Source organism: Ylistrum balloti, unplaced genomic scaffold (genome assembly GCF_031769215.1).
Source record: "Ylistrum balloti isolate Yb309-2 unplaced genomic scaffold, AGI_CSIRO_Ybal_v1 Utg370042, whole genome shotgun sequence".
Lineage (NCBI taxonomy): Eukaryota > Metazoa > Mollusca > Bivalvia > Pectinida > Pectinidae > Ylistrum > Ylistrum balloti.
In genome coordinates this window covers 1,728,238-1,850,395 of record NW_026782099.1, presented here as the reverse complement: position 1 = coordinate 1,850,395, position 122,158 = coordinate 1,728,238, and the positions used below count along the sequence as shown (strand labels likewise).

Below are 122,158 nucleotides of genomic sequence, written 5' to 3'. Positions count from 1 at the left end.
AGACCAAATTATATCACACTGTCAACACACAAGACCAAATCATCACACTGTCAACACACCAAACTATAATATATGGCAGCATCAACACATCAGAACAAAGTGTATATCACATCGTTAACAGACCAGACCAAACTATATCAAATTGTCGCATAAGAACAAGCTACATTTATATCACACTGTCAACACACAAGAACAAGCTTATCACAATGTCAACACACCAGAACAAACGTCGTTAACACACTAGATCAAAGTAGGTAACATCGTCAACTCAGACCAATTTAGGTCACATGCGTCAACACACCAGAAAAAAACTGGATCGTAGACGGTTAGAATGTCACTTGTAAAACTGTTTGTCAATGTTTTACCAATAGCAATTTAAGGTATAAAAAATTGGTTTGTGAATCATCGACCCATGAAAAGTGAGCATGATGATTGATCGTTTTATGTTGTCTGTCTTTAAAACAAAAACCAACCATATGAAGAATGGCTAACGAACTAGGAACCGTAGGTAAGGGCTTTCAGCTTGACATTGAGAGAGAATAAAAATATGAAAAATAGCAGTTACAAAATATTACCACTTTCATAAGTGAAATATAACGTGCGTCCATTTCAGAATGACTTATAGCAAGGATTTTAGTGAAAAAGGAATTAGGCAACTTAGTTTTAAAAGTACACAAAGATGAATCTAGGTATCTGTATTAACAATGGTAAAATGACAAAGACATCCCACACTTGCCACGCAGAAGTTGATGAATAATGCATAAAAAAGGAGGTAACAGCTGCATGTATTTAAATCTGTATTTCAATTGCCTAATCAATGCGCAAACTGTACAATAATGTTAACTACAAACTGTAATTGATTATCAGTAATATTACAAGTACTAATGATTAACCATGTCTGCCTTACTTAACATCAGTAATTAGGATGAATTGTCTAGCCTAAAGACACGACCGAGGTGACACAAGGTAAACCTTTGATCTCAACTTCCTTCTATATGTAAACTCCCCCGGGTAAACATCGTGCTTAATGTACTCCGGTACTTTATCAATTGTGTGACCATACCACTTTACAGTATAAATTTTGTATTATCATAGATACATGTTTGATATTGCACATTAATGTACGATAATGTTCAATGATGTTCCGAAATAAGAGACTTTGATGCTTGGTAATATAGAATATTGATAAGTAGCATATTAAAATTTAATATGCCCAATCAATGTACAGTAATGTACGATAATGTTCAATGATGTTCCGAACCAACAGACTTTGATGCTTGGTAATATAGAATATTGATAAGTAGCATATTAAAATTTAATATGCCCAATCAATGTACAGTAATGTACAATAATGTTCAATGATGTTCCGAACCAACAGACTTTGATGCTTGGTAATATAGAATATTGATAAGTAGCATATTAAAATTTAATATGCCCAATCAATGTACAGTAATGTACAATAATGTACCGTAACATACAAGATACTAAACAATATACCGTATATTCACCAATGTATTATAACCTTCAGTGCTGTAGAATAACGTACAGGAAAATACGAAATTATGAAGGCATGTCTGAACTTCTCTTTTTACTTATTTTACTTTTAAATCCTCGAAATATTATGAAGGAGCGGACAATGCAACACATGCCATATACACAGTAACACAATATGTTTGCTCGTGTACGGATATCAGATACAATTGTTGGTCTCCATTTGATATACATTGCACTAGAGTAATTATTTGTGTTGGGTCCTTCTGACCGCTAACACAAATACGTTGTATATAAGGTTGACAATACAGTTATAGTTATATTTAATCCTGCCCACAGGGTTTTAAAAGTCTTACACATATGTATCCAATTAGTTTGAAGTCGAATACAATATCATGATCAGTTCGATTGATTGTCAAAGGTTATAATATCGATAGGTTGGTGCAGACAACAATGTGAATGTAGATAGGATTCAGGCGGACCTGGTCACGGTAGGACTTCAAACCTTGTACAGTTCGATATATAGAAAATAGAAAATAAATATATAATTAGCAGATTAGAAATATCGAACCCAACCTATGATCAAGGTATTTCAATAATATTAACTTACACACTCTCGTTTCCGAGCTAGTCTCCATTAACTTCTGGTTGATGTCAAGCTTCGTGCCCTTTCAAATTTTATATCAATCAAAAAAATATATAAAGAGAGTAAAAAGAAAGAAAAACAGAAAGACAGAAAAAGAAACAACCCCGTCCCACAAATATGAGATATTGTACTCGCACTGAAAAAGTGAAATATACAAATTGTCCTCAGTTTTATTTCATGAAATAACTAACAGTACTTACTCAGTCATGCAATTTGAATCTCTTGGTCCAGAAAAATATCCACAGTTCGTTTCTTACGATCCAAAAGTTCACAATTCGCTTTGTTGTAGACTGACCTACACATAAGCTACTACAAATACAAGGACATTTACATTGTAAGTAGTATAGAATGGTGTAGTGTGGAGTAGTGCTGTCCATACGTGTCCACCCGTGACTCGTGTCCGTGAGCCCCAGGCACGTATTACGATGTATTAAATCTGAACTGTAAATGTACTGGTACGTGAGCCATGGAAATATCCGGCGATTAATTCCAGATACTATACTTTCATCAAATGTCATGCAAACTATCGATTTTGTGACAGGTACTTTATCAGACACAATAATACAGTTCACGTTTATTCCGTAAAAACGATTATATAGCTGCGCAATGCACATCTTAATTATTCAACGTAAATGTAATCAATGAATTCATATCATTCATTAGCTATATTTAAATCATAATATTCCAATATCACAACATGCCCTGGCGATATTTACAGTGTATTGTATTCACTGGAAAGCAGTGAATTCTACATATTTACCGTTACATTACTGGCCTTATCTTATGTAAATTCAGAGCATTGTTTTTTTACTTGAGAAATTGATTTTGAGAGAGTCGTTCTCAGAGTCGTAATTTCAGTGATGGCATAGACAAACAATTTTCAAAACAAGTTTCTACAACCAAGTCGAATTAATAGGCTAATTTTGCCGAAGCTTTTTTTCGGATTGTATACATGTTATTTCTAAGCCCAATGGAAAATAATATCTAAAATTAACAAATGGTGGATACAAATAGGCATCCACCTATCATTAATTTCTTAACCTGGTTTTACCGAGAGCTCCGTCTGTTAATGTACATGTATTGTGCATTCTCTCCGAACTTTGAATAATTTATTCTCCTTTTAAAGCAGACTATCATGCATGTAGACTCTTATAACATGCGGTTTGGATACATTGGAACGCTTTTGAAGGTCTCCGTGAAAGGCCCGAGATATTTCCCGTGATTGCTTCCATGTCTATCAATTTAAAGTTATGTATTTAAATACAGACACACATTTAAAGGCTTCCTCACAGTCAGCTTAAAATGGCGAATCTGAGAGATCTGTTATTTAAATGTGAAAACGAATCAGTAAAACGTCTAAGAGAAAAATATATACCAACATATTACTTTACTTACCCAAGTCATGTCAAAATGCATTTACATGTACAAGTATTTGTAGATTTATAGAAAAACTTGATAAATTGTTGATTTAAGTGTTCAAATTTAAGTACCAAGTTGTTAATACATGAATGCGATAGATAGTAATTATTACTATCATTTACAGAAATTGTTGTAATTGTACCTGTCATACGCCACGTATCATGTACATTATGTGTATGTGACCTCTTGTTACACACGCAAGTGTGTCAGTGACTGAATAAAACCTTGAAACCTTGAAGGACCGTGAGAGACCGTCGATAAAACTAATGAGACAATTATATATCGAATTAACAACGTTTATACCTATACATTCAATCATTATCATTCAGAACTCATGTGCAAACACATTTGAGACCGTAAAATGGACATTTACAATCATTGTCTACTGAATTCAGTTGCTCAAGCGAGCTACGACATGTAAACAAACCGATTGTCAGACGACGGTGCTTTCACCAGCTTAATCGTTACAGAATGTTGCAGATATCTGCATCCTATTTTCACATCTATTATATATATCATATGCTGAAGATTGTATGTGGAGTATATTATCAATATCATGCCACTTACCTGCAGTCGAATCATGGCGGTTAAAAAGTCATATAATAGCAATATTAGAATCAAGGAAGGGAAGGATGTTCCGGAAAATGATTCCATTTTATATCACGCTTACACTTACTTATCTATTTACTCATTTTTGTTTTTTGTTTTCCCCCCAGATGAATGGCGATTAGAATGGAGATTCTTTGATATTGTTTTGAGTTTTTACTATTCTAATCAGGAGGGATTTTATCACTTGTTTCTTTTATTTTTTTTTTAATTTCTTGTGGAAATGTAAAAGTGAGATGTAAGTCGAATGTGTTGTGAAGCAAAGGTTGGGTACTTCCATCCGACGTTCAACATATACACGGAAAGAGGTTTGGACGGCCATGTCGGATGTACGTAAGCAGTCAGCGGAAACTCGGGCTACCGTGAAGCCCCCGTGGCTCTTGTCCGGCTTACGAGGCAGTGGCGGGCTTAAGGAAGTCTTCCTGATAGGGTAAATCAGTTAACGTTCTGACATTTCGTGTGACCATTTGCAATATACATCTATGTCATTTTCATCGCTATCTTTAGGGCTCTCTCATATAAAATGTAGTCTGGTGGTTTAGACCTACTCCAGTCTATGCTCGACAAAAGTGGAACGGAAAATCAAGTTATGCAATTGATACGTTAAGATTGTTTGGAGTGTTTGTACAAAATGTGATATCAGTATAAAGGGATAATCCTATTCTTTACAATACTGTAAACTTAAATATTGTTGGTAGTCGTTCCGACTGGGATACCCACGCATAGAAAAATGCCACTTCAGTACCTGGTGTGAGAAATCCCAGCACGGATTCTATAGGATTTATATCAATGTTGCTGCAGCCAACTGGGTAGGGTTAGTTGGAGGATTGTGGCATTTTCTAATACGTCTGTCAAGCCCATCAAACTCGCCCTAAAGCTACATGTAAATATAATATACATATTTCATAACCCAAATTAAAGCTAAAATCTGACTTTAGGTCAAAAGGAAAGCTTCCTGACCACAATAAAGCTAAAATCTTACTTTGGATCAAAGGAAAGCTTCCTTACCCAAATAATGCTTAAATCTTACTTTAGGTCAAAGGAAAGCTTCCTGACCCCAATAAAGCTAAAATCTTACTTTAGGTCAAAGGAAAGCTTCCTGACCCCAATAAAGCTAAAATCTTACTTTAGGTCAAAGGAAAGCTTCCTGACCCCAATAAAGCTAAAATCTTACTTTAGGTCAAAGGAAAGCTTCCTAATCCGAAGTCTCAAGTCCACGGTCGCCCGACTTTGAAATAGATTGAGACTGTCATTTTTGCTGGTGTGACGTGACACAACGTGTTAAGAACATGAGTTACATTCAGTGCCTAAGAAGAAGCAGCGGTAACGACTTAGACAGGAATATATATCATTCAACAAACGTAACCTGTCAAAATAAAATGTAGTAGACTGTTTATAATTTAATTCCGTCAGTTTTTACCAATGGTTTTGTTCGTCAACTGTTTCATCAACTCGACTTTAGGAAAAGTACATGTAGAGTAGATGATCCTCTCCAATGAAGTAATTTATCTACTACAGCAATTCATCAACTGTACAATAGTTTCCTTCAATCATCCTCGGCACAACAATGTCCTTCAATCATCATCGGCACAACAATGTCCTTCAATCATCCTCGGCACAATAGTTTCCTTCAATCATCCTCGGCACAATAGTTTCCTTCAATCATCCTCGGCACAACAATGTCCTTCAATCATCCTCGGCACAACAATGTCCTTCAATCATCCTCGGCACAACAATGTCCTTCAATCATCCTCGGCACAACAATGTCCTTCAATCATCCTCGGCACAATAGTTTCCTTCAATCATCCTCGGTACAATAGTTTCCTTCAATCATCCTCGGCACAATAGTTTCCTTCAATCATCCTCGGTACAATAGTTTCCTTCAATCATCCTCGGCACAATAGTTTCCTTCAATCATCCTCGGTACAAAAGTTTCTTTCAGTCACCCTCGGTACAATAATGTCCTTCAATCATCCGCGGTACAATGTAGCAACTATGTCATATTAGTATAATCATAGCTATATCTGAAATACTGATCAATTATTCAATGGACAATGGAAAAAACGAGACAATATTTTTCTTGTAAGAAAACTTCTTTTATCTGCATTATTGCCATCCTTTCCCAGCAGGTGTTTTTTTAACCTGCCGTCATTTGTAAATTTTATTCGTATACAACTTCCATATACAATACGATAAATCTGGTTTGTCAAACAACCATAAAACAACTTTCATTAATTAGTTGTCAAATAAGTCTTTTACTGTAAAAATGTTGTTTTTTCTGCTAGTAGTGAAGACAACCAGTGTTACACAGAAGCGATGTAATTATCTTATTTTAACTGCTCACAAGTTACACACGTAATGACATACCAGCTGTAAGTCATTAGGAACATACAAGTAATTAATTACACATGTACGTTAAAATTACTAATCACTGAACTGGTGACTTATCAAAATGTAATTACTAAACTAAACAGGTGAAGAACGTGTAATTTATCAAAATGTAATTACGTGTAATTTATCAAAATGTAATTACTAAAACGAGCAGATGAAGAACGTGTAATTTATCAAAATGTAATTACTAAAATGAGCAGATGAAGAACGTGTAATTTATCAAAATGTAATTACTAAAATGAGCAGATGAAGAACGTGTAATTTATCAAAATGTAATTACTACACTGAGCAGGTGAAGTACGTGTAATTTATCAAAATGTAATTACTAAAACGAGCAGATGAAGAACGTGTAATTTATCAAAATGTAATTACTACACTGAGCAGGTGAAGAATGTGTAATTTATCAAAATGTAATTACTAAAATGAGCAGGTGAAGTACGTGTAATTTATCAAAATGTAATTACTAAAATGAGCAGATGAAGAACGTGTAATTTATCAAAATGTAATTACTACACTGAGCAGGTGAAGTACGTGTAATTTATCAAAATGTAATTACTAAAATGAGCAGATGAAGAACGTGTAATTTATCAAAATGTAATTACTACACTGAGCAGATGAAGAACGTGTAATTCATAAAAATGTAATTACTAAACTGAGCAGGTGAAGTACGTGTAATTTATCAATATGTAATTATTACACTGAGCAGGTAATTGTGTAGCGCTACTATGCTTTTATATATGGCACAATAACATGTATATAAACAAACAGCAATGATCATCCAAAAGAAAATAAGTATAGCTAATGGAACAGAGATCTGGCATCGATGCCATGTACTAATGGTAAATAGTTTGCTTTTTATTTGGGAGTATTTTGTTCAATCTTCAGATTGCAGGTGGTAGAGACTGATGGTGAACATTCAGTCCTCAAGGTTTGCAGTAACCTGTACGCCTCATTAAAATCTATAAGTGTATACACAAGTACAATATTTCAAAATCCTTCACTATTGATTTTCCCCCTCTTTTTTCAACTTTTGGTTACGTGCACCTTCCCATCTAGTCTCTGATATTTATTTCAACCAGTTTAGATTTTCCTCAATCGCCTCCAGGATGTTGGCAATTTGGACCCTTAGCATCACTCTGTCACATGACAAAACAGCTGTATGATGCTGTTTAATTCTTCTGTATTTAACTACAAGTTTGTAGTGGAAGGTACTGTTCAATTTTGTGTCTTTTGTACAATAAATGAACATCTTATATTTTATTTTATTACTGACATGAAAGTCGTAAGAATAGCTCTACTGAGCTAAAGTTATATTGTTCAAAACACGACTCAAAATAAAGTCTTAAAAAATTATGACTGGAAAGGATTCTATGAACTTCAAAAAACAAACAATTACCAGCGTAAGTCAACAGTTAACAGTAATAATTATCGTATTTATGGTATTGCACTGTTTACAATAAAATTTCAACAAACTACATGGTACATGTAAATTTAATTCTCTACAGTAAAATATATTCTGGCTCAGGAGACAGAAAACGATCCAAGTGGGCAATAATTTACAATAATCAAACATGTTGAATTTAATTCTGAAGGATCTAAGACATACATTTAGCTCTCAACATGGGAACACAACAGTTCTAAACAGGAAATCCGGAATGGGTATGTAAAACAGGACTGGTGTAAGGGAGACAACTCTAATTTAAGTGATACTTCGTAATCAATTTATGCTGTTTTCAGGATTGGTTGTCTATTTGGCACTGTCATATTTTTTTGCGACAAACCTCGAGGTATACATTTGAAATAAGTGTTATACAGGAATAAAACACATTTAGAGAATGAGAAATAAGTTCACTGTAATAAAATGAACTAATAATGCAGGGACACAAGAATTAATAAGTTTTACAAAGTACTAAATAAAACAGGACAATAACAAACTTAGAGACGTGAATAATTCATTCTCTACAACAAGATTGGTTTATAACCAATAGTAAAAAAGCTTTCTTCAATAACAAAGCTGACAAGGGACCAGAAACAGTAGCCCTCTCTGTTGACATCATCTATGAGAGCTGAATCTTTAGGAAAATTTTCAGAAAAACGGGCCTGTACAATTGTACCGCTGAAAAAACAATATTCATAACTTTTTTCCTGTTATCATTTTGATAATTTATAATTCAAGCAATCCTGCCAACTAAATCAAATAAATAAATAATTCAACAATAATAATGAGTATTTCACCAACATTACAACACATATAAATTAACCTTAAGACCTAAATAGGTTCATATTGTTTGCCAAGTAAATTAGGTTCACGCCTATGACGACACATATACATTTTGTACATGTAACTGTCACATGCAGGGTCCCAGTTCAGGCCTACAATGTCACATACAGGGCCTCAGTCCAGGCCTACACTGTCCCATACAGGATCTCCGACCAAGCCTATACTGCAACATAATGTCACAATCAAGTCTTACATTGCCACATGCAGGGTCCCAATCCAGCCCTACAATTTTACATAAATGGTTGCAGTCCAAGCCTACACTTTCACATACAGGGTCTCAGACCATGTCTATACTGTCACATACAATGTCTGTGTCCTGGCCTACTATGCCACATGTAGGGTCTATGTACAGGACTATACTGTCACACACAGTGTCATATTCAAGACTTATGCTGTCACTAAGATCTGACACATGCAATGTTGCATTCGAGGCCTACATTGTCACATGCATGGTCCCAGTCCAGGCATACAATGTCACATACAGGGTCTCAGTCTAGAACTACCTTGTCACATACAGGGTCTCAGATCAAACCTACACTGTCACATACAGTGTTACAATCCAGGCCTTCAATGTCACATACAGTGTTACAATCCAAGCCTTCACTATCACAAACCATGCGTCAGTTCTGACCTTCATTGTCATAAAGAACTGTAACAAGCATTGTTGCATTAATGACAAACAATGTCACCTAAAACTTACTGATTTATCCAGCAATAAGCCCACTCATATAGATTGCTGATTAGTATAATTATCAATAACTACTATTTCAGTGTCCTATTTTAAGCACATTCCTGACTTTAAGCCAGAGGATATATTACGACCTCCTCAGCTTATTTGATAGCTTAATCAATGTTATCACAGCTATTTGAATTTCAAAAATATCTTTTTAAGATACAAAGGTCCAGCCTGTAGAGTAAAATTAGAACATCAAATATATATATGTCATCTCATCTATCTACACATAGTATACACTGCCTGCTGTCAGCTTGTTTGAAGATGTTTTGAAATTTTCCACAGGTTTGGTTTCGTTGTTTTCTGAAAGAGGAATAAACATAAAGTCTAATTAAGTTTAAGTGAGCATGCATATTAGTTTATTACCAGTCAAGATAATGGTGTAAAATATCAAACATCTATGGAGTTAGTGTTGTAATGTGAACAAGACTTAGTATCCAGCAGGCTAAAGTGTACTTTATTATGGTAATAGGAGGACTGAATTTTTCACATTAATGATTAAACACAATCATTTGCCTGCAGTTATTTTTGCCCTCCAATTAAGATATTATCATTTTTCAAAGTATTAAATTTGCTCTAAAAGCATACTAACATATATTGTAGCTCTAACTTAAAATGTGAGCTACAGTTTGGTTTTTTCACCTTATGGACAGAAAGAGAAATGGTTGAAAGTTTGACTGTATTCAATGGATCTGCTTTGGGGAGTATTCTTATCAAATGCATGGATTGTTAGTGAGAAATAAATAAAACTGTCTTCGAATACTTTTGTATAATAAATGTGCGTCAATTGGACAATTGTGATTTTGCTTTTGGTAGAAATACTTTTTTATAATATTGATACCTCAAGTACAATTATCATTAACTTACAGGACTTGGTTGTAGTTTATCAAGTTCAAGCAGAGGCATGATGGAGGGTCGACCATGGGCACACTGGAACGGGAGGTCACACTTGGCCAGCGAATGAAGGAGCTCCTCACATTCTTCTAATGAAAGTTGATCTCCAAACTTTATAGCACCTAAAGTGACAGAGTGAAATAGCTATTGCATGCATATACAGGTATAAAGAAAACTACATAGCAACTGTATAGTAACACAGGAATCAGTAGAACTTATAGTACCTGTGTAAGTCATAAAGAGTGAACACTTACCATGACAGGCCTGGGAACACAGAACCTTATGTAGTGTAGTTGGTAGTCGTCCGAGGACACCGTTGGTACCAATTAACATCTATGTACCGGAGTATAAAGGAAACAGTAAATTAACATTAAACACACAGAATATATAGACATCTCGTCTGATGTGATTTAGCCACTTTGTCATATCATTTGTGACACATTAGTTCACAAGTATTGTCCAGTATCATCCCTTATTTCTATCACTATCATATAAGTATATTCTAATGTCCACATCACATATACATTTTAAATATAAATAATACCTTGTGGACATCTGATTGATACAGTGATAATGTTACTGATTTCACACTTACCTCTACATGTTCTTTCAACATATTCTGAAATAAATAATCAGAAATGTTATTTCAAAATGCAATCCATTAATGTTTTTTAACAGCAAATTGAATTACTTCCGAAGTAATCAAAAGGTTTTCTGTTGCAGCCATATCTTGACTGTATACTAGTAATCATAATTTACTTACTGAGTACCATGGGTATTATAGTGACTGGCTAAATATAGGTTAGCGCCTATACTTACTATAAGCATGGAATTCCTACATAAACAGTATACAAGTACTCGGTATGCAACAACAGAGGATTACCAATTTTTATTGTTTTTCCCTCACATATCTCGTCTTTTTTTGCATTCATGCATTAACTTAAAAAAAATACAATGCACTAACTTGGCAGCACATGTGAAATTAGCTAAGGAAGTAGTGGGACTATCTCACTCTTCCCATAAAACGGGTAGATATAATTACAAGGGCTAACAGACTGTCATGGTTTTAGTAAATTAATTTCTTCTACTTCGAAATAGTCTGAAGTATTAGAAGAACATTTAAATGTGTGTTATTGCTGTATATAGTGTAAAGTGTGCATAGTGAACAGTACAAAAATTCAACATAACACCACTGTATTTTACATGCATGCACACACCCACAGATATAGGATGGTCGATAATCAGAATAGGACGGCCTTATAAAAGAGCTTCCAATGAGGACAGTAAAAACATGACAAACATAATACTGAATCTATTGATATACACTTGGATACATGCCTTCGTATCATCAAAATAAAAGCAGTATTGGAGCAACTACATTCAATATTGAACAGTTAACTTCTATCACGTCTGGAAAGCGAACACTCCTTAAATTAAGTCAAATGATTAAGTCCCATGTTTAACTGGTTTAATAAAAGTCCACTTCATACATAAACAATCAAAATTCATGTTCAATAATTTGATTTTCTATCCATTATAATTACCAGAACAACATTCCATGCAATGGAAGCCCTCTTTCGTTTAACCTCATTGACCTCCTTCTGCATGATGCATGCTGGGATTGTATGTACAAAGATGCAGTCCCTTTCTTGCTTGTCTGTGCTAAACTCGACACCTGGTTAAAATAAAAATTGTATAATAAATGTACATTAGTTTTTACCAGCTGTTTATCAAACGATGAAATTCAAATATCAGGAACACATATGGCACTGGATTCTACTAAATACCAGCCAAGTCCTCACCTATCCTGTAGAATTCCTCTTTATATGACACCATCACTCGCACTTCCTCCTCTTCCAGTGTCAAATGTTTGGCAGGTGTAACGGTGGAGCGACAAATTCTATTGTCTCTCTCGTAGGCGTCTGTATCAATAAATATAATAAAATAAATAGAGATGAAAGCATGCTTTGCAGAGATCACCTTTTAGAAAATAAAATTGGAATCAAGCTTGTTGTTGGTAACTTTAAGCTCAAAATGATTTACCTTTGGTAAGTTTTTCTAGGCGTACACGCTCATGAGCAGCATGCTGGTCAAAAAGTAACATCAGATTTGGAGCTGAAAGACATTAACAGAGAAGACGATTAAGAAAAAACTAAATCTGATTTACTTAAGAGTACACATCATAAATGCTGAAAACTAACAAATCTGTGTTGATATCTTTAAATAGATATACTGCTAATAGGAAGTAACACCAAGAATCTTGTATACTGCATTTACATGTCCGATTGTGTGCTGGTAGATTAATTGCTTTGCAAAGCAGGGTTTACCGAGAGTAGCTGGTACTACCTCACTGAACAACATACAGGAGGCCCATCACCAATTCTCCAAAACAAAGAGGGTAAAGTATTTTGCCCAATGAAACAACCATGCCAGCACATACTGCTCTGTTTCTCAGCACAAACCACCAGGAACCATTGAACCATGCAACACAGTTCTTCCCCTAAGGTTATGACAGACCTTAGATGAAGGGTGATATTTCAGGTCACGATTCAAGAATTTTGGTGTCGGCATGTATTTAAGACATCATAATCCTTTAACTTCTCTGGTCAGTCTTTAATGTCATCAATTTTTTTTAACAATTTTACTATGTAGGGTACAGATATCAAAATATATCGAGTGCAGGAGCCAGATGTAATTAGGGCATAAAGCAAGATCATTCTTTCAACTGTATCAGTTATAAAGACCTTACTGAGTATTAATGAAACTATACAAGCTACATGTATTACACTGTAGTGATTGACATATTTTTTAAAATGAGTGACAGTGACCTTGACCCAAAAAACTTGAACCTGTCCAGTATATCTTGATGCTTAGAGGTATATCACAGTAAAAAACATTAATTTTTTCAATGATTTACATGTTTTTTTTTATACTATCCATTACATGTACGTTTCTATGCTATCCTGATATTCAAAGTCCATTTCCAGTGTCCAGCTTGACCATTTTTTTGGTTTTGGAAATTTAGCACTGATAATGTTACTTGATAGTTTTGATAATGAAGGTGTGTTCTTTTGTAAAGATGAACACATGATGGTAAGCAGAAATAACAGTGACAGTAGCGACACAGTCAGTAAAATCGTGTTTTTCAGCACCAGATTTTGTCATTGATGTGGCAAATATTCTTGATAACTCTTAAGTCATTTCAGAATTTTAAAATAAGTAACATTAACTGCCAACCAATTCAGGTGGTATCTGAATTTTATCAAAAATATGACCCAGAAACAATGTTTTTTGAGGTGTGCCACACCCAAGAGCAAATTCTTACATAACAAATGTGTTTATGTCTTGATGCCAAGCAATTATATATATATATATATATGGTTACAGGGTGGGGATTTCAACAGTTTCAAAGATATCACCCAGAGGGTCCAGTTCTTGCTTTGTGAATGTGTCTATCTCTTGATGCCAAACATTGCCATAAATGGTTTAGGTGTGGGGATCTTAACTGTTTCAAAGATATTACCATGAAACTGGAGTCCCTAGGAGTGCGACTAGACTCAAGGGCCAATTCTTAGGTCACTATTGTGTTTATCTTTTTATGCCTTCAAACACATTTCCCCTATTCAGCTCCTCCCCTCCTGCCCTAGGTGGCAAAATCCACCACTGATACAAAATTGATACCCCTTCATGAAAACATGATTCACACCAAATTTGGGCAAAATCCAATCATTCCCACAGGAGGAGTATGATTTTTAAAGAACTTGCTCTATTTCCCCTATTGGGCCCCACCCCTGCTGCCCCAGGGGGGCAAGTGCAAAATCCATTGTTTATACAAATTTGATTTCTTTTAACCGACACATGATTCCAACCAAATTTCGACAAAATCCAATCTTTCTTAGGATTTTAAAGAATATTCTCTAGGTGATGCTGGTTGTCTCCTCGGACAAACATTTCATTGCTTCACTTGACTATATCTGCCAGCTTTAGCTTACCTGTAGCTATGTTGTTCCTCTTGCAACTTGTCATACAGGCGATGAACTTTTTGTCTACCTGTCCAATAACCTACAACATATAAAATCCAACATTTCTATTGTTCACTTCATACACAGGGACAAAATGTACCTGATGGCAGCGTGATGTCAATTGTTTCACTATATTACCACAATCTGTAGGTGTAATATTCCTGCTAATAAAGATTTATCAACTATAGATACTTATATCTTGTAACCAGGAGTAAACTGAAGTTATTTATTTCGCTACTTATAAATCTCATAAACCTGCAACTGTGCTGCCATTGTCCGAATACACCTAACACATACCAAGTATATTTTTGCTGTATTGGGTAGTGATGGAAAAAAAGCTGTATTTTAGCAAGTACATCAGTTCTACAGAATTACTTTCTGAGTTACTTGGATATTTCATTTTAAAATATGGATATCTGTTCAAATAAGAATTATCATTTGTTGTAACAAAAAAGGTTATTTACGAAAAGCCATAAAATTGCTTGTTATATCCATTGAAATGTGGTACTACATCGTTTCCATGTAGTGTTATTATTTTGACGTGTGTCAACAGACACAATTCAGCATAGCGTCAACATCAGATAAACACTGAAAAGACATTGTGATAGTCTGAATTTTCATATAGGATAAATAGATTACATGTCAGTGTCTAAAAATATCAAGCTAAAACACAATCTGATAAAAAGTTTAGCCACTGACTTGGGTTTCATATAAACTTTATCTATTCAACAACAATTGTGAAACAAGCTTTAAGCTTATATCAGTCACTTTTGTTGGCATGTATGGGAGTGCACAAGGGATCTTTGCAATGAGGAAAACTCATGTGGTTAGGCAGGTGACCCCATACCTTTTCACCTCCGTTCCAGGAATCAAACCCTGGATGCCTGTGTGAAAGGCAAGTGTGCTATCACTGCACCACCCAATCATCCTTGGCATTTTGGGTTTTGAGTGGAGGGAGTGGGGGCTATAAATGCTGTGCTCTAACCTTGATGTCCTGTATCATATCCTTGGTGAACTTGTGAGAGTGGAGGACACTCTGTACTCTGGCTGAGCCCCGTGTCCTTCTGCTTGTCTCCACAGCTGCTGCTATCTCCTTAACAAACAATAATTGCAGCTTCTAAAATAACACTCACAATGTACTTTTACACCTCTTTCTGGTGGTGAATGTCTGTATAATACCATGGCTGGATTAAGAAAACCTTATAATTGTTTATAAAGTTGTAATGAAGTCAAATAATAAAATATGCATTGATTTTGGGATCAGAAAACATTTGATTAAGCCACTTGTGACCCAAACAGTTAGCAAGTTGTGTTTTTTTTTTCAGATGGACAAGTCACATTTTGTTTAATGGTAAGTTTTTAGCTTACTGCAAAATACACTAAAAGTCTTTTTTTTTGGCAAGAATATGACATTTTTAAGTTAATTTTACATAAAAGCATGTAAAAGCATGTCAGCAAAAAATAACGAAAATATTCCGAAGGTTCTCCTCACTTAATCATAATAACAATATAACTATAAAAGTAAAAGAGTTGTCTACCCTACACACACTATGAACCAAGTATTTTTTTAAACCTTTAGAGGTGAAATAAGGGATTCATAGCACAAGGGGCAAAATTCTTGATGATGCAAACACTATTGGCATGTAAGCCCTAGTCATTCAAAGATTACTTAAGAGTTAACCAGTGGTTAGTGAAAACTTCAAATCGCTGCCCCTTAACAAACAGGATCATTAAAGGCAAAATTAATTCTAAAAAGTATTTATCAATGTGACCAATCTCAAAAAACCTTTAGCTGTGTATGAATAAGTTATGATCCTAATTTTTATTGAATTCCTGTTTGAAAATATTTGCTTACCACTGGGTATCTCTAATCAGCTTTTAAACAAACAGGACCTGAATGTTTGACATCTTAAAAATCTTTTACTGATGACTGAAATTCTCAGTCTCATGCATGGCCTTCTTCTGTATGTAATGTTAATCATATCTCAAAGCTTGGCATTTTTCATGGATTATTTTTAAATTGCTGTGTGGCATCACGCCACACAAGGTTTGTGATGTCCCCATGACATCACACCATTGTTACATTTGTACATGCACATGACTGGCTAATCCAACTATTCTAACTATATCGGGTGAGATAAGAAAATCTAACACCAGTAAAGTGTGGAAACATGTATCCAGACTAAGAAAATAAAAATACTTGTTCTGGTCTGGTGAAAACAGGGTTGTTCCAGTTCTCCAGAAGATCTTCTACACAGGTTGAATTGATCATATCTGTAATACAGAAGTATTCAAAGGATGTGTCAATATTAGCCAGTGACATATATTGATATCAATCGACCTATATGTCTCTAATTCACAAGATACTGAATTCTCAAACTCATACATATTTTTTTCATGTCTTTTTAATTTGCTATAAGATTGCAGAAAATAATGTGATATGTGAATGGCTGCATAATATGTCTGGTATCACATACTGTTAAAAACAACCAGGACCTAAAATTGTAGAAAATGAATCGTTCCAAACCTAGTTCACCTATATCAACTTTGATAATGCAATACAGTAGTAGAGACTAGATGTAGAGTCAGTCGCTCTAAAATGTTACATTAATAAATAAAAGTATCTGCATAAATGATAACAATTGAATGTAAAATAAAACGTATTGATAATTCTATGTGCTATTAAGAAAAAAGACAGGCGTACAAAAACTGACAGTTGTAATATTGTAATATTTTAATTACACATGGGTTGGTACCTCTTACTAGCATTAATATTCACATCATGTATCATTGTTACAAATACACGTACATGTACCATAACTTTAGACCAGATGATAAGGAAACATATAGGAATATTTTTGAGCGAAAACTAAATCACACAATCTTAATAGATTAAAACTTATAAATATGCATGGATGACAATCATTGCATGACTTCTCTAGATCTAGGATACATCGACAGAGTAAACATGGAGTTAAATGGTTTAATGTGTACAGAAGTTATTGAAACTAAAGCTTGATAAACAGAGAAGTGGACAAACCTTATACAACATGGTAACACATACACCACATTTTATTAAAGACAAAAAATAGTAATACAGAAATCTGGAAAATTCTTCAATATTAAAATGATGGACAATATTTCATTCAGCGATATGAGAACTACCTGTGTTCTGGTTGTCTTCCATTCCTTCAGAATAACATCTTGTACCTGCCCATTTGACAGATAGTAACTCCTCCTCCTCCTTATCCAAGGTCCCCAAATGTTCAGACATCATGTTCAGCAATGTATTGTGGGATTGTGGTGAAAGTTCATCAACTTCAGAATTTGCCACAGAAGCTGTTAATCTTGAATTAGTCTTCTTCACTATAATACACATCAAAAATGGCATACATATAAACTGGTTGGTTTGTTGTGACTGGTACAATACATCATATTACAATGCATATCTATATGTTGAAGACTTACTATCTGGAGTAGGTGGTTCCCAACTTCCATCTCGAGGACGAGTGTGGCCTGTCATCCTGTTTACATACAACTTCTCACCTACATAAACATAACCATCTCATTTCATTACATCAGAAATAGTTTTCTCCTATTTCTTTTCATTATAAATATGATTGATTCATATACTCTATACAAACAGAAAAAGTAGAAATTACAGTTCTATCCTAAAGATGAAATGAATACAAGGCATTGAAATTGTTATTCAAAATAATGCTGCATGTCAATGTAAAGATGACTGGAATCTTATTAAAACTAATACTTATCAACATATATAGTGATTTGAGTATTTACATCACCTTACTTAAAATACAATAAAGATTTATACATTGTTCTGTGCTTGGAGTGTATATCACCAGTCAGTAACATTTCAGTTCAATAAAACTAATCAAAACATTTTAGTATGCTTAATCTAAAACTTATTTGGTCGTACTGACCTGTTTTGGGATCTTCCATTTCCATCCATGGCTGTTCATCACCAGAATAGTTGTGCTCTACAGCCTTGTTGGTGGGAGATTCTTGTGACAACTGACAACAGGTCTGCTCACTGACTGTAACCGCCAATAACTCCCCTTCATCTACATCAGACCACTGGTGAGTACCAGCTGATATATCAGTTGAACAAGTTTTGGGTATCACTGCATGTTTATCACAAATGTTCACAATGTTCCTAGGTAATTTACCTTTCCTGTTGGAAGTCTGAAGTACTTGAAGTTGCTTTGAACTTAGTCCTGGAACATCAAGCTCCTCTGATCTGTCAGAAGAGCTCTTACAGTACAGACTTGTATCACTTTTGTTCTCAAAATGACCATTTCCAAGGTCAACCATGTTGAGTGAACAATGACTGGAACATTTGTTGGATGTTGCAATGCTCTCATCAGCATTTTCTACCCGATGATCATTGTGAAATGACTCTTTCTTTAAACAGCTCACCTGAGAGTTGCCAGTGTCTGGTATAATGTATGTAATCTCTGTAGTAGAATCAAACCCTTCTGTCTGTCCTTCATCCCTCTCAGGACTGTCTTTCAAACCACTCTGCAGCGACTCGCATTGATCATATATGTGCCCCTCCTCTTCATTGGACATTATGTCACACACAACATTTCTACTGATGAAGTCTGTCTCATCAAGTTGGCATAAACTTTGTTGTCCATAGCCAGTGCATTCAGTTGACTTCTGTTCTCTATCGCATGTCAGTGTTGTTGTATCTAACATGTTAGACAACTCTTTATTTCCAGTAGAAATTGTATCATTCACTTCACCACTTCCAACAGAGTCTGCATCTTCCTTTCCATTTTCTACAAAGCCTGTCTTTTTCCCACCATCAATTCCAACAAAGCCTGTCTTTTTCTCTCCATCAATTTCAACAAAGCCTGTCTTTTTCTCTCCATCATTTCCAACAGAGAATGTCTTTTTCTCTCCATCATTTCCAACAAAGCCTGTCTTTTTCTCACCATCATTTCCAAAAAAGCCTGTCTTTTTCTCTCCATCATTTCCAACAAAACCTGTCTTTTTCTCTCCATCATTTCCAACAAAACCTGTCTTTTTCTCTCCATCATTTCCAACAGTGCCGGTATCTTTTCCCTCAATATTTTGAAAAGAAGCTGTCCTGTTGTCACTGTTATAATTCTGGCAAAGATCATGAAGCTGTGATGAAATTATTGGGTCATCAGATTGATCAGACATGGAAGAATCCTCACATTTCCTGGATCGTACTTGGGTTTTGAATATCTCATTTGTTTGTTGAGTTGGAAAGGAGTCTTCGGACAAATTCTTTTGAGATTTTTCTGTTGAAATATTTAGATTATCGTCTGAAATTGTCTCTATTACTGGAGGTTTTGGGGGTTCTGAACTCTCCATATTGATGGATGTGCCTTGAGATGACCTGCTGTTCCTCAACATCTTTTTCTTTTTTTTCACATAACTCATGTCATCTTCATACAATTCTGCTATAGATGAATAATAGTTGAGGTACTCTGCCTTGGTTTCCACACCTTCATCTGTAGAGGGGGAAGTGTAATCAGTATTGATGTTACAGTCTTCACAAATATCTTTACTACTTCTTTGATTACTGGAGTTCTTATCTGTTTTTGTATTACCAACATCATCCATCATAACAGGTGAGAAGCCTTCTGAAACAGCGGGTGATATAACACGATTTTCTGTGAATGCAGGTATGGGTACAAATCCTTGTGATTCCTGTACTGGTTCAATAAAAACCTGTTTATCAATCACAGCTGACATGTCAGATAAAGGAACAAAGCCTTGAGATTGAGGTATGTCAGACCCCTGTGTAGTCATAACTCTATTACTGATTTCTGGACTAGACAGGCAGGGATCAAACCTATCTGTGCCCTGCATTGTGAGTATACTGTTACCTTCTTCATTCCCAAGTGACACAAGTTGATCCTGCTGACAATGCTGAGAGTTATCAATTGCATGAGGCTGGCAAATTTTCTGAATATTTGTGACATTAGATGACTTTTCCTTACTTAACAGTGTTTGAGAATAATCAAACACCTCATAACACAATAGATCAGTGTTGGAATCTTGAGAATTAGTATCCCATCTGTCCAAGTCTAGCTTACTGACAAATTTTGGTGTTCCTTCAAACAGCACTGTCTCTTTTATGTTATCTGCTTCTGACTCAGATGAAGCACCATGAAAGTGTTTTTCATCATTAATGAGATGGCCCACTCCTGTGTTCATGCTTGAATCAACTGTGTCTGTTTTACTTCCAAGACAAGTTCCCAGATCTGTGGATTTATCTGATAAAGTTTCACTGTGGTCTATTGTTGTGGTTGTTTTTAACTTAGGATTAGACAATTCCATTGTAAATGTATCACTTCCACAAGCATTATGATCACTGGAATATTGATGGGATAAGCTTCTGGAGACTTTACAATTCTGAATAACATCATCATATGTCTGCACAAAAGAGGCAGTTGTCAGAAATTTCTTAGGAGCAGCTGGTAAATCAATCATATTTCTTGTAGAATCTGATGATTTAAGTTTGGAAAAACTATCTGTTGTCTCTATGCTTTTTCTTTTTGGAACCCTGTTAAGGAGAATGTCTGAACATGAATTCTCAAACGAGTTGTATTGATTTCCTGACTGACTAATTTTTGAAGCAACCATCTCCTGGCGACCTTCTGAAGAGAAAACAACTCTATCTCTAGATGTTTTTGTTACAACATCTCGTAAATGGTAAGATGAGGATGTGGAACACTGGTCTCCTAGCTCACTACCTAAAGCTCTTGATTTTTGCTGTTGCAACCTAATTCTAGTCATCCGAGCCAACTTTGCTGCAACAGAAGCCTCTCCCGATGTTGAGATCCGTTTTTGAGGCAGACTGGATGTGAATGTATTTGCATCTCCGTGTGATGAAGATCCTCCATGCCCTATGTCACTTCCTCCATTTTTGTTTGGGACTGCTGCATTGGGTCTACAATTATTTTGTTTTCTCTGTTCTCTCTGTGTGACAACTTCCTTAGTTTGCCTTAAATCATAAATGTCATTTATTAATAATTCTGAAGTTTTAGCTTGGGGATCCATTTGATTATGCTGTTTTATTGTATAATTAATGTCAGATGTTTTATCACACTGCAATCGTTTCTTCAAAGACTTACAGTGAATCTTGTGAGAACTTGACAGCTCACCACTCATACCTTCTTCATTAGATTTGTGTTGTTTACGGATGAGGGAAAGTGTAGAACCTCCATTACAACCTAAATAAGGTGTTTCCAGCCTAATTATACTTCTTGGTTCATTGTCTAAATCTGTGAGCTCTTTCCCTTTGTCCTTAAAGTTGCGATCAAATATAGGAACAGGTTCTTCACTTTCATAATCTCCATCTTCATCAAATTTGTCAGTTACTTCACTCTCTTTGTCATCACTATCAGAACACTCTATATCAGAGCACTTTTTTCTGCCTCTGAACATGGACCTTAAGCTGTCTGTAGAGGAAAGGATGGAGTGGTCTCCCACATCTTCAGATGCATGACCAGAGCTGCTCACAGTCTCAGATGTGTTACTTACTCTCTGATCAATCCTGCACTCAGAACTCCTCACACTTTCTTTGTTTTGAGTAAATTTACCGTCACAGTTATTTTCTACAGTTTCTGTGTATGTGACATTCTCTTTGGTTTCCATGGTATCTAACCTTTCTGAATCTTCATGATCGACTTCTTTTGTTTGATCACAGACATGTTTCACTTGCCGCTTGACTAGCTTTGAAGTCAGAAAGTTTCTGTTATTACTTGTACTTATCTGTTCTTCACATACAGAAGAATTCTCAGATGTAGAAAAAGGGCCTTCATTAGTGGAGGTCTCTATAGTGTCACCAGACTTCTCACCTGAAGTTAATCTTTCCTCTGCCATCATTTCTTGGATTCCCAATAAAAGACATTCTCTTTTCAGGAATTCAGACACTGCACCCTCAATGCAAGTACAGAGTAAGTCCCAGTCCTTAAATTCTACTAAGGTTTTGGCAGGGTCAAACGTCACATCATATTCAGTATATGGACATGTCACATTCACCACAAAAACTCCAAACTTTTCTGAATACTTTGTAGGACTTGAAGTTAAAGATGAAATACTTTCTTGCTGTTTACTTTCTCCTTGTTTATCAATTGCACCCTTCTTCCTCAGAATCAGTGATTTCCCTAGTAAGAAATTGATGACTTTGTGAATTTTTGTCTTCAATACTAAACGTTTATTTATGTATACAAACTGCAAGTCTTTCTTTGAAAAGCCTTCTTTTCCTATATATCCGTCCACACTAAAACAGCCACTGTGACCCTCAACAGGTGACAGTGTTTTTGATCTCCCTATACCAAAAAGAGAGGTGAATACATTCAACACACCATTAGTTTTATGAGTCTGAAGCACAACATGGCCTGTGATATCATTTCTTAGGGAAAATGAAATTACTGGCCTCATTAATGCTATACCCTCCAGCCTTTTCTTCACTCTCTCAAACTCCAATACTGGATTCATGGCCTTTTTTCGAACTGGCATATTATAAAATAAATCATGCGCAGTGACTGTTGTACCAGCACTTGGTCTCTGCACACTTGACTGCACCACCTTCATTGATACTCCTTTGTTGAAAATTTTACTAAATGTTGGTGTTGAATATTTTGTACGAGATGTAATCTCAAGTATCGAGCATGCATCTTTCAGACTGGCAATAGCCTCTCCACGGTATCCATAGTGACAGAGCTGATCAAGGTCCTCCATGGTGTGACATTTACTGGTGTGATACCTACAACAATAGCCATAAGATACTTTAACTGTATACATTTTAGCAGTAATATCTTATTTAACACTTTTCACACTATTAATATTGTGCTAATATACATGATTGCCCTAAAATATGACTGCGCTAATTGTAGTATCAGTATAATGTTAATATAGCACTTACTGTAAATGCACAAATTCATCATTGTTCTTATTTGTTCAAATTACACTAAAATTTGATTGTGCCAAAATAAAATGTTGTTACAGTGCAAAGAAATGATACATGTAGTGAAAATTTGCATAGATACAAAGATCCCAGATGAAATATTATGATAAAACTGTATCATGTTATCCTTGATAGCATATGTTGAAACAGGTATGCATAGAAAAACACATGTCACACACTTATATTAATACTTTACCTTTGGCCAATAAGTTCCAGCTGACTTTGAGTCATTCCAGTGCCATTGTCAACCACTTGGATTTTAAAGCAGGATAAATCAATGCGAACAGCTATACAAGTGGCACCAGCATCAACAGAGTTGAGCACAAGCTCTTCCATACACTGAGTGATACTACAGAGGGCCACACCTGTCCTCAAGTAGGATCTGACCTCTGGGGATAGAGGTTGTATAACTGGTCCAGCCATATCTTACAAGGAGATTAGCAACCAATGTAGACAAATCAAAGTTTTGTCCTTGAAATCAGTCCCATCATCTTTCGAACCTGGGTAATCTGAAACAAATGTAGACACAAAGCAATAAAAACTTTATCTGGAGACAGAACCACACCATTGTTGTTTCAAGTAGTAAGTAGATGGGCCCTTTGTCTTTTGTCTAGTTTACCAAAGGTATGCAGGGAATTAAAATGGAGAAGGATGAGCTTCGATCAAAAAAGTCAATCACAACAGGCTGGATGCTGGTTATTTGTAATACCAAATAAAATAAATTTCAAGAATCCACCTCCTGCTTGTTGAGACTGATTCTTCTTGATTAAAACAATAAAAATGTATATTTTGCAAGAACAGAACACCTGTACTACAAATGTCTATTTAGTAATTCAAGTGTATTAAAACCATTATGACTGTACAGTGTTGCACAAAATCAAAAACATACCCCATTATCTAACTTATTATAACCAATTATACCTGATTTTCCCATATACTGGCGGTTTAGAAGTATAATATCAATACACATGAAGTATAAAGTATAGTGCCCTGACTTTCTCTTATGGAGCGCCCCATCATATTATATTCATTTATTTATTTAATTAAGACAAACAGGTGCAAGTTGACTCATGTGGAATACACCAGCAATACCAGCTTGAACATACTTGATGTATTTAACAGGAGTATCGGTGGAAATGATGAATGCTCCCAAAAACAAATTGGAGGTTTTTCCTGTTTGTGAATTTTGTATTTTGTCATAATTATTATACAGATCTGTAAAAATGTGTTCAAATGGAGAGTCTGGAAGTAGAATGATTAATATTTGAGTATATGTTACATATAGGTATTCATGTCTGACACAATTTATCACGTATGCTTGAGCTATAAAAGTAAGGCTATATTTTACTTTACAGTTTGATATTTACATATCTTCTATAAGCACCAACAGTTATTATCAGCAGTGTGTATGTTTATGAATATTGTGATGTTGTAAAAGGTGTAGAAGATAATCAAGAATTCAAAGATCATGATAACTCATAATAAATTGTGAGATGTATCAGCATCAATCCAAAATACAATTGCATGTATGCTCTAGGGTCAAAATTTTAACAGACAATAACTATAATTAAGAAGTTGATGGCCCTGACTTTGGTACTTTGCATATAATCCTTGTATGGTCAATGTTTACACCAAGTTTCATAATCCTGGTTCGAATGCAAGCAAAATTATACTCTGGACACATTTTAATGAAGGGCAGTAACTCTGTAATGAATGGATTGTAGGCCCCAACTTTACTACATTGCACCTCGTCTCATTATGATGTATACGCCAAGTTTCATTATCCTTGTTTCCGATGTGCTCACTTAAAATAAACTGCGTAAGACGTCTGTATCTAGTAGCACTCATTGTCGTCAGACTTTTAAAACTCAATTCAATATAATAATATTTACTTTGTACCATGTTATTGAAAGTGCACGAGTCTATTTTCACTTTGTCACTTGTAACTAGTGACCTAGCCTAGTTATAATAAGCGCATGCGGTGTTAAAAAGCTATATCAGAAGTTGATGAATGAATAAAATGGTAAACAATTAAATTAGTCTTACCAAAAACATCAATACATGTCATTGATAATACATGTTTTTGACAGTCAGCATATTTATCAGTTTGATAGTCCGCGCGAGATATTAGTTCAACTTCCGGTTACTTTCGGTTACTAAGCCGTTTCACTCATTTATAAGATAAACACCACACCGAACAATAATTTACGTATTCCATTACAAAGTTCTTCCAATAAGTGTAAATCTAAAACTCATATCATCAAATATGTGAATGATTTGCATCCGTATACATTTATATGCAATTTAATGACGAACTACTTTGTTATGAAGTGTATGTATCCTGGTCGTCAAGAGTCGATAAACAATATGGCGACGACCATTGGGGCATTACATTGTTTTGATACACACGATACCGGTATTAGTAACAGACAGACGAACATCAGATAGAAAGGATCTTCCGATTATTAAGGTTAGTTAAGATATTCATTTTCCGCTGCAAGCTTATATGTTATTTTAACCAATTATGATATGGAAATTAAAGTTCGATAAGAGATCATACAAATCAATCATTAAGTGAAAGTGTTTTTTTAACACATCCCCTGGCCTATTCATGATGCTGGTTAGATATTCTGATATACACCAAAAAGGAAAAGAAAAGACACTTAGGCTACAATCACAGATTATTTGTCTGTATTTGTAAACTTTTGAAGTTACGTATTTTTTCCTAATTGATTTACATGTATTGTCAAGAAATGCTTAGAATGTCGTCGAAATATTTGTATGTCACGATATTTTTTAATATGACTCATGTAGTTTAGAGTAAAACGTATCAGGAACATATAGCCTATTCAATACCAGAGAAACTTACATGTACATTTTTATGTACATTTTATATGAATTGCCTTAATTTTTATGATTTTGAAAAATCTCTTCTTTTCTAGACAAGGACTTACATGTACATTTTTATGTACATTTTATATGAACTTGACATGAATTTTTATGCAAACATGAATTTAAAGTTACATATTTTTTCTAATTGATTTACATGTATTGTCCAGAAATGCTTAGAATAACGTCAAAATATTTGTTTGTCACAATATTTTTTAATATGACTCATGTAGTTAAGATTAAAACGTATTAGGAACATTAAGCCTGTTTAATACCAGAGAATCCCAAAAATGCCTTACCACATGTCTTTACCAAATTGTCCTTATTGTCTCTGATTTTGGAGAGAAAAAAACTCTTCCTTTCCAGGCAAGGATTTACATATACATTTCTATGTACATTTTACATAAATTTTACATGAATTTTTATACATACATGAATAAATGTGTTCCTTTGTAGTAATAAAAAAATGCACATTGACTTACAGTTGTCCTACATTGTATCGTGTTAAGCTTGATATTTTTTTCTTTCATATTTAAATTATAACATTAAATGTAAAAAATATGATAGTGGTTGGAAAAATGACTTCAAGACTGCAGATATTTTATGGTTAAACTTAAAAATTGATGTCTTTTTCATCTGCAACAAATTTATTTCATGAATATCATGTGGCTCATACTTTTGTATCTTTTAGGACTTCACTGTATTATTGATTATTATTGATTCTATATGTTTTTATATTTGTGTTTTTCTTTCATTTTTTTTTTTTTCATTCATTTTCAAGTTTCTGGGGGCTACCGTGATACTTATGAACGAAACACTGAGTAGTATTCTTGAGAGGCCGCCAATATAACAGAGGTTATGATTTATTTCATTTAACTGAGCTAATGAAAAGTTATCTCTAGCCAAGTGGTATAATACAGCTAGTATTTTACCATGGTTACATCTGTTTGAGCTTATGCCATGGCCTGCATCCATTGTCTGCTGTTCATCCAATATCTGTGCAGAGTCCTTCTGCCATCAACTTAATTTTTCATTCAAGCAACTTTACCTTAATATGACGAAGAAATCAAAGTTCATGATATTGGACCTGTAGCATTCTTTGAAGAAGAACTAACAGATTTATTCAAATGGATTACTTTGGACCTATCTTCTTGTTCACAAGAATCAAATGTGTATGAATCTTCAAATGACTTCTGGTCAATGACGCAGAGGTCTAGGGTCATAATACTAAGCCTTTAGCTTGTTTTAAATGAAAGGATAACAAATTTGTTCAAGTTGATAACTTCAACCCACCTGTAAAGCTTTTAATAACTTCTTCTCAATAACAAAGAGGCTCAGACTCGGATGTTTTGTCTGTAATGTGTTGGGATGAATGGCTACAAAGATATTACAGATAAATGCCCTTGGTCACTTTACCTCAGAAGTCAAATGTGTAAAAATTCTTTAACCACCTTCCTCAAAACTGGCAAGGGGTTAAGGTGTTTAGTGGCATGTTGGGATGAAGGGCTACCAAATTTGTTCACACGATCTTGACTACCTTTCAAGGTCATATAGGTCCAATGTGTAAAAACCTTTAAATTAATTAATTCTTCTCAATAACCAAGATATGCAAGCTCAAGATATGTAATGGACATTTAACCTGCTGAAATGAATGGTACCAAGTTTGTTCAAGTTTTTTTTTTTTTTTTTTTTATAACTCATAATTTATTCATTTTTTTCAAAGGACATGCACACATAACAGTAATACATAATGTACAGAAAAAAGATCATTCATTCCAGTTTTCTAAACATGCATAGACATTTTATATTAATCAGCCACATTCATACTAGTTAGCTTATATATTCCTTGCTTACATAAGTTCACACCCCGATGATCATACATGTTTTAATGAAATTAAAGTGAAGTGAATATTCCATAATGTCATGCGTCATGTTATATGAAAGAAAAGAATAGAGACATACGCAGACAGTTACAAGTAGCAGACAGACAGGCAAGACATGACAAAACAAAACAAGACAAGACAGACAGACAGAGGGAGGGAGATATATTGACAAAACACAAGACAGATAACAAAGACATGTACAAAGACAAAACAAACACCCTGAAGTATAAAGAGAAATATCAAACATGTGTAAGAGTCATCAGTTAGGGTAAGGTAGAGACAGATAGACAGACCTTCCAGAAACAAAAGTAGAAACTAATTGAGATCAAAATTGACTACAGCATTACTTAATAAGAAAATCAAAATAAAAGTGAGTCCAACTGTCAGAGTTAGGTAGATAACAAATATATTTCTATTGTTATTAAAAAATTGGAATTTTTTTTCCATTTTCCCCATTCTTTGTTAAAATTATCAAGAAAAGTACCACCCTTTTTTATTGCTATATACTTTTGGACATTATGGTGGTCCTTGAAAGAGTTTATTAGTGAATGTATGTTTAATGTGGTATCAAAACATCTAGTTTTATAAATATAGTGTTTCATGATGATGTTAATTTCATTATCTATTCTACTAAATTTGTGTCTGAATGGCCAAAAACCAAATATTAAAGATTGTTTATTAATAGTGATAGGAATTTAAAAAGCATCTAAAAGTGTCTCAAGACTCTGTAGTAAGTTTTTAACTTTTAAGTTTGTTCAAGTTAATAACATTGTCACTTTTAAGTTAAATGGAGTCAAATGAGGTCCTGATCTTTGGCCTCTAGCATGCTACATAGTGACCCATTTTCAAGGGTCAAATGAAATATATTAAGCAACTTCTTAAAAAAATCAAATATCATAATGTTTTTGTAATTTTGGTAAGAGTAATGATATCTGGGCAGTGGCATGCTGGAATGAAATGCTGCAATGTTATCATCATTTTACTACACAATGTACATTGTCTTTTTAATATATATATATATATATTACATGTTTAGCTTATATACAGTATATCTGAAGTAAATCCACTGAATGAGAAATCAACAGTCACCTGAACCAGCCAATATATTAACTTCTGAAACATTTATGTATTTATAGTAGTACCTGAAACAATGTAGCACTGCAGAATCAATTTCCTATATAGTGTTGATGTTAGGTTCTGTATTATTTATGACCACTGGGATTCAATTTCTATCTACATATAAGATAGTAGTGGTTAGGTACTCTCCAATAGTCAAAACATCTTAATTATTCATTGTTGCCTGACGTAGGTAACAGAGATTTAGCTGGATGTGTACTGCAGATTGTGTATTATTATGGGGAATGCATTCGATTGTGGCGAAGCCATTACACGTATATGTCGCAAGATTAGGTTCCTTTTAAGAATGTCACTACAAAGAAATATACATGCTGACCCAGTTAAAAGGTAATGTATATATATTGCAAATCTTTAGATTGGTTTACTTATGAACCATTATATTTGCATTCAAAAATTTCATTGGTAAATAGGTTTGATACCACTGGCCTTAGATCTGTTATCCTACCTGATTTATCATATTCATTTCCTAGCTATCATACATTTTCTCTTCTGGGAATAATGTTGCTGCACCTTAAATACCACTTGGTATTTTTATGCTAAGCTGATGTGTTTGGAGAGAACATTACTGTATGTTTGATGCACTTGGTAGTTTGGGTTCCTCTAGCTCCATACAGTCAATATTGAATTACAAAGTTAACATGGAGTTGTCATGTTCTTTATTTTCATCTTATTTATTTGTTTAATCTTATAGTTTCAATTATATTTAACTCAGCAACTGATAACTAGTAAAATTGTGACATGATTGTTCTTTGGTAACAAATTCTTGAAAAAATTGAAAAAAATTAATGTTAATTAAGTTGCTGATGTTGAAGATCGATGGATCAGAGAAAGATTATTGAGATGCATGATCTGTCCAGAAGTTTCCAACTAAAAATTAATACTTATCTTAGAATATGATGCTTTATGAGACCAAACTTTATTATGTGATACTCTGTGAGACTAGTTTTTAGAATGTGATACCTTGCAAGATGATAGCTTAGAGTGTGCGAAATTAGATCTTATAATGTGACACTTGGCAAGATCATATCTTTGAATGTGATACTCTGTGAGACCAGATCTTAATATGCAAATTAATACAAATGTATATAAGATGTGTATCTTTTAAAGTTAAAAAGAAAGTGTGTATATTTTTGTTTTCTGTACATCTTACATTTTAATAAATTAAGAGAAAATCTCCAAGAACTATTGTGCAGTAAGATAGAAACAGGGTTTCTTTATTATTTCATCTCTTCTCAATGAGAGGTTTCTGTATACCACTAGCTATGACTATGTTTCTAACTCAAAAATAAAAGAGGAAAAAATAACTGTGTGTATTAGGAATTGGTTTTCGACAAATGGCTGATATGTAAACATTATAATGTATATGTTGTTTTAAAACGTAAAATTAAATTTGGGAAATGAAAAACACTCTTGTAATTTGATCCCTGCTGGGTGTCAAACACCTTTTGCTGGAACATTGTTGGCCTTTCAGCTGTACAGGAAATCAAATTTTCTGTAGAGTTCTTGCTTTAGGACTAAATTGTCGCTGCTCATTTTTTCATGTAACGATTGCAGTGCAACTGTCTTGTATCTGTTGATATTCTCAAGAAAAAAATCGACATGTGCTAATATTGTAATATTTCATGAATTTCATTATTTTCATGATCTCAAAATTGATTAGAATATGAATACTTATAATCATAGTGCAAAACACAGAATGTAACTAGATTTTCAAGATAAATGCTGAAATGACTGGATTAAATGGAAAAAAATTACATAATGTACATCTACATAAAAAAGTTAAAAAGTTAAATAAAATGCGATTAATTCTTAATTCTAACCTGTTTCTGTTAAGGCTATGTTTTTACTGAAATGTTAACAGTTTTCCCTCTATCATGAACAGAAAGTAATAACATTGCTTTCTTTTTATAATCGTTATAATTAAGATAGCGATTTGTTTGTTCAAACAAATAATTTTCAGTGGAAGTCAAAATTTAAATTATACCGTAATGGTGTAAGAAAATTGAAGGAAAAATCAATGGCCGTTGAATCCTTACATTGACGACATGAATGTTTTACCTTATGGCTCTAGATACGTTTTATAACAGGTCTAGTGGACATGCTATCTTATTGTGATAAAGTAAGAAAACAATTACATTTCCTATGTGTATATAGTCATATGCCAAATCTAACACAGGAAATGAAAGTAAAATATTACTCGTGGAAATACTTGTTCGAAATTTTCCTAAGCACATGATGACCGTGTGTATTACTTGATTTTAAACGTGTCATTTTCAATAGTGTTAATATTTGTTGTTGGAATATATTCATCGTATGCAATTGTCCTCAAACATTGATCTTTTAAAGCTTTATTTCTGATCCAGAACACAATAGCATTGATACTTTGTAATTATATGTTTTCCTATATTTCAGCATCCAACATCCAAATGAGTAGTAGTGCATTGGACCGCTCGCCTGTGTATGGAGGCTCGTCAAATTACCAAAAACTAGACTATTCCACCACAGCCAAAAGAATCAATATGGACGGTGGTCAGCCAAAGATGTCCCGCTTACAGCAGATGCAAGCACAGTATCAGCAAAGGATGTTGAAAGATAAAGAAGAAAAACTTGTCAACATGTACCAGGAAAACCAACAGCGTGCACTTAACCGTGTACAGTCCAAAGGAATGGCAAGGGAATTCTTTCGAGAGCGACGTGAAATGGAAGCTAGCGGTAACTGGAATCATATGCCATCCATGACCCAGCACTATCAACAAAAGAGGAAAGAAAACGGTGTACATATTAACAATAATTCCCCGACAAGTACACTAAGCAGGCACAATTCGTTTGGTTCTAACAACAGTCAAAAGCAGTATATGGGTTATCAGCGACAAAACTCTGGTGGTCAGCAGGGCTACAAGACCAGATATCAGAAAATGTCCAGCGCTGGTAGAGATAAATCCAACCCTCTTGCACCAATAGAGCGTACAAATTCACAAGAGAATGATTTTTTCCCAAGGAAACCACAAATTCATGGTCGACCACGAACAAAAGACTCTGAGAAAAGACCAGCACGTGAAGACCCAATGCCAAAAAGTGCACCTAATAACGAATTTACTCCTGACGATGAAAGTCCGCCACCAAATTTGTCCAACTTAAAAAATACACAGAAACGGAAAGTGAATGCATTTGGTTATGGAGGGCGTCCACCGAAAGCACCACCAACGACAAAGACTGCAAAACCATCTGACTTCCAGCAATTCCAGTTAGACAGAGATCAGGAGCGTGCCGATCGACTGAAGAGGCACCAGCACACACTCGAACGGGGAATAGGTGGAGAATACGAATATGAGGACGAAAAGGAAAATGAATCTGAGGCAAACACACAGCGGGAAACAGCATTGGATATCGAAAGGAAGCAGCAAGAAATCATGGAAAAAATCGCACGTCAACAGGCTGAGCTTGATAGAATTAGGAAACAGCGATCTGCACAAGAGGAAGAGGCAAGTCAAAGTTTTTTAAAAAAAATATTTATAGTGACTAATGTATGAAATATTGAAATGCTTTTAATGATAAGAAACATGGACTTGAAATTAATTGAGAAAATTTCATTGGTTTTTATTTGTACAACATGTAGTTCCATTCTTTTCTGATCTTATGTTATTTTGAGTTGAAAATTTGAAAAGGAATTTGACTTTTGACAGGAAAGAAAAGAAAGAGAACGACGTAAGAAAAAAGAAGAAGAAAGACGAAGAAAAATGAAAGAAGAGGATGAAAAACGGAGGAGAGAAGAAAAAGAGAGAAGGGAGATTGAAGAAGAATTGAAGAGGAAGACAGAACAGCAACGCAAGACAAACAATTCTCGCACAAGATACGAGAGTCAATATCAAGATAATGGGAGTGAAGGATATGCCTCTCATATGTCAAGTTTCAGAGCAGAACCAACCCCGCCACCGCAGCCAAAGCCTGCGCGCAAGGCTATCAACCGTCGACCTCCACAACCACAAAATCCTTTAGCAATGTCTTCTGAAAGCGTCCATGACAACAAACCGCTACCCTCTGCTCGAGGTGGAAATCTAAGTATTTTTGAGCAAGCTGCACGTATGGAAGGTGCCTTCGAAAATACTCATGTGAAACAAGTCAAGTGTTCAAACTGTGGTCGTAAATTCAATGCTGACAGAATTAACAAACACAGGGAATTCTGTGGTAACATCACAAAGAAACGTAAAGTTTTAGATGGCACCAAAATGAGGGTTCAAGGAACAGAAATGGAAAAATATATTGGAAAGAATGGCGCCCCCAAAAGACGTGCAGCTTCTGTAAGTTTATCATAGCTCTGTTTTATATCCGATTAGTTATCTGAATTTTTACATGTTTGATTTGGTTAACATTAGTAGAATATTATAAAATATTAAGTCCTGATTCAACCTATTATCAAGTACTACAATCTTAAAAGAGACTTTATTTTCATCAATATCCTTAAGGAGATTTACCGAAAAGAGTTTGTCTGAGTTAATATTACATATTTCTTATTTCAGGGAAAGAAAGGCAATTGGAGAAAGCAGCACGAGGAATTCGTTAATAACATTAGGTACGCCAGAAAGATAGCTCAAGTACAGAAGGAAGGAGGCAGTCTAAGTAACCTACCTCCCCCTCCTCCGGCAGAAAATGCTGATTATATACAGTGTCCTCATTGTAACCGCAGATACAATGAAACAGCAGCAGAACGACACATACCAAAGTGTAAGGACATTAAGGCAAAACCTGCCCCTCTGAAAAGAAGAAGATAATTTCTTTGATACCAAATATTATCTGTTGTAATGGTAGACACCAATGATAGATGTCTGGTAACAGCCTTCATCTGCTGTATATGTATATGAATGAAGTGTATTTGGTATAAAGAGTACAAGAATATGTCTTGTGAGACTGACTACCTGTTATGCAGTGAATGCACTCTCTAATTGAATGTCGGAGAAAGATGACATAAGACTTCCATAGTGTGCCGCTACTGATATGTAGCTAAATACATGTAAATACGCCATTGTATAATGCATTGATACCGACGAAATGTATACATATATTTACTAAATAAATCATTCTTTTATGATTGAAACCAATATTGATTGTGGTATGGCTGTAAGATGTTTATTCAGGATTGAATCTCAAGAAAGATTGACATGGTTTAGATTTTTAAAATTTTATTCACCAGAATATTAAGTTAAGCACTGTGATGTTTCAATGAGTCAAACAGGAATTTCACTACTGATATCGTGGCTCCATACTCTCTCTGACATTAATTATGTTCTCAACCAAATACATACTTAAGACATGTACTTTTGTGCATTACAGACTCATTCATTGGCTGTCATAAACCGTTTAAGTTGCTCATTAGTTGTTATATTGTTTATGCTAGTGTAATGCTTTCGTATGAAAGGTCTCGCTGCGTCATTATGGAAAACATTGATAATTTATGACAAAAACAGCATAAAAGCTTGGTAAGGATAGTAAGTATACTTATAACATGGAATGATAGAATGATATGACCTGATGAAGTCGGTGGCGTTTTTTGTTTCACCGTTTGCTTGGAACTGAAACTTAATTCTTTTGTTAATATTAAGTTATTTGATTGAAATCAATGATCTCAACTGCTGTTTTTACTCGTTTATTTTGGTCACAATTTTTGCTGCTGCTGATGTATGTTTGGAGACTTAAGTGTTGTAAATGTGCATTTTTTCCAAACTTCCTTTATTTTCTGTTGTTGAAAATTAACAATTGAGATTGTACATATTACTTGTTTCTATTTTTATGCAACTATATGATGTGGAAGTAACGTTTTTAAGTATGTAGTGCTACCAGATTTTCTCTTTGAAACCAGAATTTGAGTTTTTCCTTGAATATCCAATGTTTTGTCTTGATTTGAACGAGCTTGTCTGAGCAACATTAATTACTGAAAACGAATTCTCTAATGTGCAGCAAATCGTTTTAAACAGTTTGAAACCCTCTTTTCGGTGATCGTTGTCACAATGCAAAGCACCAAACCATCTTGACATCTCTGTTGATTACAACTACACAGGACCCAATATATTTTTCTTAATGTACCAAAACGCTCTGTTCAATTTTCCCAGTAATGTACCAAAACGCTCTGCTCAATCTTCCCAGTAATGTACCAAAACACTAGCTCTCCTCTCAAATGTACCTCTTAATCTTCCCAGTAATGTACCAAAACACTAGGCTCAACCCTCTCAGTAATGTACCAAAACACTAGGCTTAATCTTCTCAGCAATGTACCAAAACACTAGGCTTAATCTTCCCAGTAATGTACCAAAACACTAGGCTCAATCCTCTCAGTAATGTACCAAAACACTAGGCTTAATCCTCCCAGTAATGTACTAAAACACTAGGTTCAATCCTCTCAGTAATGTACCAAAACACTAGGCTCAATCCTCTCAGCAATGTACCAAAACACTAGGCTTAATCTTCCCAGTAATGTACCAAAACACTAGGTTCAATCTTCCCAGTAATGTACCAAAACGCTCTGCTCAATCTTCCCAGTAATGTACTAAAACACTAGGTTCAATCCTCTCAGTAATGTACTAAAACACTAGGTTCAATCCTCTCAGTAATGTACCAAAACACTAGGCTTAATCTTCTCAGCAATGTACCAAAACACTAGGCTTAATCTTCTCAGCAATGTACCAAAACGCTAGACTCAATCTTTTCTGTTAATGTACTAAACTACTAGGCTCAAATTGTCTGTTAATGTACCAAAACACAAGGATTTTCTGCAAATTAAACATCCTGATCTTCTTGTTTTTTCTTATATTTATTTGTTACCTACTTTATGCTTAATCAGATTATAATTTAATGATTAATTTCTGGAAATATTTCACGACTTCCATAAATTTTAGCAGTAAATATAACGTTTTTCAAATTGAAAGCATTTGCCATTTCGAGAGATAGAAAAGTAAAAAAGTAAGAAACTTGATCATTTAAAAGGGGATTCCGGGGAAATATGATTTTTGGGTATGAAAGTATAGTTAACTGCAAAACTACCAATTAATTTTAGTTATAATCACATTTTCATGTCATTATCATGTTAAACATCACCGTATGTATATTATCATCTACACGGTCAACCAATATGTGCATATTTCATTCTACACTTGACGCTGTGACCTAATTCATTTACAGGAAAATCAATTAAAGCTTGCCAACATTTACACTGGAATAAATATTGAGTTGACGAAATGGAGACAGGGGGTAAATTGATCACTGTATATGTATTGATTATGTAAGGAATAATTAAATGTTAAAATGGAACCTTGTCGTTTGATTTCTATATATGAAGATATCTTAGATTTAAGTATTGGATACCGAGTGTCATATATAAGATAATTTAATAACGACGTGACAAGTTGTACTTCCAAATTAGCAAAACAATGGCCAATTACACCATTTAATAGTATTAACCTTTGGGAGTCGTAATTGGGTGTCCATTACAGTATACTTGATGGCTAGTAAACTTAGGCTATGAGTCTTAGTTCCTTCAGTTCTATACCTTGACTATTCAGGAAATAATTATGATTTAAAAATTGATGAGGACAAGATAAGGACTAATATAAGTAGATTTTGATCTATAACGTTGTGAATATCGACAATTATTGTATAATCCTAGCATTGCAAATGTAGATGTGGCTCTTAGCACTGGCTAGGAACGTTTTATAAATGAAAAAAAACCCGTATGTATTGCACACACTCATAGATTTATTACTACAAAACTGTTTATAACTAGTCAATAATGTTTATCACATTAATCGATTTTTAATATGCACTTTTAAATGTGGCCATCTGTTGATAACACACGTAATGTGTATAATGGTAGGTTGTACATCAGATTTTTATTACTTCTTTATCTCCAGTTCACATATATGCATTTCTGCAAAGTATAATGGTGGCTTTCAGGGCTATTTTTTTTCATTGCATAATTATATATCTCGCACCAATTTCCGGTTTGCCCACCTCGTGTGGTTTGTCCTTATGTTTGATTTACAGTGTCGTTGATTACTATCAGGTCATTATTTTCTTCCACTTCTCTATTCATAAGACAGCTGATCCGTACTGGACTCTGTAGCACCTCGTCTCACCCGGTACACTGAAACAGAGATGTCCATTATTTCTTACAATTTCGATGTATAGGTAATGCACATTGCCAGTTGAGCACTAAGTAAAAATACTATGTAAATCTGGATTAGTTCGATACTTGTACATATGCGTCTCCTCATATCAGAAAATCGAAAACAATTGTCATAAACCTATACTCGCTAGCCGCGAAACCTTAGTTGTAAAGTAACTTTAGGCGAAGATCTGAGATGAGAGGTTTGACGCACCCTAGCCATGGCAGTTTGAGTTTCTCTTTGTAGACGTGGTTGTGTCTTTGGACAAGACACCCCAGTGACCCTGGAAGGCAAATGCGCCTCCCGAATGTTGTTCTGTGAGGTAGTCATCAGCTTCTACTAGGATACATTGCTTCAAAATAACCCTAACTGTTCAAGAGGCGATAAATCCAACACACCAATCAAGCAAACGAAAATTCCAGTCCTCAGATTCAATTTTTAAACGCTCGATATAGATATCATTGTAGATAAGTATACAATTTACAGGTATATATAATATAACATATCAAGAAGCAAGAAGTTAATACATATAGATCGGATGATTACCAGAACCATTAAGTTAGTTGTAAATTTTGTATGTAAGCAATCATGTTCTCATTAACCCTTCTGATATACCAATGTTGATTACGATTATTCTAACCGATTTGTTTCATTGACCAGGAGAGTGTTTGTTGTGACCTACACTCCATATCTTGACAATCAATTATGATAATACAGTTTATTAATATATTTATTATACATATAATATGATTCATTAGTGTAATTGCCTTTGATTTCTAATAAGACCGAGGATAATCATTCTTACGTGGGGAGTGAGAGACGGAAACAGAAACGCTCGATAGCGAGTTGCTTGTTAGACGCCAGTAGAGCTACATCAGCCACACAACTACCATATTCAGTCACCGTTCTCTTCTCTTCCTGGAAAATATATATGCTGTCCCTAGGTTCGCCCAGTAACTCCACGTGTGGACTTAAGAATGTGAAATATAACAAAAATTCATGAAACTGTTACTATTATTTGAAACGAAACCAACGTATAATGGGTCAGGTTTGCGAAAACGGCCATAACATTATAAAACCTATGAACCATGACGATGTTGAAGTGTAGCGGGCCATTAAAACCTGTGGCTGTAGATTAAACAACAAAAACGACCAGAAATGTTAAAAATAAATATCTTAATTCCAGTTATATGTATTGATAATATGAATTATTTAGAGTTGTATGTACCTACTTCTTGACCTTTTATTCAATATGTCATATTAAACTATATTTTGTATTTTATAAAATATACATATTTACCATTGTTCAAAAGCTGCCGACTCCGACAGTAAGATTATATGACACATTCGTTCATTGGAACATATGATGGCCGATTCCGCGGGAAATGACGGTTTTGTAAAATGTGGCTAAAATAGAAATGATAAAATACAAATATAAAATATACAGCTTTCAATAGAAGATAGTAAAGTATTCATTTTTTGTTTCATTAATCTCAAACAAGATTACGGGTAGATATATATAAAAGAAAACCCCACAAATCTCGTATACTTATGTATACCTATGGTCTCAACCTTGGACAGTCATTGAGGTTTTTGGTATATGCCAATTTAGTAACAGTTGAACGCTGATAATGAAGTCATACTTTGACGAAAATACGTTAATGCGCCAACTAAAGCAAATAAAATAGGAGCCTACATTTAAGACTAGATCATAAATTTACATAAATCGTCAGCAGTTTGCATTTCTGTATACTTATCATTACGTAGCCCGTGAAGTGATCATTTAACATAATCTGGGTTAGCTTTGGGTTATTGATTAATGAAAAAAGTTTACCCGTTATAACAACAGACATATCGAAACAAAGTTATAAATCCAATTAAACTCATTAAAACTAGAACAGGACAGGTAGGCAAGGGCCCCGCTATGAGACTGGAAAGTGATAGAACGGAAACTTATTTTCTACTAGGAGTAACAGTAATCTAGACCATTGACCCCGAGACCTGAAAACCAATCCAAAGCAAGCCACTTTTGTGAGGAAACATTGTATGAAGTTTGAGTTTGCTCAACCAATCGCAGGCAAACTGATATATTTATATTTATAGTGACAGTGACCTTGATTTAACTTCAAAACTGTAAAGCAATATCATGCAAACACTTGTAACACAGTAAGGAAGTATTATATGAAGTTTGGGTTAGATAGGCCAAAACATTTTCACATGGTAACTGAATTTCTATTCATAGCAACAGTGACCTTGACTTTTAACCATAGGAGATGAAAAGCTACACACCCCAAGCAAGCACTTCCTTCAAGGAGACTTGGCATAAAATGCCATTAGCCCAACAGGATTTGAGATACTGTAGAGAAACCTAAAAAACTATAGGATATCCTTATTTCAATGCGGAGCCCTAATCAGAACGAATTATGATTTTAAAATGTTACCCATTAGAATTAATAGATATACCGAAACAAAGTTATAAATCACACTCAAACTAAGTAAAACGTAAAATAACGTGAGATCCATCACTTTTAGATTCTGATTAAATATAACCTACTTACCTGATTTTCCATTAAAGTCTCTGAGGATCCTTTATAAAATGATAACACAATGTAAGTAGCAACACGACAAAAGGCGTCCATTTATACAATTTATGTGTGATTATTACTTCATGGAAAGTATTTGCAGGCACTGATCATTGATATTTCCATCCGCAAATCTATTAAGAATAGTTGTAACTATTGAATTTTTGAACATCCGAACTTTTCCAATTGTATTAAGAATGAACGTTGTGATGTTGATTGTCTTGAACATCGATGATGATCTATAACTTCTGTTAAAAACACATGCTTCCGACAATGACAATTACCTGTTCTTATGTCATACCGAAACCAAAGTTCGTCGGACACTAACCTGGAACGAAGAAGACATTTAAAAATAAACACTCTTTAAAAGATTTAACGAAGGTTACGGAAATGAATATTGAGAACTTGAACTCCAGAAATTATCTAATCAGATATGCGGCAATACATACTTGGAGCACACACTAAATATATGAGCGACAATAGATACAGGGAGCGTACACTGAGGGTATTTAAGACGGGATTCGGTAATGTATACTGTCAGCGCACACTTGGGATTATTTAATTAGATTAGAGACAATACATACTGGGATCGTACACTGGATATTGTTTAATCAGACGTACGACAATACATACTGGGAACGTACAATGGAGATTACTTAAGACGAGGTACGACAATACATACTGGGATCGTACAATGGAGATTACTTAAGACGAGGTACGACAATACATACTGGGATCGTACACTGGATATTGTTTAATCAGACGTACGACAATACATACTGGGATCGTACAATGGAGATTACTTAAGACGAAGTACGACAATACATACTGGGATCGTACAATGGAGATTACTTAAGACGAGGTACATACATACTGGGAACGTACAATGGAGATTACTTAAGACGAGGTACGACAATACATACTGGGATCGTACACTGGATATTGTTTAATCAGACGTACGACAATACATACTGGGAACGTACAATGGAGATTACTTAAGACGAGGTACGACAACACATACTGGGATCGTACAATGGAGATTACTTAAGACGAGGTACGACAATACATACTGGGATCGTACAATGGAGATTACTTAAGACGAAGTACGACAATACATACTGGGATCGTACAATGGAGATTACTTAAGACGAGGTACGACAATACATACTGGGATCGTACAATGGAGATTACTTAAGACGAAGTACGACAATACATACTGGGATCGTACAATGGGATCGTACAATGGAGATTACTTAAGACGAGGTACGACAATACATACTGGGAACGTACAATGGAGATTACTTAAGACGAAGTACGACAATACATACTGGGATCGTACAATGGAGATTACTTAAGACGAGGTACGACAACACATACTGGGATCGTACACTGGATATTGTTTAATCAGACGTACGACAATACATACTGGGAACGTACAATGGAGATTACTTAAGACGAGGTACGACAATACATATACATACTGGGATCGTACAGTGGAGATTACTTAAGACGAGGTACGACAATACATACTGGGATCGTACAATGGAGATTACTTCAGACGAGGTACGACAATACATACTGGGAACGTACAATGGAGATTACTTAAGACGAAGTACGACGATACATACTGGGATCGTACAATGGAGATTACTTAAGACGAGGTACGACAATACATACTGGGAACGTACAATGGAGATTACTTAAGACGAAGTACGACGATACATACTGGGATCGTACAATGGAGATTACTTAAGACGAGGTACGACGATGCATACTGGGAACTTAAAATGGAGATAACTTAAGACGAGGTACGACGATGTATACAGGGGATATTTATACGGAGATAAGTTTATACGCTTTAGTGTCTGCAAAAGTCGTAATTTATTTTTGTGAAAAACTGTACTAATTTTGAAATGATAATTGAAAATCTTATTTTCCAAATGAAAATGCAATACATACATTTTTGAATTACAATTTACGGGAATAATTATTTATACTAATTTATTCATGGTGATAAATGCGTAGCGACAGGAATTCGGAAGGATTCCTGTGAGAGAGGTCTATATAAAGAAGTAAGTACATAACTTTCAGAGATCTGTAATACCGGATACGTTCAGTGACCAGTTTTTGAAGGGCTAAACAAAGTGAGACACATGTTCGTTTACTGGTATATTTTTTTGCTTGAGTTGTTGGCTTACAGTTCCCATATAGCTGGTATATAAACGGAAAACTAAAGTCGATGGGAGTTTGAGAGAGTGTTAGCAAAGCAACTGTCCCTCCCACATACATACGTTTACCGTTAAGGTGAGGACATGTCAGCAGTTCTACTAGGGTCTCTATACTTTTGCCTTTTGACCACTACATGTGACCTCTTATATATTATCTATTTTGTCGCTCACTGATATTTGTATTCATCGCGGTGATTTTGTTTTTATTTTCAGATATATTAAAACTACATTATGTTTTTTCTTCTGTATAAATGAATCTAAAATACCAATTCAACATCAACAATTTTCAAACTATTGTACAGTTGCAATATAGTTTTCTGAATTCAGTTTGCGCTTGGCAAATATACTCAACAAAAAAGAAAGGTTAACATGTTTCCTTGGCGAATACCTGTAAATGACTGAAAACATAATGACGTTTGTGCAATATTAGAAAATGGTAATGTGTTACGTTACAAAATCCAAGGGGATTACCAAAATCATTCAAGCGTGAAAGTCTGTATTAGCGAAAGAGCTGCACGAGGTTTTCTGCGACTAACTTGTATCTTCGCTTGAATTTCAGAAACATTCAAACTGACAACTGTTCCTTAGATCCTTAGGACTTAAAAATCACCGAATCTTGCTATCTATGAACTTTATCATTATGCCCCGGCTGTCACAAGTACAGAGAGAAAGGGCTGAAGGCATGATCCAGGCTGGGGAGTCTCGCCGTCGAGTTGCACGGCATTTTGGTTGCAGTGTTAAGACAATTTGCCAGTTGGTAAGTCGTTTAAACCAAACTGGGTCAACATTCGATCGTCTCCGAAGCGGCCGACCCCGTAAAACGACCGCCAGGGATGACCGTCGTATACGATTGATACACTTGCGGAATCGATTCGTAACCGCAGTAGAGACTACAAGAACATTGTTTGGGCGTCGTGTGTCTCCCCAAACAGTCCGCAACAGGTTGAGAGCCTACCAATTGAAAGCGCGGCGTCCCTACACTGGACCAAATTTGTTGCAACGTCACCGTAATAATCGGCGTAACTGGACCCGTGTTCACCGTCGTTGGTCCTTACGACAATGGAACAATGTTCTGTTTTCAGATGAGTCCAGGTTTTGTCTGCAACACGGTGACGGAATGGGGAGCGTTTTGCGAACTGCTGTGTCGCAGAACGGGACCGCTTTGGCGGCGGAAGTGTAATGGTTTGGGGTGGTATTTGTGGGGGGACTCGTACCAGGCTTGTTGTGTTAAATGGCAATTTAACCGGCATTCGATATCGGGACGAAATTTTAAGACCAGTGGTTCCTCCATTCTTAAGACGCCATGGCGTTGGCGCCATTTTTCAACAGGATAACGCACCAGCGCACACCAGTCGCGTCAGCAGAACTTTCTTGCAGCAGAATAACGTACAGGTGTTAGATTGGCCATCTAAATCACCTGATATGTCACTGATTGAGCATGTCTGGGACGTTCTTGGGCGACGCGTGAGAGAACGTCAAAATCAGCCGTCAAACTTGCAGGAGCTCGCCCAAGCCTTGATCGCTGAATGGAACAACATCTCTCCTTGAATTATTCGCCGGTTTACGGGTTCCATGCGACGACGCTGCAATGCTGTTTACTTCGCAAACGGTGGCCATACCCGTTACTAATGGTGTTACCTTTGAAATTGACCCCAACGTCTTTTACAGTCGAATAAAATCAACTGAACGCAAAGTTTTATAATGAACCATGACTGCAGTTTTATCAGAATTGATCAGTTACTTTATTCGTACATGATTGGCAAGGATTTATGAAGGGATTAATTATTTAATCACAGAATAAAGTAGTGTTACCTTTCTTTTTTTGTTTTGTATATCTACGTTTTATCACGACTTATATGAAGTAATATATTTAATACAATGTCCTGCTACTTTACCCGGTGTTATCTGATGTCTGAAGAATGGTTTCAAACGTGCCAACTCGTGTTCCGTTCACTGTGATGGTCATAGCGTATATTCCTGGCGATGTCTCGATTGTGTGGTTTCTGTTGGGCTGCTCCGCTATGATGGAATCGTCTATGTGGTCAAACCAAACATTTGGGCTGCAAAAGAATCGTCCACCGGGCAATTATGCTGAACATCACATTTAATATATTAACGATAAATAAATGTTTCATGACAGGCACAATGAACGAAAACAGCTTCACATCTCGCATATTTTCTCATTTGAACTCATTAGCCTTTCAGTCCTGTTTCAATTTTTTTATTAAGGCAAGATGACATACAAAATGAAGATGAATAGTATTTTTTTCTGTTTATAACTGACAAAATATAATCGTTATAATGATGTGAAGCAGGAGGTTATCTGAATCGCAATCAGTAAAAAAGCTCGCGTTGTGTGTTACCCTAATAGTGAGATAAACCCGAATGACACAATGCAGAGATACGAAGTTCGTCCTTGAAATTAGACATAATGACTATGAGAATAAGAAAAAATGCATGATGTATTAGGCCATTGAATCATGTAAACCTGACACTATGGGTTACTGAATCATCTTTATTCTCTCTTACCGAAAGCGATATTTTTATGCTTACGATTTCCCCAGGACAGTGAAAGACAGACACGATCTAACAAATTTACGTAAGTTCCTCATTTATTAGATGGAACTACTCAATGGCAAGAACATTTTTGACATTTAGTGACGTACGTCTGCTGGCTAGGGCTCCAAAGGTTGACAATAAACGAGCACTTTTCTTCCAACTGGCATACTATGTTGCTTGGAAATGCGTCGTCGGCAAAATTCTAAAGTTTGTGTATGAAAGCAAAATGGAAGAGTTAGGTTTGGAATATAAAACAATTTGTACATTGCAATTTTTAAAAAGTATCATTTTTTTCCAAGATACACGATAGTAAGGCGAATGAAGCTATTCCCTCCATATGTTTTCAAACAAGTGCCATTACTACAACTGGTACAAAATGACGTGACGGTATTGTAGAAATATGTTGATATATTGATTGAATGTCTATTTTGATGCTTACATGGACTGAGGAAGGGAAGCAAACCTCCTGCTGATGATGTATTAACTGCTCGCATTTCATTTCATTTACACAAGGTATTCTTCCCTTTATTTAGTAGGCAATCAGTACATACTTCAGTTTATTTATAGACTCGGGTACGATTGAATCATATCTCCTAATTATTAATTGAAAATTGAAAATATGATGTTTATGTGAATGTGAGAGTGACTCTGCCTTGTAGTTAAATCTGTGTTTCCGGAATATCGTGTACAAATCAGTCACTTACCACACGTCTGTTAGTTCACTTACCACACGTCTGTTAGTTCACTTACCACACGTCTGTTAGTTCACTTACCAAACGTCTGTTAGTTCACTTCCCACACGTGTGTTAATACAATTACCACACGTATGTTAGTTCATTTACCACACATCTGTTAGTTCACTTACCACACGTCTGTTAATACAATTACCACACGTATGTTAGCTCATTTACCACACGTCTGTTTGTTCACTTACCACACGTCTGTTAGTTCACTTTCCAAACATCTGTTAGTTCACATTCCACACGTCTGTTAGTATAATTTCCACACGTCTGTTAGTTCCCTTACCAAACATCTGTTTGTTCACTTACCACACGTATGTTTGTTCACTTACCAAACGTCTGTTAGTTCACTTACCACACGTCTGTTAGCGGCAGTATTCATGTGAACTCCAGGGTGAACTGAAATAAATAGCAATTATATATTAATATATTTTCAGTATATAACGTATTTAACTATATCTAAACTGTATTAATATTGAGGTGTCACTCGTAGTTTTCGGTCTAATACGTTGCTCTGTTGGCACCCACCTTTTCATTGCAGCATATGAAGGGGCATTATTTTCTAGTGCTGCTACCATATCAGTGGATACTAAACCTTTCTTATGCAAATATTGAATCGCTGCTCTAACAGTGACTGTCCATTTTGCAAAAGCCACTTGCTTTGTTCATATCATAGTGATACCTGTTTAACATAAACTGACCAAATGACACCAGTCTTCGGGTACACAGAATTAAATAGCCATGGAATAGCAGAGACGAAAAAGGACATCCCTGCTTAACATCTTCAATACAAGGCCCACAACTTATCAATCAGCCCTCGTATGTTAATCAAATACCTTCAAGTGTGTGAGCAAATACAATCTTCTACCCGTTTCTGAATTCTAACTGTTCAAATATATGTACATGTGAATGGATGTGTATTTATATATAAGTGAAGTTTCTAATGAAAGAAAATTTAAAACAATTTAATTCTTGCCTTTAGAAATTGAACTTAGATAATAATAACAATAATAATACAAAATATCGTCATGTCAACAGAATCCAAATTCAAACTTACATTCGATGAACTAAGACAAAATATGATAAAAGAAAGATATAAACGGAGACTCCTAAAAAACTTAAGAATAAGACTAGGCGTTGTTCAAACGTTAGGCCTTTAGCATAACTTACAAGTACTAGAAAAAACGTCACAACTGTATGATGCAGTTTAAATCATTGTTTGGTTCTACTCTTTCTTAATCTGAATTTGCATTTAAAGGTGCAACTCATTTGCGTCTTTTGTAAATTCTATTCAACGATATTGAGAGAATGTGAAGACACTGAATTAGTCTTGATAGTAGATAATTGAATAGTCGGTATTTCCTTACCTAGTTGGCACTGTTGTCCGGAAAAGCCTTGGCGACACAAACAGTCAGGAACGCCTTGTTGTGAATCACAGTAGCCACCGTTATAACACAAAAAGTTGGAACAGGGACTTGTAGCTTCAAAATAGAATGGCAATATGAATCATAAGAGTGCAACATGCACTTATATTTTTATGTTGGCAGTTACTATGGAAATACAGGTAAATTAGGTTATTTGATGAACTACCTACCTGTATTATTAACACCCAGTTTTATACTGTAACATCTTCTGTCGCCTATTCCCCTGTAAATAAGAATGGTGTGTTTCTAATCAGCAAAATTGATACGATACCGAAACCCATAAGAAAAGCAAGGCAGAATGAGATACTATATATAAATAAATAAAATACCACATAGAAATGAAATACAATGTATGAATTAAAAGATAAGAAATTCTTTACATAGACCACAATAAATACTACCTCTCGTAGATTTCGCGTTCTTCACTCTTAGGCCTAAGCGTTAGGCATATGTCAGTGGATTCACTCAAATCCTGCGTTTTCAATGTTACATCAATTACGCACGTGGAAGTCGTATTCTGGATAACGATGGTGCCAATGGTATCAGCTTTTCTGTTACCTATTTGCACATTTGGGCTGAAGTAGAAATTTCAATCAAAAACAACGTTATCTCTTTGAAAAGAAAACTGTAAAACGATTGAAACAGCGTTCTTTATCGCTGGCTTTGTCTATCTTTGTTAATCTCAATCACAAGTAAAATTATTTACTTGACGTTAGAAATGTGCTGTGCATATGGATTGTATATTCATACAGCAACTCTTAAATTGTTGAAATTATTTTACGTCACTAGAATAAAATGGCATTGGAATAAAACACTGCATACCATTCCACTTCACCATCAGCTTTGTGAGTCCAGATCATTATGTGACATGCAGATCCAGTAAAGCATTCGAAGATTGTATTATTTTGTGGAGTAGGTGTTTCAAAATATGGGAAGATCTAAACACAGAAAATAGATATTTATGTTCTTGTATCACAATTGCACAAGAAAAGATCTGTTTTAAAAAAGAATTTTGTTTTTTATGACATAGATATTTAGTGTTGGTTTATTTCTTACTTTAATAAAATTAACATGACAGTTTAATTCTTAGTTCTTTTCGCTATAGTACAAACACCAGGCACATTTTCATTTTGACACTTTTCACAGCATTATACACCCAAATAACGTTTCATAGTGCATTAAAGTAAATGGATGAATGCTGTATAAAGTTAACCAAAACGTTAGGTTCTGACGTTTTACCTTGTTTATTGACGTCGTCTCTCCTGAAACGGAAAGGATTATTACAATATGTTCAGTATTTCATATGTTGCCTGTTGACCGTTTTCCACAGCATCTTGTATATAGGACCTATTTATCTCTTTGGGTGAGACCACGCTTTATACGATACGAGCGAGTACCAATTCAGCAAAGGCGCCATTTTAACAGACACCCTCTTTGGTTATAATATGAAACGTTATCCCCTACAACAGACTTTCACATACTACTGTAAAACGAACAAGAAATGAATACAGACAGTCGAGAGAATATTCTGAGATATGAATTTGATCTTACCAATAAAAATTAGATTAATTCTGTTATCATAAACCTACCGTTTAGGATGTCGATGATGAAGCACATTTCGTCAATGGATCCACTGAAATTAAAACATAATTTCATTCTGAATTGTAAACGTTACACAGCATTATATATTTTCTCGGTAAGTGTTTGTGAAAAATGATAATAAAGTTTCAGAAAATTTTATGTGATGTATGTTAAATACACGTATACCTAAAGCAGTCTTTGAATATTTTCATAATGCTCCGAACACGATGAAAAGTGTTCAAAATCGTAATTATTCTTACTATGATATGCAATGAAAATTATGTACAAATTTGCATGTGATTTCAATGTTGTAGTACCCAAACTTTCCAGAGTACTACGCTAAAGTCATGTCTAGGCATTGATATGGACAGTAACGTCAACGGAAAAGTAAGACCTTGGTGTCGCTTCCTTTTCTTTACCTAGACGAAATAGACACTATTTGATAGCTCTCAAGAAGACGATAGCAACAATTATGTACTTTATACATACGTTACCTCATCGAATCTCGTATCTGTAAACAAGTTCGTCCACGACCTTCTGTAGTAGGCTGTATCATCAGTACTCCGATGCTTACTTCCCCTTGATTCCTAGTCAAGACGTCCGTCGTGAGATATGCACTAATTTCGTCATGGATGACGTCGGTGTATCCCGGAGAAACACTGAAGCTGTATTTATTTATTTATTAGTAGTAGTGGTAGTAAGGTTTTAAAATAACGAGTATTGCAGTGAAATTTTCATAATCATGAATAGATCGCTTAAAATGTTAAAATTTGTGTTACTGTGCAATTTCCTGTCATTATCAGATTGAGTACAGAAACAATATTCCTTGCTTTATTTGAACAATCGAAACAATCGATATACACCTAGATTGAAGAAACAAACACGGAGCTGATATTCTTGAATACATGCACTTATTTATATGATTATATGATTAAATAATTAGTGTAAACACAATATAACGAAACGCAAGTAGTGAAGAAGTTGGTTACTTTACATTTACACATCATGTTATTTGGATTACTGAAATTACATTTCATAAGTGATTTGAAAAAAAAATCCGATGAAAACCTTATTTGAATTTATACTGATTTATTAAATAGATTTGCTTACTTTGAAGAGCCTGTAGATGTTATAAAGGTGTTCATGAAACATTTACTATGCATAAAGCACGTAACATGAATTGGGAATGCTCCGGGAGAAAAGAAGGCCTGTTGAAGAGAAGTGTTTGATATTCATGAAATATTTACCATACAAAAACAAAGGACATAGATGTGAAATGAGAGTGAGACAAGCTCACTCTTAGTGACCACTGACTGATCCATATATACTCTATATACACTTTTGTCAAGTAAGGTTTTATTCATCCGACATACGACACAAAGGTTATAATAGACACCATATACTTTGTGATCTGAGTCTAAACGATTCTTGACCGATAATTATTCAACTATCGTATTATAATAGAATTGTATAGAAGACATACAAATGTAAGCTCCTTTCAATACTCACTTAAGTTTTAAATATATAGAGCATGGTATTTATAATTAGTTGTTATTATATTAACGACTTCATAAAACTGTTACATCCTTTTTGGGCTCGTCATTGGTAAGAAGATGATATCAAATTTTCAGGATTTCGAGTTCTTGATTTTAGAAACTACACATGGTATATCAGAAAATCGAAAGCAGAAGACATCTATTTATTGCATACATGGACTTATCATCTATTCTACTTTCAAGTAGCCTCGCAAAAATCTCTTTGTCGCTCAAATTTAAATCCCTTCTGCACTCGTCTTAATCATGCATGCAATAGGTTCGCGTTCGCAGTGAATATGTATTTATCGTCTTGTACATGGTGTACATTGAACCTTCGTACGGAAAAATGTCTGTTTCTCTATATATGGCATTTGTAAATAATAGATTGAAATAAAATAACAAAAACAAAAAAAAATGTCTTATGACACCCTTAAACTTGGCAAAACATTATATGAAAAATAATGCAACCATGAAAATTTAGTTTACATTTAATTCAACCTAAGAGGATAAGACCGAAAACCATATCAACCCAATTTTCATGGTTTCATTATTTTTTGTAGTTAACTTACCAACGCCTTCCACACTGTTCACGCTTCCTTTAATACATTTAATAAATTGATGTCCTTATTATCAAGAATTCCTTATATATAAACAGTCAATAAATGATTCTACAAACAATGCTTCGGAAATGTGATATTAAATCTTACATTTGACATCTATACTGCTCTAAGGTCAATTTTCGGTTATATAGCATCATCAAATTCAACGTTTTCTCCTTGCTAAAGTTCTTTTCTTTTGTATATCGAAGCATAATACAATAACCTTTTAATGCAAGACAAAAATGTGATTTAAAAGGTTGAATATTTTCTGTTTCATATTCTAATTTGGAAAAATAAGTGCAGTAACACATTGATGTTTTTCCTTTGAATTATTTTCTAAAAATCGTCATTTGCAAAAATCATTACCAGAACCAAAATTGGATATTTTTCTCATCTCAGAGAGTACATTGTTAAGACATTTTGACCCTACATTGAATTTATCGTTACTTACTGATTAATATTTACCCATGAATCTATTGAATTCTGTCTAGATATTTGATTTTAATATCACACATGTCTTTCTATATCATATATTTCACGAGTATGGCAGAGTATCTATTATCAGATATTAATTTACACAAATGAGACCTTCACGTGGAATACTTTTACTAAACGCAAAACAAGAATTGCAAACAAAAATGGTGTGTATACCAGTTAAGAGAATATCTGTAATACAAATAGGACAGATTTGGTGCAAAACCGGTTTCTTTTGACCTTCGAGTCATTCGCGTACTAACAAGAAAATCGGCAAATTTCAATGCAATGACTTGAAAGCGCTGGCAATGCTCTGATTGGCAAAAATTACAAGTAATATCCTCACTGGAAAAGTTGTATAACACTAATGGTGATATGAGATTTCTTATCACCAGCAAATATGTAACAAAGTATTAAATTATGAAAGTTTATTGTCATACAAATAACATACATACCATATTGACATTTGTCTCCCGAATATCCTATTTGGCACAAACAATTTATAGAGGTGATGTTTTGGTAGCACAAACCGCGCTCTTGACAGATACTGGATAGACAAGGGCCTAAACACAGAAATACCAGGTATAAGGGTGATGTTTTGGTAACATTAACCGTGCATACAATGTATATAACTTGATCCGTGAAATCAAGCAATATTGCCAAATACAATGAAATATTCAGAATATGGTAGACTATTGGTTGGGTTGGTTTTTTCTAGTTTGGTTTGATAGGTCATCTTACCCTCATACAACTCGCAGGAGTTACCGGAATAGTTTGGTGGACAGATACAGAAGTGCTTTCCTGCCTGTGAAACACATACTCCATCATTCTTACAACTGGTGTCCGTACACGTGTCTGGTAAATAAGATAGAAAACATCATTGAAGAATATACATTTTGAAACTTTACGCTATTGAATATAATTTATTCTGATCGCTCACAAAAATATGATAAATTCAAAAAAGGGGGAGTTATAAAATAAAAGCTCTTATAACACAGTCAGCAGCATTTTTCGATGACAATGCTGTCACATTCATCAGAATGATATTTGGAGAATACGAGAGAGTACGGAACCAAGTTTTCAGGCAGGACAATGAGGAAAAAAGTACAATGTAGTGAGAGGGGATGGTAAAAAGTACAGAGAAAGATATTAACAACTCATTGTACACGGTTCTGCTACGTTCTTTCTGACTGCCATATCAGTGCCTTAAACACCACCAACAGCATCAAATTCACCTGTGTGTCACACTTAAATCTTCTATTAGAAAATAAGAATATATTATTATTATTATAAGAACCTCTATTATATTGACATTACCAACCTAAGAAAATGTTCCAACATAAAGGTTATCAAAATAACACATTATAAAATCAAAAGAAAAAAAGTATCTCATGCGCGGTCCCTCGATACTTATCTTTCTGATTGAAATAAGACGTTAGACAGATTATGCGGTATAATTCACATATCGATTCATCTATCAAATGCTACGGTGCTAATTTCTTTGTTACTAGAACAGCATTAACATTATATTACTTCATTTTGATGGATGTATAGAGAAGTTATCTCAACCAATGATTCGATTAACTATAATATTGTACAAGAGTTCAGCCTAGTTGACGATCTTTATATTCATAGAGATTATATGGTCTGATGAATTATAAAGAGTTATCATTAAGACGAATACCTTTGCCAGAGTCTAATATCACTCCATAACATCTCGACTCTCCACCGAGTCTGAAAGGAATTAATATTACATCTAATTCAGTTCCTAAATTATGAATACAAATGGAAACTTCGTTTCGATACCAAATCATTCATTACATGATCGTAGATAATAGATCGGTATTGTATATTTCCTTACACAAAAACTTTTCAATAGTGTATCTTATTCTTTTCAAGTAAGATTAGGTCAAACCGTAAGCATATATATTTTTGAGCGGTATTAAAACATGCAGAATAATGTACCTCACTAGAAGTACATCATAAAATCACGTGGTTCTTTTAACAAGTGCTACATTGTTATAGTAAAAAGAAACGAGTTATACATGCATGGCAAAAATTTTATACGTTCATCTTCTAAGTTTTACGTAAGTGATGTCAAAAACTGAAAAAAGAGAAAGTATGTTTTGAAGTTATAGCAAATATGCCTTACCCAGCTCGTAGACACAGACGTTGGTATGGGACGGAAGATAGCTTTATTGCGACATCTGTTACACAAGCACCGTTTCGGAGTTCTGGTGAAAATATTTCTACTGAAGCATCTGCTCCAACAATGATTCTCTCACTGAAAATAAACGTAAATAATGAATGTATTATATCAATCTTATTTACATCTACGTAAACTACATCTCTGAATGGGTGTAATCTCATTGTATGGCAATGTATCATAGAACATACCATTGGTCAGAATTTGTTTCTGTGTACAGAAACATGTGACAGGACCTTCCAGCTGTACATGTAAAGTTTGAGTCGTTTGGCAAAGTTGGTTCCACGAACTGACAAAGGGAAATAGATTGATATTAATAATGCTATTTGTAGTGTACTCAATAAAATTAATATCCTCGTTCTTTCTTATATCGCATATTGCAATATTTATCTACCAGTGTTTGTTTTACATTCACAAAAGAAAAGAATATATTTTTATGCTCACCATCCGATAGTGTCCGTTAGTGGTTTCTGGCATATCTATAAAAAAAATAATATACAGTTTGTTTTACGTAGCAGCTATCTCATTTCTTAGTATATATACTAAACAAAAAAAGAAAGGTAACACTACTTTATTCTGTGATTAATTAATTAACCCCTTCATAAATCCTTACCAATCATGTACGAATAAAGTAATTGATCAATTCTGATAAAACAGCAGTCATGGTACATTATAAAACGTTGCGTTCAGTTGATGTTATTCGACTGTAAAGGACGTTGGGGTCAATTTCAAAATTAACACCATTAGTAACGAGTATGGCCACTGTTTGCGAAGTAAACAGCATTGCATCGTCGTCGCATGGAACTCGTAAACCGGCGGGTAATTCGAGGAGAGATGTTGTTCCATTCAGCGATCAAGGCTTTGGCCAGCTCCTGCAAGTTTGACGGCTGATTTTGACGTTCTCTCACGCGTTGCCCAGGAACGTCCCAGACATGCTCAATCGGTGACAAATCATGATTTAGATGGCCAATCTAACACCTGTACGTTATTCTGCTGCAAGAAAGTTCTGCTGACGCGACTGGTGTGTGCTGGTGCGTTAAAATGTTGAAAAATGGCGTCAACGCCAAAAATGCCGTGCAACTCGACGGCGAGACTCCCCAGCCTGGATCATGCCTTCAGCCTTTTCTCTCTGTACTTGTGACAGCCGTGGCATAATGATAAAGTTCATAGATAGCAAGATTCGGTGATTTCTAAGTCCTAACGATCTAAGGAACAGTTGTCCGTTTGAATGTTTATGAAATTCAAGCGAAGATACAAGTTAGTCGCAGAAAACCTCGTGCAGCTCTTCCGCTAATACAGACGTTCACGCTTGAATGATTTTGGTAACCCCCCTTGGATTTTGTAATGTAAAACATTACCATTTTCTAATATTGCACAAACGCCATTTTGTTTTCACTCATTTACAGGTATTCGCCAAGGAAACATGTTAACCTTTCTTTTTTTGTTGAGTATATTTTGATAGTATCATAAAGCAATTTGTTGCATAATTGAACCATATTTTATAAGATTAAGTGGTTAATGAAAATAACGTTAAGTAATAAAGAGAAATATCTATCATAACATATTTCTTTGTGTTCCTTATTACTGACAGAATTCTCACCTTTATTGGTAAAAATGACATTGACACATGTCCTGGCCGTTATATTGCCACTGTAACAGAAGGCATAGTTTACAGAAGAATACGTTTTATCATACAATATTTCATGCGCTAATCACTTGTGTCTTTTGGGTAATATTCAACATATTACATTTTTTTTTGTCATTAGATGTATTATTAATGTGGTTACAACTCTGTAGCTTAAGTTTACCATTGTATATATACTTACTTGACTTTAATCACTTCTCCGACCTAGGTATAGCAATATATATATATTTAATTAAATTAGGTATAGCAATATATATATATATACATATTTAATTAAACAGATATCCTACACTTAGCTCTATCATGGTATAAATACTATGACCTAATTTCAAACCCATGTTATACATGTACCTTGGTATAGCAACACTTTACTAAGCTGACAGTCTGGTTCTACAGTGGCATTACTATAGTGACATTACCTTTAACCCTATTTCTAGCAGAGAATATCTACATGCTACAGACATGCAAATTGTATCATTGCATCTAGACACATCTATGTATTCGCAAACACTTACTAAGGTGCTACTTTGAGACAAAGATCATATTTATTCCTCTTGCCGTTGTTTTCCTTAGACTGCTGTACTGTGATATTGTACATATACACGTCTTGAATGCTAGTGGCAATTGGGGACGATGCTGTTACTTGCAGTCCGTTTATGGGGAAGAGACTTTCAACAGCAGGAACAATACTGGAAAACATGATGAGCAAAGTTATGAATCATGTGTCTACATTTATGTACACTTCAAACTGAATAGAACGTATTACTTAGTCCAAGAGTAAACACTTAACAGTATATATATAAGTGTGATAAAGATAAAAACAAAAACAATTCAATGACGACGTTAATTATTTATGTTATTGAGTCGTAACACAAAAAGAGGTGTTCTCTTAATAAGCGGTTTATACCAAGAGTACACTCCGTTTTTTTCAGCTATGGATCAATGACATAAATAAGTCAAATATTATATCTAATAACAGATTTTTTTTCATGTCTCTTTCCTTTAATTATTTCAGATCATCATAAACCACTCTTGCTGATAATTTCTTCATCGCACCGGCAAACTAAAGGTGAAGTTACAACGTGACTTCGATTTTATTTTGTGACTTGTTGATTACATTAAAAATAGATTATGAACATTGAGAATATGGACAATGTTTTCGATAATTTCATATTAGCATATTGATTTTAAATAAATATCAATTTCGTATTATTATTAAGTTAACATACAAATACAAACGTTGGTGAGTTGACAGTACCTGCTTATTTTATAACTTGCAGCATATACAGGAAATGAACATTTTTCTCGTGTATACTGATCAAGTTCACAGCTGATGGTACTCAGCGGTCCAGGGGTGGGCGGAACAAACTTCGGCTGTTTCAAAACAAAATATATATATCCGCTCATAATAAACATAAAATCAACTATTTTAAGCGGTAAACTGACATGCTTCAGTGCTTAGATATAATGGATTTTAATATACTTGATAACAAGTCATTGTACAAGGTTGTTTTAATAAAACGATAAGCCATAGCTTTATCATAAAACTGAACTAATCCTGTCGTGATGGTAGTATGTTAATATTCTGTTTAACATTATTATAGTCTTATTTAATTCTCTTCCGTGATGGTTATATGTTAATTAACTATTTAACACCCAAATCATCTCACCCAATTCTTTCCGGTAATGGTAATATGTTAATGAACTGTTTAACATTCAAATAATCTTACCCAATTTTCCCCCATTTGATGGATATATGTAAATTAATTGTTTAACACACGACTAATCTTACCCAATCTCTCCCATGGTAGTAATATCTTCATTAACTGTTTACCACTTAAGTAATCTTTCCCAATTATCTCCCGTGTGGTGATATCTTCATTCAATGTTAAACACACAAATAATCTTACCCAATCCTCCCCAGTGATGGTGATATCTTCATTTACTGTGGAACAAAAAAAAATTATACAGAAAACGTTTATAAGTGAAAGCTTTGAATCTGGAGAAAAAGATATATAGGGTAGATGATGACATCATGAAACCAGGTTTTAACGAATATGTTATTACCTTGAAAGCAGTGTGTCCCAGGCTTTTCATATCCAAGTGAACACGTGCACTCGTCGTATTGGTCGGCTACTCTACTGGGTCTACAGATTCCATGAGGTTCGTAACACCAGTTACATTGTTTAATACAATCTGTAAATACATATTCCTTGATTACTTATCTACCGTAACCATTTCTATTCTGAATTTCATTTTTTAAACATTTTTTATCTAACAATTAATAACATCAAATCCGAACTTTTTAACTAGGAATCGCTGATGTTACCTGTTGCGTTTTGTTGTAAGCCGGGACAGAGTGCAGTGGAGCTGTCAGGTTCTACCAAAAAAATCAAATACAATCATCAAAGATTTTGACAATCTAAAATATATAACGTGTTCTGAGGAATTTAAGTCTATATGATAAAATTTGTGTTCTATGCACATACTAATATAAAGCGAATATTTCAGAAATACTTACATCATTGATAGAGATTAACGGTGATTTATGATCATAACATCAGCAGGACACGAACACATGTGTACGTACAATGTAAAATAAGACGTTTGTTGATATATTAATAGTTACCAACAGATAAAGCTAAACCAGGTGCTATTTATACTGACGTGGTTATTTCAATGTCATTATTGTAAATCTTTAATACGGAGACAAAACAATCACATTTCCTCAACATAAGTGTTAACATGCCACATTTGATTCGTTGACGAACTACAAAGGGTTTCGAAAGAAAACAAGAGCATGAAACAGCAGCTCTTCTCAACATATGACTTTATTTTCCTTACTCCTTAAAAACTTAATGTTAATGTCTCTTTAGGTAAATTTTGAAATCAAAGTTTATTTTGTTTGCATTCAAATTACATGACACATTGCAAGAATCTTTATTAAACGATAATGTACGATCTGCTTTCGTATGGTTTGCTATCGAAATCCGCTAAAGAAGACCGAAAGTATGCTCATATAACACCGTACGTAAACAACAACAAAAATACCAACATGACAACAGAATCTTCATTCAAATTTGATGACATTACGGCAATATATTAACAACCAAAGAAAGCCATATAGAAAAACCACTGTTCCGGAATAGAAAACATTTTCTGTTTTATCGACGATATCCGTTATGTAAATTTTGAACAATATAAGTAAATCTCGAATTTAAGAAGTGGCACGGTTCAGAGTATGCGCATGTTTTTGAATTTATTAAATATTGAAATTATTGGTTACATTATAGAAGGCACCTCCTCTCCTGCGTTTTGACTTTATTTCTGTGTCGCCTTCTAGATTTCAACAATTCAGGCCCAGATTATAGCTAGCGAATTCTAGAGAGACGAAACAGCTGTGTGATTCTAACTCTAAATTTGTATTGAAATTAATCATTAACTGAATGTTTTGTACACTTCTCCATACTCTTTATGCCTATTCTGGCAGTGTTGATATAGAAATTTTTAGAGAAATTAAAATTCAAGTTGTATTTGAGTAAGAATTATTTATTTCCTATAAAACATAGGAATGCATTTTTTAACGCGACTAGAAAAATATTTTTATCAAAACCGTTTAAGTATTTAGACTACTACGATGACATATATACCAGTACACTGCGTTCCCGTGAATCCTTTGGCACAATGACATGTACCGCTTCCCAGGTTGTCTTCACAAACACCGTACTTACAGGATTCTCTCCGGCAGTTGATGATTTCTAAAATAATCAAAGAAATTTGCCGTTTATTCCATTCCCATCCATACATATCTACGTTACCGTACAACATCATACCGAATGATAATTGGTTCATTGTATTTAAAAGTTCAATAGCTCATCTACTTTCTTTTTTATTTGTTCAATGTATTGAGAAATCAGGCGATGCTTAATATCTCCAAAACAATAAAAAAATATATTACTTACCATTATCACAATGATATCCCGTTTTCCCTAATGGACAAATGCATTTGTAATATGACCGAAAAGGTAGGAGACATGTCCCTCCATTTTTACATGGTTGTGATGCACACGGATCGGGACCTAATAATAATAATAATAAAACGTAATGTCGACTAATCTTTACCTATGGCACACATGCAATATTGAAACAGTAACTTTGATAATTATTTATATATAGAATAATGTAAATGGAAAGTTATACAGTAGATAGTTGAATATTATCTGATGGTAACTATTTGTCTGTCTCTGCTTTGTTTTATCAGGTCAAATAATCGTTGAGATTATTACAATGTCATATTAATTAAACGTTATATGACGTAACCATGTACCCTCCCATTCACACTACACGTCATACTCATTACAAATAAAAAAATGATACCTATCTCACACGCCACACCCGTATACTCTCTCATTCACACTACACGTCATACCCATTAAAAATTAAAAATGATACCTATCTCACACGCCACACCCGTATACCCTCCCATTCACACTACACGTCATACCCATTATAAATTTAAAATGATACCTATTTCACATGTAGCACCCGTGTACCCTCTTTCACAGTGACAGGTGAATTTGTCCTCTGTGTTCCTGCGGACACATATTCCACTATTTTTACATGGAATTCGTTCACAAGGATCTGCAAAGATAATGAATACATAACACCACAGAAGACATGTTGGTATGTATATAACGTCAAATCTATCCGATAAAATATCACTTATGTATATAAAATTAAGGAGAACTGTTGTTATATCTATAACGTCAAATCTAGCCGATAAAGCATCACCTATGTATATGAACATAAATGAGAACTGTTGGTATGTATAGCACGTCAAATCTATCCGATAAAGCATCAATTATGTATATAAATATTAAGGAGAACGCTACGCTTTATATCATGTTCTAAAGTTTGAAAATTATTGCAACCAAATCATGTTTTTCCTTTGTTTGTATCAAAACAGTTCTTTGAGTATGAACTATATATGCAAACGCCAACTTAAAAAAAATCGATATCTTATCGTGAAAAAAAACACATTTTTATGAAATTCTTATAAGTTTGTGAAACATGAATTACCAGCTGTAATGAAATGGACGTTGGTGCAGCGCTCCAAAGGTGATGACCTGCAACATAACCACACCACTAATACTGTAAGCTTGAAAACAAGACAACGTTAAGAATTTGTAAATTTACGTGGTATTCTACCATTTAATGTTGCTTCCTTGTACGATTAGCATTAAAACTGTTTTTGTTACAATGTTAGAGGAAACCCGAAAAATACACAGCAAAAATTGAAAACCAGCTTATTTCATTTTCTTTTCCTTTGCTAATTTATGACCGATAATTGCAAATCACAAATGACTAGATCGTATATCATCACTACAGCTTTTATCAAACTGATACATTCTTATGTTTCCCAGGCCCAAATGCACAAAAAACATGCTATCTAGCAAGCAGGACAGAATCTATATGATAAAAACAATCAATGGTGAGTTACAAACATAAACCTACACATCCTCAATTTGGAAACACACATCTTGATTACCGCTCTTAGCACTATACGTCAGTACTGTTACTATGGACATGTTTGAACCGTTGTCAATGGAGGTAATCATCATACTGTTGGAACTGGTATTCGTCAGCTTGATGTGTAACCTGCTCCTGGAACGAAAAATATATATTTTTGTATGTTTGGATTATTTAATGGTCATCTTGACAAAAACACATCTATGCTTTTCATGTCTTCGATAATATATCTTGTGTATGACGGCTTTGGGACATGGCTGAAAGGGATCCACAACGCCTTCTGGTTGAATTAGCGCAAGGGATTAGTTATCATTTTAAGTGATCTTTGTACATGTTTCTTATGTCAGACTATTTCTTGTACACAAAAGGTGATTTTCAGATCTCGACAAACATATCCATGTGCATTTCGTAATACAAATAACCGACATTTTAAAGTACATTACAATCCTGTTATCAGAAGCATACTGGTCATCTATACTACAAGTCTCATATGACGTATCCGATTCTTGTAATCACATGCTGTTTTGTTAATTCACTGTGATAAAGGTATAATGTCTTCAAATTTAGATTTAGTTACTGATATACAATGTGTATTTTTTTCAAATACAAAACAAAGAATATTTCTTACTCACACAGACATTTATTTTTACTGTGTACTGTTATAATACGTGTGAATTGTATTCGTTAAGCGACACAACTTATAAGTCCAGAATCATAATTCAAAGGAGTGGTTTGCTATATTTTTACTTCGTCGTATGTCTTGTTTATAGCTTTACTTATTGTGTCTTGTTTTGTCTACCTTTTTTCTCTTAATATGAATAAAAAATTGAACTAAAACTTGTTTTCATTGATGGGAAATCTCGCTAATTAAACACGTTTCAGTCATGTGATGATGATGAATTAGGATTTGAAATTAAGAAACATTTTAATTTTTGTCAAGAAGTATCCAATTGTGTTGAAATAAAAACATTACAATAATTCAGACACTACTTAAAAGATAAGAATTATCATTAAACTCACACTCGACGTTATCTTTAGAGAGATCCTTGGAAATGGAAAGACAAAATAATATAATTTGTTTCGGAAGGCTTAGCATTCTGTTTCATCGACGAAACCATCATGGCATCATGCTAAAAAGAGTCTACCAAAATCTTGAAACAATTTTGAAACTAGTTCATCTGTTTCGCTTTCAGTTAAAACTACATAACGATCGTTTTCTGCTGTTTTACCTATTTAGCAGTTAAAACCAGAATTCACCATATAGTATAAATGTGCTCATATTATATTCACTATCCATCAAAGAGCGATTTGCTTCATTAGTTTTGGGATATCTCACACGCTTTAACAATCCATTGCAAACACTTTCCAATTGAAAATCGTCCTTACTTAATCCATCTCTTTTGTGGTGCATTTTGGAAATTAAAAAAAAAACAGAACAAAAATCAAAAGAAAATAAAGAAAACGAAAAGAAAATAAAGAAAACGAAAAGAATAAATCTGGAACGAAAATCAATGTGAAGATAAATGAAGATGATATTTACAAGTTTCTGAATATTTCGTGAATTCAAAGACCTGCAAGGGTAATGAAGATAAATTTCAACCATATGATCATGTTAATATCACAATTTCTTTCTAGCTATTGAAACTGGCAACCTTAAAGGGTCTATGACAATAGCTTGTCAATTCAATTTAAAAATAGGTAGACTTGTACTTACCCACTGGCTGCTGAAGCAGCATAAATAGGGAAGAAGCCTTGAGAGTATACTGGGAAATCAAGTTGCCCAGGCTGTGGAAAATTGACAAAATACGGGACTCCCTACAAAAAAGGGGGACAGCACATTATTACAGTGAACTCTTCAGGCTATGTTTAAGTAAACTTAACATTCATAATATCAATTTATAGGATTTCGTGAGATTTGTGAAAGTAATGATTTAAATTAATGTGTAATTACTGATACTTTTCGGGAACATATCATTGTGTTTATTGTCTATCAAAATTGGTTTCATTAATGGGGTCATTAATTGGGAGTTACATACAGCACCCTAATTCGCCTTTCTTTGTCTTCGAGTCATCACAGTTATTTACTAAACTTACAGAAAATGTTTTTCAGTGTTGAGCACACACACAAAACATCACGGTAGTCGTTGTCATGGCTTTTACAGACGAGAGTTATCAAAATGTAAAATAATCTTCATAAACTTCTATGATAATATTGCATAAAATAATTTTTACTTTTATCTGAAATAATATATCAAAAGCGTTAAATGTGTGATGCGTAGCATCTGTGATATTGTATCTTTATCAAGACCTTCAGTAGCAGACTTTTTGTCTCGGAACGTGGTCGTGCACTGCCTAATACGTAATTGAGTGGGGAAAAATGAAATACCAACATGAAAATACTTCACTCTAAACATGGAAATTTTCTCATTTGCATTTGTAACCGATTCATTGGAGAATATAATTGAACCCGTTTTAATATTTTTGGGAAAACGGAAAAATATAAAACAACACTGCAATGGGTAGGGTTCTGATAACATGTTAACATGCTGTTTTCAGGAATGTTTCTGGCTAAAGATTACTTGTACCATAATCTATATTTAACACATTGTAATGTACATCTCAATGACGGGTCCACAACCAGTAAATACAGGAAAACAATGAATTAATTTCCTAGTTACCGGTCGAGGCGTTAATTCTTCTTTTGAAGTAGGATATCCTAGAAACAAAATAAAAGATCAAAACATAGGTGAGTGCAAAACAGAAGCTTTCAGTGATAACAAACTATCATAAAATTGTATCAAATTTATTTACCTGTTGTCGGTGTGCTTACCAATAACGGAATAAGTAAGAAATGGACAACAATATTCAGGTACCTGTATACATGTATTGAATCTAATTTAAAACTATAAAATTAGCAACCTTAAATTTTCAAACTTATCTTGCATGTAAATAAACCACAACTTTTTAACAATAGGTTATCAAGTCTCCATTTCATTTGAAGGTACGAATGAATAGTTATAAATGAGACAGATTCGAAAACGAAGTATGATTGTTTCCTACAACGAAGCCAACATGGACAGCTTTCTAACAGGCTGTATGATAAGCTATATACCGGCGGTGACTTGTGTAACGTAGTTCCGGTTGTAACCTATGTTGGAGTGTAATGTTGATGACAAGTGGATATATGTTTCCTACAAGTAAATTATCATAAACTTGACATACACCTCAAATACGTACCCTTCACTTCCACAGCAAAGCAATAGTTGGAAACAGAATCCACCCTGCAAAGTAATCAAACGCTTGATAAAAGTCATTTTAGTTTATTTAAGTCCAGTTTTAATATTTTATTGCATATAGAAAACATCTAAATCTACTTGCCTTACTACTAAATATATATCCGTTTTCACTTAATTTAAACAACGACGCATCAAAGGTGAACATTTTCCCAGAGTTCAATTACAGTGTGACGTGATAAATATTTACAGTAAACAAAGATTTGTGAACCAGAGACAGCCTGGATGTAACATACTCATCACTGTCCTGGGCTATTACACAAAGGCTGTGGGAACCGATCATGTCAGCGCTAGGTATCCACACGATCTGTTGACTCTTCACCAACGCTCCGATGTCTGGACGATCTTGTATATGTGACCATGTTAAGTGTCTAGCTATGCCGTTACTCACGTAGCGAAAGTTTGATATTATTCTGTAAATTTTAAAGTCTACGTTGTATATATTACATAGATATATATTGTGGTGAGACTTTTTTATCAATTGTTTTTACAGACCTTCGATTTCGTTCCTTGTAAGCTTTTGCTATAAAAATCGCTCCTGTTTAAAATATTCCATTCCCCTACAGTAGCATCCCTACTTTCCTAATCTACGGTATCTGCAGTCATAACTTGTACATTTTTCGAGGCTTTACCGCTTTAGTGTCATTAACATCACTTCAGTTAACTAATAACACGGGATGTCAGAGGTGCACCTTTGTGACGCTGACGGAGTATGATTTGAGAAATTTGATTTCGTTATAATTTTTTTTTCATGTGAAATGTAAATATCGTCGTGTAGGACACTTGTCATTTTAAAACAAAATTTTCTGTCTCTTCATTATATAGGCTTACACAATATGTTTTTTCAACATAATCTGAGAATGCGGGTTTTAAATTAACCATCAAAATCGACAGTGAAAAACATACCTGTTATTGACACTGGGTTTGGCGAACACTTCTATGGTAAGTTTGGTACCTTGGTATACGGTAAACAACTGACCGTTTGGAGGTGTGGGTGGCAGAATCACTGGACTATCGTCACTACCGGTGACTTCAAAGTAAAACTAGAGACAACAAGGTATAGGTCAAGTATATAATGACAAGATAATTCATTAGAACGATACCAATTATGGAAATGTTGGCCGCAATCCAATGATTTACAACACCTTAAAGTTAATAAAGGGAGTATTTCCAAATATTTCAACCTACATCTGGAATGTTTTGACAATTAAATGGGAATATAAAATGATTATCATCATAACTATTATGTAACTAGAGAAAACTTCATCCAATCGAAGATGACAGGAGGTACACATTTAAAAAAACATATATAACATAGAGAGCATATGAATATTTGGAAATATGGGACATTTGAAAGCACGTATTTTTTCATGGCATACTTTGACAACAATATGTTTTTTTCAATAAGAACCTAATTGTAATTCATACACTGAACAGCCCTACCTGAACAGGTGTCTGACTCAGGCTCAGTGAATATCCGTCTACGTAGATGAAATCATGACCGATATGTACTTGTTTTCTGGGGAAATCTTCCACCACTATGCCGACAAGTGCCGTGTCTCCAATCTTATAGTGTGATGGATCAGCGTAAACATCAATTGTACAGTCCTGAAACAACAAGCCATCGCATCTGATGATGTAGGGTTTATATTGTTACATCTATCTAATAGATAAATGTTTTTTTTAAATGTAGAGCTACATTATTGTAACATAATTAATTGAGATCAATGAATTCCTCATTCATTGTATTTACTTATTGATTGATTCTGTTTATTCCTAAGCTCTGTCTAGAAGATAAGCTCTACAGACAGACATGAGCTTCCGAGGTGTGCCGTAACCCTTAATACTATGTCTATATTGTAATAAACAGTGACATTAATTCAAAATAAAAAGCGTATTTGTTACTCTTCTATACATCACACAATACTTATAATACCTTGTTTATGGTAACATTGGGAGCCGGTGATTCGAAGAGCTCCAGAAACTCTACATAGCGGGGTGGCCTACAGGACACGAAGTCCTGGTCTGGATCCACTGTGGGTACACGCAGGTGGTATTTGCGACCCAGAGCTAATCTACAAGGGAAAGTAGTTAACATAATATTTCTTTGTTCATTGAAATTAAAGCCATTGATGGAGATCGGGAATGGGGTATTGGTGCACTATAAAAAAAATCATAATTTTCAATATTTTACTTTCATTATTTTAAATGCTTTCAAATGTATTCATATACGTGATGGCAGTGTTCTCATGAATTAAAAGGGTGTGTGCAAGAGTTCACCATGAATGTATATCACGTCTAATCTCCAAAATTGCACAAAAGACACAAAGTGAACAGCACCTAATATGGGACTTTTGCCATCAATATGAAAGCAGTTTGAAACGATTAGGTTTCTTCTTTCTACGATAAACCTATGTGAAATCATGTGCAGCATTACTGAATTCAGTGGTGGTCAGTAGAGATGGCTATCCAGTACCTCATAAATGGACGGCTGTCCGTAATCGGACTTCTGTTTGGCATTCCAGTATCTGATCGATTTCCTGGCAGGTTGATCTTCATTTCCATGTATGAGCGAGTGATTGCTGTTTGGACGGTTAGCTTAGTCATGTTGTTTTGGAAATATCTGCCGTAAAAATTTAACAGTTAAATATTTCAACACTGTATACAGACGGTAGGGTCTAAAATTTCACAAACAGTTATTGGAAACACATGTGCTGCTGTCACAGGACTAACAACCGTGAATTGTCATGGCACGCACAACAACACACATTATCATTTACTATTGCTCATAACCGTCCATTGCAATTTCAATAGGCAATGGCAACAGCCGGTACACGAGATATACTTAAAGTCATATGTCATTTAGTAATAAAAATGATTAGGACTTTGCTTTTGCATCAGTTACAAATGAAGCCGTCAAAGGATTTAACGAATATCAATATATTAACGGTCTTGTATGGTTGATATGGTGTTTAACATATTGGCGACTGTTGTCGAAGTTGATGGAAACGAAATCGTACGTTCCCATGTTGATTTTATTTTTCCGGGGAAAACGGTGGTGACGATTATTGCTTGCAATATCTAAGTCTGTCTATGAACACTGAAATTACCGTGTATATGATATCTGAATGTTGTTTGGTGGTCCTGTCATACCCCTGTTAGATCTGTAAGTGTCTCGTCCGACGTTAATGCGTGATCGCTTTAAATTCATTTATCATCCTTTATTTAACTCATAAGTAATCAAAACAATTCATTCATTTTATTATTTCAGCATCCCGTGTACCGCTGACAAAGCCGGAAATGAAACATCGTCACACCTTTAATTTTAATATAATCAATTGAAATGGAATATGATATCGTGTTCATAAAATAAATAGCACACATTTGTTATCAACATTTAATTCAAATGTTTACCTGTGAATTTGTCCAGATAATATTTTCTGCATATAGGTTACTAGTGTAATTACCCAGGCGTGTTTTGTATTGGCTTCAGCAGTCAGAAATCGATTGTAATTTCATGATATGGACAAAATAACCGACAATCTTATAACTATATTATCTTCTAATATCCCCAACTTTTTGCGAGACATGGACCTATTTATTAAAAAGTCATCTGAAATGTGGAAGGCAGACTTGCAGAATGCATAGATTGTATACAACATATTGATATATGTTTCTTAAATTTCAAGTTTAGATATGTTTTGCTTTATCAATTTTGCTATCGATCAAGTGTTTACATCTTAAACATTGGGAAGTTGATTGATTGATTGATTGATTGATTGATTGATTGATTGATTGATTGATTGACTTCTCTATAGTAGTGGTACCAAAACAATTTTATAAAGCATTCTTACACAATTTCTGTTGAATGTTCCCACACTGGAATGGAGAAGGTTCCTAATTCAATTTCCCAGTTGTCCATTCTATTGATGTCCATAACACGTTGTTGTATGTTGTTATTGACAAATTCAGTGATATCCATTTGACGTGACAAGTATGGTCCTTTCTCCTCTGTAATCCACCTACCGAAATGGTCCTGGCCGAGACTTGCAGTAATCTGGTGTTCCTGGGAGCTGGTGGTTTGACCAATACTACACTGGTGTCCACACGGCCCAGTACCAAGCCTCCAACCGGTCAATATTGTAACGTGCGCCATCTCAAAATAATCATATTACATAAACTGTCTTTTGGGCCATTTGTTACCAATGAAGTTTTTTATTGTAGTACATTGATGAGCGTACACTCATTTAGATAGTTCATGGGTTTTGAAATACGATTTCGATATTGTAAACATTACGATTATATGGCGAATGTCAAAGCACATTCCCTAATGTTTTCTCATACATAACAAACGTTTCAGTGATCTTTTGATAAATGAGTATAAGGATAAATTATTTGACAACGTTGTGGTAAACGACTTGATCGATGTTTCTAACAAGATATAAAGTTGAATATCAATGACAGCATAACCTTACCCGAATCGTATGTAAATGCGGCTTTGAGTACATTGCCAAGTGCTCAATATATTCTTAAAGAAAATAAGTCGAGGACTCATAGTTTACTCACCAATGAATTGTTAGTCTCAGACAAGACGTATCTCATGGATCCCCCTAGATATTCCCCATCGCACACGTGACCGGCCAACAGCACCAGACCCACAATAATGTAGTTAATACCCATTGTACCTAAATACCTGTTTTATGGTGTAAGTATAAAACATGACATTTGACAATAATCCAATACTGTAAGTCGTATAACCAACAAAGTAAAATGAATATTGTACATTTGATGTATTATGCTTACTATTACATTTATAATAATGCACGAGCCATGTGCTTCCCTTCCATAACGTACACCTTCAAGCTCAAAGAAAACTAACCATTTCATAATAATAAAATAACATATTTTAATGATAATATCCTGTGGTAACAGCGGGTTGTGATAACATTTTTATATGTAGATTTGGGGTGTTCTCTGAACGCTAATAGTTTTTAGACAATAGGAAAGTGTTGGTTAAGGAAATAATGACAAGTCAATTATTAAGGGTGTATGTTTAACCTGGGTTGTACCTGAAGACGTACATATAAAAATAGATAAATTCTTATATTTGATGATAGATTACTACAAGATAAGTAAAGAATGAAATTCCGATTTTCTGAAATAGAGATATTATGGTGATATTTGAATTAATCTTAAGTACATTTTGTAATTGACATAGATAAAAACACCTAATGAGCTCGTGGGTTATGAAAACAATGCTTTACCACTAGATTAAAAAGTATCACAAGTTCTAAGAAATACATCTTATTTCATTGAACATGGTATTGGTGTACTGAAAATATGCAAGAATGTTTACACTGATGATCACATCACAAATGATCACAAATTATTGATATTTATGTAGTTTAATTTCGTTTAATACCAGGAATGTCCCCGCCGGAAGCTTTGTTGTGCCCATTTATGAAGGTATGGCTTCACCCTCAAATCCAAAATGTTATGGGTATACCGCCATTGTTAAATCTTTTAATACACTTAGCAATATCATTTTGAATGAAAGACTAATTATTTCTATGATTAAATAAGTCGTAACCTGCAAGCCACCACTGATTTTATTCTAACAACGATGCAGAATAGATACGTTCTTTACTTTCTGTTTCCTCCTTTGTATATATGTGTGTTTTTTAGAGTAAAATATAATCAAATCAAAACAACATGTATCAAATATAGTCGAATAAAGCATTTGATGTCCAGATGGTAAGGAAGGTGGGGGGGATTTATTATCATTCTTATTCAGGAATACATATTTTACTTACAGGCAAAAATTGTAGGGTGGTTTCATTGTTTGGTAGAGTGCAAGCTGAACATGGAATACGATACAGCAGATACATTTAATTACACACGACAAAATGCACTTAAGATTAAACAACTTTGAACTACAAACATGCTAACATATTGAAAAGGAAATATATACGTGAAAGCGTGACCAGGATAAGTTTTAGAAATACTTATCCTCCGTCGTAAGATATATACTGTACTAAATGGTGAACATTGCATTGTAAGGTCTGTCCGTACTTTAAATGTGTGGTTAAAGAGAATCATTTTTACAAATATTCAAACTGTATAAAGGAATTAAACTAATCCTTTAATATCAATTAACATGGTACAGTGATCGATAATCAGTCAATCTGAAAACTAAAAAAAAATCAATGACATGATAATTATGATAAATATATATTTAATTAATAAATCTTAATTTGTTTGCAACGTGCAATGCTTGTGACATCATGAGGTTAAAAATAAACACCAAATGTTAATCTATAATAGCATACCGGAAAGTCTGGTGTTGATAGACCATCTATTTAAACAAAAAACTTGCCCAAATACGCCAAAAACTCTCACAGGTGTAATCGTTATTGGCTCAGAAAGTTCAATAGATATCCATATACCCGACAATATTTCAGTGAGACAGTACGTTTGTGATGTTTTCGTCAAATAAAACACAGGTAGAAAATCGTGAATTTAATGGTTTAAATCAAAACTTAACTTGGCTGTTCATATTATGTAGTTATTGTTGTATGACTTCAAACAATATGATAAATTAAATGTTTCTAATAGTCTATTCTAAGATATGGTTCTTGTGATATCATGGCTCAATATTGCCTACAGATAAATCTCTGTATCATGATTTGATATAAGATTTTGAATCCATCTACAACATTAAGAGTAATATGTAGTTACATGGAATAAAATAAAAGCATAAAATATTAATACAACTTTTATAAGAAGGTATTTTTTGGTTTAGTGTTAAATCCGTGTATACTTACGTATAGGACCTTCTCCAAAGCGGTGCTGATGACAAGTGAGAGATTTACTCTCAATACCAAGCTTTATGAACAATCTAACTATCTTGAGTTCTTGTTATTAACATTATGTTTTAAAAAGTTGTGTGAGCAGCAAGCAATATCTAATATATCAACACGTCTATGTGACTTGTGTAGAACGTCATTTCTGAGTGAACTCCAAACTAGACAGGATGGAACAAGTAAATGCTCATCACTGATATCTAAATGGTATGCATGTTTAGTTTTGTGCAGATATATCAATAATTATTCAATCTGACAATGCTTTGTTGATGTGTACAGTTAATGGTCAGTGATAATGGAATGTGTTCTCGTTGTGTCCTTGCTGCCACGGCCGCCATGTATGATGTCCGTTAAAGAGTGCATGCGTGCGGAGTGTTAACATAACTTATTATACCATCAGAGCCGTGTCATTGAGGTCAATATGCACAGGTGTTCTGAGGTTATAGGAATCTAACATAGAGACGAATGTATGTAAGATGCCAGGGTTATCAGGTTTTCTCGCTCTATCCATAATCAAAACAACAGACCCACTCACTCACGTTTATTTATTTGTAGCAAATTTAACAGTTCTCAAATCAAGCATTCGATACCTTCCCATTTCACTTTTGTGTTGTGGCATAAACAACCTATAACTATAGAAGATGAGTTCATATCTATCACTTTTGATCTGCGTTGTTTACCTTTTCTGTGACCTTTAGACATGATAATAAAATCTGAGTATTCTAGCATTTCTTCAAATTCTATCTGCAAATATACTTTGACAGTCGAAAGTTATGGTATAATCACATTCCTCGTTGTATTTGTCATTTTCTTTAAATCTGATCAATGTCTTAAATCTTGAGATTAGTGTGACAAACCTCTTGTGAGAATTAACTTCAATTTTAGATGTTTAATACTCACAATAAATGACATAAGGTATGACCTGATGTTTAATCTTCACCCTAAATGACAAAAAAGCGATACTTTTCAAAGACGACAAAGGTGCGTCATTCCTACTACAAGCAAAATGTGTGTCAAAATGTATGTTTTTCTTCAAAAATGATACAAACAGAAGCCTGATATTCTCGTCAGATTTTCTCCTCGACGTCTAAAAATTGTTTGGAGATCATAAAATACAAAAGATAAAAGGGGAACAAAAAACATCTTATTGAAAAGTGGAAATATGTTGTTTTTCCCCTTTTTTCTGTTTTTTTTTATGTATATCACCGATTGAAATCCTAATAACAGCATTTGTTACCGTACTGTACTATCATCGAGATAACCGTAATATGGGGGAAAATAATAATTTCTTTAACCTTGCGCCACATGCTACATGTTTTCGCCTACCTTGACCTACATGTGAAGAATTAGCCTGGCAGTGAATATCAAGTACATTTTTTTAATCAGTCAGCATTAACCGATAAGCACAGAAGTCAATTTTATTTGAAAACAGTATAAAGAAATCAACCATAGATTTCACTGTTCAATATTATTCCCTTTGGTAGTGTCCACAATAGTATTCTCTTTGGTAGTGTCCACAATATTATTCTCTTTGGTAGTGTCCACAATATTATTCTCTTTGGTAGTGTCCACAATATTATTCTCTATGGTTGTGTCCACAATATTATTCTCTTTGGTAGTGTCCACAATATTGACATTTAGCGAAATTTTAACTATATACTCTATGTTATATTTAAGTGTAATTTCTTACATATAGCGTTTAGCGTTTGAGTAAAAACTGCAAAAGTGAGAGTGGCTTTCACAGGTGCTCCTCATACATTGTTTCCTTTTGCAAATTACTTGAAACTTTTGTTCTCATCCATGACAACAAAGGATATCGTAGGTATTAGAGTGCTTTACATTGGTCTAACTCATATCCATACCTTCAACATAGAGGCAAAGTTTACCAGTAAACCACTACATGTTATTCGGTAAAGTATTTTTTTTTATAAATTAATGTAACATGTAATTTGAAATATACATGCATACTTTTTCTACACTTTGATAAGTTCAGTGATCAGATATTAACTTACACATGGTCAACAGTTTTTGCTGATCTACGGCTAATGTTACTTTTATTTACTTAATTAATTACTAGTGAACAGGTCAGCATAAGTAAAGTCATATGATTTATATGTAATTAGTGTAGAAATACACATCTATGTACCAGTACATTGTGTCACTTATCTAAAGCTTATCTGTTCCATCATATCTAATATGGTCTTTCCGTTTTACTCAATTATAGTTTGAAAGAAAGCTGTATTCACATATTAAAACTATACTGCTACACGAAACCTGGATTGGAATAATTTCTCCAAAAACAACACTAAGAAGAGTTATCCTTCACCAGATTTCTCATTCAGACAACCACATCTCTATTACTATGTCAAAATATTCAATTTCAGACAACAATATCTGTTTCAACAAATATTGTCCAACAAGCATTAATTAAATTTCATAACCAGCACAACCATTCCCTATGACACTAGGGAAATATTGATCAAGGCTCCTATCAAGAAAATAAGCAGATCAATCACAGGGATGACGTGGGATAGAGTTCACGGGAACCATAGCTTTATTATAAGGGACACAGGTCAAGAGTTGTATAAGGAGGTAATCAAACTTTCAACACAGGTGAAACATTGGTCAGATTTGATATCGAGTCAACTATACGTTCATCTCGGGGTGAAAGGGGGATATTAGTCAGGGTTCATATATGGAGAAAACCACAGTTTCAACACACGAGGTCAATTGACAATGGTTCATATATATGGAGGAAATCTTACGTCAATAAGAGTTCATTAATACATAGAGGCAGCACACTTTCACAGAGGAAACATCAATATTATCAAAAGTTGTTATACATATTTAACAGTACCTCATGGTAGTATAACAGTGTTAACATCGATCATCAGTACTACAGACAGTATAATAGTGTTAACTAAACATCGATCATCAGTACTACAGGCAGTATAATAGTGTTAACTAAACATCGATCATCAGTACTACAGGCAGTATAATAGTGTTAACTAAACATCGATCATCAGTACTACAGGCAGTATAATAGTGTTAACTAAACATCGATCATCAATACTACAGGAAGTATAATAGTGTTAACTAAACATCGATCATCAATACTACAGACAGTATAATAGTGTTAACTAAACATCGATCATCAGTACTACAGATAGTATAATAGTGTTAACTAAACATCGATCATCAGTACTACAGGCAGTATAATAGTGTTAACTAAACATCGATCATCAGTACTACATGTCATATAATAGTGTTAACTAAACATCGATATAATAGTGTTAACTAAACATCGATCATCAGTACTACAGGCAGTATAATAGTGTTAACTAAACATCGATCATCAGTACTACAGACAGTATAATAGTGTTAACTAAACATCGATCATCAGTACTACAGACAGTATAATAGTGTTAACTAAACATCGATCATCAGTACTACAGGCAGTATAATAGTGTTAACTAAACATCGATCATCAGTACTACAGGCAGTATAATAGTGTTAACTAAACATCGATCATCAGTACTACAGGAAGTATAATAGTGTTAACTAAACATCGATCATCAGTACTACAGGAAGTATAATAGTGTTAACTAAACATCGATCATCTGTACTACAGTCAGTATAATAGTGTTAACTAAACATCGATCATCAGTACTACAGACAGTATAATAGTGTTAACTAAACATCGATCATCAGTACTACAGGCAGTATAATAGTGTTAACTAAACATCGATCATCAGTACTACAGGCAGTATAATAGTGTTAACTAAACATCGATCATCAGTACTACATGTCATATAATAGTGTTAACTAAACATCGATCATCAATACTACATGTCATATAATAGTGTTAACTAAACATCGATCATCAGTACTACAGGCAGTATAATAGTGTTAACTAAACATCGATCATCAGTACTACAGGCAGTATAATAGTGTTAACTAAACATCGATCATCAGTACTACAGGCAGTATAATAGTGTTAACTAAACATCGATCATCAGTACTACATGTCATATAATAGTGTTAACTAAACATCGATCATCAGTACTACAGGCAGTATAATAGTGTTAACTAAACATCGATCATCAGTACTACAGGCAGTAGTATAGTGTTAACTAAACATCGATCATCAGTACTACAGACAGTATAATAGTGTTAACTAAACATCGATCATCAGTACTACAAGCAGTATAATAGTGTTAACTAAACATCGATCATCAGTACTACAGACAGTATAATAGTGTTATCTAAACATCGATCATCAGTACTACAGGCAGTATAATAGTGTTAACTAAACATCGATCATCAGTACTACAGGCAGTATAATAGTGTTAACTAAACATCGATCATAAGTACTACATGTCATATAATAGTGTTAACTAAACATCGATCATCAGTACTACAGGCAGTATAATAGTGTTAACTAAACATCGATCATCAGTACTACAGGCAGTATAATAGTGTTAACTAAACATCGATCATCAGTACTACAGGCAGTATAATAGTGTTAACTAAACATCGATCATCAGTACTACAGACAGTATAATAGTGTTAACTAAACATTGATCATCAGTACTACAGGTCGTATAATAGTGTTAACTAAACATCGATCATCAGTAGTACAGGTCTTATAATAGTGTAAATTATACATCGATCATCAGTACTAAAGATAGTGTAATAGCAATATTTTAACTTCGATCGTCAATTCTATCAATAGTTTTATAGTACTGTCTAACCATTTACATCTAATTTGTTTAATTTGTCAGGAGTATTCGTTTCTGCGTAATCTTTTTCTCATATGTACTCTAGTTTAATCAAGTGTGAAATTTTGTTGAAATGTCGTTATTATCTCAGTTGTTTTATGTTTACAAAAACGTTTAATGTACACGTTATCAAGCAAATACATTTTTCTTGTATATTGCGTTGTTATATTTCATGATATCTTATTTGCTTAATTTTTTATTACAATAAATAAATCATTTAAACGATTGTCATGTATCATAGCTGTCCGGGACAATGTAGAGAGATACTTATATCAATCTATTCAGCTCAGTTATCATGATTATAACTATAGCTTATATATTACATGTATTTACATAATCATATTGTCAACACCGAAGTAAACATATAACATTACTTTGAAAACTGTTTTATGAAATATGTGCTTAATTGCACCCAAATTTAACATTTAATTATTATTGATTTGAATCCTTTGATTTTGTTAACTTCATGCTAAATTGCGGAAATCCTCATTTGCTCGATACCTGGTAATGTTTTTTTTTTTTTTTTAAGATCGCCATTGGTTTGCTTAAACTCAAAACAGAGAGTGATGATATGTGAACTATTTAAACGCGGTCAGCTTTCGAAGATAAACGTTGTGTGTGACAGCTATCCTCCATCGTAGAAATCCTACATCTGCTGTTCTGACCTTTCTTTATCTACTGTCAATATCTATAATTCCTAATGACATTTATACCCGGTATACACGCATCCTTGACCCCGGTCAGTAGGTCAATCCTACTACAAGAAAATACCAATATGTGAACAAAACCACAGTCCACACTTTTATTCAATAAAAATATTGCTAAATATGAACAACAGAAAGATTTACAGTTGAAACATATATGGAAAATGAGACCATGTGTTTCGGAAGAGTAATCGTCTTCTGCTTCATCGTGCCATGTAAATCGTGGTAAATCCAAGTAAACAGACAAGGTCGACACTACTGCTGGACGTAATGTCGTCGAGGTTCGCTGTAACATGCATACAATGTTTTACTTCATTCTGATACTGACGCGGTTCAGAGTATATTTATGTACTTTTCATTCTTCTAAAATCATTAGATAATTAAATAAAACGATTTTTATTGAATTATTGGAATAGCGCACCTCTTCATCTATATTTTGAGAAGTCTTTTGATTAAAGTTGGCTTGTCTGCCGCCTCTTAGGTTTCTAAAATTTTGCATCACTGACGACGAGTCCTAGAAAGACAAAACCGTTACATAATAAAGGTTAATTCATCATTTACCTATATCTAGTTCTAAACGTAACAAAAGGTCCTAATCACTTGGTTACCATTTATTAAAGACAGTGATATTATCATTTGCCTGCATTCCCTAACTGTGCTGTTTATCTTAGCAATTATAATGTGGCTTAAAATGCAGTGTTTCATTATAAACACGGAGACATTATTTACCTTTTAAAAAATAGCAAATCTGACCAAGCAACAAAAAGTATAAATGTGGCTGTTATTTACTACCCTGCTATAATAATTGCATGCATCCTTATATGTGTACGTGAACGTAGCTTATATTGTATATAAGTCAAAAAATTTCAATAACCAATCTTAAGAGCAGCTCATCTGTCTGTGATTGTTACCACTCTGGTGTCTCACTATCCACTGTTGATCACAAGTGTTTGGTACTGAAGACAGATAGAATTTTGCATCCTACTGATACATTCATGGGAACAAACAGTGTCCCTAGACCAATGTATTATCATGTATCTGTTTCAAGACAATTTTGTTAGATAATTTCACAATCACTACCCTCTTGAACTTTAAGACACTGCATTGCCATCTGATTACCAAACTGCTCGATGAGTGTGATGTTTGTGAGTTTTCGATTTCCCTACATGACTCTTCCTGCCCTAAAAATCTACCAGTTTGATTCGATATTTAAGGGCTTGTTTCTAATATCATAAATCGAAACCTTTCTGACTGTGTAATGTGACGATATATGGATATCATGGATATAGGCATTTCAGCTGAAGGGTCCAATGTACAAGTTTTCTTTCTGATGACTTACAATAGAATTACGATATTACAAATTAATGGCCTTATTGATAATAATAACAACGCGAATACTACTTTTTGTATCTTAAAACAATGGACAGGTTTATATTACTGAACCTAATAATACTTGTTCGCGAGCCCTCATCTCTACCAAGACACATATCAAGATCTTTGAATTTGATATTGACCAATCAGCATCGATGTCCCTTAGGTTCTTCCGTAGTCCTGCGGGAACGCTCCAGTATATAGGCTATAAGATGGTGGAAATCCGCCACGCGGAATTCCTGCTTCTTACAGCTTTTTGTCTATTAAATATTTACATTGTGATCGTTTATTGGAAATTTTCGTTAAGTCTAGTTCTATTGTATATAGGATTTCGGCTGACCAGACAGAAAAAGAGACTGACCATTGCTGGGAAAGCGGTTCTTATAACAGGATGTGACACAGGTACAGTACAAGCCACATACTTACCACAACTAAAAGTGACCTGGTTACCATAGCCTTAGAGTGGTAGTGATGACGTAGTAATGTGTGTATAGACATAGAGCATATTGATAAGTTTCTCGATTATTTTCAATTAACTACACATGTTTGTAAATACATCATTCAATATCTTTAATACAGGATTTGGTCATCATATTGCCAAGCGCTTAAGTGACAGTGGGTTTGAAGTATACGCAGGAGTGCTGAATGAAAACAGCGATGGAGCCGAGACTTTACGTTCTCGTAAATCAACTAATCTACATGTGATCAAACTCGACGTGACAAAAGAGGAAGATGTTGAAGTAGTATCAGAATATGTGAAGCGTAACAAAGGAGGTGCCTACTCAATCCTCTCCTCCCTTTTCCCTAGGTCCAACACACGTGTACACAACACATATGTCTGTGTCAGATAACAGAGTAACGGGACTACTACGTCAAATTGAGTTTGTATTGAAGGATCAAATTTCACTTCTTTGGGCTTGAATAGTCTAGTAAGGTTGTAGAAGTAGGGTTTGTTTACCTCACCTAGTCATTACAACTAAACAAAGACACATTTCTCAATATCTATGAAATTCTCTATACTCTGGTGGCACAATCATATAAATAAGTGTAACACTAAGGCAAAATGACACAGTTTATCAACTGATAACACGCCCTATTTTATAAAACATGTAGTAATAGTCCACTAGTCTTCCGATATGAGAATGGATTATATCTTCATAATTCAGATTATTATGTAAATGTCAGATAATTAACTAGATTGCTGATGATTATATCATTCTTTATCAGACTAACTTGTTTGTACTAACTGTTGATTTTATCAAATGTTAATAAGGTATCGACCTCATCATTGCCCTTTCAATGGCCCCCGCCTGAATCTGAAGAGAAGTTCTAAGTTCAGGTACAAGTTTTGGACATGATAACAATACTTCGTTGAAAAACATAACACGAAAACAAACTCCTACTGTACACGGCAGTACCACCATTCACCATTTACCGCTAGATACTCTTTTCTTCCCTCCGATCATGTCCATACAGCTCTTTGAATTATCAAATACAAACATCACGGATTAAGATTAAACATGTGGTAAAATTCACAAAAGTAGATTATAAGATCCTAACATATGGGTTGTAAATGATTTCTTTTTTATTTTGTTAGTAAAAGGGAAGCAAATCTTCTCACAAATTATCTAATCAACGAAAGTACTTTTTCTACAGCAGTAAGCTCGTACAGTGGATCATTGTAAATTGTATTTTGACAATATTATTATTATTATTATAGATTATCGCATTTTCCAATCGATTGTGGATTTTTCCAGATCTTTGGGCGGTGGTGAACAATGCGGGAGTTAATCTACCAGGAGACGTGGAACTGGCGACGGTCGAACAGTATAGGAAATGTGCCGAAATTAACCTGTATGGAGCAATACGCATAATTAAGGCATTCCTACCATTTATCCGCAAATCGAAAGGTATGTACAGTAAAAATTTACGTCACTTCTAGTGTTTAGTAAGATCTTTAAATATCTTATTTCCTTGTGCAACATGACATTGTACGTGTTTGATGCTCGTTAGTATGCCTAGTGGTTCCGTCGTTGTTCAACTTGTTTTCATTTTTGAAAGTGAAGTTACTTACTTGCATCTACCATGATTTACATGGCGGGTACCTAAGATGAAGCAAAATAAGCTTACCTCTCTAAGGTGATCTCAGATCTACGATGAAGTAAGATCTAGGGAGATGTCAGATCTATGATGAAGTAAGATCTAGGGCGATGTCAGATCTACGATGAAGTAAGATCTAGGGCGATGTCAGATCTACGATGAAGTAAGATCTAGGGCGATGTCAGATCTATGTTTAAGTAAGATCTAGGGCGATGTCAGATCTATGATGAAGTAAGATCTAGGGCGATGTCAGATCTACGATGAAGTAAGATCTAGGGCGATGTCAGATCTACGATGAAGTAAGATCTAGGGCGATGTCAGATCTACGATGAAGTAAGATCTAGGGCGATGTCAGATCTACGATGAAGTAAGATCTAGGGCGATGTCAGGTCTACGATGAAGTAAGATCTAGGGCGATGTCAGATCTACGATGAAGTAAGATCTAGGGCGATGTCAGATCTACGATGAAGTAAGATCTAGGGCGATGTCAGATCTACGATGAAGTAAGATCTAGGGCGATGTCAGGTCTACGATGAAGTAAGATCTAGGGCGATGTCAGGTCTACGATGAAGTAAGATCTAGGGCGATGTCAGATCTACGATGAAGTAAGATCTAGGGCGATGTCAGATCTACGATGAAGTAAGATCTAGGGAGATGTCAGGTCTACGATGAAGTAAGATCTAGGGCGATGTCATGTATACGTTGAGGTAAGATCTAGGGCGATGTCAGGTCTACGATGAAGTAAGATCTAGGGCGATGTCATGTATACGTTGAGGTAAGATCTAGGGCGATGTCAGGTCTACGATGAAGTAAGATCTAGGGCGATGTCAGGTCTACGTTGAGGTAAGATCTAGGGTGATGTCATGTGTACGTTGAGGTAAGATCTAGGGAGATGTCAGGTCTACGATGAAGTAAGACCTAGGGTGATTTCAGGTCAACGACGAAGTAAGACCAGGGTGATGTCAGGTCTACGATGAAGTAAGATCTAGGGCGATGTCAGGTCTACGTTGAGGTAAGATCTAGGGAGATGTCAGATCTATGTTTAAGTAAGATCTAGGGAGATGTCAGGTCTACGATGAAGTAAGATCTAGAGAGATGTCAGGTCTACGATGAAGTAAGATCTAGGGCGATGTCAGGTCTACGTTGAGGTAAGATCTAGGGTGATGTCATGTGTACGTTGAGGTAAGATCTAGGGAGATGTCAGGTCTACGATGAAGTAAGATCGAGGGCGATATCAGGTCTACGTTGAGGTAAGATCTAGGGTGATGTCATGTGTACGTTGAGGTAAGATCTAGGGTGATGTCAGGTCTATGTTTAAGTAAGGTCTATGTGGAACTTTCTGGTGCTGTTTTTTGAATAGACACAAGAAATCTTCACTGATATATATACAAATATACTGTAACGTTTGATAATAAATATATCTTTTAGGACGAATCATCAATGTTTCGAGTGTAAGGGGACGATTTTCCTGGCCGAGTGATTCGCTGTATCATGTGACTAAACATGGTTTAGAGACATTGAGTGACTCACTGAGAATGGAGATGAAGAAGTTTGGAGTGAAGGTGGTGATTGTCGAGCCAGGAGACTTTGGCAATGCGACGTCTATCAGCAGTCCAGATATGGTACTATTAAAGCGAAAAATAACAAGAAATGCAAGTTGTAGAAATTGGAGGGAAGCAAGGAATGTTTAGTGAAATAGCATCTACACATGTGTACAATTGTCTTCTTTAAAACAGTCTAGTTATTTCATGAAACAACACTACCTGAATATAATCAGCCAAGAGGTGGTTTCTCTATGTTGATAATATTACTAAATCACGATGGATTGATCCGCCTGATTTGATGTACCATCATCACCATTACTGGCAGCAACTTTCATATTTACATTGTGCATACCGAAAGACAACATAGTTATCCTCATTGTCAAAATATTGCTGATATTTCATTATGATATTTATTTGATAGAATACAAAAAGGGAATTTCATACGTGTTTATGAGATGAGTATTTAAATGAAGAAACAGACAGTAAATGAGCATTTAAAATGTACATACATATGTCAAAATTAAATCAGTTTGATATCGAATACCGAGTCACCGAGGTCCGTTTGTCAGAAAGTGATACGGCGTAGCGTGTGATATTCTTTAGTCAAGTGTCTGTTTCCTGAGACATTAGAGACAATTATTTAAACCAAGCTATCCAGCTTTTTCCACTCGTTACAACAATTCAACTAATATAATTATATGGAACCTATGATTCTGTTGGTTATTTTTTGTTTGTTTTTGGTGTAGATGGAAAGAATCCGGAAGGAGACAGACCACATGTGGGAACACGCCTCAGATAACGTTAAAATGACATATGAACGTGATTACCTCTACCGAAATCTGAAGCGAACATATGAGAACCAGGGCACGCAATCTATGGACCCGCTTACTGACGCCGTAGAGGACGGCATCATCAACGTAAACCCAGACATCAGATACCTGGTGCCAGGATATTTTCTCGACCAATACGCTGTAAGTGCGCCAGTCAACCATTATCTAAAATATAAAAATATAGAGTATTTTTTTCTGAAATTATTATAGCAACCCTTTATAACAGTAAGTATATTATTTTGTCAAAAAGAAACTTCAACAGATAAAATTTATAACAGCCATTCACATTTTCCATTACTCAACAGATGATTGCGATAATTGACACCTTTACAAATATAGAGTCCCCTACTTACCGGGGTATATATATTATTATATTGCTCATACGAAATAATTGGTTAAGGAACTGCGTATCTGAAACGTTTTCGATTTTCAAATGTATTTTGTAGATGCTTGCACGTGTCTATAGCTTCCTACCCACCTGGTTATCGGACATCATATTGGACAAAATGACAGGATATTCATCTTTTCCCGCACAGTGCTGAACTTGCAATCATTCAGTGACGTTTAGGCCAGTTTGTAATGTCAGTACAACGTTACCGAGCCACATAAATGGTATATGTTTATGTATCAAATGTACATCTATTAGTTTCCATACTGCCTTACCGATGACCTTGAAGGCAGGAGCGGGAAGGATTGGCATGTAACCTCTGATCATTATCATCAATAATTTTCCAATGAATTTGTGTACATAATAATAATAATAAATGACTTTATTTAAGAGTCGATAACACTTTGAGTACAAGACTCTTCTAACAAGTGGCCGACAGTAAAATGTACAATATATACAACATTAAGATTACAGCATCACATATGATATAAAAATCACAAATATCACAGTAAACTAGCATAATCATGAAGGACTAAGATGTACATCAATAAAACAAATGTATGATAAAGGCACATAGTGAAGAGGTATATATCAAGGTTATAGAGTGACTAATAATATGATAAAAGGACTAAATTAGCGAAGTTTTGTAAGGGATACAGGACTGATAATTGAAACAATTAATTGGCAACATTCATAAAGGTACCATACTATCTTAGGGCTAAAATAAGACTGGCATAAAAATGTGGATCTAGGTTGGTAAATTAGAGATGAATTTTTTACAATGAAATTTAAAAGTTGGTAAGGTTCCACATTGTCTGATATTTACTGGAAACTGATTCCACAAAGCTGGTCCAGTATATAGGAAGGAATTTTTAAACTTTTCAGTTTTGTGTTTAGGTATGATATAGTTACCAGCAGTAGATACCCTAGTTTGTCTACTGTGTACATTGGACACAAGCATATTACAGTCCAAGTAGTTTGGACACAGTTTGTTAGCTACTTTAAACATTGATATACATTCATTGTAGTTCACTCTTTTGCTAAAAGGTAACCATTTGAGTTTGGTGAATAGTTCATCCCCTGATACAGAGTAGTCAACATCCATAATTATACGTAGAACTCTTTTCTGTAATCTCTAGTTTTTTGATATATGTCTGAGAACAATAATGTTATCCTAACTGGAATACATACATTTTCTTACAATTGATAAAGCAATATAGTTTATAAATTTTTTTTCGGTAGTTTTTTCTTCTAATTGTTTCTATTTCAGAGGGGAATTAAAATACATGGCGCGTTATAAGGTCAACTTTTGATATTAAACGATAATAACAAGACAGGGGATGCGATATCAGGATCACATTCGGAGTCGCCATCGTCCCAAACAGCGGAGATAACTTTCAGAGGTTTTATAATGAAACTGAAGATGCATATTGTACAGGGCGTACATAAATAAGACTGACTGACAAATATTTTGATTACAAACAGGACACAACAAATGAGTTTTCCAACATAAAATGTGTGTCAATAATTCAAATCACAATTTTAGAAAATAAGAAAACAAGGTTGGGAAAAGAAATCACAGATATAGTATAAATAACAGCATCAACGGCGATATCCGCCTTATCAATCACACTATTTAAAACATCAATCAGAAGTTTTAAGATATGTATTTCAACATTTGAAATACTAATCACAAAAACTATAATATGAATTATAATATAACATAAGTTGTATTAAATTGTAACGTTTGATATTCGTAAGATATATGTAAGTCATATAGGATATTATAACCAATACCTTGTCCGGTCACTTTAACGTATTCCAGATCATGACTAACGTCTTCGTCTTTAGTGACATCGAGTTTGATCACGTGAAGTCTGCCTGAATCACGTGCCTGTAAAGTCTTGGCCCCTGTACTTTCCTCGCTGAGGACACCAGCATATACTGTATATCCCCAGTCATCAAGACTCTTGGCGAGAATGTGGCCAAATCCTAGAACATAATCACTGTTCGAAAATCACTTAAACGACTTACGTAGTAAACCCGTAATGAAGTTGCATAGGAATTGTTAATTGAACTTCTTATGTTTATTTTGGAATGGTTTACATAAACGTGAATGGAGAATGAATATGACGTCACTCGATTGTCATGATAACGTCGCTCAGCACGTGATGACGAGGGGATGCTATCATCTTGGTATAACCGATATATTGCCCTCAATTCGTGAGGTAAAGAAGAAGCGAAATTACCTTAATATATGAAAATGATGACTGGAAATCTGACGGAAGATGAGTAATAAGATCTTAGGATAACGAACCATATTATTAAACACCGCCGTCAATATCATGGAAGAGATTTAACAATTAATGGAAATATTTGCAAAGATTGTTCAACTCGTGGTACGTGGACAATTTTACCTGTATCACATCCTGTGACGAGAACACCTTTACGGCCAATGTCCAGCTTGTGTCGGAAACTGTTACTAGTTGTTACCCCTCTATGTTGTACTATCCTTATGTTATACAAAAGACCAGCAACAACCGTTCTCAAGTACAAATGTTGAGTATTAACACAAGTTACAACAATGATAACATGTATGGCCTGAGTATCGAGCTTAACAAGTTACTCCTTCCACGGCCACACCAGGACTGACTCTATTTGCTGTGATCTTACAGTTCATCCTATAGTAATTATAATCTAATTCTGATAGGGAAAGTGTCTTCTACTGATCTACAATTAAACCGTGACCAGTTAATGTCTCCATGGTGAAGAGCATGTCCAGCCAATGTTTCACGGCATGATTCTGACACTAAGGTGACCGCAATTAAACTATCTGTCTGATAAGCCAGCCAGTCACATTAAGATTTAACACAAATTATGTTCTACACTTGAGTGACAAATTTCACTATTAACATCCCCCTGCCTAAGAAAACTTTTACGGTCTAAAAGTTCAAGAGATAGCAATCTGCTCATGATACTCAGGCTGAGATAATATCTAGTATGTACAAAAACACTGGTAAAGTTTACTTGAACAACAGTTAATTCTAAATTCTACAATTAACACAGTTCATAAATCTGATTCAGATACTGTTAACTTCCTTGGATAAGGTACTTCTGTTAGACTGTCACTGTTTGTTCTTAAGGTATACACATCACAAAACCTTAAAACTACATCCAGAGTCAGTGTTCTTTTTTTTTCTTCTTCTTCTTTGTTCGAGACAGTGGCCCAACAATATCCATAGATATTTTGTAAAATGGCTCACTGATGATCGGTGGTTGTCCTAATAGAGCTTTCTCGCCACCACGTCTTCTGACGGTCTTTTGACATACGTTACAAGTACTACAGTATTCCTGTATGTCCTTAAAAATTCCTGGCCAATAGAACGAATTAACGACACGCTCTTTGGTCTTTTCTATCCCTAAATGTCCCGCAAGTGGTCTATCATGTCCCAATTTAATGATATTGAGACGTAGTGCCTCTGGTAGTACTACCTGGACTCCATGTTGGGCTCCATCACTAGACTCCCATTTCCTACGGAGAATCCCATTTTCCCAGTACAGGGCATTCCTATCTTCCTGCACAGATTCCTCTGAACTTGCAGCTTTTCTCCGAATGTTGGCTAAAGTTGGATCTTCCTGCTGAAGCTTACTAAGCACTTCAGCATTTACAGCAGAAAGTTCAAGCGGTTCCTCTGTTGTGATGTTAACTGTATCATCCCCATTGCTGTGGGATACAGTCTCACTGATGTTGTCAATGTCCTCACCAACGCCATCGCCATGGTCCAGGTCCACATCGTTCGCCTGTCCAACATCACTTCCCTTACTGGCATCCACTTGGTCCGTGTCGGGGTCCATTCCAACTTTTACATGGCATTCCTTTGCCTTGTCCTCAGCTAGCCTTTCTTCAGCAATGTTATTACGATGTTGTGCACGCGTAACAACATTCACAGCCTTTGATTGTCTCTCTATGATGTCTACCCCCAACAGGGCTTCAGCGACAAGGTCAGGCACTAATCCGACCTGAGCATGTCCCTTATAATATGGCGTGTCCATATCAACGATAGCCAGTTTGGCTGAAAACGGCTGTCCAGTCGCTGTACACATCGTCTCCCGCTGACCCTCTAATACACAACTTGGGTCCACCAGGTCTTCCCTAATCAAGGTCATCGCTGACCCAGTGTCTTTCACGAAACTAATATCACGGCCATTGACCTCTCCTGGGACATGGATAAGTCCTCCCGTGTATTGTTGCACTAAAAATCCTGCAAGATTTTTACCTTCTCTATTTTTTGGACATTTCCTCGCGAAGTGCCCGTACTTGTTACAATTGTAACACTGCACACTTTTCATTTGCTCTGTCGATTGCTCCTTTCTCTGGTCCCGATCAGAGGTAAAAGTTTTTCCATTTATACTTTTACCTTGCGTTGATTTGTTTATATTCCGTTCAGGTAGAATATAATCCTCTGCGGCTTCAACCACACTGCTTGACCCTTTGTTACGGCGTATCCATTGTGCTTGTGACACTGGCAATGCACTAAGAAAATATTCCTCTTTGAATTTTTCCATGACATCCTCTACTGAGTCCACAAATCTAGTAAGATATTGTTCAATTCTTGCCATAAGTCCTCTGTATGTTTCCTTAGGTTCCCTTTGGGCTGTCTGTAATAGCTTGAAATATTGGTAGGGCCTTTTCCCGTACCTGTCCATTAGGGCTTTACAAAGTTCTTCAAATGACCCGTGTGCTTGAATAGCTACCTCTCTGGCCTCACCTGTTAACAAGGCTCTCAGCTGTAGCATTTTTACTTCTTCTGTCCATCCAGCCTGTGTTGATAAAGCAGTAAACTCTGATAAGAATGTCACTATATCCTCACTTTCAGTATGATTATAAGGTTGAAGTTTCAGTCTAAACGGCACAGGGTTAGAATTTGTCTCACTCCGTTCCTTTTGAAGTTTTGCTTTTTCAATCTCTAGTTCCAATTCTTTCACTTTCCTTTGATGTTCTCTTTCCTTTTCTTCGGCGTCCATTCTTATCTTTTCTCTTTCCACTTCCCTTTGATGTTCTCTTTCCTTTTCTTCGGCGTCCATTCTCATCTTTTCTCTTTCCACTTCCATCGTCACCCTTTCTCTTTCGAAATTCATTTGGCGTTCTTTTTCCTCTTTCTCTGCTTGAAGTTTTTCTTTTTCTAAGTTCATTTGGCGTTCTTTTTCCTCTTTCTCTGCTTGAATTTCGAGTCTTCTTATTTCCAACTTTGTTTGTGCTGCCGTCATCTTCGCAGTTTCCGTTTCTTCAGGCGTCGACATATTAAACAGTTCTAATGAGCGTTATATCTTTGATAACGGAGTCCTTCTCCTTAGAATGATCCTTTACCGCTGCCACCAGAATATGTTACCCCTCTATGTTGTACTATCCTTATGTTATACAAAAGACCAGCAACAACCGTTCTCAAGTACAAATGTTGAGTATTAACACAAGTTACAACAATGATAACATGTATGGCCTGAGTATCGAGCTTAACAAGTTACTCCTTCCACGGCCACACCAGGACTGACTCTATTTGCTGTGATCTTACAGTTCATCCTAAAGTAATTATAATCTAATTCTGATAGGGAAAGTGTCTTCTACTGATCTACAATTAAACCGTGACCAGTTAATGTCTCCATGGTGAAGAGCATGTCCAGCCAATGTTTCACGGCATGATTCTGACACAAGGTGACCGCAATTAAACTATCTGTCTGATAAGCCAGCCAGTCACATTAAGATTTAACACAAATTATGTTCTACACTTGAGTGACAAATTTCACTATTAACACTAGTCAATCTCAGTGTACAATAGACCAGTGAAATTACCAGGAAATATTTCCAGTGTATCAGCACAGAATATACTTGAATTGAGATAAAACACAAAACACAAGTGCTTTCAAACGATATTGACGGGAAGATTGGAGATAAGTAGGACGTTGATAAAAGATAATATTTCCTTGGGTAAAAAGTAAGTTAATGGCCGAGTAAAATATTCGCAGAATTTGCTGATAATCTCACTTTAACAAGGTTGTAAGGTAACAAGTCTGCCAATCAAGTTTCATCAAAATATGACAAGTTCTGCAAAGGATCTGATGCCGAAAGCAGCATCCAAGAGTGATTAAAAAATCAGCTAATCAGGTCACAGCAGCCTCGTTAAATATGTGCGGAATTTGCTGCTAGTCGGCTGGGCAAGGGATTAAGGAAATAAGTGTACCAACCAAGTTTCATCAAAATCCGACCTGTCCTTCAAAAGATATCACGCGGAAAGCAGCATCCAGACGGACTGAATGACAGACGGATGGACGGATGGAACCCATTTGAAAATTCCCTGTCAACTTTGTTGGACGGGGGATAATCAGACGAGGACATTTCACAGATAACTGTCCTTAAACAATGATCATTACAGATAGGTATGGTGTCTGTGAGTGCCACAGGTTTATGTAACAATGAAACAGATGGGCTGTTCACATGATCTGCGTTGTGTTTTAGGGATATAACCTTAACAATGTCTTATCTTTAAAAAATATTTACCGTCTGGTTTTATCCATTCTAAATATGGATATACATAAATTAGCCCACTAATAAAACAACATTATCTATATCAGTATTCCTTCCTTTAATCTTATGTTTATATTACATTCATTTAAGGCCTCTAAAAAGACCAAGGGAAATTAAATTAACATAAGGGTACTATGCTTAACTTGCAACTTTAAAATTGATGTTTGTCTAACAATGAATAAAACATCCTCACTGATCATTTCTCAAAAGATCATATTGTAGTATGTTTATTAAGTATGTCAAATGTAAACTTGCTTTACATTTCTTATTTATGCCCCTTTCATCTTTTCCTTATCCCTATTCCGCATGTCTTTTCCCAAGAATTATCTTCAGCTTTCAATAGATATATGGTACTGGTGCACTTGCATCTCAACTGCACTCATCGGTTTCTTTCGCTGTTCCCGTACACCAAAAACATTCTATCGTTTTTGACATCCACCGTGATTTGGTGTTGCGTTGATGTGCGATAAGAAATTTCTACAACAAACTAAGGTAAATAAATTGGGTTAGATGTTCTTGTGTACTTATTTTGAAAGTTGTTATAGATCATAACACTGAGCTGATTCTATATTGTCGTTATTATGATTAGGCGATGTACACCCGACTTCCTGTAGACTACTACACTCTATCAGCCGATGATGAGACCTAACCTAACACCAGTCTATCTGATCATGGTCTTTACAAAATGCATTCAAACATAAGGAGTTTAAGAAATAAAATGAATTTTTTTAGATAATTTTACTGAAGATGTAGATATCTTATGTTTAACGGAAACGGATTTAGATAAAACAGTTTCAAACTCGGAAGTTTTGCTGGATTTTTTTTTTTTTTTTATACTATATTAAAAAAAATATACAGAAATGCTTTTAGTGGTAATATCATAATTGATGCAAAAATACTCTACTCTAAAACGACGGCAGGACTTAGGAATAGTGAATGTTGAAACTGTTTGGGTAGAATAAGTTTTGTATGATACAAAGTATACAGTGGGTTATAGGCCTTCGTGGCAAAATGCGGCATCTGGGTTCTAAGATCGTTCGAAACATTTAATAGATCTAGCTTTTGATATTTCTCCAAACATGCTTATAACAGTCGATTTAAACGTTTATCTGCTATCAAGCCGTATAAACCAGTTGTGAGATATACTTGATCAGTACAATTTAAGTTATTTCAACCCTACTTAGAGTTACACAATTTAACTAAGTTCAATAAATTCATTTATCATCAGTGATACAGTCGATATTGTTATTTCTCATGCATTTAAAGAAATCAAAAAAATACCAACATGACAAACGACTTAATTAAACAACTTTGCAAGGTATGTGCGACTTGTTTTGATAAGCTCGTCAATAAATTCAGCCTCGTAGGACAACAAAAACAAGCCAGCCAACAGAGAGGCGCTGTTTATTCCCATAGGTATGGAAGTAGTCTGATCTTACCACCAAAGTCAACGAAGATGTCAACCAAAAACTCGATCATTTTTGTGATTTCGTCCTGCGTATAATTCTTCGTTGATTTGGACAAAAATTTTACGAAATACGCTTCAGTATAGTTCATAAACATATATTTATAATAAAAGAACGAAGACGTTTCTTCAGTTTAGAATAGGGTATGGTGGTGTACAAGGTGAAAAAATATTTTAGATATGGTTATGTTATACAGTGAATCAAATATTGAAGATTTGCAAGCTGAAATCTGAAATACTATTACAAAGTCGGGTGAAATGTTCAGAGATAAAATTTGTATTGATAATACGTGTAAAAAGCTTACTGGTGAAATTTTGAAAATATTTGAAAAATACGTACGTACGAAAGATGTAACAGTGAGACCAAATGATAAATGTTGGATGAATGGTGATATAAGAAAACATGAAAATTAGAAATGCGCACGGTATATACATGTATCAATAAAAGGACAGGGTTGTCCCTTGCAAGTTTTAAAAACGCCAGAAATAAGGTCAGCAACATGATCACGTATGCGAGAGAGCATTTTTATGAAACTTTTGACGTTGACAATAGCTCTAGGCCTTACTGGAAGATGATAACAATGTTTATAAAAAAATATTTATATTCAACCATTGTATGATAATAGGTCTAATAAAACAGTATTTGGTGGTAATGATAAATGTGATATTCTGAATAGATATTTTCAGTCTTTTGCTGGTCTTGACGACTCTAATGAATCCTTGTCAGTTTCCTGTTTCTTGGAAACTTGGTCATATTATTCCACTTTATCAGAAAGGTCACTCTGACCTTCCAAAAACGTACAGACCAATTTCGTTCCTAAGTGAAAAAAAAGCAAGAATAAGAAAAGTAAAGAAAGTTTACATTTGATATACATAATATGCATACTATATTTTAAGCAAAAATAAGTGAGGAGCTAATATTGTATTTACTTCATAAAATTGCTGTTGTGTATCAGGACAGGCTTTGTCGTTTGTCCCAACTTAAAATTGTTTGGTACTATGCCATTTATCTACTTTGTGTCCAAGTATTATCTGTTATCAATGTCCTACTTATCTTCAACCTTCCTGTCAATATGGTATCGTTTGAAAGCACTTGTGTTTTGTGTTTTATCTCGCTTCAAGTGTATTCTGTGCTCATATACTGGAAATATTTCCTGGTAATTTCACTGGTCTATTGTACACTGAGACTGACCAGTAACAGTTTCCGACACAAGCTGGACATTGGCCGTAAAGGTGTTCTCGTCACAGGATGTGATACAGGTAAAATTGTCCACGCACCACGAGTCGATACAATTTTTGCAAATATTTCCATTAATTGAAAATCTCTTCCATGATATTGACGGCGGTGTTTAATGACATGGTTCGTCCACGTAAGTTGTCTATCACTTGACTGATTATAATTCATCTGGCGTCAGATTTCCCGTCATGTTTTTCATATATCAATTTAAATTCACTTCTTCTTTACCTCACTAATTGAAGGCAATATATCAGTCATACCCAGATAATAACATCCCTTCATCATCACGTGCTGAGCGACGTCATCATGGCAATTGAGTGACGTCATATTCATTCGCCATTCACGTTTATGTCAACCATTCCAAAATAAACATAAACGGCAGAACTGGAACAGAGAGGGAAACCAATTGTGGATGAAATGAGTAGTTAAACTCTTTTGGTCTATAATATCCAAGTTAATACAAACTCTAACAATGTGATAACATTGGTTAATCATTCTTAACACGCAACATTATTTACATTGTACGTCATTTATAGATTTTAAATGTTCAGTTAAGAATTCCTTTGCAACTTCATTACGGGTTTTACTACGTTAGTCGTTTTGAGTGATTTTCAACCATTGATTATGTTTAAGGATTTGGCCACATTCTCGCCAAGAGTCTTGATGACTGGGGATATACAGTATATGCTGGGGTCCTCAGAGAGGAAAGTACAGGGGCCAAGACTTTACAGGCACGTGATTCAGGCAGACTTCACGTGATCAAACTCGATGTCACTAAAGACGAAGACATTAGTCATGCTCTGGAATACGTTAAAGTGACCGGACAAGGTATTGGTTATAATATCCTATGTGACTTACATATATCTTACAAATATCAAACGTTACAATTTAATACAACTTATGTTATATTATAATTCATATTATAGTTTTTGTGATTAGTATTTCAAATGTTGAAATACATATCTTAAAACTTCTGATTTATGTTTTAAATATTGTGATTGATAAGGCGAATATCGCCGTTGATGCTGTTATTTATACTATATCTGTGATTTCTTTTCCCAACCTTGTTTTCTTACTTTCCAATCTTGTGATTTGAATTAATGACACACATTTTATGTTGAAAAAACTCATTTGTTGTGTCCTGTTTGTAATCTAGATATTTGTCAGTCAGTCTTATATATGTATAATATGCATATTTTAGAAATAAGAGAAGACTCGTCATCCATCATATACATTATTTATGGTTCCTTCCCGAAAGCAGAATGTGAATATTAAGGATTCCTCTAATCTACAGGTGAGATGGAATATTCATAGGCTACAAGATAAATATATGTCATTATAATGCTTAGTACATTTTAATCAGGATTATGGGCCATTGTCAACAATGCGGGAATTAATTTTCCTGCTGATGTCGAGCTAGCGACTGTGGACCAATACAAGAAATGTGCTGAAGTTAACCTTTACGGCATGATTCGAATCATCCGAGGATTTCTTCCTATGATCCGGAAATCAAAAGGTCAGATATCCTCTGAATCGAAAGTCAAAAGATATGGAATATAATCCCAATACCTTATAATCCGAAAGCCAAACGTCAAGAAATGCTTTAATTCTGAAGTCTAAAGGTAGAAACTTGCATGTGCATGTGCATGCAAGGTATTCTATTGCCCGGAACTGCCATGGTGCGACATATAAATGCGCCTCATCATCTGAAACCATTTTATCACGGTTTCATAGTAAATATCACATACGTTTTAAAGTATTTAACAAGAACACTCCATTTTCGCATTCGAAGTACGTTGATTAAAGTTATCCTATATGTTGATTAACTTACTAATTTCAACTTTTTTCGTTGATCAGGTACTCCTCATATTTCGCTTTAGTATAACTCTGGAAGTCTTTGGTAGATTTAAGCGATGTTTGTCGCAATTTTCATTGTTTTCTTTGCTAAGCATAACAGCTAGTTAAATCAAATACAGATTTTGCATGTGCACATTTATCCAAAATGAAATTTTGGTCACATGACAATACAATATCAATACAAGTGTTGAAAGTTTCGGATTGATCCTATTATTACAGCTTAGGACAAAATTACAGCAAAATCAGGTCAAACTCAAATTAGTGATTACCTGTGTTTGTTATGTTCCATAATCATGGGCGATTGTTACAGCCATGTACGTGTTTATTTTCATGAACTTAAGGTTTTTAATTCTGTTATTTCTCTGTCTTACAGGACGAATTGTAAACTTGTCTAGTGTGAAAGGTCGGTATTCCTGGCCAGGTGATTCCGTATACATCGTTACCAAACACGCAATAGAAACTATGAGCGACTCTCTGAGACTTGAAATGAAGAAGTTTGAAGTGAACGTCTCAGTTGTGGAGCCTGGACAGTATGACGGAGCCACGTCAATTACTGGTGAGAAACAGGTGATGCCAAGAACTATTTCAATCAAAATATATTGTGTTTCCTTACATTGCACTGAAGATATCAACTGCTTGCCAATTAATTGATTATCTATTGTTAAGATACCACGAGCAAAGTTCTTCAACATATGGATGGATCAGCTTGCTGATCATGAATGGTGTTGTCGATTGGAGTATTATTACCAACTAAAATACCAAAATAATCTTGGTCATAATGCAATTCCCAAATCGTATTGATTAGGTGAAACGAATAAAGAAGGAGGTAGACTACATGTGGGAACAGGCCTCTGAGGACGTCAGACAGACTTACGGACGTCCGTACTTTGACGCAATTTACCAAGAAATGGAGAAAGAATCGAGAAAGGATCGGACGATGTCAGCAGATAAGGTAATGAATGCTATAGAAGACGCCATCATTGCTGCAACTCCAAAGGCTCGCTATCTCATCGGTGGATCGTTCTCTATCGTGGACAAACTAGGGGTAAGATGTCATAACAACTGTTCTATTTTGTCGAACTGCACGTAGATATTATCAATCATGGTCGCCAATAATAAATGCATTGTGTTTTGTGTTGTCATACTAAATAGCGTTTGTTTTACCTATAAATAGTGTGTTGACGTTATCATTGTCCTGCTTCGAAAAAGGCGAAAAATGGAATCATCACTGTTCAAGAACTTACTTATTAATTTGTTTTCGTCAGTACAGATACTTGCGAGGGTTTATAACTTCCTACCAGAATTTATTTCCGACTGGATTGTTGAGTTGATGACCGGATGCTCCAGGTTTCCACGTTAGAGTGCTGCTACATGTAAAAGTGACTGGTCATATTATCGGACCCATATTAAAACACCAAATGCAATATCAACATCGATCATATCATTTAGATATCAGAAAATATTGTTTTTTTTTTTTTTTTTTTTTATTTTTTAAACAACATTGAAGCATCTGGACTAATTAAGATCATGATTGATAATCACCAAGACGTTTATATCAAATGTCAAGTAAGTATTTCAGTAACTCACCAAGACGTTTTTTTCCGGATGTAAAAGATTGATTTCATTAACTTTCCAAGACATTTACACCGGATGTAAGTAATTATTTCAGTAACTTTCCAAGACTATTTTTCCGGATGTCAAGCAATTATTTCATTAACTTTCCAAGACATTTACACCGGATGTAAAGAATCATTTCAGTAACTTGCCAAGACTTTTTTTCCAGATGTCATATAATTATTTCAGTAACTTTCCTAGACATTTACACCGGATGTAACTAATTATTTCAGTAGCATACTGATTAGGTCGCTTTGACTCTTTCTTACGTAGTTTTCGAGTATCCTTAATGTCTGCGCTGAGTACTCCAGCAATTATCATATATCCAAGGTTGTGTAAATGCTCCACTGCAAGGAAGCCAACACTAGATAAGTTATACACACCTACCAGACATGGTTATTCACAGATAATGCACTTGATAAAACACAGAACTGCACACTCTCATGCTGGAAAAAAGTCACGAGAAAATACCATTTTATATGCAGGATAAATTACAAAGTCATTATAAGTAAAAGCAGTATTTGTGTGACTTTTCATCATATAACCAGTGTAACGTACACTTACTGAATGTTCAGAACACGTAGGATGTTTGATTGTATCATACTATCAAATACTGGTTATTGTTCGATGCATGTATTCTTGTAGTAACAGAAAAAGCATGTCTTGTTTTTCCATGCTTCTAAATGCATGCAACTATTTGTGATACAGGTGTCGTATATGTGCCACAGGAAATCAACGTTATAAGTCTTAGATAATTTGCTTCTACGGTGTCAACGTTTGGACATTGCACTAACCATTCCTGTTAAGTTTCTGATAATTTCTCACTGGCACGCACGTTAAGAGTCGGATATCTTTAATACTTAATGGCATTTTTTTGCTTCATAACAAAGATTCCTCATTTTCTTTATAGAATTTACATAAAGGCAGTTACAAATTTTCTCGAATTGTTCAAATAACCAAAAAATACAGTGTGCTTTTCCAGCTCGCTCCGTTTAGCAACATCTCAAAGTCACCAATATCAGTACAACAGGTCAAGAAAAAAGTAAAGAAAAACTCGTAATGTATAATCTACTTCATATTTGTCTCTTAAATTGTTTCTTTCTTTTTTCAAGATAACAATTTCAGTAGGGGACTGGTTGAACTTTCATATGTGTAAGTCCTTTGGTCGTTGATGTGATTTTCTTTTAAATAAAGGTTATATCGAATTGGCTTTAAATATGAAAGTTATTACTATGTGTGTTCTGTCCATATCTTAAAAAGATATATACTTATATATCTATTTATATCCAAATTGCATCATATGAGCAGAATGCATTGTCATCTACCCACATCCTCTGGTATCGTTGGTACATCCAAAGAAGGGAACAACATAAGGGAAAGAGTAATATGCAATAGGTTTCGGTATACAAGGTGGCAGTGGACGAGAGACAGAGCTATGTAGTAACAAACCTTAAATACTTTACCATAGATGTTAGATACCATTTGTTTTGTTTTCTGAATAAACGTGTGGGAAAGTTAAATGATAAATAAAAACCTGCAAGGATCGCAGCTTGTGCTGATAGTGGGGCAGATTAAGACAACATTCCCTCCGAATCTTTCACTTTGTGATACAAGAACCAAATTTGGCACAAATGATCTTCAGGATGTACTTTTTCAGAAAAGTACGTTATCCAGCTGAGAATCCAAGATGACCACCAGTTTTCAAGATGGCCGCCTCGTCAAATGCAAAAAAAAAAAAAAAAAAAAAAAAAAATGAAAAATGGTTTTTGAAGTAGAACTTGAATAACAGAAATGTGTTAATGACTCAAACATCAAAATGAAAGTATTCTGACTTGAAAAACTCAATGGTGTCAATTGAATTCCAATATGGCCGCCAGTTTTGAAGATGGCCGCTATTATATGACTCATAATTAGCGTTTTCATAAGCTATTGATATTGAATTAAGCTGAAGGGCAACATCCATATTCATTCATTAAAATGCTGTGGTCAGGCTCTATTGGTTTGTGTTATTTCATAAAAGAGATGTCAAAGCACAATCAGGGCACACTGGTGACATCACTGCTGTAAGACGCAGCATAGGTTTCAGTATCGGCTTGTAGTTTACTATCTGTAAACTGTTCAAGTGATGTACTCACTGAAGTTTGTAGTATACTTTAGTGTATAATACAATATGTCCGTCGATAATCCATTGAGCTACGCGACTAAAACTGATTGGAGGAAGTGTTGCCTCTGTCCGATAGATACGAAAGAGGAGTTGAGGTTTCCCCCTACCCGTTATGAGTTTTGTTCTGATGGCTATTCCATGATAGCCAAAACATACCACACTTTCAGGCCACCAACCTGTTGCCCATCAGGTTAGAACCATCCAGATTGGAGGTGGTATTGAGGATACATTAAGGAGAGACAGTGCGAAGTATCACCAAAATTGTCGCCAAATGTTGAGCAACTGCAAACTCCAACGTGCCACTAAAAGAGCAGCTGAAATTCAAAATGTTCCTGGTCAAGGACACTCAAAGTTGCGAAGGACTAGCATTGAAGTACAGTGGTGTTTCTTAAGTGAAAATATGGAACCAACATTAGAGCCATGACCATGCAGCTAAATGAGAGGCTCAATGAATGCCCTCGTAAACTTAATGATGGTAAGCTTCTGGCTTTATTGAGTAGTGGAGATGTGGTGGCCCTGGAACTTAAATACCACTGTTCTTGCTTAACAGAGAGAGGGCACACATTGCAGGCGAGAACAACGAAAAATTCGAGTCGTCTCAAGAAAAGGAAGCATTTTCTTTAATGTTCTCTGAACTTCTGACCTATGTCATTGAGACAAACAACAACAGTCATGAGCCCACTGTGTTCCGACTTGCAGAATTAGTTAGTCTTTAGAGGGGGAGACTTGAGAAGTTTGGGAAAGACGTACCTGACGTGAACTCGACCCGATTAAAAGAGAGGCGTTTGGCAGAGATACTAGGACTTGTAGCCTACAAGAAAGGGTGAGATATACTTCTGGCATTTGAAAAAGACATTGGTCCATTCTTTTCAGAAGCATCATCCTATTCTGATGTAATTATTGTTGCCAAAGCGGCTAAGATATTGCGCAGACACATGGTCGAACACAAGTCTAAGTTTGAGGGTAATATATTTGAGACTACAGTGTATGATTCCCTGCCTCCAGGTTTGATTCGGTTTGTTTGTATGATAGAGCATGGGGCAGACATGAAATCTCAGCTAAGGTATGGAGCACCTACAACTGACAACTGATTTGCCAAGTACAAAGAAGGTGCTGCCACACAAAGGTATTCCAGAGATAGAGAAACCCCATTTCTGGTCTACATGGGGATGTCTATATATGCTAAGACCAGAAAGAGACACCTCGTGGAATTGCTTCATGAGCATGGTCTTGTATTCCATATGATCGAGTACTTGACATATCAGCTCAGTTGGGAGATGCAGTTGTAAACAGATAAATTGAAGAAGGCGTGGTTTGCCCCCACAAACTGAGGAAAGGCATCTTCTGCACAAGTGCGATCGATAACATTGATCATAATCCTTCATCAACTGTGACTTCATCATGTCGTGGAACCAGCATCTCCATATTCCAACATACAACAACAGAAAATCAAGGCGAAGTTCGAGAACCAATTCTAATCAAGAGGAGTATGCTGTCCAAGATAAAGTTCCAAAGATCCAGACATACTCATCAAAGTATGAGCGAACAGACATCGTTATCTGATGTCTACTGGACTTCAAGTCTGAAGGATGAAACAGAGTCAAAGAGAGGTAACGGATATCAACGTATAGTGACAGACAAAACCAAACTACCATTCAACTGGAAAAGCTTTCTGCGAGACAGCGACAACAAGACTGAGCTCTTAAGGTTCCTAGCTGACAAGATAGTGATTCTGTATCCCGACAATGTCATAGTTGTGACCAAAGGAGAAAAGGCTCTTTCAAACAACCCCATCAGCCTTGAAGGCTTAAGTCCGTGCAACCACGAAGAAGCTGACTCCAGAGTCTTCACACATGCTCTTCATGCAGCCTATCAACAGATGAAGTCTGTGTTGATTAAGGCATGTGACACAGATATTCTTGTTGTTGCAATCAGTCTTTTTGCAGGCTTAGAAATGATTTGGGTAGAATTTGGCCAGGGTCAGTCAATTAAGCGGTTTCCAATTCATGATATGGTGGTGAAGAAAAAAGAACACTTGTATGTTGTTCTTTCATACCTTCACTGGCTGTGATGTTGTGTCAGCTTTTCGTGGTAAAGGCAAAAAAAAATGCATGGCAAGCATGGTAGATTTGCCCTGAAATGAGCACTGTCTTCAAATAGCTCAGTCAATACCAACCAATCAGACATCAACATCCTTGAGAAGTTTTTCATCACAATGTTTGACAAGCACAATACAACAGCAAAGATTGATGAGGCAAGATTGGACTTGTTTGCTCGGAAGCAAAGCTCTTATGATGCCATTCCATCGACAAGCGCATCCCTCATTCAGCATATGAAACGGCCTGCCTTCCAAGCTGCCTGCATATGGGGCCAGGCAACAATTTGCAAAATGCACACTGAAAGCCCTGCCAAATGGGGCTAGCAAAAAGATGCAGAGGCCTGGCAAGTTCTCTGTACAACCTTTTCACCTATTGCTCAGACTTGTGAGCAGTTGACAAAATGCGGCTGCAACACTGAATGCCGAGGACGATGCAAATGCAATAGCTTCAGCCTAAAGTATACTCAGTTGTGTGCCTGCAAATGTAGGGACTAAAAGAAGAACCTATCGAAACTGTACGTCAACAGCAAGTCGTTTCCTGAGTCAAACAACACACAAGTAAATCAGTTTTTTCTTCACATTGTCTGTAAAACACAGAATGGAAGTTAATATTACGTACCCTGTATGTTGACAAAGTGTAATCCCAATTATATCATCATAATGTTCAGCAATTTTGATTTTTCTAAATGCAGAATTGGATTTATCACACCCAAAAACATATATAAACACCGTTTAAAACCGCTTCGAATAGTGGCCATCTTAAAATTTGGCGGCCATTTTGTGTTTTACAGTGGATAAGGTACCATGACTGTAGTTTTTTGTATGGGTAGTTTCGGATAATGGATTTATGGTATTCATCTTCAATGGAACTAGATCTATAAATGCGATTTACGGAATATACCCTAAATTACAACACGGCTTTGTCACATTCACTGATATTTCTTTAAGACACTACAGAACTATTATAATTCCATCGTCCATATATTGATGTTTCTTTCTAAACTTCAAAAACTATTAAACTCTTTAATTAGAAATGCAGTTTTAAATCATTTCAAGTTCGTTTAAGCTTGTTCACTTTTATGCGTGAGAACACGGTACCCTAATTTGAGAACTACCTATATTCTATATCCTTGGGTAGAACAATTTTTAACCCGAGAAATTTCTGCATGTAAACTGTCAGTTATCTCCAAAAGTATTTCCCTTCCAATATCTACGTGACCCGAGAACGTATTTCCTATCATCTGACCTTCCTCTCGAATTCTAAAGAATAGTTAACTTGCCGATACAAATAATGCATATTTTAGCATAAGAATACAAAGAGACAAGATCACTCTCCCAATACCTGAATCATGTTAATTAATCTCTTGCATATGCTGCACGCCACTTGATTTGTGATGCGAAATAATGTACAACCGTGTGTCCATATGATATGTTGTCCGTATTTTCTTTTTATTTATATATGAGAATAATTTTGCGAATGACGATTATATTCATTCAACACGTCATATACCTGAAAATGTAGTGCGAGGCGAACAAGGTTCAAAACGTGACAAACGATGTTCCTTTCGGCACAATTAAGATGTCATAACTCACAAATAAAATTCCCGCCGCCACTGAAATGTGCAAAAAAGTTTTTAAAAATAATGATATTCGTCTCGAACAGACATTATACGTCACGAACAATACCCATTACGTCACGAACGATATAAACCATATAAACTCAATACGAACAATGCTTTTTATCTACGGACGACGCTTTATACGTGACAAACAAGGTTCCATTCGTCTCGAAAAAAGACTTTATAAATGCGTCACGGACAATGCCACTTACGTCACGAAAAACGCTTTATACGTGACAAACAAGGTTCCATTCGTCTCGAAAAAAGACTTTATAAATGCGTCACGGACAATGCCACTTACGTCACGAAAAACGCTTTATACGTGACAAACAAGGTTCCATTCGTCTCGAAAAAAGACTTTATAAATGCGTCACGGACAATGCTACTTACGTCACGAAAAACGCTTTATACGTGACAAACAAGGTTCCATTCGTCTCGAAAAAAGACTTTATAAATGCGTCACGGACAATGCTACTTACGTCACGAAAAACGCTTTATACGTGACAAACAAGGTTCCATTCGTCTCGAAAAAAGACTTTATAAATGCGTCACGGACAATGCCACTTACGTCACGAAAAACGCTTTATACGTGACAAACAAGGTTCCATTCGTCTCGAAAAAAGACTTTATAAATGCGTCACGGACAATGCCACTTACGTCACGAAAAACGCTTTATACGTGACAAACAAGGTTCCATTCGTCTCGAAAAAAGACTTTATAAATGCGTCACGGACAATGCTACTTACGTCACGAAAAACGCTTTATACGTGACAAACAAGGTTCCATTCGTCTCGAAAAAAGACTTTATAAATGCGTCACGGACAATGCTACTTACGTCACGAAAAACGCTTTATACGTGACAAACAAGGTTCCATTCGTCTCGAAAAAAGACTTTATAAATGCGTCACGGACAATGCTACTTACGTCACGAAAAACGCTTTATACGTGACAAACAAGGTTCCATTCGTCTCGAAAAAAGACTTTATAAATGCGTCACGGACAATGCCACTTACGTCACGAAAAACGCTTTATACGTGACAAACAAGGTTCCATTCGTCTCGAAAAAAGACTTTATAAATGCGTCACGGACAATGCCACTTACGTCACGAAAAACGCTTTATACGTGACAAACAAGGTTCCATTCGTCTCGAAAAAAGACTTTATAAATGCGTCACGGACAATGCTACTTACGTCACGAAAAACGCTTTATACGTGACAAACAAGGTTCCATTCGTCTCGAAAAAAGACTTTATAAATGCGTCACGGACAATGCTACTTACGTCACGAAAAACGCTTTATACGTGACAAACAAGGTTCCATTCGTCTCGAAAAAAGACTTTATAAATGCGTCACGGACAATGCCACTTACGTCACGAAAAACGCTTTATACGTGACAAACAAGGTTCCATTCGTCTCGAAAAAAGACTTTATAAATGCGTCACAGAAAATGCTACTTACGTCACGAAAAACGCTTTATACGTGACAAACAAGGTTCCATTCGTCTCGAAAAAAGACTTTATAAATGCGTCACGGAAAATGCTACTAACGTCACTAAAAACGCTTTATACGTGACAAACAAGGTTCCATTCGTCTCGAACAAAGCCTTTATAAATGCGTCACGAACAATGCCCCGGACAAGGTTTAATACGTCAGGTATGAAAAAAGTATTCACTAAGAGTCCAGTAAAACAAAATGCGTCGATAGCCTTAGTGTTTAGTTACCTCAAAAGGTAGGTATTTAGGTATTTCAATTTATAACATTATCCTATCAATGTGAATTGGAATGTTAACAAAAGTAACGGGATATCCGAATAAATGTGTCTAGTAACAAATTAATGTTTTTGTGGGATCTCTTGGAACCATTGAGCCATAAATTCTGCTACTTTTCCGAATGGTTATTTATAAAGGGTGTAATTAACGCTTCGGAGTGTGAATTGGCCAAATGTGGGGGAAAACGGGGTTTCTACACATCCTATCCATAACTTGATATTTGTTTTTGGAAAAAAAGACAATAGATACATGTCAACACAATGATAATATAACAACGGAACCAAGAAGCAAACTAACGAACGCGTCCAGCTTTATATAGCACAAACATACAGAATATTTCTAAATGTGATATCAGTCGTCCGTAAAACTATCAACATATGCTAAGAGTTTTTCAGTAGATTGACAACATCTTGCAAGCCAATCGTGAAAATGGAAACAGGCCCTTAAATAGCGAAGCAGCTGAGACATGTAAACACCATAGGTTGGGAATGTACACCTGTTGCTATCCAGAAATGGAAAATTGAACTCACGCTTTTCATACAGATTAGTGGAAAGTTATCCGTGTTGGTTTCTTTGTAGGACACCTTTTTTATCCGATTGATTATTAGACCTTCAGTCCTTTTGGAGAAGTGTTAGTTTCCTCTCCATTTTATAGCCCAGCACTACCCTTATGACCGAACGTATTAACCAATGCAAAACAGTACTGATCTGATAGTCTGTTGTAATATTCTTGTTATAAAATGAATGTTACCGATGTCACAGATTCCTTGATGAATGTCGACAACACAAAGACAAGACGGCTTTATGATTTATTTCTGGATGTTTTCTTGGTGAGTATAATAAAGGACCGATTTGAGATATGTTTTTATCTAGGTGGATAGAAGGTAGCCCTGCTTTGTTTTATGTTTCTTGTTGTTTCCGGGGTTGTTTCTTTGATGAGTAGAAGACAGGACTGCTTTGTGGTATGTTTGTGGTTGTTTCCGGGGTTGTTTCTTTGTTGAGTAGAAGACATGACTGCTTTGTGGTATGTTTGTGGTTGTTTCCGGGGTTGTTTCTTTGTTGAGTAGAAGACATGACTGCTTTGTGGTATGTTTCTAGTTGTTTCCGGGGTTGTTTCTTTGTTGAGTAGAAGACAGGACTGTTTTGTGGTGTGTTACTGGTTGTTTCCATATTGAGTAGAAGACAGGACTGCTTTGTGGTGTTTCTGGTTGTTTCCGGGATTGTTTCTTTGTTGAGTAGAAGACAGGACTGTTTTGTGGTGTTTCTGGTTGTTTCCGGGGTTGTTTCTTTGTTGAGTAGAAGACAGGACTGTTTTGTGGTGTGTTACTGGTTGTTTCCATATTGAGTAGAAGACAGGACTGCTTTGTGGTGTTTCTGGTTGTTTCCGGGGTTGTTTCTTTGTTGAGTAGAAGACAGGACTGTTTTGTGGTGTGTTACTTGTTATTTTCTTAGTGAGAAGAAGACAGGACTGTTTTGTAGTGTGTTACTTGTTATTTTCTTAGTGAGAAGAAGACAGGACTGCTTTGTGGTGTGTTACTTGTTATTTTCCTAGTGAGAAGAAAGGACTGCTTTGTACTTAATCCTTTAATTGTTCTCTGGCATTTGAATAATAGAAGAGTTTGCTTATATTGTTTAACGTCGTATCAACAACAATGGTCATTAAAGGACGCTGTAGTCAACAAAATCCCTTCGGTACTTCTTGAGAAACAGCGATCACATTATGAAAATGACAAAAGGATTATAGGCGGTAACATTGGACATTGAATCAATGTAGATTGTCAAATGCACGTTGGATCCATTCTGATCATACATATTCAGTAAACTATGTCTACAGTGGAAGTTCCGGAAGTATAACAACCAAACCAATTGTTGGGGAACTGACGGACCGCAGACAATAAGTAATTTGACACGCCCATTGTCTGATGATGTATATATCATGTGGGACATAAAGATACAAACGATACCAACCGTAATTTCCACAAAACGTTTATTATTTTCATAGACGAATAAGCAAAGATTAAAATACTGTAAACCTATATATCATCAGATATCACAGATAACCACACAATATATTTCACAATTTTCAGGTTATATGCTAAGCCTACAAAATTATAAGTTTGTGAACTATGAAACTATTTATTTTAAACAATAGAAAACAATTAATCATATATAACAGTAATAGATAAATCACAGATGAATGTAAAAAATAATGTATTGTAAAAAAGAAGATATTGTCCCTTTAAAGCACGGAGGCACTTGCTAATCCCAAAAAAAGATTAATCATTAGGAATGATACCTAAATTGTTGTAAATCACAGCTGAACATAACAAGAAATGCATTGTAAAATTATGAGATTGTTCCCTTAAAGAAAACATAAATAAAATATAAAAATATATACTGTGGAATAATATTTAGATCGACCTAAATCGTATACAGCTTGACAAATTAGTTGTGAAATGATATAACAATATAAATCTCGTCTCACTTGAAAAAAGTATATTGTAATCAGATTAATGAAAAGATGTTGACCATCACTTTATCATTCATTATACAAACAGAATAATTATATTGGATAACTTTGACATCATCTATTGTATTACCATGAGAAGCATTTCACGTCTGCTGGCAATATATCATATGTTGTACTACAGATTAAACAGCTTACCAGGTTTAATATTAAAACCTCGTCAATCATATCTATGTTATTTCATGATAAAAATAATCATTAGTGTAACAAAACGGTTATGTATATACAAGTCGTATGCAGCTATCATTGATGTAGAAGATGTATGTTCGTATAATGTTAAACATACAGACAGACGTAGCCGGTGTTACGTATTCACGGAACCTGATCTGACTACTGTAAAAATATTTAAATCATAGGTAACAGGTGGTCCATAACCAAAGAAAAATGTTAAGACATGCCATACGAACTAATTTTTTCGTCAAGTTTGTAATAATTTTGTTCATCGCAGGTATGGAGACAGGTACATCATACCTTCATTATGCATGACTGGGCGCCTCCATAGAATTCGGAAGTAGCCTTTTGCTGCTCTACGGCGAGGTGAAGATTTAATTGTTGTAAATTTAGGAGGACGATAAAGCTACAACAAAAGAATTTAAAAACTAATTTATCAGTATACATCGTTTTCTTAGAAATTGTATGCATACTTTTGTTCTTACAATAACTAACAACATCAAATACAACAATATCATATGGCAATGATAGCAGGTAAGTGTCAAGGGAATCTAACGTGTGGAAGTTGAGAAGTTTAAAGCAGTACGTTGTTTCCGCTACTACTTGATAATCAGTTCTATCCATGCAATCGGGGAAAAAAAATCGGAATCATTTTTTTCCTTCATTTCTTTTCTTTACAATATCTCATTTTCCCCTTAACTGTTTTTATCTTTTATCTCGTGTTTAGCTCCGAATGTAGGAATTCATTCTTATGACACTCACAGTAGTCACAGGAACTCAAATTCAACTTCTTATCTCACCAATATTACTAGAAAATATAAGTCACTATAGTGTTGTGCCACTCTGCGGATCGCCTTTCGTTATCGAGCAAGAAGTTAACCAACAAGAGGCTATCATTACACCCCTCCTCCCTACAAGCATTTTCAGCTTCGTGTTTTTACCTTAAGACGAAAACTGAAGAGCAAGGACCTTGATTATCTTATGGTCCTTCCTTCATTGAATTTTGCAGATGTAGAATCTCACCTGAATGACCTTGCGCATCTCATCTTCCCTACGTTTCTCGTTTTGAATACGTCTTTCCTCTTCCCTTTCCCTTTGTCTTTCTTCGTAGCTGCGGTGCGTTTCTCCGTCTTTTCTAAATTCTTCCTGTTTCTTACGTTTCTTCTCTCTTTTTTTTCTATCGCTTTCGTTATCCCTACGGCGTTGTTCTTCTTCTGCTCTCTTTCTTTCGTTTTCCCATCTCTCTTCTTCTGCTCTCTTTCTTTCGTTTTCCCATCTCTCTTCTTCTGCCCTCTTTCTTTCGTTTTCTAATCTCTCTTCTTCTGCCCTCTTTCTTTCGTTTTCCCATCTCTCTTCTTCTGCTCTCTTTCTTTCGTTTTTCTTTTTTTCTTCTTTATCTATTTGTTTTTTCGGTGTCCCTTCTCCTTCTCTGGTGCTTTTTTTGTCAATCTTGTTTAAGAAAAAAAGGAAAATGTCATAAAATAATGCCTCAAAGGTAGCGATGTAAACGTTTCCCCTGCATTATTAATCTTAAATCAAGCTAGTATTTGGTTTATTTTGCAATGCGAATATACTTTTGTCCACTGACTGTTGACTAGAACTTCATAACAAGATCAGAAACTTACTCAATAGTGTAATTTATATTCAATAAGCATGATAACTGGGTTGACAAACATATCCATGACAAGTTATTATTTAACTGATGCGAATTGTGTCTGTCTTATCTGAAAAGTTATTGCTTAAACCTGAACGAAAATGCATTAATTAATGTCTTTATTGAAGGCCATAAGCGAAGATAAAATAACACAAGATAATCAACTGATAATAACGATGTTGTCACATCTTTCACAGCTGTATGATGTACTTTACTTCATCGTTTGGCTCAACACTATCTAACTCTAAATTATTAAAAGGTTCTACTTATTTGTGTGGTAGGTAGTAGACACTGCAGGCGGACTTTAAGTCCACTGGATTTGCCCTAACCTGCATGCCACGTTTTAATTCATTAGAATAGTATCGTGGTTCAGAATAAAAACATGTACTTGACGCTGTTCTAAGTTTATCTAGTATATGAAATTTACGAAATTTATCTAATTATGGGGCTGCTGTCCGCCTCAACCTATCAACCCCTAATCCCTGTTTTGCACCTTTCTGAACTCTTTCTGATGACATATACAACTTTTCTAAGTATCAAAATATATTTCCTAGGGTCAGCTTGGACATGCGAAATTCATGGAAATATCCTTTGCTAAGCGCATGATCGAACTAATGTTTATTAAATCGATCTAGCTAGATCAATATGTATGTTTTACTATGATGAAATGAGACCTACAATATGAGAACATCAGAAGCACCTTTTGTTATTTAATGTTATAGTAATAAACAATATTTGAAAATCTAACTTGGGCTAGATATCCCTCTAATTACTTATCTGGTGTCGTTTACATTCTACTTTTTAATGCCATGACGCCAAGATATCAATAGTGACACAAACATAGGTTGGATGATATTTTGACATATGACATAACGTTTAAACCTATGGAGTTTGCAGGCAAACCATAGTTTTTATATTAGTCCATCTTCTAGATGAAATGCATAATTACCATAATCCCATTGTTAAGACTAATGATGACACTGTCGTCACGGAGAAAACACCTCAGTGGTATACATAGCTCTGATCCAGTAGAAGCAATGTGTTCTGGGCCCGAAAGAGGTGTGATAGGACCGCTGAAATTGTTAAAACCCCATCCTTTTAGATTTGATGCAAATACCATATATCATGTTTTTGTTATAAATCAATGTTTAAGACAAGAATTACTTGGATTGGTCAAGATTTGCATGGCGGATATGATCGATGATGCAGAAGACATTCATCCTAAACACGTGGTCTTGCTCTGCTTGTACTTTTTCAGGAGCCTCCGTGCAAAGCTTTACTTTATACTTTGCCCTAGTGAGTTGTCAACATTGTATTTTCACAAAAATGCAAATAGCATGTGTGCCTTCATAGAACCCTGATATGTTGCAAACATGATTTGACTGTAAACTATGAAAGTCAAATTTTTTCAAAAGTTCACTCAAATATGTCCCTTTTTACCTGAAAACATTACTATTCAACAGGAGAGAGAGGAAACATCTGGTAACTAACATTACATGTTGCAATCAGACTGTAAACTAAATCAGAAGTGAATAGAAGCAGACATCAATATTACGTAGGCTTTCCTCAAAGTCGTTAAAATTAAAATATTAACAAAAGAATGATTGACACGGAGACTCCTGAAAAATATACAAGGTGTTACGAAAGAGTAGGATTCCTTTGCTTCATCGACACACACCATGTAGATCATGAACAATCCAGGTAGTAATGTTACATTTAAAAAAAAGCAAGTTCTTCAACAACGGAACCAACAGGCAAACTCACGAGCATCAAATACATGCAGCACATATCACACAAAGAAATATAATATATCTCGATGAAATCACTATGTCGGGTGTAAAACTGCATATCTTGAAACCCTGTGTTATAGGCTTGTCTGTCAGTTGACGACATCTTGAACAGAAATTGTGATATTGGATACAGGTCCTTAAATATCGAATCAACTGAGACATGTAAACATCAAACTGAAAATGCAAGTTTACTGCTATTCAAAAATGGAAAATTCACAATGTGGAAATTGAAATAACCGTGTTTATCAAACAGCTTGTTGTAAAGCTGCCCATATATTTGTTGTCGGAAAAGATTGAGATAAACGGCTGATGTAGAAATGTAGAAGAGCCTGTCACGTCCTTGATTTCCAAATCTGTATGGAGTATACGAACGACGTGGTCAATAGATATTACGTTCTTAAATTTCAAGACGTCATCAATAAGTCTAAAAGTGAAGGAACTTAACAAGGTCTTTGTCATCTTTTTTTGATAAATTCAGCCTCGTATGAAAAAAAAATACGTCAGCCAACAGAGAGACACAGTTAGTCCCCATAGGTTTGCCAATAGCTTTTTTGAAGATCTTACCACCAAACTCGAGAAAGATATTTACTGGCATGTTAATGTTCTATATGAAAGTGGTTATCACATTTACTGGCAAGTTAATGCTCTCTTTGACAGTTGTTATAAATGTATTGACAATTGGTTAATATACTGTTTTGCAGTTGTTATCACATTTACTGACAGGTTACGATCTTATAAATGACTTTTGATAAAAATGTTTGAAGCTCCTTGATTAATTTTTTTCGTTGAAATTGTTTTCCTGTTTTATATTTCATTCATTTAATTCCGTTTTATTTATGATTCTACTTTTCAATGTTAACTTGTTGAGTAAACATTAAGAGGCACCATAACCGCAGAACAACACGTATCTATAGAAAAGTGGGTCAAATAATACTTACTCAATATGAACACTGCTGGGAGGCTGATCATTGAGTTGGCCACAAGTAAGGAGGAAAAGAGAAAGACAATAGCATGGTACAGCCATCATGTAATTAATAACAGTATCAATCAAGAGTAATAATGAATTACACCGTATAATAATGTTATAAATAGTGACAAGGTGATGAAATTCTGTATCATTATGTACGAACTGACATAGAGGGATAACGTATGCGTGTTACTCTTTGCAACTTTATCCGAATTATCTCTCTTGATAAGCTTCCATTCATCCCATCCTTTATTCTCCAAATGACTTTGCAGATAAACTTTCTTCATCCTATTTTCCATTATCTATTACTTTGCAGATAAACTTTCATTCGTCCTACTTTCCATTATCTATCACTTTGGATGTAAACTTTCAGTACTGAATTTTCTTTATTTTCTGTGTAACTTTTCAGCTAACTGTTTTAATTACATCTGTCTTTGTATTTCTACACTTGATCCTTCTGATATACAACGATATTCTCCGTTTTACTTTTTGCCTATGATCACATTTAAGCTCCGTTTCCTATACCTCCACACTTGACATTGCATATACATATAACCATACATATCCTTTATTTTGTGTGTCACTGTAACTGTCTTGAAATACTTAAGACATGTTTAACGCAAATACTTTGCATAGAAGACATAAGATTTAAATTAATGTCACCAACTCGCGTTGAATGGTAATCAACTTTGTATTAATATTCTCTCATCTAAGATCATATCAAAATCTCATTTTATACTATTTATTACATACCAATGTTGTAACAAAGATATCATTGATCGTAAAAAGATTTTTTTCAGATATTTGATTGAGCTTCTTTGCACCAGATCCATCATTATACAACACTGAATCAGACCAAGGTTACTTCTGAGAAAATATATAATCTGCATAGTTGTTCTTGTCTCTGGATCAGGTACATTTGTACCGTAAACTACATTAATACCAGTTCTTTCTTTGATCTAATTTGTTTAATAATGCAAAATCCATATATATATTTGTATTATATAATTACATTGATGAAAATAATCAATTCAAGAAAATATTTTTCTGCGATGGAAAATGTTCTTGAAATAATGTATTTTATTGTACAAAGACTTACGGATGGTAATGGTGAATTTCCCATAGGAGATGGTGTTACATCTACTGTTTTTTCCGTCGGTACATCTGGTTTGTCTGGAATTGGAGTCCGTGGTGATGATGGCCCTGGTGAGATCCTTTCTGTTACACTTGATCGCTGACAAGCCAACGCACCACATTGCAATTTGTGCATCTCAATTATGGCCTGTAATGCATGGCAATGTTCAAAGTATGTCATCATTTTGTAAGACAACAGTCAAAAATAGTGACATCATTATACAGGACAAAAAAATGAAAATTCCGACACATCTTCTAGTTTTCCTGAACAGGATGTGGTATTTGCTGAATCAATTGTATGAAAAGATACAGATATAAAAACCGTACCTGACAACCATTGTTGGTAGTTGTTTCCGTGTTGTTTCCAGTCTCAGTCTCGTATTGGATTTCTTTGGAGATTCGGCCATCCTCCCCATTTCTGTAAGAACGTGGCATACCTTTGCTAATACCCAATATGTTTCACGCTAGTAATAGGCTGTGATTCAATACAGCTTACACAAATTAAAGCACTGGTGTATGACTAGTCTTCTCCATCCTTGTGATTAGATGGGTAGGGTGACCAAAGTCATGAAATGTTAAAAAAAAACTAATAAAATAATATTATATACGATGTAATCAGGATAGATAAATCAAATTTATGTTCTTTCAATCCATTCAATCTTAATATTATGAAACACACTTTTTTTTCATTTGAAGAAGATAGAAATGAATAACAAAAGAAGAAATTCACCAACCGAAACTTTAAACATTTCTCCATATTTTTCATTTTCCTCCAGAAAGTATATTTGTTTATAGGTGGACATCGCGGTTTCGGGGGATGAACAATCACTAGTTCGACTTGGTCTGATAGGTAACCAACTTCCTTATAAGGCTCGGTTTTTACTCTGATATTAACTTTGATGTGTTCTGCAATTGTGTATAAAACAGTTTCAGCATATTACATAGGAATATATGTACATTATAGACCATCGTTATTCGTAACATATCAATAAATTAATAATTTGTAACAATAAACGTATTAATAAAAATAATGACATTTCAGAACATTTAACTCATAACACTGGCATATTGATTTGTAAATGACATTCCAGACCATTAGGATTCGAAACGCTATATACGAATTAACTATTACTGATACGTCTTTTATAACAGATATCTTTAATTTGTAATAAAACATATATTTTCTCAAACGTTAGAAGTCCATCGATAGAGACTTATGAACATCTAATGCCTAACATGGGCATGTTACCTGCTAAGAAGATCTCGTAAAGAAATCACGTTATCATCGTATATGTATGTAAAGGCATCGGCATCAACTATATTGATATACACCGTTATAAAAAGCAAAATTACCATTGATATTCTTAAGAGTAAAGTGCCTCGCAAGTTTGCCATCAGGTTTTTGGGGTTTTTCGCACACATGTATGTGTTTCTTTGATCTGTTTTGTATGAGCAGCTCGACTACATCTATATATTCAGCGCTGAGTTCGTCTTTAAGTCGCCATTCAAATTCCAGCTGCAATAAAAAAAACAGTTGGAAGTCTGACAAATAGAATGAGATATTTTTCAACAATGTACGTAACGAAATTCTAAAGAACGACGATAGGGATTTTCTTAATGTCATCTAATCAATGTGATAGTTTCTAAACCTGATATCCAGTATAAGCTGCACTCAATTAGTCGCTGATGAGAGAAACAATTTGGTTCAATGTTGTTCAGTGCTACATATTGGTTCAATGTTGTTCAGTGATGCATCTTGGTTCAATGTTGTTCAGTGCTGCATCTTGGTTCAATTTTGTTCAGTGCAACATATTGGTTCAATGTTGTTCAGTGCTACATATTGGTTCAATGTTGTTCAGTGTAACACATTGGTTCAATGTTGTTAAGTGATGCATGTTGATTCAATATTGTTCAGTGCAACATATTGGTTCAATGTTGTTCAGTGTTATATATTGGTTCAATGTTGTTCAGTGATGCATCTTGGTTCAATGTTGTTCAGTGCTACACCTGTGTCCATAACTGTTTATTTATTCATTTTTGTTGTACAGCTGTGTTCATTACTGTCCTTTGCTAAATCTGTATTCATATGAACTCGTACTATATATAGCTACATAAAACCTTCGATTAACTCTTATGGAATGTAAAAAAAAATAAAAAAGGTTGTTATACATTTCTTGTAGTCTAAAAAGTTATCTTGTTTTCAATATATTTCTTAATATATATTTAGCTCGTAGACTCAAACATTCTGAAGGATGTTAGCACAAAATAAATTTGAAAAACAAGCTTAAAAAAGCAGGAGAATAGTGTATATTACCTCTTCATCATGATAATTGTCGGTCACTAGGAGCTCTAACGGAGTTGGAGCCGGCGTGTAGTGCAACAATTGAGATGCCGTCCGTTCTATCGTATCCGAATGCAAGATTTTTTGGAAATGGTCAACGACAACGATCCTGAAATCATTGACGTATACCTTCAATGTTTTGAACGGAAAAAATGCACAAGTTATGTTGTCGCGCTGTTAACTGATAAAGCACTAGAATCGGAATCAATAAGTTCCAAGGAGATCCAAAATTTAAAAGGGAGTATTTTTTACCATCACGTGAACATAATTATTCAGTATCACGTGATTTCGTGACGATCTGTACCTATGGCATGGTATCACGTGATTTCGTGACGATCTGTACCTATTGCATGGTATCACGTGATTTCGTGACGATCTGTACCTATTGTATGGTATCACGTGATTTCGTGACGATATTTTCCTATTGTATGGTGTCACGTAACTATATTACCTTTCACATGAGTCTGTTTTGAGCGTTTCCAGAATTATATATTCATAAATACAGCAATTTACCTAGAAAATATATCAAGGTAAGTGTTCCTTTATTAGAAAATTTCATAAACGAAGTTAATTCAATGATAGATGAAAATTCTTGCAAGCAAATATGAACTACAGAGACAAGGATAACAAAACAAACTTGATAACTTAAAGTTAAAAAATCCAAATCGTAAATAAAAATCCTTCGATGATATGATTACGTGCTTGTTTATTTCTCCTCTGAACAATGATAATTAACAATAAAACTTTAAATAAATAGGTTGTCAACGGAAACTTAAGGTGAAGCTATCTGTGACTGAAATCATGTAACGTCGGTATATATCACCTCTGATACACAACCACCCTTATCTTTATTGATATCCATCAGAATAGGAAATAGCTTTCTGCTTTTCTACGGAGCGTAGAAAAACATCAGGAACCGCATGAGTGCGTTTACTTATTTTATTTATGACATATCGTGGTTATGACACCTTATTAGATATATGAAATCAATGGACCATGTTACTAATATATAATATATCATGACACATATTGTAAACGTTCTTAATTTGACGACATGAAATTGTAGCGCCATATCATTGTTTTATTGTGAACAATTTTAAGCTATTTTAGAAAAGTTATTTTATAAAGTAATTTAGTTTGAAATACGAATGTATTCCTCGTTAGAAATATGTACACTGACCTCTATCTGTTACTAAGTATAAAAGAACGCCCTTCCATGAGTATCATTGTCACTACCCATACATATCCCAGTAGGTATACACTTATAAAACTACACTGATATAAGAGAACTGGACTGGATCATATTACTACAAACACAAAACTACACAGAATCATTACCCTTCACATAATTGAATCAGCAATTAATTGCTGCTATACAAACAAAATTCAGAAACTGCAATCATATTTTAGCGCAATAGTTTTTGTGTGAAAAGTGCCAATACAAGATTACCGCAAAGATACAGCATGCCTTTACCAAGTACGATATTGCATGAGAGTATTACCTATAGTTCACACATGGCAACAAGCAGTCGATCCTTTGTTGATCCTGGTTGTCTGCGCGGTTGTGCTTCCAAAAGCATTGTCGGACATCCACATTCTCGTCGTTCTCCACAATTTTGCTGTCACACCTGATACCAAAAGATAAAAAGGAATCAACAATACACGGTTGATAATAAGACCAGTGTAATCAATATACAGACATTATTTCTGTCATAATTTAACAAAATATTTACCTACGTATTCTCAGGAAACTTACAAGATACATACATGCACATACATAGAAAGCAAGGATACAAGACACGTGTATTGATCTACACAAAAAAGTTGTTAAGATGCATTTAAACAGGAATGCTGCAAGACAGTTGCATACATACACATGGGAAAACAACAATATAATTCAATATCCGTAACTGAAAGCTACAAGATACTTATATATATGAGTAAATGGAAAAACGAGAGTTTTACTTATTTGTATATGACAAAATGAATGACAACATCATATACACTAAACAATATATCGATAATAAAAACATGGAACTGAAGAAGTATTTTCAACAAAACCTTGTCTCTTCTTATCTGACAAGCACAAATTCCTAGTTTTCATGTTTTATCCGTGTATAATTTTCTATCAAGTTGAATTAAGAACGTCACAAAAAGATCAGGTGAAGGTCTTAAAATTTGACTTTGATCATGACCTTTGACAGAACGACATTAACAAATAAGCTGATGGCTTTCAATACTACACAAATGACACACAAATGAATATGGCACTCTTGAATTTATATTTAAAATTGCAGCGGAGTCAGCTATTAAATTTATCGAACTTCTTCATGCAGTTGTTTCGTTCTTTCAATTTTGAAACCAAAAAGGCGAATGAAGAAAAATAATATAGATAAAACGAAATGTGAAAATATAGATCGGAAGGCGTACTAGCCCCATGATTAAATAAATTTCGTTATTTTCATAAATTTTGTAATTTGTTTATATGTTTATTCTGAACCATGCTACTATACGAAGTGATTAAAGCGCTTTCACCAGAAGTGTATAACAAAGTTCTGCGACTATGTGTGATATAAAAAAAATGGTTAAAAAAATATTACTCAAGCAAAAATCACTTAAAATGAACTGTTATGAGCTTAGACCCTGAGATGATGGTCACAGTGGCTTAATCTAGTGCACTTCACACCGTCTATTGGTCAGTTTCATCGCAGTTCATCTAGCGATTCAAAATTATGGCACGGAAAAAAGTATGTTCTCAAACACTTTATTTAGCCTCTGACCTTGAGGTTAAGGTCACAACGACGCATTTTCAGTACACTGCAAACCGTTTTGTCTGTTTCATATCAGCTTCATCGAGGTATTTTTATGGCCCAAGAATTAAGAGACGGACAAAAATTACTAGACAATGAATTAAATTTCTAAAAAATTTAAATGTGCTATTCCATGAAAATGTTTCTGTTTTTTTATGTTACTATCACACTTAAGAAGGGAACTTTTTATCGTCGCGGGGGAAAATTTATTGTGAATAGTCACAAGTCTCTGTTCTACTCATTAAACCCTCGACTTTTCGAGAGGTATTATGTCACATACAAAGATTACGGTAGATTTGTATTGAAAAGACATTGACATGTAAATAGAGGGACTGAATATTACTTTTATGTTAACCATGCTCTTTATGCAGCAGTTCCCCATATTCTAAATGGGGTGATAACGCGCCCCTTAGACCATATTCTTAGAGGAATTGCTCCACAAAAGCATAGTTAACATAAGAGCGATATCCAATTCCTATAGAGTAAACATAACTTCACAATGACCATGTCATTCAATTTCACTGTCAGAAATAACTATGACGTCCTGTATTTAAATTGCAAGAACTTTGTTGACTATGTCCATCATATATTCCAACCAGAATTGGAAATCAAATGGACTCTTGTACATCAGCCACTTATCTCGATCTTTTCCTACAACGAAACTTACATGGATAGCCTGCCACTTAGCTGTATGATAAACTTGTTGATACTAATTTCTCTTTTGTTAAATTTTCATTTCTGGAACATCACTGCATCCCCAACCTATGGGTTTACATTTCGCAGTTGATTCTATATTCAAGGGCATGTTCCCCTTATAACAATCTGAGTGCAAGATGTTGTCATCTGACAGACAAACTCATAACACAGGGTCTCAAAAGGTCCAGGTTGGAGGAAAATTATGGAGAAGTTTTATGGTCGTCATATTGAGAAACATTCCATTTCTTTGTGCGATATGAAGCTTGGTGTATTTGATACTCGTTAGTTGCTTGTTGGCTCCGTTGTATAACGTGTTCCCATGTGAGAAAATGACATTACTTACTTGGATTGACCTAGATAACATGACGGGTTGCGTCGATAAAGAAGAAGGCACTTAATCTTCCGGAACAACTGGTCTTATTCATCTTATTCAATTCAGAAGTCTCTGGTAATTTCTCCTTTTGTTCATATTTTACCCTAGTACGATTTAATTTGAGTTTGCGTTAGGTGTATGTTGACATGTTGCTATTTTCTTGTTGTTTTCTACCATATTTGCTTGAAAAAGGTTGTCATGTGGTAAAACGAATGGTATATTCACTGCCATTTGGTTTGCGATTTTTTGCTCTTTAAAGGCTCGGTCTGGCTAAAACGAGAGAGAGAGAGAGAGAGAGAGAGAGAGAGAGAGAGAGAGAGAGAGAGAGAGAGAGAGAGAGAGAGAGAAACTAACAAAACAAAACATACCAAAGGGAAACGGGGAATTAACTACAGCCTACCGCCAGTACCTGCCGACTGTCCCACGGACAGCTCGAGTCCCCAAACCATCTGTGTAAGGTGGGGGCGGAGGGCTAGTTATAAAGATGCCTTACCCTCACTCGGCTACCGCGGACCCATAAATATATAGAGACCTCATGACGATAGGCTAATTAAACAGAGATGCTTAAAATAGCCAAAAACCCAAGTATAAAGAAGACTTACCAATTGACACCACTGCGGTCAAGAAATTTCCTTCCTATAACCAGTATCGTTGTAACCACATGGCGTGTGTCATTATGCCAACGCCACTTGATAGTAAGCTCTCCTTCACTGTGTACATAACTAACAACCGGACATGGAAAAGTCTCGTTAGTTTCGTGAGTTCTGTAAATATTCTGAACAAAAATGGAAATAAATGTACATCAGTTTACTCCAGAAAGAAATTCGGAATGATGAAAATGATGACCAGTAATAAATATATAGTATCATGAAGGTATACTAATAGGTGTTGATGTCAAACTGGTATATCAGACAAGGAATACTTATCACCGATATTGATGTTACAGGTATATCAGACAAGGGATACTTATCACCGATATTGATGTTACAGGTATATCAGACAAGGGATACTTATCACCGATATTGATGTTACAGGTATATCAGACAAGGGATACTTATCACCGATATTGATGTTACAGGTATATCAGACAAGGGATACTTATCACCGATATTGATGTTACAGGTATATTATATAAGGGATACCTATCAGGTATATTGATGTTACAGGTATATCAGATAAGGGATACCTATCAGGTATATTGATGTTACAGGTATATCAGACAAGGGATACTTATCACGTATATTGATGTTACAGGTATATCAGACAAGGGATACTTATCACCGATATTGATGTTACAGGTATATCAGACAAGGGATACTTATCATCGATATTGATGTTACAGGTATATCAGATAAGGGATACCTATCAGGTATATTGATGTTACAGGTATATCATACAAGGGATACTTATCACCGATATTGATGTTACAGGTATATCAGACAAGGGATACCTATCAGGTATATTGATGTTACAGGTATATCAGACAAGGGATACTTATCACGGATATTAATGTTACAGGCATATCATACAAGGGATACTTATCAACCATATTGATGTTAAACCGGTATATCATACAAGGGATACTTATCACCAATATTGATGTTACAGGTATATCAGATAAGGGATACCTATAAGGTATATTGATGTTACAGGTATATCATACAAGGGATACTTATCACCGATATTGATGTTACAGGTATATCAGACAAGGGATATTTATCACCGATATTGATGTTACAGGTATATCAGACAAGGGATACCTATCAGGTATATTGATGTTACAGGTATATCAGACAAGGGATACTTATCACGACTATTGATGTTACAGTTATATCAGACAAGGGATACCTATCACCTATATTGATGTGAAACCGGTATATCAGACAAGGGATACTTATTGTAGAGATGCTAATTGTCGTTGTAACTAACAACGTAAAAGATCAGAATACGGATTTCCAAGACAAATATACGTAACCTGTTTTTCAAATGTTTATTGATGTATTTTGATTTTATTGGTCATTGAAGATTTCTGAAACTATGATAGTTACCGTGCTTGGGTTGATCTCTTGATATTGGTCACCTTTCTGTACTGCCATGATACCGAATTTCTTTGTTTCTGTTGTCCATTCATTATCTGGTTGTTTCTCTAGTGATTTCTTAACATCAACAGTTTCGTCTGGACCTGTAAAAGTACCGAATTCATAGTCCAAGAAAACTACTCGTGTATCCGATAATTATAAAAAAAATCCTTTTTTATTGTTGTGATAGTCATAGACGTCATCCTCTTAGCAAAAAATATCAAGGAAATACCATTGTTGCAACATAATCATTATTCACACTCCAATTCAATAAAATTATGTTGAAATATGAACAAAAGAAAACAATTACATACAAACTCCTGAAAAAGTACAAAGAGAATAAGACAAAATGTTCCGGAAGAGTAACAAAGTAAGATAAGAAAGTTAGATAAAAGAGTAAGAATATCTAATCTAAACTACATTTTTTCTTCAGTTTATACATGGCGGAAAGAAAACCGTTCTCTCAAATATCTAGCAAACTGTTCAAAGCATAAGCTCGAAATACAATCTTTGTATGTGGAAGTAGTAAACTTTTGCCTTTCCACACGGAAAGTGTGATGTCCAGAGGTCATGAAATTAACAATATTCTTCAACAGTGCCTTAACCCCCTGGGTGTAGATTAGAAAATTTTGAAATATCAGTCGATTTGACAATTTTTGGATTCATCCAACCAGTTACCTTTACCTCATCCCCAGGGTGAAGTATGAAACATGAAACAAACTTCAGAGGCATGAATTTAACAATTTTGGTAAAGCACCCCTAGATTCTCCCATTGATTATTTCATTCTGCAGTATCTAGGAAATGAATGACATTTCTGTCGATTTGGTTTTATGCCTCTACTATCAGCCCCCCAGAGATAAACCATGGTCCATATTGGCATACCAATTCTGACAAGGTTTGTAATAGTTCGCAGGGGAAATTAAAATATTCTTGCCCAAAAGGTATCCTTGAACACTATAACCACAAGCATAGCCCCATAATGAAGAATACTTCATCAACCAAGCGGACACGTTTTGTTCACATTTAGCCTTAAATAATTTCTCCAAAATTCCATTTGACGTTTGTTAACTGATGTTGACTTACAAAAATGGTCAGCTTACTTTTAATGATTGGAGACACCATGGAATTGCGTTTTGGCTCAAGGCTCCGAAAGTGCGATGTCCCATAACAGCCAATAAGGATGTCTTTCTCGACGTTAAGAGGCCTTCCTGTAAACCCGGGTATTATTGTCATTGTGTTGTGTAGGTCTAGAGTACCGTCGGGTTTGCTTGGTCCATTTGTGATCAGTAAGATGTTTTGTCGTTTACACATGGCCATAGCAATCATTACCACGTGGTCAACCTCTAAGGTTCCATCTTTTAGTTTTTCTAACCAGTCTCCAAACTTCTGCTCACCAGGTATGTGTTCTTCTAAATCAATTACTCCACTTCTTGTCTGGGAACATATGTGAAGTCATTATCATATGACGATTAACGGTTACTTCACTCTGACATAACAAGACTGTCTTACATATGACGAATAACGGTTACTTCACTCTGACATAACAATACTGTCTCACATATGACGAATAACGGTTACCTCACTCTGATATAACAAGACTGTCTTACATATGACGAACAACGGTTACCTCACTCTGATATAACAAGACTGTCTTACATATGACGATTAACGGTTACTCCACTCTGATATAACAAGACTGTCTTACATATGACGAATAACGGTTACTCCACTCTGATATAACAAGACTGTCTTACATATGACGAATAACGGTTACTCCACTCTGATATAACAAGTCTGTCTTACATATGACGAATAACGGTTACTCCACTCTGATATAACAAGACTGTCTTACATATGACGAATAACGGTTACCTCACACTAATGCAACGAGACTTTCTTACAAATGACTGATATCAGTTACCTCACATTGATATAACGAAATTTAGCAACAAAGACCTCCACAATAATGAAATTGATTATTTAATATATATATCTGCCTTAATTATGACGATGACGATAACAACCGATGAAAACATTTTTTTCGAAACAAAGTTTGTTACTTCTCCTCGTGGAACAAACTTCACTTATATTTCACATTTAACGTTTACACAGATCTCACTAATCAAGTACATCAAATTTAAATCACCGAGAACACCCAATTACGATGATGGCACTGAGGTCAAATGCGTGCATTAAGATATACCATTTCATATTTCATGAAAATAAGAGAGTTTTCATATATTTTTGGTATAAAACTTCGGTTAAGTATCCATATGGGATCTCAGATTAGGTTTCATTTAATTTTGCTGTTTCTTACATTGAAATCCGAACTAATTTCAAACTTAAGATTTACTTGAAAATATCTCACTTTCTTAGTAACCAAATTACATAATGATTTTTGGATACAAATGCAGCATACAAGGCAGCCGTTTTGACAAACACCATAGCTGCTAAAAAGAAGCAGTATTGCATTAGTAAACTTTACCTCATATTCCTTTGTTTTTTGTAGAAACCCTGCAAGTTCCTTCCGAAGACTTTCAGGCTTCTGTTGTTCATTAACATTCTTGTGTATCCTAATCTGCTGATCACACACAGCTTCAAAAAAGCTCTCATTCGTATGTCGAAACTTCAGTCCATGATTTCGACAGACGTATTTCAAATGTTCCTTAGATGTGTTCAGACAATACTTAGTAGTTAGAGCCCTTTTTACAATATCGGGGT

General features: G+C 35.0%; 6 protein-coding genes across 6 annotated transcripts; 3 read left to right on the top strand and 3 right to left on the bottom strand.

Moving 5' to 3' along the window:
- Positions 1-8,433: 8,433 nt before the first annotated feature.
- LOC132549138 (serine-rich adhesin for platelets-like) lies at positions 8,434-23,877 on the bottom strand. The gene is made up of 14 exons (XM_060213059.1): positions 23,651-23,877; positions 18,425-23,253; positions 17,952-18,029; positions 17,649-17,849; positions 16,684-16,757; positions 15,469-15,576; positions 14,454-14,523; positions 12,505-12,576; positions 12,264-12,383; positions 12,006-12,136; positions 11,057-11,080; positions 10,716-10,794; positions 10,435-10,583; positions 8,434-9,870 (listed from the first exon to the last, which is right to left on the bottom strand). The coding sequence occupies exons 1-14, from the start codon at positions 23,875-23,877 to the stop codon at positions 9,817-9,819; spliced, it is 6,216 nt and encodes a 2,071-aa protein (XP_060069042.1). The 3' UTR covers positions 8,434-9,816.
- Positions 23,878-24,095: 218 nt separating this feature from the next.
- LOC132549137 (zinc finger C2HC domain-containing protein 1C-like) lies at positions 24,096-34,132 on the top strand. Its single transcript, XM_060213058.1, has 5 exons — positions 24,096-24,156; positions 31,776-32,137; positions 32,213-32,845; positions 33,047-33,661; positions 33,887-34,132. Exons 1-5 carry the CDS (start codon positions 24,096-24,098, stop codon positions 34,130-34,132), a joined length of 1,917 nt encoding a protein of 638 aa, XP_060069041.1.
- Positions 34,133-37,439: 3,307 nt separating this feature from the next.
- Positions 37,440-68,591, bottom strand: LOC132549136 (uncharacterized). The gene is made up of 42 exons (XM_060213057.1): positions 68,478-68,591; positions 67,766-68,067; positions 66,388-66,534; positions 65,848-65,986; positions 65,355-65,519; positions 64,818-64,954; positions 64,148-64,324; positions 63,856-63,899; positions 63,297-63,334; positions 62,333-62,433; positions 60,604-60,753; positions 60,169-60,215; positions 59,617-59,730; positions 59,052-59,168; positions 58,740-58,847; positions 57,419-57,469; positions 57,122-57,285; positions 56,348-56,463; positions 55,605-55,778; positions 55,034-55,094; positions 53,636-53,733; positions 53,391-53,522; positions 52,923-52,972; positions 51,980-52,093; positions 51,694-51,801; positions 51,342-51,430; positions 49,741-49,838; positions 49,125-49,295; positions 48,639-48,682; positions 48,289-48,311; positions 47,872-47,987; positions 47,451-47,624; positions 47,220-47,272; positions 46,993-47,106; positions 45,981-46,024; positions 44,993-45,087; positions 44,222-44,386; positions 40,383-40,426; positions 40,075-40,103; positions 38,817-38,923; positions 38,322-38,486; positions 37,440-37,494 (listed from the first exon to the last, which is right to left on the bottom strand). Exons 1-42 carry the CDS (start codon positions 68,589-68,591, stop codon positions 37,440-37,442), a joined length of 4,554 nt encoding a protein of 1,517 aa, XP_060069040.1.
- Positions 68,592-77,785: 9,194 nt separating this feature from the next.
- LOC132549134 (D-beta-hydroxybutyrate dehydrogenase, mitochondrial-like) lies at positions 77,786-82,646 on the top strand. Its single transcript, XM_060213056.1, has 6 exons — positions 77,786-78,032; positions 78,210-78,404; positions 79,388-79,540; positions 81,159-81,352; positions 82,021-82,245; positions 82,551-82,646. The coding sequence occupies exons 1-6, from the start codon at positions 77,786-77,788 to the stop codon at positions 82,644-82,646; spliced, it is 1,110 nt and encodes a 369-aa protein (XP_060069039.1).
- An 8,964-nt stretch (positions 82,647-91,610) lies between these two features.
- Positions 91,611-94,991, top strand: LOC132549174 (D-beta-hydroxybutyrate dehydrogenase, mitochondrial-like). Its single transcript, XM_060213094.1, has 6 exons — positions 91,611-91,797; positions 92,408-92,602; positions 93,138-93,290; positions 94,005-94,198; positions 94,437-94,676; positions 94,902-94,991. Exons 1-6 carry the CDS (start codon positions 91,611-91,613, stop codon positions 94,989-94,991), a joined length of 1,059 nt encoding a protein of 352 aa, XP_060069077.1.
- Positions 94,992-105,861: 10,870 nt separating this feature from the next.
- LOC132549133 (capping protein inhibiting regulator of actin dynamics-like) lies at positions 105,862-111,322 on the bottom strand. The gene is made up of 3 exons (XM_060213055.1): positions 111,104-111,322; positions 106,617-107,042; positions 105,862-105,999 (listed from the first exon to the last, which is right to left on the bottom strand). Exons 1-3 carry the CDS (start codon positions 111,320-111,322, stop codon positions 105,862-105,864), a joined length of 783 nt encoding a protein of 260 aa, XP_060069038.1.
- Between the last annotated feature and the right edge of the window lie 10,836 nt (positions 111,323-122,158).

Excerpts from the sequence above, each read along its gene's own strand:
- LOC132549138 (XM_060213059.1), bottom strand. The coding sequence starts at position 23,877 with ATGGCTGGACCAGTTATACAACCTCTATCCCCAGAGGTCAGATCCTAC. Across the intron at positions 14,524-15,468 it reads ATATGATACAGGACATCAAG|GTTATTGGACAGGTAGACAA; the intron begins GTTAGAGCACAG and ends TATATGTTGTAG. Across the intron at positions 11,081-12,005 it reads TTGCATGGAATGTTGTTCTG|AATATGTTGAAAGAACATGT; the intron begins GTAATTATAATG and ends TATTTATTTCAG.
- LOC132549137 (XM_060213058.1), top strand. The coding sequence starts at position 24,096 with ATGGAGAAGGATGAGCTTCGATCAAAAAAGTCAATCACAACAGGCTGG. Across the intron at positions 24,157-31,775 it reads AGGCTGGATGCTGGTTATTT|CATCCAACATCCAAATGAGT; the intron begins GTAATACCAAAT and ends CCTATATTTCAG. Across the intron at positions 32,846-33,046 it reads GATCTGCACAAGAGGAAGAG|GAAAGAAAAGAAAGAGAACG; the intron begins GCAAGTCAAAGT and ends GACTTTTGACAG.
- LOC132549136 (XM_060213057.1), bottom strand. The coding sequence starts at position 68,591 with ATGGGTATTAACTACATTATTGTGGGTCTGGTGCTGTTGGCCGGTCAC. Across the intron at positions 64,325-64,817 it reads AAACCCAGTGTCAATAACAG|AATAATATCAAACTTTCGCT; the intron begins GTATGTTTTTCA and ends TAAAATTTACAG. Across the intron at positions 52,094-52,922 it reads GATATTAGACTCTGGCAAAG|ACACGTGTACGGACACCAGT; the intron begins GTATTCGTCTTA and ends CTTATTTACCAG.
- LOC132549134 (XM_060213056.1), top strand. The coding sequence starts at position 77,786 with ATGTCCCTTAGGTTCTTCCGTAGTCCTGCGGGAACGCTCCAGTATATA. Across the intron at positions 78,033-78,209 it reads TATAACAGGATGTGACACAG|GATTTGGTCATCATATTGCC; the intron begins GTACAGTACAAG and ends TCTTTAATACAG. Across the intron at positions 82,246-82,550 it reads ATTTTCTCGACCAATACGCT|ATGCTTGCACGTGTCTATAG; the intron begins GTAAGTGCGCCA and ends TGTATTTTGTAG.
- LOC132549174 (XM_060213094.1), top strand. The coding sequence starts at position 91,611 with ATGGTATCGTTTGAAAGCACTTGTGTTTTGTGTTTTATCTCGCTTCAA. Across the intron at positions 94,199-94,436 it reads CAATTACTGGTGAGAAACAG|GTGAAACGAATAAAGAAGGA; the intron begins GTGATGCCAAGA and ends CGTATTGATTAG. Across the intron at positions 94,677-94,901 it reads CTATCGTGGACAAACTAGGG|ATACTTGCGAGGGTTTATAA; the intron begins GTAAGATGTCAT and ends TCGTCAGTACAG.
- LOC132549133 (XM_060213055.1), bottom strand. The coding sequence starts at position 111,322 with ATGATGACATACTTTGAACATTGCCATGCATTACAGGCCATAATTGAG. Across the intron at positions 107,043-111,103 it reads GAAATTCACCATTACCATCC|ATTGACAAAAAAAGCACCAG; the intron begins GTAAGTCTTTGT and ends TTCTTAAACAAG. Across the intron at positions 106,000-106,616 it reads AGATGCGCAAGGTCATTCAG|CTTTATCGTCCTCCTAAATT; the intron begins GTGAGATTCTAC and ends CTTTTGTTGTAG.